At 41.3% G+C, this 144,179-nt stretch overlaps 8 protein-coding genes across 10 annotated transcripts in view; 4 read left to right on the plus strand and 4 right to left on the minus strand.

Moving 5' to 3' along the window:
* The first annotated feature begins 22,160 nt into the window (after positions 1-22,160).
* LOC132888859 (G-protein coupled receptor 151 protein) lies at positions 22,161-23,261 on the plus strand. The gene has a single exon (XM_060924954.1). It carries the CDS (start codon positions 22,161-22,163, stop codon positions 23,259-23,261), a length of 1,101 nt encoding a protein of 366 aa, XP_060780937.1.
* Positions 23,262-30,842: 7,581 nt separating this feature from the next.
* On the plus strand, positions 30,843-39,215 carry mavs (mitochondrial antiviral signaling protein). Of its 2 annotated transcripts, XM_060925734.1 has the most exons (6): positions 30,843-30,927; positions 33,310-33,398; positions 33,483-33,612; positions 33,749-33,929; positions 34,150-35,120; positions 36,247-39,215. In XM_060925734.1, exons 3-6 carry the CDS (start codon positions 33,490-33,492, stop codon positions 37,132-37,134), a joined length of 2,163 nt encoding a protein of 720 aa, XP_060781717.1. In that variant the 5' UTR covers positions 30,843-30,927; positions 33,310-33,398; positions 33,483-33,489; the 3' UTR covers positions 37,135-39,215. The 2 variants fall into 2 exon arrangements, with proteins under 2 accessions (XP_060781717.1, XP_060781718.1); XM_060925735.1 differs by lacking the exon at positions 33,310-33,398.
* Positions 39,216-42,879: 3,664 nt separating this feature from the next.
* Positions 42,880-47,947, plus strand: pank2 (pantothenate kinase 2). Of its 2 annotated transcripts, XM_060925737.1 has the most exons (8): positions 42,880-42,942; positions 43,024-43,269; positions 43,730-44,082; positions 44,709-44,962; positions 45,139-45,315; positions 45,492-45,615; positions 45,864-45,989; positions 46,076-47,947. In XM_060925737.1, the coding sequence occupies exons 2-8, from the start codon at positions 43,053-43,055 to the stop codon at positions 46,154-46,156; spliced, it is 1,332 nt and encodes a 443-aa protein (XP_060781720.1). In that variant the 5' UTR covers positions 42,880-42,942; positions 43,024-43,052; the 3' UTR covers positions 46,157-47,947. The 2 variants fall into 2 exon arrangements, with proteins under 2 accessions (XP_060781720.1, XP_060781719.1); XM_060925736.1 differs by having other exon boundaries at positions 42,888-43,269; positions 46,076-47,946.
* Positions 47,948-48,998: 1,051 nt separating this feature from the next.
* loxl3b (lysyl oxidase-like 3b) lies at positions 48,999-87,722 on the plus strand. Its single transcript, XM_060925738.1, has 14 exons — positions 48,999-49,253; positions 58,845-59,180; positions 59,299-59,462; positions 59,876-60,087; positions 72,349-72,556; positions 72,642-72,822; positions 72,947-73,101; positions 75,783-75,953; positions 78,749-78,908; positions 79,290-79,533; positions 79,689-79,804; positions 79,898-80,034; positions 82,989-83,100; positions 86,944-87,722. Exons 2-14 carry the CDS (start codon positions 58,853-58,855, stop codon positions 87,015-87,017), a joined length of 2,262 nt encoding a protein of 753 aa, XP_060781721.1. The 5' UTR covers positions 48,999-49,253; positions 58,845-58,852; the 3' UTR covers positions 87,018-87,722.
* A 281-nt stretch (positions 87,723-88,003) lies between these two features.
* Positions 88,004-105,704, minus strand: LOC132889346 (serine protease HTRA2, mitochondrial-like). The gene is made up of 8 exons (XM_060925739.1): positions 105,066-105,704; positions 97,289-97,493; positions 96,977-97,171; positions 96,831-96,863; positions 96,583-96,691; positions 96,430-96,499; positions 96,243-96,338; positions 88,004-88,930 (listed from the first exon to the last, which is right to left on the minus strand). Exons 1-8 carry the CDS (start codon positions 105,509-105,511, stop codon positions 88,765-88,767), a joined length of 1,320 nt encoding a protein of 439 aa, XP_060781722.1. The 5' UTR covers positions 105,512-105,704; the 3' UTR covers positions 88,004-88,764.
* Positions 105,705-113,890: 8,186 nt separating this feature from the next.
* mrps26 (mitochondrial ribosomal protein S26) lies at positions 113,891-125,956 on the minus strand. Its single transcript, XM_060925740.1, has 4 exons — positions 125,613-125,956; positions 114,452-114,598; positions 114,242-114,365; positions 113,891-114,160 (listed from the first exon to the last, which is right to left on the minus strand). Exons 1-4 carry the CDS (start codon positions 125,831-125,833, stop codon positions 114,029-114,031), a joined length of 624 nt encoding a protein of 207 aa, XP_060781723.1. The 5' UTR covers positions 125,834-125,956; the 3' UTR covers positions 113,891-114,028.
* An 8,196-nt stretch (positions 125,957-134,152) lies between these two features.
* Positions 134,153-137,180, minus strand: neff2 (neuronal intermediate filament family member 2). The gene is made up of 3 exons (XM_060924688.1): positions 136,131-137,180; positions 135,495-135,619; positions 134,153-135,247 (listed from the first exon to the last, which is right to left on the minus strand). The coding sequence occupies exons 1-3, from the start codon at positions 137,085-137,087 to the stop codon at positions 135,187-135,189; spliced, it is 1,143 nt and encodes a 380-aa protein (XP_060780671.1). The 5' UTR covers positions 137,088-137,180; the 3' UTR covers positions 134,153-135,186.
* A 5,818-nt stretch (positions 137,181-142,998) lies between these two features.
* si:dkey-33c12.4 (uncharacterized protein LOC560112 homolog) overlaps positions 142,999-144,179 on the minus strand; it is a 24,840-nt gene continuing 23,659 nt past the window's right edge. Inside the window, exons 17-18 of the mRNA XM_060925741.1 lie at positions 144,006-144,109; positions 142,999-143,778 (exon numbers count right to left, since the gene is read on the minus strand). Coding sequence (XP_060781724.1) covers positions 143,664-143,778; positions 144,006-144,109 — 219 coding nt within the window. The 3' untranslated portion in view covers positions 142,999-143,663. The remainder of the gene's footprint in view (positions 143,779-144,005; positions 144,110-144,179) is intronic.

Genomic DNA, 144,179 nt, shown 5'->3' on the forward strand with positions numbered 1-144,179 from the left:
TGACCCTGAAACACTCTTCTACATTCTAATCCAATATTCAGTCTTTGACAAAGGAAAAACTTCACCAGCTGTGTTGTCACAAAAATGAGAATGAATAATGTATGATAATGTATAGTATTTTTATTGATAATTTTGGAAATAAAATTCTTAATCCTGCATGTTGTTGAGCACTTTAACACTGCACTGTTCCTACGCAGTCTAACAAACAGATGTCTCATTAATACAGTCTTAATTCTGTGATTGCAACAGTTTATCTCATGAATAACAGACAATAAAAACTACAGTTTACATTTCCATTCAGTGCTTATGTTTAATTTTGCCTGCAGAAGGGATTAACCTTGAATAAGGCCCCAATGTTAGAATGATAATGGGACGATCTGCCAGCGAGGCAAGCACTGTTTAACTAAGAGCTTAGATGGAGCAGAGAGACCTCTAAGCTAGAGTTCAGAGTCAATTATGATATGGATAAAGCAGATCTATTGAGGAGGTGAGAGGTCAGGGTGGGAAGATCACTGGGGCTGTGGTCATGATCATGGGTGGTCGATCTGTCTCCCGTTAGCATCATAAGCATTAATACTTGTCCTGCCTGAATATATATGTGTGCGTGCATAAAGGAAGATAATATAACAAACAAAACACACTCACTTGTGTGCTCGCAATCAAGTATACACACACATCTTCAGCATTTCTACTTAAAGGTCTATTGTCATGGTCAAGGGGGCTGAAGCCAGACATAAATAATCAATTCTCCTGAAGAACTAAGGCTTAAAGTCTAGAATTTGTATGTTTGGCTAACACTGCACTACTCATCAGAAGGTCGTGTTTTCAAATCCCAGCACTGCCAAACTGTCACTGCTGGGCCCTTGAGCCAGGCCTTTAACCCTCAAATGCTCAGTTGTATATTTAAAAAAAAAATAGATAAATGTAAAATGTAATGTCTTTTCACTTGTGTAAGTCACTCAAGATAAGGGCATCTGCCAAATTTCATAAATGTAAATGATACAAAGCTCATGGTTGAGCATTAGCAAGAGACTTTTTTCTGTGTGGTCAGAATAGGCTGTAATATACTGATTGATAGATACAGTTATGTCAGGGCAACAATAATTTCAGTATAATAATGCTATTAATCTGAATATTTTTCTTTCCTCCTACCATGTTAATAGTTGAGTTGAGACCTGACTGATTCTTGAACATTCATCATCAAGCTCACGCTTCAGGGCAAGCATAATTAGACTGAGAAATAAGTAAATAAATTGATAAAAAATAAATGAATGCCTTGAAGTTAATTTGCCCTTTTCAACTTTCTTTCTTTGCTGAAAGGCAGTGTTTGTCTCATTCCTGAAACTATACACAGAGGTTTATTCAACAATTTCTTGAAAGACAAGGTGATGAAAATATTAAAAAGAGTTTCAAAATGCTGGAGCTTTACCTGTCTATATTTATATTTGTGTAGGATATGTCTAGTACAAATCATGTTCAGCCTAATGTAGCTAACAAGTAATGGAAGGAATGGGGGGAAATGTACCTAATTTTTATTTAAACACAGAACATTTATAAATGAAATCAGGTAATTCAGATTTTAAAATGACATTTTTAACTATGCAGTGTACTTTTATTTATCATTATAGAGAACACTGCTTAACAATGAAGTCAGGCATCTGACATTATTTAATATCTCACATTTAATGTGTAATGAAATTTGTATTTTAATTGGTGGTATTAAGGTTGTAATCTGCAGTAGTTTCACAGTGGCTGTTCTAAAGATGTCCCTAACCACAGGTAGATTCATTTGAAGTTATGGTGACCTTCTATTTTGATATCACGTGAATATCATTTACAACCCCAAATGAGAAAGACTTGAGATGATATGGGCTTTGACTCGGCCATTCCAAGACATTTAAATGTTTTCCTTTAAACCACTCCAGTGTAGCTTTAGTAGTATGTTTAGGGTCATTATCCTGCTGGAACGTGAACTTTCATCCCAGTTTCAAACCGACTCAAACAGGTTTTCCTCCAGAATTGCCCTGTATTTAGTGTCATCCATCGTTCCTTCAGTCCTGACCAGTTTTCCTGTCCCTGCAGATGAAAAATATCCCCACAGCATGATACTGCCACCACCATGCTTCACTGTAGGAATGGTGTTCTCAGGGTGTTGGGTTTGCACCACACATGGCATTTCCTGTGATGGCCAAAAAGATCAATTTTAGTCTCATCTGACCAAAGAATCTTTTTCCATGTGTTTGGGGAGTCTGCCACATGCTGTTGGACAAACTCCAAATGTGTTTTCTTAAGCAATTACTTTTTTCTGGCCACTCTTCCATAAAGCCCCACTCTGTGGAGTGTACGGCTTAAAATGGTCCTATGGAAAGATACTCCCATCTCCGCTGTGGAGCTTTGCAGCTCCTTCAGTGTTATCTTTGGTGTTTTTGTTGCATCTCTGATTAATGCCCTCCTTGTCTGGTCTGTGAGTTTTGGTGGGTGGCCTTCTCTTGTCAGGTTTGTAGTGGTGAAATAGTCTTTCCATTTTGCTATAATGGATTGAATGTTGCTCCCTGGGATATTCAAAGTTTGGGATATTTTTTAGAACCCAACCCTGATCTATACTTTTCCACAACTTTGTCTTTGACATGTTTGGAGGCTCCTTGGTTTTCATGTTGCTTGCTTAGTAGTGTTGCAGAGTCAGGGTCCTTAAAGAACAGGTTGATTTATACAGACATCATGTGACACTTTGAGTGCACATAGGTGGCTCTTAATCAACTAATTATGTGACTTATGAAGTGAATTGGTTGGACCAGCTCTTATTTAGGGGTTTCATACAAAAGGGGGTGAATACCTATGCACACTCCAGATTTCTGTTTTTTCATCTTAATTATTGTTTGTGTCACAATAAGACAACAATTTGCACCTTTAAAGTGGTAGGTCTCATCTCATCTCATCTTGTCTCATCTCATTATCTCTAGCTGCTTTATCCTGTTCTACAGGGTCGCAGGCAAGCTGGAGCCTATCCCAGCTGACTACGGGCGAAAGGCAGGGTACACCCTGGACAAGTCGCCAGGTCATCACAGGGCTGACACATAGACATAGACAACCATTCACATTCACACCTACGGTCAATTTAGAGCGATCAGTTAACCTAACCTGCATGTCTTTGGACTGTGGGGGAAACCGGAGCACCTGGAGGAAACCCACGTGGACATGAGGAGAACATGCAAACTCCACACAGAAAGGCCCTCGCCGGCCACGGGGCTCGAACCCAGGACCTTCTTGCTGTGAGGCGGTAGCACTAACCACTCACCACCGTGCCGCCCTAAAGTGGTAGGTGTGTTGTGTGAATTAAACAGTGATAACACTCCAAAAGTCCATATTAACTCCACCTTATAATGCAACAAAACAGGACAAACACCAAGGGGGATGAATACTTTTGCAAGACACTGTACATCCATTCGTGTGTTTCAAGCCTGCAACACATTCCAAATAAAGTTGTGACAGGGCAATTTAGAGCTAGTAATGAGGTAAAACAATTAAATAATGATGTAAATTGAAACAGTTGATGTCAGCAGGTGATTGTAATCATGATTTGGTACAAAATCGGTATCCAGGAAAAGCCTAATCTTTGAGGAGCAAAGAAGGGCCAAGGTTCTCCAGTTTGTCAATAAATGCATGAGAAAATTATTGAAATGTATAAAAACAATGTTCCTCAAAGAACATAGGAAGGGATTTGGATATTTCGCCCTCTATGGTGCACCCTCTATATCATTCACCAATTTAAGGAATCTGAAGCAATTTTGGTGCATAAAGGACAAGGGTGCAAGCCTAAGCTGAACACCTGTGACCTCCAGACCCTCAGATAGCACTGCATAAAGAACCGTCATTCATCTGTACAGTGGTGCTTGAAAGTTTGTGAACCCTTTAGAATTTTCTATATTTCTGCATAAATATGACCTAAAACATCATCAGATTTTCACACAAGTCCTAAAAGTAGATAAAGAGAACCCAGTTAAACAAATGAGACAAAAATATTATACGTGGTCATTTATTTATTGAGGAAAATGATCCAATATTACATATCTGTGAGTGGCAAAAGTATGTGAACCTCTAGGATTAACAGTTAATTTGAAGGTGAAATTAGAGTCAGGTGTTTTCAATCAATGGGATGACAATCAGGTGTGAGTGAGCACCCTGTTTTATTTAAAGAACAGGGATCTATCAAAGTCTGATCTTCACAACACATGTTTGTGGAAGTGTATTATGGCATGAACAAAGGAGATTTCTGAGGACCTCAGAAAAAGCGTTGTTGATGCTCATCAGGCTGGAAAAGGTTACAAAACCATCTCTAAAGAGTTTGGACTCCACCAATCCACAGTCAGACAGATTGTGTACAAATGGAGGAAATTCAAGACCATTGTTACCCTCTCCAGGAGTGGTCGACCAACAAAGATCACTCCAAGAGCAAGGTGTGTAATAGTCAGCGAAGTAACATCCAAAAGAATCCTGATAACAGATGGCTGTTGCATCACTGGGATTCAAACTCACAGCCCAGGTCTGTCATGGTATGGGGTTGTGTCAGTGCCCTTGGCAAAGATAACTTGCACTTCTGTGATGGCAGCATTAACGCAGAAAAGTACACTGAGACTTTGGTGCAACATATTCTGCCTTCAGGATGACATATTTTCCAGGGATATTTCAACAAAACAATGCAAAACCACATTCTGCACACATTACAAAGTCATGGCTGTGGAGGAAGAGGGTGCCTGTCCCCCCTGTCGCCAATGCAGTATGTGTGGTGAATTTCAAAATGAAAAATATGACCATGACAACCCCGTACTGTAGCACACCTTAAGACCAGTTTACAGGAAGAATGGGACAAAAATAACCCCTGAAATGCTTCATCACTTGGTTTCTTCAGTCTCTAAACATCCTTTAAGTGTTGTGAGAAGGAATGGCAACATTATAAAGTGGTAAATGCTTTACTGTCCTAACTTTTTTGAAATGTGTTTCAAGAATTAAAATTGAAATTAGTGATTATTTTGAAAAAAAGAAAACAATAAAATTCATGAGGTAAAACATCAAATAATGGGCTGTTGTATTGTTTTGAATGCAATACAGGTCAAGTATTATTTACAAATAATTGTTTTCAGTTTTAATTTCAATTTCAACATACTGTCCCAACTTTCTCTGATTTGGGGTTGTAATACAATACAATACAATTTAACATATGGTGGTGCTGTGGTTAGCACTGCTGCCTCACAGCAAAAATGGTTCTGGATTTAAACCATGTGGCTGACTGGGGGCTTTCAGTGCAGAATTTGCATCTTCTCCCTGTGCCTACATGAGTTTCTTCTGAGTGCTCTGGTTTCCTCCCAAAGTCCAATGACTAGGTCAACTGGCTCCTCTAAATTGCTGTAGGTGTGAATAGTTGATCAGCCCAGGATGTGTCCCACATCTCACCCAAAGTCAGTTGGCTCCTGTGACCCTGAGGGATAACCCGTATAGATAATGGATGGATAATACTATAATAGTATAATATATTGTGTATGGTAGAGAAATGCAAGAAAGAATCTACAGGACAGATCTGAACATAGATCTGTAAAGTGTATGTTTTCATGGATAGGTTTTTTATTTACTGTCAAGAGTATGATTTATTGTTAAAAATCTTAGATATTATTAATATCCAATCCACCTATGGGCATGTTGTTGAAGGTGGGAGGAAATAGAGAACCTGTGTGGGGAAAAAAAAACCCACAGGAGCATGGGGAAAGTCTCTTCCTACTCACTGCAGTGGATTTTATTCAAAATAGCAATATTTTTTCTGCTATATTTACATCAAGGGCATTTAATTTTGACCTAGAGAAACAGAACCTACGTCAGAACAAGTGCCCCCTACTTGCATCCTTGCATGATCTATACCTAGCACTGCATGTGTGACTTTGACTGTGTACCAGCAACAAGGAATACACCCAGGGCTGATCAAAGAGTGTCTACAAGAGTAGGCTATTAGAATTTGTTTAGTATAAAGCCCATTGTTGGCCAAAAACAAGAGACGCAACCAAGGTCAAAGGCGAGATTGCATGCGCATTAATCAACAGGATTGTAAAAGATCTTTTATGAAGGCATGGGTGAGCCCTAGACACTCCTGGAGGCAGAGATGCTTGTTTTAATCTATCTGGACAGTGTGCTTGCTTCTCTCTCGCCCTTGATTGTTAATTGATTTGTGTTCAAACATGTACACCACCATGACCCAGTACGTTCTTTGCATGTCAAACGTGTCATTAACTCCAGCGCTGTTTCCATCCTAACAGTGCATAATCCAGACACTATATGGGAAAAGACAATGCAGTTAAGAGACAATTTAGGAGTAACAGTGTCTACGACAAATGGTAGGGGAGAGAGGGGAGACTTGGGACAGTTTGTCTTCCCATGGATTAATTTCAACCAATCAGGTTTTAGATTGCATCAGAAGTTAGATGTTGCCCCTTAAAGTAACCTTATTCCTTTGGAGCCACAAAGCTGGACACTGCATTAAGGTCTGCACAGTTAAATATTTTTGTCAATCAAAACTTGTATTTTCTACTTCACAGTCCATTGCCATTCTATGGTGTAATGTACCCTGGTGAATACAGGATTTGTTAGGAATTAAAGTATGTAGACTAGAGTTACTGTATATACTATTATTTATTAAACTTAAATTATGGGGGAATTAAGGATTTTTTTTTAATAAAATGGCCAGATGGGGAGAGTTGGGACAGTTCATGTTACAGGTTATTTCTTGTGGTTTACAAAGATACATTTTTTAAAAAATGTTTGTTAAAAATGTGGGAGTGTACCTGCATGAGGATGAAGCTTATTTTATTTTTTCTTGAGAATGGAACTGTTTGTCTAATCAGGTTTTGGGTAAACTGACATTTTTCTATCGCTGTACCAGCATTGTATGTTCATACAGTTCATACGTTACAAGTTTTGATAACAAATAAAAATTAAACATGTAGACCTAGGTATTTTATTTTTGTCCCAAGTCTCCCAACATAATGTCCCATATCTCCCCTCAATTTCTCACGTCTCCCTGCAAAAAATAATGACACAAAAAGTGAAGCCTAAAGGCCAGTATATGTGACAAGCTGAGAAACTATGCTCACTAGCCACTTGAGTAGGAACTTGTTCTTGATTCTAAGATTCCTCTTCTTGGCTGGCAGGAATGAAACCCAGTGTGGTCTTCTGCTGTTATATGCTGAGATGCTTTTCTGATCACCATGGTTGTAAAGAGTTGCTATGAGTTTGGCAGCTTGAACCAATCTGGCCATTTTCCTCTGACCTCTGTTATCAACGAGACGTTTCCACCCATAGAACTGTTGCTCACTCAATGTTTTTTGTTTTTTGCACCATTCTTTCTGTGTAAACTCTTGACTGTTGTGTGTGAAAACCCCAGATCAGCAGTTTCTGAAATACTCAAACCAGTCCATCTGGCACCAACACCCATGGTACAGTGAAAGTCAGAGATCACAATTTTTCCCATTCTGATGTTTGATGTGAACATTAACGGAAACTCTTGATTTGTATCTGCATGATTTTATGCATTGTGCTGCTGTCAAGGGATTGGCTGATTAGATAACCGCATAAAACAGCAGGCGTATGGGTGTACCTAATGAAGTTGCCAGTGAGTGTAATGTTGTGGTAAGAGGGTATAATAAATACTCTCTAATGCAATATGAATGTGTCACTACCTGCAAAGAATTTCAGACAATCTACAAAAGCTGAAAACTTGTCCCAAGTCTTCCTCCTGTCCCCTACCTATAACACCCTCTAGGATATTTTACTGTAAGGTGGCATGAAATGTAATGTCTTCCTGCATTTGCAAGGCCTTTAATGTAATCTATGTATAACCTATTATTCGTGTCAAACAAATTTATTTGTTTAAGCCTATATAAAATGTTATCATCATTCCTGTGACGTTAAAACAACTGCATGAAATGTCTCACTATTCCTTAAAGTTAATAATAATAATAATAATAATAATAATAATAATAATGTGGCTTATCCAGGAAATTAAGTGTCAGAGTTACTAATGTTGCTCCACATAAACATTTGCGACACATAGACCTACTATTGCTATGGAATATATTGGGTGTTCACAGTAATTTTTAAGCCCAATGCCAATTTGGTGTGTGTGGGGGGGGGGACTTACGAGGAAACGTACCTGTCTGTTTGTTAATTGCATAAGCTCCATTCACCTAATTAGCACTGCTTTGCAGGGAGTGTAAACAGTAAGCATAGACTAATGTGGATGGACAGTAGCAGTAATTCCCAACACTGGTGCTCCATACGCCTTGTGACATGTCAGCTATATTCATTTAAAAGTAACTATAATTTAAGAGTTAGTATTTTCATCTTCATGCTAAATTATAATGTAGGCCACAGGTTCCAATTAGTCAGCTAGTTGAAGCTGAAGTGTTCAAGCAGGGAAACCTCTAAAGTGTATACAGGACTGAGGGGACTACATGTCAATTAAAGGTCTATAGCCTACACTGGGGTGGATAGGTTAAACAGCACTTCAAACTTTCCTAATGCACACCTCATTGTTATTCCTCCACAAATGACAACAAATGTGAATAGCAATGTTGGCTGTTATGGTCTGAAGTCAGCCTTTAAAACTGTGGGCTCCAACCATGCATGAGGAAATAGGATTTAATAGTGGAGCATAGGAAAATGACATTTAACTTGTTAATATTTTCTATCGTCAGATCAACAATAAATTGTCCATTATTTTTCCCTAAAAGAAAACGATAAGAATGGGGTTGGCCCAAGGGCTGCGCTCTGCTCCTATATGCAAAGTGACAACCAATTACTGACGGAGGGGAAGGGCACTGTGCCTTTCAGCGCCGAGATCAGCGTAATGACTTTTCAGTGCATCCACTGATTGAAATGTAACTGCCTTGTCCTCGGGCATAGCGCAAGAAAGACATATAATGGCCTCAAAGACAATCAGGAGCTATAAGACAAAGCATATCCGCGCCACACCTTCTCATCCCTACTGCCCATCACTTCTATTCTCTCTGTGCATCGAACCTGTAACCTATGCAAGCCTTTATAAAGTGGAAAGATATGCATACGCTGATGAAAACATTATTAAATCAAGAACTGCTTCCAGCCAACATAAATTAGCATATTCAGGGTAAATATGCAGACCATTTACGATAATAAGGGCTGGATTATTCAATTCAATGAATGTTAAATAGATGGGGAAATTGTGTGTGCGTTATCTGCAATGACTTCTATTTATTTTCATCTCTCCCAAATTGGACTCTTCATATAGACCATTTTATAGCGCCCCCCCCAGCAGACTGTGTGGCCGCACGCGCTCCGGTGCCTTCACTTCCAGGTGTGTGCAGCTGCTGCGCCCTGCGGGATAAACGCTTTTCATTATACATCACCCGAGATTACTGCCCAGATTAACGCGTCCAATATGCATAAAAGCAAAATAAGCGAATAAAATGTAATCTTTCATTTAAAGATTAAACAAAGATGGCCTCTGTACAAAACCGTTTTCACCAGAACGCCATATCCGCATCCCCCTTCCACACGCATCATTCTGACGGAAGTTTTGACTTTATCAGCTTCAAGTTTGAAAACTAAACTCTTTCTTTTCTCAGTCCTGACATGACATGACAATTTCAGTTCTCTCCAAATGTTTATTAAATTTTTTTAATCCAAACCTGGACAAATTCCTTTCTGGGAAACAATTAACACTACCAGCACAAATAACATTTACATATTCTCTGTGGTTTAGCCTACTTAGGATGTCTACACTACCGTTCAAAAGTTTGGGGTCACTTTGAAATGTCCTTATTTTTGAAAGAAAAGCACTGTTCTTTTCAATGAAGATCACTTTAAACTAATCAGAAATCCACTCTATACATTGCTAATGTGGTAAATGACTATTCTAGCTGCAAATGTCTGGTTTTTGGTGCAATATCTCCATAGGTGTATAGAGGCCCATTTCCAGCAACTCTCACTCCAGTGTTCTAATGGTACAATGTGTTTGCTCATTGCCTCAGAAGGCTAATGGATGATTAGAAAACCCTTGTACAATCATGTTAGCACAGCTGAAAACAGTTGAGCTCTTTAGAGAAGCTATAAAACTGACCTTCCTTTGAGCAGATTGAGTTTCTGGAGCATCACATTTGTGGGGTCGATTAAATGCTCAAAATGGCCAGAAAAAGGTCTTGACTATATTTTCTATTCATTTTACAACTTATGGTGGAAAATAAAAGTGTGACTTTTCATGGAAAACACAAAATTGTCTGGGTGACCCCAAACTTTTGAACGGTAGTGTATGTTATGGGGAAGCATAGGACACACAACTGGATACCAGAAATCTGTCAGCGCTTTTATTGAAAAGGCTTATAATAACTAAATTTCTCCAAATCGGCTGTATGGCGCATCACATGTGAAGTAATATTAATTAGGCCAATAGTGCTTTATTTTCGGCCTGTACAATGGACTGTGCTTCCATCTGTTGGACATTATGTGAACTGCACATAAACTAAGGGCTGATGTTAAAATCATATGTGAATAGACGGGAATCTTTTGTGGTGTTTTTAAGAAGAAGAAGAAGAAGACTTTATTGTGTCTCACACACTCTCTCTCTCTCACACACACACACACACACACACACACACACATATAGTAGAGCCCAGTGAAATTCTTTTTTCACATAATCTCACCTTGTTAGGAGGCTCAGAGCTCAGGGTCAGCTATGATACAGTGCCACTGGAGCAGAGAGGGTTAAGGGCCCTGTTCAAGTGGTGATGGTCGACAGTGATAGCTTGGTGGTGATGTGGCCTAAATGCCCATTTTCACCTTTCTTCCTCTGTTTCACTGCATACTTAGTTTTTGTTTTTGTTTTTTTACAGTAACTTCTGCTATAGGGGCGGCACGGTGGTGTAGTGGTTAGCGCTGTCGCCTCACAGCAAGAAGGTCCTGGGTTCGAGCCCCGGGGCCGGCGAGGGCCTTTCTGTGTGGAGTTTGCATGTTCTCCCCATGTCCGCGTGGGTTTCCTCTGGGTGCTCCGGTTTCCCCCACAGTCCAAAGACATGCAGGTTAGGTTAACTGGCGACTCTAAATTGACCGTAGGTGTGAATGTGAGTGTGAATGGTTGTCTGTGTCTATGTGTCAGCCCTGTGATGACCTGGCGACTTGTCCAGGGTGTACCCCGCCTTTCGCCCGTAGTCAGCTGGGATAGGCTCCAGCTCGCCTGCGACCCTGTAGAAGGATAAAGCGGCTAGAGATAATGAGATGAGATGAGATGAGACTTCTGCTATATTTTTGCAAGAGATGGAGTGGTATCAGACGATGAAGCTCTAATGGCCTAGTAGTAATTTTTAAGAAAAATCAAGAACGCTACTCCAATGACAGAGAAAGAGATATTAGTATACATGCAGTGCACAAACCCTTCTTTACACAGGCAAAAACACTTTTAACAGTTCAGTGGTGCAACTGTGGTGGTGCACAAGCATGGCCCGACAGACAGGTGGTAAAAAGTGACATGGGGAGATGAGTCAAGCTTCATCAGGAGTGCATGTACAATTCATATCCTATACCCTATGCAGTTACCAGATCTCAAGCAAAAGATTTTGTACTGATGTGTTAGAGAATGCTTTCCACCACTATCTTAAACACACTTACCCTACCAAAATAGCTTAGGCTGTACCTCTTTTAGAAGAATCATGCTCCATTCCTCCCCAATAGTTGCAGTACTTATAGAATGCCGAGGGGTATTGAAGCTGTCCTGGTAAGGTGGCATCACCTTATTAGTATATTTCATGCTGATTTTTCCTTCAATTAGTTGCCCAGCCGGCACTGTGGTGTAGTGGTTAGCACTGTCGCCTCACAGCAAGAAGGTTTTGGGTTCAAGCCCAGTGGCCAACGGGGTCCTTTCCCTGTGGAGTTTGCATGTTCTCCCTGTGTATGTGTGGGTTTCCTCCGGGTGCTCTGGTTTCCCACACAGTCCAAAGACATGCAGGTTAGGTTAATTGGTGGCTCTAAATTGACCATAGGTGTGAATGTGAGTGTGAATGGTTGTTTGTCTCTGTTTCAGCCCTGCAACGACCTGGCGACTTGTCCAGGGTGTACCCCGCCTCTCACCCATAGTCAGCTGGGATAGGCTCCAGCTTGTCCGCGACCCTGCACAGGATAAGCAGTTATGGATAATGGATGGACGGATGGATGGATAGTTGCCCAGCTGTAGACTTCATTTCAACCTTCATGCACATACACTCACTACGTTTACATGCACATCCAAATCGAGCTGCTGTCGGTAATCGAGCTGAAGGTCCCAGCAGGGTGCCAGAGAAATCCAATCCTACATGCACACAATGAAATCGGGCTATTGTGTGAGGTGCATTGTGCACCCGAGCCACAGGTGGCGCAACACGCCCCATCGTGTTGGTACACTTCCGGTTGTCGTCATGAAGAAGAGCTATTCAAGAGTGTAAACAAAGTTATCAGTTCCGTGTTCTCCATTGCGCGTTTTTCTCCCGTCCATGAATTTTAATATATTCAACTCCTTAAGCTGAATGAGCATGAACTCTGTCTCCTCATTGCTCCAGAAGTGCACGTTTCTGCTCGCCTGTAGCAGTGGGGGCGTGGTCAAGCGCCGGTCTGTGACAGGAGGGCGGAGCCAGGGAAGGTGAGTGGCAGAATCACTACACCTGACGGTAATTAACCTGTGTTTGTGTGTCTTCCCAGTAACCGCGCCCTATTTAAGGAGGCAGAGGGAGAGCAGAGGGGACAGCTCATCCCGGGACTAGAACACAGCGCGCGCGTGTGTTTTTCTCTCAAGAATAAAAGTAGGCTGTTAAACTGAAAAGTCTGACAATAAAAAGCCTATTAGTACCAGAAGCTTTGTCCTGCCGTCCTCTGTGCTCCACCCACACTTCAGAGAGCTCTACATCGCCATTTTCTCTTCTTCGTTTGTTCCTCCTGACCTCTTCTGCTGCTCGTTACTACTGTTGTCATGCCGACCGAGGCTGTTGTGTTTCCCGCTTGTGATCTCGTCACTCCCGGAAGTAGCTCGACAACTAGCTCAATAGGGTTTACATGCACAAAATAGCTCGGCAGAAATCGCATAAACTAGGTCGTGTAGCTCGATTCCGAGAAATCAAGTTCGGTTCAATTTCAGCCGAATTAAGGTGTATACATGGCATTTTGAACTTCGATTTCAGTCGAGCAACGGCAGAAATTCGATTCTCTCTATGTGCATGTAAACGCACTGAGTGACATTTTGCACATAGGCTACACAGAATGTCTTGCTATACTATTGCCTTTCTTAAAGGTTTAATAAATGAATACATTTTCAAATAGCAATTTTATTCCTTTTAATCAGGCGCTAATAATCCCTGCCAGCCAGTGCCAATATCCTCATTGCTTATTTGTTAAAAAAAATTCGAGCCATTGACAGTTGGGAACTAAACTGGCCCAGCTGGGCCCCAGACTGTTGCTGCCCTCACCACATGGACCATCTTGTAGCACTTTACACTTCTATAACTTTGTATTTCTTTCTCAAACTCTACTGTGAAAGTAGAAGTTAGGTCAAGGATGTGTTACTTCATTCAAAACATTCTCAGGGCATGAGGTTTTTATTGTCCACTGAAATCTTGTTTTGCTTTCCTAAGATGTAAACCAAGACTTTTTCTGATTAAAGTGCCATTCCACCATTGGATGTATTCTTTGGCATAAAATACAATATATTTTGACAACATATATAAATGGTATCACTAGATAGAGAAATCTTTTAGCTTCAAAATGATATATCAAACATAATTTTTTGACAACGACAAGTATATTAATTTTGCGACCAAAGTCACCTACCCTTTTAATTTCCACGCGTGATGTCATCGGCAGGTTCCCCTTCTTGTGTACCACGTGACGTGTGACATGGCACATATTATCAGCAATGGCGGATAGAACGCGATAAAAATAATACCAATAAATCTAGCTAATACCAATAAATCTAGCTAACTGAAAGATTAACTCAAAATTTTTCGCAATTTTTTTGGCCCCCATATACGAGGAGAAATGACTCTCTCACTTTGGGGGTTTCCTGGTCTAAAAATAGTACACAAGAAGGGGAACCTGCCGATGACATCACGTTTCACTACCGCGCGGAAATTAAAAGGGTAGGTGACTTTGGTCGCAAAATTAATATACTTGTCGTTGTCAAAAAATTATGTTTGATATATCATTTTGAAGCTAAAGGATTTCTCTGTCTAGTCATGTTGTCATAAAATATATTGTATTTTATGCCAAAGAATACATCCAATGGTGGAATGGCACTTTAAAAAAGCCTTTGAGGGCGGCACGGTGGTGTAGTGGTTAGCGCTGTCGCCTCACAGCAAGAAGGTCCTGGGTTCGAGCCCCGTGGCCGGCGAGGGCCTTTCTGTGCGGAGTTTGCATGTTCTCCCCGTGTCCGTGTGGGTTTCCTCCGGGTGCTCCGGTTTCCCCCACAGTCCAAAGACATGCAGGTTAGGTTAACTGGTGACTCTAAATTGACCGTAGGTGTGAATGTGAGTGTGAATGGTTGTCTGTGTCTATGTGTCAGCCCTGTGATGACCTGGCGACTTGTCCAGGGTGTACCCCGCCTTTCGCCCGTAGTCAGCTGGGATAGGCTCCAGCTTGCCTGCGACCCTGTAGAACAGGATAAAGCGGCTAGAGATAATGAGATGAGATGAGATGAGATGAGATGAGATGAGATGAGATGAAAAGCCTTTGAGGAGGATTTTTTAGAAATATTTTAGTGACACATGAAGCTCTTAAATTATGACTTAAAGAGACTAATTAAATTATTAGTCTATATGAAGTGCCGAGGGGGAGACTTACACCCTGAAGTAAAATTCAATTTCCTTTTACAAGTGACCTGAATTTCCCAAGAAGACCATTAATCTAATGGTTTAGCCTTTTCTGTGTAGAAAAAAACTAAATGTGCATCAGGAGACCACAGATTCAAAGCCTTGGGCACCATGTAACAAAGAGAGAAAGAGGAGGGGGAAGGTAAACACACACACGCACGCACATGCACACACAGTGTTTATATGAAAAATATTCATTTAAAAATTTATTTTAAAAAAGTTAGAACAGTTCTAACAGTAAAAAAGAATAACCACAGAGGAAAAACAAGACTAATATGAAAAAGGCACTGCTTTAATCAGCATGCAATACTAAACAACAACAACAACAGACAAACATGAAACCATACCAGTTCAAGCTGGTTTACGTTGGTTAGTGCTGTCTGGTGCTGGTTAGCTTGCATTATAGTGATTAGCAAAACCTTGCTGGTAAATTTAGCTTGCTGCAACCAGAGTGATAGTAAGAAGCCAGAACAGGTGATAAGGTCCAAAACCAAGTTTATTAATACGCAATCTAATGCCTGCCTGATCTATCCTGATGCCCTACATCTGGCTGGAGTTTTCATCACTTCCCTCCTGTGGAGGATAGCCCCATATGGACAGCCTAAAAATACACTTAGAAGATGGCTTTGGACAATTAATACAAACAGTTTTGCTACAATGGCTTAGGACTACAACTATTATAATAACTTTAGGATTGCAGTTGCCATTAAGTTTTTGTACTCCATCAGTAAACATCAGGAAACAATTGATAACTTCAACAAAATAGACTTCATTTCAAAAATATAATGAATTTCCCAGTTACACAATTGCACTTTTTGACCATATAGGACACACTTATCGAAGCAAGTTATTTATAATCACGATATCTGTTATCACCCAAATAAGGATGGGTTCCCGTTTGAGTCTGGTTCCTCTCAAGGTTTCCTCTCATGTCATCTCAGGAAGTTTTTCCTTGCCACCGTCACCTCAGCCTTGCTCATTTGGGAAAAACTTGTAAATTCATATGTTTAAAATTTATATCAGGAATTCATATACAACCCCGATTCCAAAAAAGTTGGGACAAAGTACAAATTGTAAATAAAAACGGAATGCAATGATGTGGACGTTTCAAAATTCCATATTTTATTCAGAATAGAACATAGATGACATATCAAATGTTTAAACTGAGAAAATGTATCATTTAAAGAGAAAAATTAGGTGATTTTAAATTTAATGACAACAACACATCTCAAAAAAGTTGGGACAAGGCCATGTTTACCACTGTGAGACATCCCCTTTTCTCTTTACAACAGTCTGTAAACGTCTGGGGACTGAGGAGAAAAGTTGCTCAAGTTTAGGGATAGGAGTGTTAACCCATTCTTGTCTAATGTGGGATTCTAGTTGCTCAACTGTCTTAGGTCTTTTTTGTCATATCTTCCGTTTTATGATGCGCCAAATGTTTTCTATGGGTGAAAGATCTGGACTGCAGGCTGGCCAGTTCAGTACCCGGACCCTTCTTCTACGCAGCCATGATGCTGTAATTGATGCAGTATGTGGTTTGGCATTGTCATGTTGGAAAATGCAAGGTCTTCCCTGAAAGAGACGTCGTCTGGATGGGAGCATATGTTGCTCTAGAACCTGGATATACCTTTCAGCATTGATGGTGTCTTTCCAGATGTGTAAGCTGCCCATGCCACACACACTAATGCAACCCCATACCATCAGAGATGCAGGCTTCTGAACTGAGCACTGATAACAACTTGGGTCGTCCTTCTCCTCTTTAGTCCGAATGACACGGCGTCCCTGATTTCCATAAAGAACTTCAAATTTTGATTCGTCTGACCACAGAACAGTTTTCCACTTTGCCACAGTCCATTTTAAATGAGCCTTGGCCCAGAGAAGACGTCTGCGCTTCTGGATCATGTTTAGATAAGGCTTCTTCTTTGAACTATAGAGTTTTAGCTGGCAACGGCGGATGGCACAGTGAATTGTGTTCACAGATAATGTTCTCTGGAAATATTCCTGAGCCCATTTTGTGATTTCCAATACAGAAGCATGCCTGTATGTGATGCAGTGCCGTCTAAGGGCCCGAAGATCACGGGCACCCAGTATGGTTTTCCGGCCTTGACCCTTACGCACAGAGATTCTTCCAGATTCTCTGAATCTTTTGATGATATTATGCACTGTAGATGATGATATGTTCAAACTCTTTGCAATTTTACACTGTCGAACTCCTTTCTGATATTGCTCCACTATTTGTCGGGGCAGAATTAGGGGGATTGGTGATCCTCTTCCCATCTTTACTTCTGAGAGCCGCTGCCACTCCAAGATGCTCATTTTATACCCAGTCATGTTAATGACCTTTTGTCAATTGACGTAATGAGTTGCAATTTGGTCCTCCAGCTGTTCCTTTTTTGTACCTTTAACTTTTCCAGCCTCTTATTGCCCCTGTCCCAACTTTTTTGAGATGTGTTGCTGTCATGAAATTTCAAATGAGCCAATATTTGGCATGAAATTTCAAAATGTCTCACTTTCGACATTTAATATGTTGTCTGTGTTCTATTGTGAATACAATATCAGTTTTTGAGATTTGTAAATTATTGCATTCCATTTTTATTTACAATTTGTACTTTGTCCCAACTTTTTTGGAATCGGGGTTGTATTTCTGTAAAGCTGCTTTGTGACAATGTCCATTAGTAAAAGTGCTAGGCTCTACAAATAAAATTGGCTTGACTATCTGAATCATAATTCAGAGTCAGAGAAAAATTTTAGTTGTCAGTGTAATACAAGGTAAGTGAAACAGAAGAAGTCATAATTCAAATGACGACGTTCACAAAGAAAAGAAAAGAAACAGTAAAAAAAAGCAGAGGTTGACAAAGTACCCAACTTCATTATTTAAGTCAAAGTACAGATCCCACTGGTCAAATGTTACTCCGATACAAGTGAAAGTTCTCCAGTCAAAGTTTTCCTTAAGTTAAAGTACTGAAGCACTTGCTTTTAAAAATATTTAAGTATTAAAAGTACATTTTCTGTCAACGCATTGTTGTATTATTGCCACAACGCTTACAAAACCTAATGCCTCTGAAGCAACCAACTGGATTTACAAAATGAACGCATGCTGTGCCATAATGGTGGTTTAACGTTAAGCTAGCTAGTCAGTGAAGCTCCACCTGACATGCTAGCAAACTCTTTTCAGACTCGAAATCATATTGGGTAGCTAATGTTACTAGAAAAGAAAGATTTCTACATTCTGTTTATTTGGCAAGATTATGCTAAAACATTTCTGAAAGGACTTCAGATAAGTTAATGTTATTCATGTTAGCGTAACTCTGTTTTTACATGCTAACTAACAGTGTCCACGTTAACTAGCTGTGTATTAACTTTAGCTATAGACAAGGCGATGGCAACTTGGTGGGCAAATCCATAGAAAGTCATTTGACTAACCAGATTGCATAGCTATTGAAACATTATCACTAGCTCTAAAAGCACAGGCAACTTCATTGCAAGTTTTCTCTTGGAATAAAACATTTATATCCCTCAATATGCCTCCGCAGGTTGGACAGCGAATTTTTGTAGGCTGTGATGTGGTTCGTTTTAGGTAAACAAAGCAAACATTTACAATGAAATGAATCTTTAATCCTTTCAGAAAACCAAAACATGGGTTCATGGGCCATAGGTGTGTGTGCATTCCCCAGAAGAACCGTCTCCTTCCATTTGGCCATCAACTGATCATGTTCAAATGATGCTGCTGAGAAATCACTGAACTTGATTTTATCCAGTCTATGGATGTGACGTGACCCTAGTGATTACTGATAGGCTGCCTCAGTGTCACCTGAGAAAAAAAAATCACATTTTAGAAAAGAAAAAAATCCACTTTAAAAGCTGCTTCATAGTAATGAGTAACAAGGACCTTGATAGAAATATAGTGGAGTAAAAAGTATGATATTTGTCTTTCAAATGTAGTGAAGTTAAAGTCGTAAGTTTCAAAAAAAAAAACTTGAGTAAAGTACAGATACTCAAAAAGTGTACTCAAGTAAATATACTTCATTACTGTCCACCCCTGAAAAAAAGACCATAGATAAAAGCAAGTTGCCAGGGTTTTGGTGGATACAGAGCCAATCCTGGGAACATGAGGTACATGGTGGGAGAATTTGTTCTGGATTGGACACTAGTTCATCTCAGGGTAACATGCAAACACACATTCTCCCCTAAGTGGGAGGAAACCCAAAATACCCAGAGAAAACCCATGTGAACACAGAGATAACACGCCTGTGAGGTGGAAATGCTACCTGCTGCACCACCATCTGGAGTGGAACAACCAGGATGGAAATGCACAACAGCTGAATATAATGAGACTATCCATCTATCCATCCATTATCTGTAGCCACTTATCCTGTTCTACAGGGTCGCAGCAAGCTACAGGCAAGAGGCGGGGTGCACCCTGGACAAGTTGCCAGGTTATCGCAGGGCTATAATGAGACTAATGGCAAAAAAATACATACAATAAATGAATGAAACGCATGCTTTATTAAAATAAATAATGTGTATAAGCAATAAAGGCATGTAAATGGAAAGAAATTAGAAGGCAATAAATGGCACAATAATATACTAATAGATGCCAGATAGGATGGTGACTGCAAATGTTTGGCGTATGAATATAAAAGCCTGCTTCATCACTTTTCTTTCTCACTCTCAAAATGATCAGTAGTCCAGCACCTTCAGTAACCGATTTATCCCAGTCTGTCAGGGTGCAGGCACTTACGGATGTATATGTATGTGCAGGGGAGAGCGGGAGAAGCAAACTGAAAACAAAGCCAAAACACTAGATAAGAATCATAGTCAAAGAACAGGCAAGGGTCGGTCAATCGGTAAATAGAGCAATGTAGGCAGGACTAGACAACGAAGAGGCGAAAACAAGAGTCAAAGAAACTAGAGACAGGAAGAAAGGAACCGGCGTGGTACGACAGGAGCAAACTCTGAACATTACTTCACGTTTAGTGAGAGTGAGAGAGGGGTTTAAGTAGCTGAGCTGATGAACAAGGAAACGAGTGACAGGTGTGATAGAGGGCACTGTGGTTCTTGGGCATTGTAGTTTTGAGAAGCCATGTTTGAAGTCTGTTTAGAGCTGTCACTCTCAACGCCATTACTGACACAGTCAGCATTGTGGTGGCTTTCCTCCAGGTTCTCCATTTTGCTCTCACCTCCCAAAAACATGGTGCTAGTTAGACTGGGTACTTTAAATTGCCCCAAGGGGAATGAGTGTGTGCACGGTGCCCTGGTCTGGCATCCCATCCAGGGTGCATTCCCATCTCTCACTCCCCAGTTCAGCACTTAATAATCTTAAAACATTTACCCAAAACCTCATTATAATTTACTCAATAAAATATCCAGGAACATTTGAACAAATAATTTTTTAAAAATACTAAAGTGGGATAGGAGAATAAACAATCCAAACATTAGGATAACTGTATCCAGAATTATATAAATACAAAAATGACTGAACAAAAAATACTATCACAGTCTGTATCATAGTTCATCCTTCCATCCATTATCTGTAACCGCTTATCCTGTGCAGGGTCGCAGGCAAGCTAGAGCCTATCCCAGCTGACTATCGGTGAGAGGCGGGGTACACCCTGCACAAGTCACCAGGTCATCGCAGGGCTGACACATAGAGACAAACAACCATTCGCACTCACATTCACACCTACGGTCAATTTAGAGCCACCATGTCTTTGGACTGTGGGGGAAACCAGAGCACCTGGAGGAAACCCATGCAGACACGGGAGAACATGCAAACTCGCACAGAAAGGCCCCCATAGGCCACTGGGCTCAAACCCAGAACCTTCTTGCTATGAGGCGACAGTGTTAACCACTACACCACAGTGCCACCCAGTCTGTATCATAGTGCATAATACAAATAATGTACTCTTGTTACAGGTACAAAAACATACTAAGAATATTAGAATTGTGATGTGAACTGAGACAAAGAGAATGAGGTGCTTTAGTAAGCATCTAGTTTTCAGAAATCTTTGCAAGATAATGTAATATCCATCCCTCCATCCATCCCTCCATCCATCCATCCATCCATCCATCCATCCATCCATCCATCCATTATCTATACTGCTTATCCATTGTGGGTGATCTGGAGTCAACCCAAGTTGACATTGGGTGAAAGGTGGGGTACACCCTGGACAGGTCGTCAGTCTATCTCAGGGCTAACACGAGACAGGCAGCCAGTCACACTCACTTTCACACCTATGGGCAATTTAGAATAGCCAGCTGACCTAATCCAAATGTTCTTGGATTGTAGGAAGAAACCAAAGCACCCAGAGGAAAGCATGGGGAGAACATGCAAACGCCATACAGCAAGGCCTCAGTCGACCAGCAGGTTCAAACCCAGAACCGTGCTTTTGCTGTGAGGTGACCGTGGTACCCACTGCACTGCTATGTTCCTCCAACATAGTATCCATCCATCATCTGCAGCCGCTTATCCTGTTCTACAGGGTCGCAGGCAAGCTGGAGCCTATCCCAGCTGACTATGGGCAAGAGGCGGGGTACACCCTGGACAAGTCGCCAGGTTATTGCAGGGCTGACACAGAGACAAGTAAACAACCATTCACACTCACATTCACACCTACGGTCAATTTAGAGCCACCAATTAACCTAACCTGCATTTCTTTGGACAGTGGGGGAAACCGGAGCACCCAGAGGAAACCCACGCAGACATGGGGAGAACATGCACACTCTACACATAGAAAGGCCCTTGCCAGCCACTAGGCTTGAACCTAGGACCTTCTTCCTGTGAGGTGACAGTGCTAACCACTACAGCACCATGCCACCCCCAATGTAGTATCATTCAGGCTTATTGCACCCCCTAAATCTTTTCACCAACTAAATATTAAATTTAAACCTAAATATTTTACATAATGTAATGTAATTGTGGGTGGAGTACAAGGAATAAAACAGAGGCTATGCAGGCATGACCTAATTGAAATGCTTTGAACATTACTCGGTTCCAGTTGTAGTCTAGTTTATGGATTGCAGTATAAACTGAATGTGATGTGGAAATAACACAGCTATGGAACTGTGGACACACATCACAAAGCCTGTAGTCCATTTTCAGAAGGATTGAAGCACTGGGCTGAAATTAATGGACAGTCAGTTTGCCACTTTGTCTGATGGTGCCCTGTAGCCACAGCATGCATTTGTGTGCACATGCAACAGTAATTGGTGCATCTTACTTCTAATAACTCAAGCAGAACAGAAGCAGACCAGAAGCTCATGGAACCAGAAATGGTGCTGAACGCGTGTTTTGTGGGTTTTAATGGAGGGATTCAGCAGCTGGCCGGCGAGGACACTGAGGTCATCTTACCTGCTGTTTTTGGATCGATCTGTGCTGTCGGAATAGTAGGAAATGTTTTGGTCCTTGTCGTACTGATACACAATATCACGGTTAAGAAAAGTGCTTCTGGGATTATCTTTATGCTGGCTAATCTCAGTGGAACAGACTTGTTGATTCTTGCAGTGTGCAGCTCAACCAGGGCGGTCACTTATCACAGCCGGACATGGACACTAGGACATTTTGCTTGTCGGACAGCAGAATGGTTCCAGCACGGGTGTTTGGCAGCAAAATCTTTCACACTAGCAGTCATGAGCCAAGCGCAAGATCATTTTGACTGTGATTCTCATCTCAAGCTAAAGAGTCTTCTCCTTTCTGCTGGCTCTGTATGGGTTCTTGCGTTGGCACTACCCGTCACCGAGATCATTTTTTCGAAGTTGCAGGTGAAGGGAAACTTCAGTCTGTGCATCACCGAGTTACCAAGTCACTCCTCTGACTTCATGCGCATATACAGTAAAATCTATGCTCTGGTGCTTTACGCCTTCCCAATCATCTTTTCCGCTGTGTGCCATTTGCGTGCCATCTTGCGAATCACACGTGGTCATGGGGCGCGTGCGGCACACAGGACTAAATGTCGCCTGGCACTGCTGAGCATCACTGCAGCGAATGCGCTTCTGCTCCTGCCTGAATGGACAGTGTGGCTATGGCTGCACCACTGTCCCCGCAAACCCCCAGCTGCGCTGCTTGTCCTCGCACAAGTGTGCACATACCTAACCAGTGCATCATCTCCCGCCATCCTCCTCACCATGCTGGTGCCTCTCAGAGAAAACCTGGCCTGGCTGATGTGCCGGGGAGCATCATGGGAAGGGAAAATAGAGCGGAGAGCAAACAGGGAAGCTGGCACAGTGACACACACTGACACGCCTGGGACACCTCTGCCTGATGTTGAGCTCTTTTGGAGCAGCCGGAGGAGCAAGACCGTTCCAGACAACACCAACCCATTTCCATGGGAAGGACTGGAGCAATGCCATGCCGATCTCTGACAAGCATGTAAAAGTATTATAAGACACAAATAGGTATTACATGTAAAGCATAGACTAAGTCAAATAGCCTGATTGAATGAATTAGAATTATTTTTTTTTAAAAAAGAAATACAAGAAGAATAAATGCTGAGGTGTAAACTATTATATTCCGGCTGTTAGTATACTTGAAAACCTTTAATTAAGACTATGCAAATGGTGTTGAAGTATAATGGCGATTACCTTCCACTAGTGTTTTATTCTGTGTATAATCTGTTAAGGACTTATCTGCAGTGTAGTGTTTAAAATCTTTGTGACTATCAGACTGTGACATGAAAGATAAGACATTTTACACATCATACTATATTCTGTTCATGAGCTGGAATGAGCTGTGATTCTTGTTTGGAAATTGTAAGTATGATTATCATATTAGCAGGTGATACCATTATTATTATTATTATTATTATTATTATTATTATTATTATTAACAGTTATATACATTGCTTTACAAATAAATTAATATTCCAGAAAATATTTTTCCTATTTTCTACACCAATCCCAAATCAGAAAAAGTTGGGACAAAATGGATAGGCACTGCAGTTATGAATACATATTTATTCCTTTCTTTGACACCACATGCCATGTGCCAGAAACAACACCATGACATTTATTATGGTGTGACTCTGCTGGGTGTTTGGTGGACAGCAGTGAACCAACGCTTTCACTTTACATCATTACTATATAGTTATGATTGACTATCAAACTTGATATGTTGAACAGTTGTCTGGTTACATCTGTCACGTCCATGCACATTGGCGCACTTATGCCGCTTTTCCACTACAAACGCGGCTGAGTCGGACTGAGCCGTGCCGTACCGAGTTGGGCTGAGTCGAGCTGAGCGGGGCTGTTGGAGTTGCATTTCGACTATAACCGCGCTGAACCGTGCTGGCTGGAAGTGGGTGGACACATTGGGTGGAGTTAGCGAAAGTGGGTGGACGTCACGTGATGTCGTTAAGCAGCGCAAACAGTGACATCAGTGAGCTTTTAAGCGGTAGTCTCACGACCCGGATAGTAAACAATAAACATGGAGGACATGGAGTCGTTAGTGTTGCTGGTCTTGGTGCTGTGGCTTGTTGTCACCGACAACGCCAACAGATACTGGCAAGAGCATATAGATGAGGCGAGGCGCATAAGGCTTCAGAAATTCTCGCAATTCGTAATTCTTCTTCTTCCGGGTTTATGGTGTTTACAGATCCCAGCGTGCTCGTGGGGCGTGTGTGGGCATGTGAGGACACTCCTCCTCACCAATCAGTGCACAGGGGAGTGTCTGCTCATGCCCCCAGCCTCACTCAGCTCAGTTTGGCTCGCTTCAGCCTCACTCCAAAACCGTGCGAGTTTTAGGGGCTAAGCAGGGCTGAAGCGAGCTGAGTCGTGCTGTTCTTTGGTAGTCGAAACGCAAGCCGTGTCGGGCTGAAGTGAGCTGAAAAAGGGTAGTGGAAAAGGGCCAATAGAGTGCCATTAGGATTAGTCACCATGCACCTGTTCCTGATTAGAGTGCAATCATAGTGCATACATATAAGGACTCTCAGTAACACACAGACTTTGCAAAGTAAATGCTCTGTACCCTGCATCTGACGTTACCAAGCCTTGTATTCTGCATCATTTTTCTGGTTTTGACCTTGTTTGTGTTTTTAGATTGTGAGTATTGTATATCTCTGATATCCTGTCTGTGCCTCGCCTGACCACTGTCTGTTTTTCGACTCTACCTTTGTCTCCATTTTGGATCTGTTTGCTAGCATGTTTTCAATAAAACTCTTCCTGCATTTACATCTGTCTGTCACCCTTACATGACAGAAATTGTCAATTGTTCAACAAGCTAGGAGACTAAAAAACTGTTTTAACTGGTTTTATATGAAACTGTAATTAATATTTTCCATAAAACATGTTAGTAAATAATCCCACATTATTTTAAAAAAGCAAAATAAAAATAAGTGCTGGATAAAAACCCATCTATCTTATGTAAATAAAGATACAAATTTCATTGTCCGGTGTTCAAGTGTCTATGAGATACATTGCCTTGCACTTCCGATGGGGTTCCCTATCGTAGTATGCATTCGTCATTTGTCATTCACACAGCCATTATATGGTCAAAAACCATCAAAACTCAGGTCGCTGCATTATCATATTCTCTTAAGTGTGGCGCTCCGCTAATATTTAATTTACTGTACATATTCAAATGAATAGATAGATAGATAGATAGATAGATAGATAGATAGATAGATAGATAGATAGATAGATAGATAGATAGATAGATAGATAGATAGATAGATCTGAATAAACTAATATTATGATTCTACCACCCTTAGTGAATATCCCCAATTTTGACAGTTTCGTGTGTTAGAGGCTACCTTAGTGTACAACCCCGATTCCAAAAAAGTTGGGACAAAGTACGAATTGTAAATAAAAATGGAATGCAATAATTTACAAATCTCAAAAACTGATATTGTATTCACAATAGAACATAGACAACATATCAAATGTCGAAAGTGAGACATTTTGAAATTTCATGCCAAATATTGGCTCATTTGAAATTTCACGACAGCAACACATCTCAAAAAAGTTGGGACAGGGGCAATAAGAGGCTGGAAAAGTTAAAGGTACAAAAAAGGAACAGCTGGAGGACCAAATTGCAACTCATTAGGTCAATTGGCAATAGGTCATTAACATGACTGGGTATAAAAAGAGCATCTTGGAGTGGCAGCGGCTCTCAGAAGTAAAGATGGGAAGAGGATCACCAATCCCCCTAATTCTGCGCCGACAAATAGTGGAGCAATATCAGAAAGGAGTTTGACAGTGTAAAATTGCAAAGAGTTTGAACATATCATCATCTACAGTGCATAATATCATCAAAAGATTCAGAGAATCTGGAAGAATCTCTGTGCGTAAGTGTCAAGGCCGGAAAACCATACTGGGTGCCCATGATCTTCGGGCCCTTAGACGGCACCGCATCACATACAGGCATGGCATGCTTCTGTATTGGAAATCACAAAATGGGCTCAGGAATATTTCCAGAGAACATTATCTGTGAACAGGGTGGCACGGTGGTGTAGTGGTTAGCGCTGTCGCCTCACAGCAAGAAGATCCGGGTTCGAGCCCCGTGGCCGGCGAGGGCCTTTCTGTGTGGAGTTTGCATGTTCACCCCGTGTCCACGTGGGTTTCCTCCGGGTGCTCTGGTTTCCCCCACAGTCCAAAGACATGCAGGTTAGGTTAACTGGTGACTCTAAATTGACCGTAGGTGTGAATGTGAGTGTGAATGGTTGTCTGTGTCTATGTGTCAGCCCTGTGATGACCTGGCGACTTGTCCAGGGTGTACCCCGCCTTTCGCCCATAGTCAGCTGGGATAGGCTCCAGCTTGCCTGCGACCCTGTAGAACAGGATAAAGCGGCTAGAGATAATGAGATGAGATTATCTGTGAACACAATTCACCATGCCATCCGCCGTTGCCAGCTAAAACTCTATAGTTCAAAGAAGAAGCCGTATCTAAACATGATCCAGAAGCGCAGACGTCTTCTCTGGGCCAAGGCTCATTTAAAATGGACTGTGGCAAAGTGGAAAACTATCCTGTGGTCAGACAAATCAAAATTTGAAGTTCTTTATGGAAATCAGGGACGCCGTGTCATTCGGACTGAAGAGGAGAAGGACGACCCAAGTTGTCATCAGCACTCAGTTCAGAAGCCTGCATCTCTGATGGTATGGGGTTGCATTAATGCATGTGGCATGGGCAGCTTCCACATCTGGAAAGACACCATCAATGCTGAAAGGTATATCCAGGTTCTAGAGCAACATATGCTCCCATCCAGACGATGTCTCTTTCAGGGAAGACCTTGCATTTTCCAACATGACAATGCCAAACCACATACTGCATCAATTACAGCATCATGGCTGCGTAGAAGAAGGGTCCGGGTATTGAACTGGCCAGCCTGCAGTCCAGATCCTTCACCCATAGAAAACATTTGGCGCATCATAAAACGGAAGATACGACAAAAAAGACCTAAGACAGTTGAGCAACTAGAATCCTACATTAGACAAGAATGGGTTAACATTCCTATCCCTAAACTTGAGCAACTTGTCTCCTCAGTCCCCAGACGTTTACAGACTGTTGTAAAGAGAAAAGGGGATGTCTCACAGTGGTAAACATGGCCTCGTCCCAACTTTTTTGAGATGTGTTGTTGTCATGAAATTTAAAATCACCTAATTTTTCTCTTTAAATGATACATTTTCTCAGTTTAAACATTTGATATGTCATCTATGTTCTATTCTGAATAAAATATGGAATTTTGAAACTTCCACATCATTGCATTCCGTTTTTATTTACAATTTGTACTTTGTCCCAACTTTTTTGGAATCGGGGTTGTAAAACCTTAGTTAAAACTTTTTTTTTTCAAAGAGGCCAGAATAAACCTCATCAAAATACCTGCAGTCTAGTCATACATGTCTGTCATAGTACATTGGAGTTTAAATTAAATAATGAATATGGAAAGGGCGGGTCTTCAGCTTGAATTAGAGGGTATTTACATCCAGATCAGTGTAGGAATTACAGCACTTTTTATTTACATTTCAGGGACCAAAAGTAATTGGACAAAGTAACTTAATCATAAATTAAACTGTCATTGTTAATACTTGGTGGAAAACTCAGTTGAAATTGCCCCTTCTCACTGTTAACTTTACACTTTTTGTCTGTAGCTATGACTAAATACCATTCTGTAAATTTGGGATGGGAGGGTCACAATTTGGCACTAACAGCATGAATCCATGGACCCAACCTGCCTTCAAGGCTGGTGGAGGTGGTATAATGGTGTGGGGAATGTTTTCTTGCTCACATTTGGCCTCGGGGCGGCACGGTGGTGTAGTGGTTAGTGTTGTCGCCTCACAGCAAGAAGGTCCGGGTTCGAGCCCCGTGGTCGGCGAGGGCCTTTCTGTGCGGAGTTTGCATGTTCTCCCCGTGTCCACGTGGGTTTCCTCTGGGTGCTCCGGTTTCCCCCACAGTCCAAAGACATGCAGGTTAGGTTAACTGGTGACTCTAAATTGACCGTAGGTGTGAATGTGAGTGTGAATGGTTGTCTGTGTCTATGTGTCAGCCCTGTGATGACCTGGCGACTTGTCCAGGGTGTACCCCGCCTTTCGCCCGTAGTCAGCTGGGATAGGCTCCAGCTTGCCTGCGACCCTGTAGAAGGATAAAGCGGCTAGAGATAATGAGATGAGACATTTGGCCTCTTAATGTTCAGCCCTTCATGGCCACAATTTACCCATCTTCTCATGGCTACTTCCAGCATGATAATGCACCATGTCAGAAAGCAAATGTTGTCTGAAACTGGTTTCATGAAGATGACAATGAGTCTTCAGTGGCCTTCCCAGTCACTGGATCTGAATCTTTGGGATGTGGTAGAGAGGGAGGTTCATAGAATGAAAGTGAACCTGAAAATCTTCAGAAATTGTGTGATGTGAGCATGTCAACATGGACCAGAATGTCAAAGGAATGTTTCCAACATCTTGCTGAGAGCAAAGTTTCCATTCACTTTGAGAGCAAAATGTAGCCCTGCTCCAGTATTAGACTGGTCCCAAAATTCAAAAAAGTGCTTATTTAAAGAGTTAAAGGCATTTTTGAGACAAAGTCGGCAAATAGTCTTATTTTGTCAATTTGGGTGTGCCAAATTCAAATCTGCAATATGCCGAGCTCTATCTGACCTCTGTTGACCTCTAGAGGTCATTGAACTTTGGGCCTGTAAACGTCTCAGCTGATCCCAGTTTCTCAGCTTTCTAAGGAATGAAATGTACTAAAATGATTAATGAAGTTAGCAAATGGCCTTGTTTGTTAAATGTTTGGGTGCTGAATTCATTTTTCATTTGTAAAACGACATATGACCTCTGATAACCTCAAGGTCATTAAACTTGGCCTATAGGCCTATGCATTTAACCGCATTTTTAAACTGACTTTACTCCCCCAAAAAGAATATGAACAGACAAAAAACAAATAGAAAGGAACAAATACAACATTAAATGCCAGTCCATGTACATGTGACTTACTTTTCACAATGAGAATGCCTAGGCGATCACCTTACATAACACTGCATTACATTTAGCGGTTATTGTTTATACAAAGCTACTGAAAAAAGGACAGATTCAGCAGCATACAAAATGTGGGGGCATACAGGGTATACAGGTTAATCAGGGTTAGTATATATATGAGAATTTTTTTCTTTGTTGTTTGTTTTGTTTTAAACGGGGTAAAGCCTTTACAAAAAACAAACAACAAAGAAAAAAACTCTCATATATACTAACCCTGATTAAATTGACAAAATAAGACTGTTTGCCGACTTTGTCTCAAAAATGCCTTTGGGTGTCACAATTCTGGATTTTGGTACCAGTCTATGCCCATGTTTACATTAGACCGTATCAGCGGATCATCAGATTAACGTTTTTAAAACGATTAGTGTGCACACAGCAACACCAATACACGATTCACGTGCACACAGCAACGCCAATACACGGATACGCTCGGCTCCGCAGGCATCCTGCGCTCCAAATCACTCCGCCCTGAACAGCGAGTGCCCTCTGGAGGGTGCGCACTCCGGCCCTGCGCAGCTCACAGAGCGCGCGAGTGAAGCGCACTAGCAATGTTTTTGGGACTGAGCCGCTGTGTGTGTGATCTCAGTGCATATCACTTAACACTTGCAAGTGGAAGGATGGCAAGCCTAAAGACAATCATAACTACACAATGGGCAGTATTTGCATCAGTATTTGCAGTATTTTCGTACTTTTATACTCTTTAATGAAAGATGATACAAGGCGGAAGTCCGCGCCGTTTTTCAGCAGTCGCGTCACATGACCAACGCCAGCGAATCAGGAAGGTGGATGTCACAGTGACGTTGTCCAATGAGGATGCCAGCTAGAGCTCAGCACAGCGTATTCGCGTATTCTCAATGTTTACACAGCACCGGAGCTGACACGATCTGGATTGAATACGTGGACGCTGGCGGATTCCCGTTTCCCGGCGTTTCCAGGTGGTTTAATGTAAACGGACAGTGCATCCGCGAAGAAAACGAGACAGATACGGTCTAATGTAAACGTAGCCTATATGAGTATCCATCCATTATCTGTAGCCGCTTATCCTGTTCTACAGGGTCACAGGCAAGCTGGAGCCTATCCCAGCTGACTACGGGCGAAAGGCGGGGTACACCCTGGACAAGTCGCCAGGTCATCACAGGGCTGACACATAGACACAGACAACCATTCACACTCACATTCCCACCTACGGTCAATTTAGAGTCACCAGTTAACCTAACCTGCATGTCTTTGGACTGTGGAGGAAACCGGAACACCCGGAGGAAACCCACACGGACACGGGGAGAACATGCAAACTCCGCACAGAAAGGCCCTCAAAGCTCGAATCCAGAACCTTCTTGCTGTGAGCCGACAGTGCTAACCCCTACACCACCGTGCCGCCCCAGGATGAGTATAGTGTTCCTAATAAAGTGCTCCGTAACTGTGTATCAGTTCAAGACCCATTTGAGCTCCATGTGAAAGAGGCAGCGCTGTGGGCGGAGCTTTAACTTGTAGATGCGGAAGTCAAACCACGGATTGAAATTCAAGTCCGACTGGAACACAAGTTCGTGGACGTCTCGATCTAAAGGTATGTTAAAGCTTATCTTCTTTCACAAGAGCGACAAACCTTCTGTGCTTCCTGTTAATAGTGCTATAGGGCTTCGGTATCTATCGTCGACGTCTCAGGTCCGAAGCCACTGCCTCGAATGAAAACATTTAGGTTACAGCAGTATTTATTTACAGCAAGACAAACACACTCTGGTGGAGAAGACCGAAACACTTGCAGATAAACGTGGCCAAAAATAAACTGAAGTGTAGCTCGTGTGTGTGTGTGTTGCGATCGATGCCCTCCATGTTCTTCCTGCTCTATGATCTGCGACATGCTGTGGTTTTGGTAACAGTCCTGCAGCTGGGCTCCACTCTGCACAGAGAGTGAATAAAAGTCCTGTTACTGACCACGACAGACTGTTTCTTTTGCCCTTTTGACTTCTCTTGGATTTTAAATTACACTCTAAATAAGTTAAGTGGTGACCTAGGTGTTTAGAGGTCATGTCTCACAGGTAGTTGGCCATATTTGCCCTTGACGTTTCTTCTAAGTCCTTATAACATGCCCCTCTGTCATCGTTCTCCATAACACACTAATTAATTAATGGGGGGGAATAACTTTGAAGCCAACTAATAAGAGACCAGGCCTGCTGTATATCCCAAACCAGTTACACTCATAGTAAACAGAATCTCAGAATAAAATGTCACTTCCTGTCAGTACAGTACATGTTTATGGGTTGAACCTCAAATGACACTCTACAGGAAATAAAGTGCGTTAGATTTGATAAGGAATTCATTATGTAATATTCAGTGTACTGGACTTGTCAGGACAGCCATGGCCTAAAGGTTCGAGAAGCAGCCTTGGGCCCAAAAGGTCACTGGTTTGATTCCCTAAATATGTGCACTTGTTGTAAAGCATCTGCTAAAGACCTATAATAATCGAGGGAGGCGTGAATCTTACGGGATTTAATCAGCGATATTCTAGAGACTTTGCTTTTTGGTGTCTAACCTCAGGCTAACTGTAATACACAAGATATTTGTGAGAGAATCTGTCAATGAGAGTCGGAAGATAATATAACTATATGAAGTGTAAAGGGGCAGGCGGCACGGTGGTGTAGTGGTTAGCACTGTCGCCTCACAGCAAGAAGGTCCTGGGTTCAAGCCCAGCGGCCGACGAGGGCCTTTCTGCGTGGAGTTTGCATGTTCTCCCCGTGTCTGCGTGGGTTTCCTCGGGGTGCTCCAGTTTCCTCCACAGTCCAAAAACATGCAGGTTAGGCTAATTGGTGACTCTAAATTGACCGTAGGTGTGAATGTGAGTGTGAATGGTTCTTTGTCTCTACGTGTCAACCCTGCGATGACCTGGTGACTTGTCCAGGGTGTACCCCGCCTCTCGCCCATAGTCAGCTGGAATAGGCTCCAGCTTACCTGCGACCCTGTAGGACAGGATAAGCAGCTACAGATAATGGTTGGATGGATGGAAGCGTAAAGGGCAACGCGGTCACATTCATCAAGCAGTCCTGAACTATCAGATGGTGGAAGTTGTGCCGTCTGACAGACTGTCACAACAGATTGTAATAGCTGAACTGTGTAAATATATGTCCATACAAATAGCTGAGAAACTCTTGAACAAAACATGCATGTGTAGTTGTGTTTGAAAAAGTTGATGGTGATTTTATAATAGCGTATAATAATCCACTATTAATCCCATTAATTACAATCTAATTAACAGGTGCTTTTGTATACTGATTTAATTACTGAAAGGTTAAAAACTCGTCAGTGTTTACAGTATGTCTTTGTTGGAGTCTGGAGATCATTAATTGGTCAGCTTGATCATGTGTGGAAAAACTGAGGCATGTCTGCATGCGAAAGATCTTTGCTCCCTTTCAAGGTCATTATATTTCACTGCTTTGCATTGTTTGTATGGGTTAATGAAATATAGTATAACTATCAAAAGAAGGACAACTAATCAGAGAGCGTGAGATCTATGGATGGTAATATATAACTATGTTATGTGCTAGGTTGAGTGTCGTGAGTTACTTATTTACTGTTCCTCTCAAGTAGTTTATACTTCTTTTAAAGACACCTTGAAGCATGGGGATTTTTCAGGGGATTCTGGGTGACATTTATGTCAAAACTTTCATCCACTGAAAGAATTGCCTTTTTTTTTTATTTACTTGCACATTAATCGGTTTTTATTGCCTAATACTGCTTAGCTGTTACATTTAATGTTCCTTTCAAGGGAAATTTGACCAAAGAATTTTATGTGTAGCATCCATTTTCACTTTCACTTTGTAGTAGACTTCCCCACCAGTGTATATTACCTTACATCACCAACAAAGCAGTTTTATTTGATTATAGCATTGTTGCAGACCAAGAGCTGTAGATTTATGGAAAGGTTCTCACAGCATTCTGCTCTTCTTTCCAGTGCTGGTTTTGATTTTTGGATCTAGGTTTGAGGAGAGTAAAGTAGAAAGCTTCTGCTGTCACCTTACAAAATCTTACAAACTGAAGCAGGTACTACATTTACTGGAAATGGGTAAACTTTAATGTTTCTATCCGCATCAGCTCGCCAGCAACCTCCTTCTCTTTTTCTGACAGTGTGAAGATGGCGTATGCAGGTGACCGGCTGTATAATGAGGTTATCAGGAAAATGATGGGTGATTTGGCCACAAAAGTTAGAGTGAGAGAAATCATAGCTCACTTACCCTGCCTCACACTTTCTGATCGGGTAATATATGCAACACGTTGAGCAAAACACACTTTCAAACTTTGTGTTCTAAATTGTTGTTTATTTGTTAAAAGTCTTTTATAATATAATAAAATAATTTGAAATGGTTTTTCAATTATCCTGATTGGTTTTGCAGGAGGAGATAGAGGCTAAAAGAGATACCTGTGGAAACTTCAATGCTATAATGTTGCTGCTTGAGAACCTACAGAGACGAGAGAACTGGCCTGATCAGTTTATCTCAGCACTGCGGACATGTGAGCAGCGGGCTCTGGCCAATGAGATCCATGAAGCTTATGACCGAATCAGGGGAATCCGCAGTAAGTTAATTAATTAATTAATTAATTAATTAATTCACAACAAAGGGCATTCACCCCTCTTCTAACCAACAAAATTGTCTTTTAAGTAATACACAATAAAGATTTATTACATTTTTATTTGTTACAACTGTGTTTATTGGGTTTTATGTAGCTGTGTTCCATCTTTACAAGTTTCTTCTTTAAACTCATTGTAAATAATTTCTCTGTTTTCTGTCTTCAGCCCAGAGGACTTCTGCTGCTTCAGCCCCTGTCCCTCCTGATGCTGCCACATCTGTCAGTCCTGCAGCACCTCCTGCTCCTGCTCCTGCCCCCGCTGCTACTGTAGCACCCAGTCCAGCCCCATATCCAGCAGAGGCTTCAGCAAAAGTTACCACGGCATCAATCCACAGTGTCCCGCACTCCATCCCACCCTTGCTGACTCCTTCAGTGGAAAACTTGGCTCAATCAGCTACTCCTCCTATAAATTCTCCCCCAGGGCCCAATTCTAACATAGCTGCTCCAGCCTCGACTGAAGGCCCTGCTTCAGTTTCAGCTTCAGGTGCTCCAGTACACCCTCCTCCTGAATCAGCCCACCCTGCTGAACCTCCACTGTTAGTCTTATCTCCAGACGCAAGGCCCCCTTCTCCAGTCTCTGCTCCTACATTGACCCCCACTATTGGGCAAAGTGAAATCCCAGTCAGCTCGAGAGAAACATCCACACTGGGTATCTCGGATGCTTCTGCTCCTGTAAATTCTTCCCCAGAGTCCTGTTCTAAAATTGCTCCTCCAGCCTTGACTAAAGCCCCTGCTTCAGTACAGCCTCCTCGTGAACCAACCCACCCCATTGAACCCCCATTGTTGGGGTTAGCACCAAATGCAATGCCCCCTTCTCCCGTCTCTGCTCCTAAGGTGACCCCCTCTGTTGGGCAAAGTGAAATCCCAGTCAGCTCTAGAGAACCATCAACACTGGGTATCTCAGGTGGCCTAACTAATACTGCCCTTTCTGGACCATCCTCAGTTGCTGCACCTACCCTTCCAACTAACTCAGTATCCACATCCTCCCAGGTTAACAAACCTACCACCACTTCCCAGTCTTCTGATTCACCTGAGAAGAGCGAAGTTCCAATTTGCACCAGTTCTGTGAAACACCCCATCCAAGACACAAACCCTCCTGGGTTAGCCCAGGACTCAGACAACCCAGTAATCAATCAGGTAATATTGGAAGTTGGAAGAGGGCTTTAAGTATTGTTAGGGGTGTAACAATACATTATGATCTGGTCCATCAGATACAAAAATGTGACAATATGCATCATGGGAATATGTGATTCATATTGTGGAAATCAGAATTCTATTCAGGGCGGCACGGTGGTGTAGTGGTTAGCGCTGTCGCCTCACAGCAAGAAGGTCCTGGGTTCGAGCCCCGTGGCCGGCGAGGGCCTTTCTGTGTGGAGTTTGCATGTTCTCCCCGTGTCCGCGTGGGTTTCCTCCGGGTGCTCCGGTTTCCCCCACAGTCCAAAGACATGCAGGTTAGGTTAACTGGTGACTCTAAATTGACCGTAGGTGTGAATGTGAATGGTTGTCTGTGTCTATGTGTCAGCCCTGTGATGACCTGGCGACTTGTCCAGGGTGTACCCCCCCTTTCGCCCGTAGTCAGCTGGGATAGGCTCCAGCTTCAATCAAAATATGTCTAGCAATTTTTTTTTTTTAAATGCACATTGTTTTGCATGGTTTATGTTTCAGAAATAACAAAGGAATCGTTTTCGGTGATAATTTTTCTTCATTGAAATTTGCTCAAAATATTGTGAGAATTTAATTGACTGGAATCATGAAGCCAGTATTGTGAATCAAATCATGACCAGAGTGTGTTGTTACATCCCTATGTATTATTGATTTATTATTATAGCATAGAGTGTAGTATATAGACTAATGCCAAGAAGAAAGGATTTCTTGTAGCCATGTTCTCCAGTTGGTCTATAGAAAATTTCTTTACATTAATCCAGTACAATGAATTTCTAGAAACTATTTACTATTGAGTAAAGTTCTTATTCAGTACAGCAGCAGGTATGTTTAAACAAAATATTTAGCATGTGCAGTGCATTATAGGCACATCAAACCCATAGTATAAATTATTCCACCCAACCGTCTTCCTGTCCTGTTTCCCTTGCCACTATGTCTGACCTGTTACTCCGTACAATTTACTCTCTGATGGCTTCAGGTGTGATGTATGATTTCTGAATACAGTACATACATGTAGAAACTTGTGGCTTGTATTTCAGGTGATTCTGTCCTACATTCTACAGTGTATTGCATATTAACAATTTTTTCATTTTCTCTGCAGGTTGTAGAGAAGGTAGACACTGCAGTGTTTCCAAACTGCCAGACTCAGGAAACAGCACATGCCTCAGCTTCAGCATCTACAGATGCTGTTGATGGCATCACAGCAGAAAATGAAGAGTATTTTAGCAAGCCTGGTGTTCTAAGAGAACCAGAACCCTTCTCAGTCAGTTCTGAGCCTCTACAGATCAGCCATATGTCCAGGGAACATTCACCAAACCATCCAGCCAACCCCCACAGGGCTGAAGAACCTGTTGCTGATTCTGTCTCATTCTCTACTGATGAGCTGATGATCAGCTCTTCCACCACAGCTGTTCAATCACCACATGTTTCTGACCTTATAGCCCCTGTTCAGAACTCTACTCCTAGGGCAATGGAAAACGGCTTGCCAGAAGGTGATAGTAATTCCTATCCCAATCAGCCAGTGGAGGACCACTATGAGTCTGTCCATCAACGTTTGCAGACAGAGCCAGAGACAAGAATGCACATTGTTGAGTATTCTGAAGGGAAATCGGTCCAAAATCTCAGTGGTCAGCCTCCAAGCATGGCTGGACCAACCACAATAGGCTTAAGCCACAATGATGAAACTGAGAGTCTTGTTCACTCTGTTTCTGAAGATCAGTGTAGCCAGGGCATCTTGCAGTACATGGAGGGAAATAATTCCAGTGAGCAGACGAATCTTGCTGCAGGTTTAACAACCTGTGTAGAGCCAGCCCCAAGTACTCATCAAGGGTCAGAACTAAATGCTTCAAGCCAGATTAATATCCCTCAATCAGGGCAGCAAGAAGAGTCCCAGGGAGTGCTGCACCAATTAAAGTCTAACTCGCGCCTTATTGCAGCTGCAGCTATTGGCATGACCGCTGCCTTTGTGGCTTTCAGGCTCAGGCCCTAATATCAGAGCAGCTACGCTCCACCACTGGTGCCTTGAGAAAAAAAAAAAGAGTGCATGTCTTACCATAAGACATGCACTCTAGGGTTGCTCTGACCATTCTGTTTTATTTATTACCTTTAAACTATATTGTGCCCAGTAACTGACCAAGTTTCATTTACCCAGTAACTAGCCAACTTTCTGCTTGTGATGATCATGTAGAAATTTAAATCATTGATTAAACCAGTAATCCTAATATTTACCACTTTGATTTCAGACTTACTGACAGTTAGTTAAGTCCGTTAGTTAGTTGCATGTGCATCATGTCATCAATTAAATGTAGGATTTGTGTGATCTGTCAAATTACACATTTTATTTGGGTAAAGGTAACCCAGCGCAAGTAAGCAGCCGTCTGCTCCTGCAACCATGAGGGCACTGGTCACGCACCCGCTTGTCACACTGGGGGTGAAAAACGGCGACCGCAGAAAATTGGGGAAGGAATGCGAAGAATAAAAAAAAAAGTATAGGCAGACGAGACGAAACAAAGAACACAAGCAGGAAAAAAGAGGAGAGGAGAGCAGAGAAATGCGACCACCTTCCGTGAGAGTACGGAGAGAAAAAAAATTTAGAATATGTGCATAGTAGAAATTATTGACTATTGTCATTGCATCTAGCAGTACAGCACTAACTCTACAAGCTCAATAAAGTCAACAAACATTCCAAGTGGAATCTAATGGTGTCCTTATAAAAAGACCAAGTGAAACCCTGTGAAGCTTATTTTGGGAAATAATCAGACTTTTATCACTACCAAACCAATCCTTATACCAAAAGAAGACACTGTCTTTTATTATAAATATATTTTAACATGGAGATTAGCTTTTTGCACTAAAGTTTGAAGACTGGGTACAGTCTCAACTGAATTTTAACTGTGAATGCAGGACTTTTTTCAAAGCCTTATGGTTATATAAGTGAATAATGAAATTATTCCACTACTGGTATATTAACCACCGCAACATCATAATGTATATGCAGTGCCCAAATTTGTATCAATATGTCAGCTATGGGGCGGCACGGTGGTGTAGTGGTTAGCACTGTCACCTCACAGCAAGAAGGTCCGGGTTCGAGCCCCGTGGCTGGCGAGGGCCTTTCTGTGTGGAGTTTGCATGTTCTCCCTGTGTCCGCGTGGGTTTCCTCCAGGTGCTCCGGTTTCCCCCACAGTCCAAAGACATGCAGGTTAGGTTAACTGGTGACTCTAAATTGACCGTAGGTGTGAATGTGAGTGTGAATGGTTGTCTGTGTCTATGTGTCAGCCCTGTGATGACCTGGCGACTTGTCCAGGGTGTACCCCACCTTTCGCCCGTAGTCAGCTGGGATAGGCTCCAGCTTGCCTGCGACCCTGTAGAACAGGATAAAGCGGCTAGAGATAATGAGATGAGATGAGATGAATGTTTTCACCAAAAAACATTGTGTAGAGGTAAATATTATATATTTATGGCATGTATTCCAGTGCACAAACATTTGCCAGCCATGTACAATTAGTACCTGTTTTTCTTTGCAATGTGATGCTGATAAATGCCACCTGAATTAGCTAAATCTCTAGGATTGTTTATAAGACTTTCCTAACTGTACTCTTTTAATGAAACTGAGATTACATCCGTATACACTGATTTGTCACTGTATATATGTGCACCTTGAATGTTGTGGCTATTTTTTAGGCCTAAAATTAGAGGCTTTAGTTCACTTGTTATTATGCACAATCTGTCAGCTGCCCTCTGACCTGTCGATGAATGGAAAGAGCACTCCATCCTAGGACCACCACTGACCAGACATTATTTGGCTAGCAACACATGGGCTGTAGTCAGTAATTGTATACCTGTAAACTGCACTTATATGCTGCCTGGGCAGGAATACACAGCCAATAATTGTACTTACAAATAGGCGTAGCTATAAAGTAGCCATTCGTTTTATGCTCTGTCTTGTCTTAATTATTTTCTCTATGTCTTATTTGCTCTAAAGTCAGATATAAATTATCATGTTCATGAAATAATTGTAAGCAAAATGAAAAAGTGGGAATTAAATAAACTTGTATCTGGGGAAAATATCAACTGTGACTGCTCAATCAACAAGAACACAATATAACAATGGATAACAGTGTTTTGTTAGGGTACATTAAATGGACCCTGTGGGACATTTCAATGTAGATCTAATGAGGAATGTCGGGACACAACAATGCACTAGTGGAAAGTATACTCAAATTCCACAAGATGCATGAAGTGTAGCCTCACACCAAACAACTGCATGTGTTGTTAGACTACATTTCATGCAGCCTGTGGGAATATAAGTATACTTTCCACAATGCATGGGAGGAAACTCTGTGCAAACTTGGTATTAAGCAAGCTCTTTATTTACCAGCTAGCATGGTGTAACAAGCACGGTGGTGCAGTGGCATTGACCGGCGAGTGACCTATGGTTAGTGTGTCCGCCTCTCGGTCGGGAGATTGTGAGTTCTACTCATGGTCGGGTCATACCAAAGACCATCATAAAAATGGTGCCAATCTGGCAAGGCATGCTGCAATACAGATGAGAGTGGGGAGTCAAACTCTTGTGGTTACCAGAGGACTAGCCCCCCACTGTAACCCTAGCTATGTAATATAGGCGAGTGGCCGAGGGCTACGAAACGGAGATCGGTGCCGCCAAATGCGCCATTGAATGGTGCAGGAAGGACTTTGACTTTTGGTGCAGTGGTACTGTTGCCTCACAGCAAGAAGGTTCTGGGTTCAAGCCCAATGGCCAATTGGGGCCTTTCTGTGTAGAGTTTGCACGTTTTCCTTGTGTTTGCATGGGTTTGGCACAGTCCAAAGACATACAAATTAATTCAGTTGGTTATTCTAAATTGCCCATAGGTGTGTATGTGTACCCACCACCAAATGAGGGGTTGGGTCCCTCTGGTGTGCTATAATCACCCAAGAATTCATGGGAGCTAGTTGATGGCTTCCTGAATCACTGACCCTTGACTATAAGGATGGCAGCAGACAGACAGTGGAGCAGCTTTGAGAACAGAATCAATTTGCTGACTATTTCACTGACTCCAGACTGTGGAGAATGACTGAGAGGCCTCATAACCTATGCAGACGAGAACTGTGCTCTTGCCTGAAGTTACTTTCCACTAGGGCATTTAACTGTGAGCCCCCTTACTACTTCTTCTATCAAGGGGCCCCAGAGTAATCACTTCCACCATTCCCCCCATGTGACAGTCCTGCTTTTTATTTATTATTGAGGTAGATGTGACAGTCTGGTGTGCTTAGACAGGTAAATTAACCAAGTTCCCCAAGCTTACCAACTTTTTTTTTTTTTAAGTATATGAATTGATTTCTGAGTGTAGTCTTCATGAGTATTCTTGGTCAATAGGTTATGACTCAAGAATAAAGCAGGGTTCCCGCTGGCGCTCGTCATTAACGAATATAATCCATCAGTGACGAAGAGAAAATTACTGGCAGCCGTCTCAGTGACGAAAGTATTTGTCATCTTTATCATTATCATAAGTCATCTTTTGTAGAAATCCCTCCGTTTGCTGAAATCCAACCGCAGTGACGAGACTTTGAGAAGCCAGAATGTAAACAATGAGCACGTGCTTGCGGCCAGTAAAAATCAACAACAGGGTTGTTTTACAATCAGCGTACGCAAGCTAAAAATCACATTTAACACTTATTATCTTCAATATCAAAAGGCTTGACTAAATAAACTTGGTTGTTTATTGTAGCCCTGTGATAGCTCTATTTACATTGCAAAAAAAAAAAAAAAATTGGTGATAACGTTATTTTTGGTGAATGTATGGCAATATATGTCATATTTAGCAAAATTACTCGTGTCATTTAGAAAAAGTGCTTTTTTTGACCACAGGTAGCTCCAAAAGGGATGCACTTAAATCATTCTTTATACCATAAAACAAATTTGGTTCCATATCACTGGAAACATAGTTAAGTTTTAATGTTGAATGCCAGAAAGTTTTCAGACTATTTTGATCAAATTAGTATGTAATTGTGTCAAAAAAAAGTCCTCTCCGAGACAGCTAATTTTTCAATATAAAATAACATATCTAAAATGATTATTTTCATCCTAAAATGTGGTCAAGATATCGGGACATAAATATTAGAGACAACTAACACAAAGCTTACAGCCTTATATTTAAAAGCACTATGGAAGTAGTGGATTCTGAATTGTCCAAAAAAAAAAAGTCCTCTCCGAGAATCACTTCATTTGTTTCTCCCAGCCCTGCTTAAAGCTACACTTAATCTTGTTATAATACAGACTATTACACATGCCTATGTTCATATGTGTATTAATTTCCAAAAGTGTAGATTTGATAGGTTTTTTTTTTTATTATTATTTGAATTTTGGACCCCTGTGACACAAACTTTGTACCCTGATTGTAAAACAACCCAATACATAATGACCAAATGGCTGCCAAACTTTTGACCAATCACAGTGCGGCGGTGTAATTATCTCTGCGTGAGCCAAACAATTCTTAGTGTGCGTGTGACGTCACGCTCATTTCCCAAACCGGAAGTCCGGCATATTGGATGATAACGGCAACTCGGGAAGCTGTGTGAGCTGCTGCAACGCTTCGTGGTTTTCTTTTGATTTCACTGCCGTTGAAGACAAACAATGCCCACTTGGTGTGCGGGATATAATTGTGATTATAGCGCTCCTCTTGACAATAAGAAACGATTTTTCGGAATTCCCGAAATAATTAAAAATGGCGATGAGTCAGATGAAAAACTGTTCAGAGAACGCTGTGCGATGCACAGCAGGATAAGAAATGAAAGATCTGCCAAGAGAGCCCGATTAGAAGCAGCGCAAACCTTACTGAGTTTAGCTACACAAGGAGAGCGCTGTGGGTCAACTGTCCCAGGTGAGATATTAGCAATGCCATCCCAGCAACTTGTTTATTTATGCTTTTTATTTATTTAAAGAACGAGATGGTTCACAATATCAGGGTATTCAATCGCTGGTAATGGGGCTAAATCCTCTGTATAACTGGACGGCTTTAACATATCCGGGTCAAAGCCACAAATATAAACTTTCTCTGAATCTTGACTTAACAGAGGACTTTAGAGAATCCTAATATTTCGAGAAAGTAGGAGATGCATCACAGTTACTGTTCACACGAGACGGCATTTTGGATTTATATCTCCTCCAGCATGGTGGCGGATGCATACCACACCTGTCACAGAGTCGAGTCCCTGTGGCGAACGCTTGAATTAGAAAATCGCGGTGTCGTTCTGTGTTCGGTTCATAAATCGACGGGAAAATCGGATTCCTTCACTGTTGGTTCCAAGATTCTTTTTGACTCTGTTCAACTGTAAATCAAGTAGTAGAGTAATGCCCTCTTTTGAATAATCCTATGCTCAAATGACCTCAAGTAAGCTCAAACTAAATAGGTTTATTTTGGCTTAATGGTGCACAGGCTGCCCAAAAATCAAGTCTTAAAACCAACCTTTATTAGAGACTGGAGTGGAGCCCAAATTTTATATGTAATGAAGAGGCCTGTACAAATATTTGAATTGTGCCAGTTTGGTTGGTATGAACCTGTATTAAGTCCACTTTTTGATGAGTTGGTAAGTAAGAAAAATACAAACGAAGTGAAAGAAATAAGAGAAAGTAAAGGATAATTCCTTTCCTTCATTTTTCAAGGGAAAGAGTGATGTTTTTTTAGAACCCAAGGGGGAAGAACGCTGCATTCGTTCGGCGTGACGCAGCCTTCCTGTGACCAATCATATGACTAATGCTTGTGTTGTAAACACAGAGATGAGTTCAGCTGGAGACGCTGCAGTGCGTGAATAAAAATGTGCAATGCTTAGATAGGGTTTGAGGAATATGTCCGATTTTAATGCTCTGTTTGAAATTTTAAAGGCTTTCAAAAAGGCGGGCGCAGTTCTGTCATGGAGATGAATGGTTACGACTGTGACAGTGAGGTCAAAGATGAGGACGTGATGGAGATACAGCCGCTCCGCTCCAGAGCTGAAGTGCCTTCTAGCTTTGGTGCTACAGCGGACCTGGAACGCAGTTGTGCCGGGGGAAGCGCTCACCCAGAGCGGCGAGTGTCGAACTCGAGCTCGGGGAGACAGAGGCTTGACTCGCTGAAGAAAAACAGGCCACGTATGTGTTCCCTGTTTAGCGCTAATGCTAGCAAGCTAGCTGCACAGCTTAAGGAAAATTAATTCTCACAATAAACACAAAGCTACAGGAACCGGCTTAATTATATAATGGCGACCGGTTGAGGAAACAGTCATTTTATTTTGTGTAAACCTAATAAAAGCCGTATTATTAAATATTAAATAGTATTTTTCAAAATGTGGCGTATACACCGTGGGGCCACGCCCACAACGTACCTTAATAACGTTTAACGCTGTGTTACTAAGGTAACTTAACAAGCATTAAATGAATACAAGATTTTTTAAAATTGTAAATTACATATTGTATATCACTATCAAAATATTTTTTGCTTTACTGTATTACCCCTAAACCTATTCGGTACATAGCTGACGCATTTAAAAATGTTTATTTTGTTCAGCATACGCATTTGTGTAAATTCTTTTTGTTGTTATTGGTCCCACAGCTTTCCCATGGTTTGGCATGGATATAGGTGGTACTCTGGTAAAACTGGTTTACTTTGAGCCCAAAGACATCACAGCAGAAGAAGAGCAGGAGGAGGTGGAAAGTCTGAAAAGTATCCGCCATTACCTCACTTCACACACAGCTTATGGCAAAACAGGCATTCGTGATGTCCATCTGGAGCTGCCGGACCTGACTCTGTGGGGGCGCAGGGGTAGCCTCCACTTCATTCGCTTTCCCACACAAGAGCTTCCAGCTTTCTTACAGATGGGCAGAGACAAGCATTTCTCCAGCCTGCACACTACTCTCTGTGCCACTGGTGGTGGAGCGTACAAGTTTGAGGCTGATTTCCGCACAGTGTGTACCTACCTGATTTGTTTAATACAAATGCCTACAAACGTGGATCATAGTGTTGAGATTTGTGTTCCAGTATAGTATGTTTTATATCCCTCATCAAAAGATTCCCATGCAGGGATTGGCCAAGGATGGCTCACGTGACCATAAAATGGTTCCATTGTTGATTTAAGCACTATATATCTTGACATAAATTTTAAAAGAATGGCTATACCATGAATTGACGTCACAATTTCCGGCTTTATGGCCGGCTTGAGCCACAGCTCTGGCGCCGCGAGCGTTTGTGTACATTTGCATCTCATGATCATGCCTAACGGGTAGAGTTAGACCTTTTTTCAGGTTTATTTCTAATTCTTTGTAGTTAACACATTTTTAGTTTGGAATATTTTGATGAGGGATATAAATCCAATATACCGTGCACCGAGAGGCTCAGGTTGAAATTATGCCTTCTCTTTGGCATAGTACTATTTTCTTTGGGGCTGTGTTCCTCAGAAAATAGTATTATGCCAGTCACCTCAGAGAATCCGTAATTTCAACTGGAGCCTTTCAGTGCATGGTTTATTATTATTATTATTATTATTATTATTATTATTATTAAATGGGCACTTGCCCTGTTTCCTCTTTCTAAGATGGCAAACCTGCAGCTTCTGAAGCTGGATGAGTTGGACTGTCTGATTAAGGGTGTCCTTTACATTGACTCAGTGGTCTCAAGTGGGCCTTCTGAGTGTTACTACTATGAGAACCCCACGGACACAGAGCACTGTGAACAGAGAGCCTACAATTTGGAGAACCCTTACCCTCTGCTCCTGGTCAACATCGGCTCCGGGGTCAGTATACTGGCCGTCTACTCCAAAGACAACTACAAACGCGTCACTGGTACCAGGTCAGTCAGGGCTTAAAAAGGAGGTGCAATTCATCAAATCTCTTAAGACCTTAATTGTTGTTTAATTACTAAGTATTGCACAGTATAGTCAGCTGATGTGATCAGTAGAATTAGTTTGTAAGATCTGGGAGACTCTGGAGAAGAATTAGTTTGCTAATTTGTTTCTCTTTTCATAGTTTGGGTGGTGGTACTTTCCTTGGGCTCTGTTGCTTGCTCACTGGCTGCTCCACCTTTGAAGAGGCGCTGGAAATGGCTTCGAGGGGGGAAAGCACTCGTGTGGATAAACTGGTCAGAGATATTTATGGGGGTGACTACGAGAGATTTGGCTTACCAGGATGGACTGTTGCTTCTAGGTATGTATGAAATGCAGCTCGTCACAAGCACAAAGCCATAACTTCAAATTAGGAATTTTATAATTCTATAAACTGAGCTCTTGGTGAAATGACATTTCTCTTGTGTTAGTCATGATGTTATGTAAATAGTAAACATGCTTGGTTGTAAATATGTACTTTTATTTGTGTGTTTTTAGTTTTGGGAGCATGATGTGTAAAGAAAAGCGAGATTCCGTCTCAAAAGAGGATTTGGCTAGAGCCACACTTGTCACCATCACAAACAACATAGGTTCAATCACTCGCATGTGTGCACTAAATGAGGTATGACCTACACACTGCTACATGCTAATACATTTAGACATTTTTCTGCTTTGTGTTTTTAGTCCAATTTGTGCTTGCCCTTGTCTCTCAGCCTCTTTACGGTGCTGCCTTGTGGAATCTGGATCAAGCAGCATTGTACAGGGCTATGAGTGGCCAGGGTCCATTCAGCACATGCTGTGGACCATGTTCTTTCATTGTTAAAGGAACTTTGTTTAGAGGGTGTGCTTGATAAATACGTTTTTATTTAGAAAATCGAGAGAGTGGTGTTTGTTGGGAACTTCTTGCGCGTGAACACATTATCCATGAAGTTGCTGGCGTATGCTTTGGACTACTGGAGTAAAGGACAGCTCAAAGCTCTGTTCCTCAGACATGAGGTGTGTGTTATAGGGTAAAACGTACAGAAACACTAAAAGTAGAAATGGTGTCCAAGGATGAGTGACATTTTTCTTTATTTCTAAAGGGCTACTTTGGTGCTGTTGGAGCGCTGTTGGAACTGTCGAACTCGTCTTCATCACTGCTATCGCCTCAAGACCACTACTAAAATTCTCAGTAGCTCTGGAGGTTCATCATGGACGCCTTCACCATCTGGCTATTATCCGATGGGAAGAAGTAATACGTGTATTAATGGATGTTAGTAGTTGTGTATGTCATCCCTTTGCTGTACTGTAGCTCTGGTCCCTAAATATTGACTCAGGTAAAACTTTAGCTTTTGTCCAAATCTTTTGGATCTGTACAGCGACCTCTAGGCCATGAGCACGTACCAAGACTTCCATGGTAGGCTTTTAGCAAAGGATGGTTTTTACTTTCAATTACAGTTATTTTCATTATAGTGTTAAAGGCATAACTCATGACGTATAAGGATACACACACTTGTGAGCATGGTCAGTGTAATGTTTTTAAAGGTATAACGCAATTAAATCTGCATAAGAGAAATGCAATTCCTATATGTAGAGTCAAGAGACTAGGTCAGGCCAGTCAGTACTTTCTTTTTGTATTAATGATCATAAATGAGGCACATGCGTTCCATAGGTTCAGAAAACCTTCATTACTACTTTTTTACAATCATTTTCACACTTGTCTCAACACCATGTCCACTTTTTCAAAACTCTTCACCCAGTGTGCTTTACAGCCATGCACCTGAGCACATCAGTTAACTTTTGGTGCAAAATGCACTGAAACCACCAAAACACTTCATACTTTAACCCAAAAGTGACTCGTGCTACTATAACTATGGCACATGCTCTTTCCTATAAGACTACTTTGTCCTTCAAAGTACAATGAGGTGAAAAAACAAACAACTTGAAGCACTGCAAAATGCACGTGTGTGTTGCTCTATCCTGTGTTTTAAGTGTTGCGTTGCAAAATAAAAGAAAAAAGTATGACGCCTCTTATAGTAAGTATTGTCACACCACATACAGTAAATCTGAAATTCAGCTATGTGCAATATAATCTAAAAGAAAGTCAATTACTGAAAATACATTATTCAATACCAAAAATGGCAAGCCTTCACTGTATATAGTCATTTGCACACATTGTCCATCAAAATGTCAGCAAAAATTGTTATACAGAACTTTGCTGGTGGTGAATGTTGACTGAGAGAGGCATTTATGAATTTTGGAAGAAGTTGTCACTGAATACATTTTGTATGAAAGCAATGCAAAAGTATTCAGTTCAACTCACATAGTATATAGATATGAGCATGAATGTGTCAAGTGTTTTGAAAAAATGAGCATGGTATTGAGAAGTGTGAAAATGATTGTAAAAATAAATGTTATATACTTTTTTTACAACGTTATGTACATTTCAAGAAATTGTTCAATGTATAGTTAGAGGGTTTCAGACGTATTTTTGCTGTAAATTTATAAATGGGGCGTGAAGACAAAGTGGCAGTTTTAATTGTCTGACTTATGTTCTTGTTTTACAAAGGAAATGTCTTTAATTTGGGGACTGTACACAGTTAAAAAAAAATCATGGACAAAATATGGTCCATTAGCTTTCCACTTGTACTGTAAATGTAGGTAGATATACTTTGCTTCATGCAGGGCCTATTTTTATGCATTTCTTAAAGCGTTGTGTGGTTTTTTTTTTGGTTTTTTTTTGTTTGTTTTTTTTAATAAATCATAATGGCTCTCTGGAAGTCTGGACCTTCAACCATCTCGGGATTAACCAAAGACATGGAAGTTAGAGGGATTGTGGTCCAACAGTTATTGTGCTTTTATCTCACAGTAAAACTGTAAGACAGTTATTTTCTTCCCAAAGCTTTTTGGTCCATTTAAAGGAACAGTCCACCGTACTTCCATAATGAAATATGCTCTTCTCTGAATTGAGACGAGCTGATCCGTACCTCTCCGAGCTTTGTGCGACCTCCCAGTCAGTCAGACGCGCTGTCACTCCTGTTAGCAATGTAGCTAGGCTCAGTATGGCCAATGGTATTTTTTGGGGCTGTAGTTAGATGCGACCAAACTCTTCCACGTTTTTCCTGTTTACATAGGTTTATATGACCAGTGACATGAAACAAGTTCAGTTACACAAATTGAAACGTAGCGATTTTCTATGCTATAGAAAGTCCGCACTATAATGACAGGCGTACTAACATCATCTGCGCGCTTCGGCAGCGCATTGATATCTGAGCTCCGTTTCAATGCGCTGCCGAAGCGCGCAGAAGGTGTTAGTACGCCTGTCATTATAGTGCGGACTTTCCATAGCATAGAAAATCGCCACGTTTCAATTTTTTTAACTGAACTTGTTTCATATCACTGGTCATATAAACCTATGTAAACAGGAAAAACGCGGAAGAGTTTGGTCGCATCTAACTACAGCCCCAAAAAATACCATTGGCCATGCTGAGCCTAGCTACATTGCTAACAGGAGTGACAGCGCGTCTGACTGACTGGGAGGTCGCACAAAGCTCGGAGAGGTACGGATCAGCTCGTCTCAATTCAGAGAAGAGCATATTTCATTATGGAAGTACGGTGGACTGTTCCTTTAAGTTTGAAGTCCTTAATGGGTTTTATTAAACAGTTTAGTTTTCTGTATGATATGAAAAGTGCCTAAATGAAAGACCGTTATTTGACAAAGCTGCTCTGAGCAGCAATGGAATGTGTTAAGACCCATCTTTGTACTTTTTCTTATTTTTTTTTATAATAAAAATATTAAAATTATATACCTGGCTCTGTATATTTACTCAGTACTTAGAACGTGGACACGTGATTAGTTTAAATGGCATTGTTTTTTGCTGTATACAGAGAAAGGAGTCTGTGAAGAGACTTTACTGCTGTCACTCCTGTCACGCAAACGGAAACATGGAAAACCGCTCCATAACGGTGAAAGGGCCAGTGTGTGGTTTCTGGAGAAACTCTTTCCTGCAGTCTCAACTCCTCCTTCCTCCCTCTCTCTCTCTCTCTCTCTCTCTCTCTCTCTCTCTCTCTGTCTGTCTCATTAGCTATCCGTCGTTATTAGGAGTCAGAGTGCTGTTAATAAACAGGATAAACATTGCTATTTATTTACAGCAGCTATGTCGAGTCTTCAGCAGTCTGAGCCATTTTCATAACTTAGTCATTGTGTTGAAGAAAGAAAGAAAGAAAGTAGTTTCCAGGGCACTGAGCAAAACCGAAAAGGATCCATAAGCTTTTTAAAAGGTAGGAATGACTATCGGATATTGTTGTTTTATTGAATTTACTCGTTTATTTGCTGAATTTCGGTTTTGTAGGCTGTGATCAGAGACTCGGGGCTGGCCGACACGTAGACCTCGACATGCGCACCTCAGTGCATCTGTTCAATGCCCTCATTTTCCCCGTCGGTGACTTTTTGATCTCAGCAGCTGTTATATTTTTACTTTTTAGCGAGTTTGAGTTCATTCAAAATGTTTTCTTTAACTTTACTGGCTCATTGTAAAGCTAATTAGTAACTAAACCATTATTAACCATAATAATAAACCACAGAGATCATCGCAACAGTAACTTGTTTATACTCCTGTCATTTCAGTTATTCCATTTCTGTGTGTCTGGAACCTTTCATTTTTTAATCTTCAGTTGTATTAGAAGTTCCATATCATTAACCACTGACTTCAACATCCCTCATCATGCTAACTGTTGTTCTCAAGGTCCTGGGATTTGTCCTTTGCTTTCTGTTGTTCTCTAACTTTGTCGTAAATGCAGTTTATTTGGAATAATATATAATAAGCTCAATTATAAGCATTCGGTTTGGCTGGTTTCTCATAGCTATGGGTAGTTATTGTCTTTACAACCAAAAGATAGCTTCGAAATGAGCTCTTATGCTAAATGACTCCCATTTCATCAAATATCCAAGCATGAGCAGATCTAGTACCAACTCATCATGGTTAACCTTATGACCTCTGTGATTTTTGTCTGCTGGAGTAACATGCACTATAGTTTTCTGCTTTCCTTGCTCTAACTGCTTCATATAAATTATCTGCTGTCAAGCGGATGAGTGCAGAGAAATGACATAAATGTAAAGGAGATGCACACGAGTGAAAATCGACTCATTTATAACATAACTGTGTTGATACTGTGACCAAGTTCAACTCATCCCAATGTTTTATAAGTGGTGGCATCAGCAGACTCTGGATTTGACTTTCATATTTGCACCACTAGGGCCATGGTGCCCTGCCAGTCAATCTCATAATCCACTGCCCGTCAGAAAAGATCCACTCTGGCAAACCATGTTTCTTTCACATATTTTTACGGAGTGTAAACCTGTGGGCCTGCTGCTGCTGAGATGTACAGTACCAATTTTGAGAGGAAAAAAATCTTAGAGATTTTCTACCATTAAAAAAAAATGTCAAACCTGAATAAGACTGAGGATATTTATAAGATTTTGATGTTTGGTAGACTGTTAAAATACCTGTCGCATAAGTCTTCCAATCAGTGCTACTTTATATGCTTTTATACTAACAGGAGTCCATGTAACACTGTTTGTTAAAGATACCATATGCATTTTGTGTACATTGTACATACATGTATGCAGAATTTGTATTAAAGTTATCTGCAATGGGGGCGGCACAGTGGTGTGGTGGTTAGCGCTATCGCCTCACAGCAAGAAGGTCCGGGTTCGTGGCTGGCGAGGGCCTTTCTGTGCAGAGTTTGCATGTTCTCCCCGTGTCCGCGTGGGTTTCCTCCGGGTGCTCCAGTTTCCCCCACAGTCCAAAGACATGCAGGTTAGGTTAACTGGTGACTCTAAATTGACTGTAGGTGTGAATGTGAGTGTGAATGGTTGTCTGTGTCTCTGTGTCAGCCCTGTGATGACCTGGCGACTTGTCCAGGGTGTACCCCACCTTTCGACCGTAGTCAACTGGGATAGGCTCCAGCTTGCCTGCGACCCTGTAGAACAGGATAAAGCGGCTAGAGATGATGAGATGAGTTATCTGCAATGCTCGAAGGATTAGTGATGTTATGTGTGTTAGACATGGTGATTAAATTTAGATCTTTATCCGCAAGCTAGCAGCACCATGATATGTTGCCTAGCAGTTCTGTAGAACTGTGGTCATATGCCAAACAAAACTCAGAAACTTTCAGTTTATTTGGCATAAGTTTCATAACCTGAAGAATATGTTTGAATTTTAACTACTGAAGACGAGACTGAAGGCAAAAAGTCCTCAAATCAAGTAAGAAATAACATGTCACAATTATAGCCAAAGTATCCGAAGGGAAGATGGTCAGCGTGTCATGATGCCCATTGGCTTCGGACTTCAGAGCTTCAGAACCACTAAGTATCAGTTTGTCCGAACTACTGGTGCCCTAAAACAGGAGGCAGTGTTTCCTATATAAGTCACTCAGTATAGTGATTTATAATATTATCAAAACTAACATTATATGCTTTGACTGGCATTGTTTCTTTTCAAATACAGAGCCAGAATACAGAGCCAAAAAAGAAGTTTATTATTTAGTTATTTAAGACTGCACTTTATACTGTGATGTATCTGTTTCTATGGAAAGAGACCCGTTTCCCTTGGGAGTTCACTATGAATTTCGATGGACTTTTGTTATCCAATACACACAAGTGAAGAATCAGTAATAAGTTATACAGTAAATATTAACTATTTAATATTAGTATAAATTCTCAGGTGATTATAGAAAATTGCGCGCACTGATTGGTTGAGAAATTCGGACTATTTCTCGATAATCACCTCGAGCGATTCGGCAAAATGGTGGCCAATCACTTTGTCAGTGTAAGTGAGGAAAAATTACAAATTATGAAAGAAAATGCTGTTCCTAAAAGCACTAAAGATGCTACGAAGTTTGGTCTAAAACTATTCAAAGGTAAGGTGGAATTGTGATTTAGTCAGTCTATTTCAAAACAAAGTATTTTATGTGAGTCGGCATAGATAAGTGACACAAGTCTGCGCCCCGCTATTATTACATTTGCATGCCACTTTTGAAGTTTGAAATCAAATTTTTTTAATGCTATTTTTTTAATTTTTTGAAATAGTCACATGTGTATTTATACTAAAACAATTATCCACCTCTGGCTCAGTGAATATCAGTGAATAATAACTTCGACTTCGTCTCAGTTATTATTCACCGATACTCACCTCGCCTTTGGTATATAATTGTTAAGTCTAACTACTGTCTGTAATATTTACCTCCGCCAACTTTATTGGATGAGGTTACGTTTTTGCCTCTGTTTGTTTGTTTGTCTGTCTGTCTGTTCCAACATAACTCAAAAAGTAGTGAACAGATTTTGAGGAAAGGTGAGCCATGGACCAAGGAACAGTTGATTAGATTTTGATGTAAATCCGGATATGTATATGGAGCCAGGATTATTATTTTTTTGTCTGTTCCCAATGTAACTCGAAAAGTAGTGAATGGGTTTTGACGTAATTTGGTGTACATCTTTACTATTATGCTAGGTTCAAATGACTTGAGTTTGATAATGATAATGCTGTATGTGACTTGGCGGTGGTGTGCATTCTACCAAGTGCCCTTCTTGTTAGCTTATTTGGCCAATAGGTGATGAGCTTATGCCATCATGTGTTGTCCGTCGCCCGTCCGTCATCCGGCGTCATCCACATTTCACGAAAATCACTTCTTCTCTCTCAATTCTTCACTGATTTTTATTCTTTTTGGCAGGAAGGTAGGTCTGCCTGGGGTGCATATAGCTTCTACCCAAATTTACATAATTGCAGTTAATAATAATGAGGATACGGAGTAATTAAGCCCAAATGAGCAATTTCCACACAAATCACTTCTTCTCCCTCAATTCTTCACCGATTTTGATTCTTTCTGGCATAAAGGTAGGGGTACCTAGGGTGCATATAACTTCTACCCAGATTTGCTGAATTACAATTATTAATGAAGTTATGGACTAATTAAGCCTTAATGAGCAGTTCAACAAAAATCGCTTCTTCTCGGTCAATTCCTCGCCGTTTTGGATTCTTTCTGGCAAATAGATAGGTATTCCTAGGGTGTATGTAGCTTCTATATATAGCTCATATATACAGTTGTGTTCATAAGTTTACATACCCTGGCAGAATCTATGATTCTTTGACCATTTTTCAGAGAATATGAATGATAACACAAAAACATCTTTTCCACTCATGCTTAGTGGTTGGGTGAAACCATTTATTGTCAAATGACTGTGTTTTCTCTTTTTAAATCATAATGACAACAGAAACTACCCAAATTACCCTGATCAAAAGTTCACATAGCCTGGTGATTTTGGCATGATAACATGCACAGAAGTTGACACAAATGGGTTTGAATGGCTACTAAAGGTAACGTCCTCACCTGTGATCTGTTTGCTTGTAATCAGTGTGTGCATAAAAGCTGAGTGAGTTTCTGGGATCCAGACAGATCTTGCATCTTTCATCCAGCCACTGACGTTTCTGGATTCTGAGTCATGGGGAAAGCAAAAGAATTGTCAACTGATCTATGGGAAAAGGTAGTTGAACTGTATAAAACAGGAAAGGGATACAAAAAGATATCTACGGAATTGATAATGCCAGTCGGCAGTGTTTAAACTGTGATTAACAAATGGAAAATCAGGGGCTCTGTTAAAACCAAACCACGGTCAGGTAGACCAACAAAAATTTACACCAAACAGCACAGAGACAAGCCTCAAAACTTCTGGAACAAGGTAATTTGGAGTGATGAGACCAAAATTGAACTTTTTGGCCACAACCATAAACGTTACATTTGGAGAGGTGTCAACAAGGCTTATGATGAAAGGAACGCCATTCTTACTGTAAAGCACGGAGGTGGATTGCTGATGTTTTGGGGATGTGTGAGCTACAAAGGCACAGGAAACTTGGTCAAAGTTGAAGGAAAGATGAATGCAGCATGTTGTCAGCAAATACTGGAGGCAAATTTGCAATCATCAGCCCGGAAGCTGCGCATGGGACGTACTTGGACGTTCCAACATGACAATGATCCAAAACACAAGGCCAAGTCGACCTGTCATTGGCTACAGCAGAACAAAGTGAAGGTTCTGGAGTGGCCATCTCAGTCTCCTGACCTCAATATCATCGAGCCACTCTGGGGAGATCTCAAGCGCGCAGTTCATGCAAGACAGCCCAGGAATTTACAGGAACTGGAGGCTTTTTGCCAAGAAGAATGGGCAGCTTTACCATCTGAGAAAATAAAGAGCCTCATCCACAACTACCACAAAAGACTTCAGGCTGTCATTGATGTTCGAGGGGGCAATACACGGTATTAAGAACTGGGGTATGTAAACTTTTGATCAAGGTCATTTGGATGTTTTTTGTTGTCATTATGATTTAAAAATGGAAAACACAGTTGTTTGTCAATAAATGGCTTCACCCAGCCACTAACCATGAGTGGGAAAAAAGTTTTTGTGTTATCATTCATATTCTCTGAAAAAAGGCCAAGAAAGCAAAAATTCTGCCAGGGTATGTAAACTTATGAGCACAACTGTAGCTTGTATATAGTATATATAGCTTGTAACATTTATTACGCACTTTAGATTGTTCCTTCTGGACTAGACAGGGTTGGAGTGAGCTACGCCATCATTGACGGTCACATTATAGTTGTTACAGTCATGATTTAATTATCACTAAAGTGATCACTTGAGTTGAATGGGGTTTATTCTGAAGTTCAGTAACTTTAATATACAGTTGTGTTCAAAATAATAGCAGTCCAACATGACTAACCAGATCAATCACTGCTTTTGGTAGAAATTATATTACTACATGGCAAATAATTTACCAGTAGGTGTAGTAAAGTCGTAGAAAACCAACAGACCCAACATTCATGATATGCATGTTCCTGAGTCTGTGTAATTGAATAATTAAGTGAAAGGGGCGCGTTCAAAATAATAGCAGTGTGGAGTTCAATTAGTGAGGTCATTCAGTCTGTGAAAAAACAGGTGTCAGTCAGGTGGCACTAATTTAAGGATGAAGCCAGCACATGTTGTACATCCATTTCTCTCTGAAAACCTGAGAAAAATGGGTCATTCCAGACATTGTTCAGAAGAACGACGTGTTTTGATTAAAACGTTGATTGGAGAGTGGAAAACGCATAAAGAAGTGCAGAAAATGATAGGCTGCTGGGCTAAAATGATCTCCAATGCTTTAAAATGGACAGCAAAACCAGAGAGACGTGGAAGAAAATGGAAGACTACCATTCGAATGGATCGAAGAATAGCCAGAATAGCAAAGACTCAGCCAATGATCAGCTCCAGGGTGATGAAAGACAGTCTGAAGTTACCTGTGAGTACTGTGACAATTAGAAGACGCCTGTGTGAAGCTAATCTATCGGCAAGAAGCCCCCGCAAAGTTCCACTGTTAAAAAAAAGACGTGCTGAAGAGGATGCAATTTGCCAAAGAACACATTGACTGGTCTAAAGAGAAATGGAAAAACATTTTGTGGACTGATGAAAGTAAGATTGTTCTTTTTGGGTCCAAGAGCCGCAGACAGTTTGTCAGACGACCCCCAGACAGTGAATTCAAGCCACAGTACACTCTGAAGACAGTGAAGCATGGTGGTGCAAGCATCATGATATGGGGATGTTTCTCTTACTATGGTGTCGGGCCTATTTATTGCATACCAGGGATCATGGATCAGTTTGCATATATCAAAATACTTGAAGAGGTCATGTTGCCTTATGCTGAAGAGGAAATGCCCTTGAAATGGGTGTTTCAAAAAGACAACGACCCCAAACACACCAGTAAGCGAGCAGCATCTTGGTTCCAGACCAACAAAATTAAAGTCATGGAGTGGCCATCCCAATCCCCGGACCTTAAGCCGATAGAAAACTTGTGGGGCGACATCAAAAATGCTGTTTCTGAGACAAAACCAAGAAATGCAGAGGAATTGTGGAATGCTGTCAAATCATCCTGGGCTGGAATACCTGTTCACAGGTGCCAGAAGTTGGTCGACTCCATGCAACACAAATGTGAAGCAGTTCTCAGAAACCGTGGTTATACAACTAAATATTAGTTTAGTGATTCACAGGAATGCTAAATCCTAAAGATTTTTTCAGTTTATACAGTCAATATTTGAGTTTGTAATGAAAAATACAGACACTGCTATTTTTTTGAACAGCCCAAAATTCATTTTTCTTCATTTTCTGTAAAGTAATTAAAACATTGATACATTTTTCTTCATGTTTTGATGTAGAATATAATGTGCAGTGTTCCCAATGCATGGAAATAAAAACTATTATAAGGATTTTGAGCTTTACTCATGTTTTTAAACACACTGCTATTATTTTGAACATGACTGTATATCAACTTGATTTTAACTGCCACTGTCATAAAAATAGAAAACATACTGTTAATACCAAATATTCCAAATATTTTGGCATATTTAAATTTTAATTAAATTCCACATACATTTGACTCACTGGTCTGAGTTCTGTAGGAAACTACAGAAATACAGCATTCTAATGGTGTCAGTATACAACCCCGATTCCAAAAAAGTTGGGACAAAGTACAAATTGTAAATAAAAACGGAATGCAATGATGTGGAAGTTTCAAAATTCCGTATTTTATTCAGAATAGAACATAGATGACATATCAAATGTTTAAACTGAGAAAATGTATAATTTAAAGGGAAAAATCAGGTGATTTTAAATTTCATGACAACAACACATCTCAAAAAAGTTGGGACAAGGCCATGTTTACCACTGTGAGACATCCCCTTTTCTCTTTACAACAGTCTGTAAACGTCTGGGGACTGAGGAGACAAGTTGCTCAAGTTTAGGGATAGGAATGTTAACCCATTCTTGTCTAATGTAGGATTCTAGTTGTTCAACTGTCTTAGGTCTTTTTTTGTCATATCTTCTGTTTTATGATGCACCAAATGTTTTCTATGGGTGAAAGATCTGGACTGCAGGCTGGCCAGTTCAGTACCCGGACCCTTCTTCTACGCAGCCATGATGCTGTAATTGATGCAGTATGTGGTTTGGCATTGTCATGTTGGAAAATGCAAGCTCTTCCCTGAAAGAGACGTCGTCTGGATGGGAGCATATGTTGTTCTAGAACCTGGATATACCTTTCAGCATTGATGGGGTCTTTCCAGATGTGTAAGCTGCCCATGCCACACACACTAATGCAACCCCATACCATCAGAGATGCAGGCTTCTGAACTGAGCACTGATAACAACTTGGGTGGTCCTTCTCCTCTTTAGTCCGAATGACACGGCATCCCTGATTTCCATAAAGAACTTCAAATTTTGATTCATCTGACCACAGAACAGTTTTCCACTTTGCCACAGTCCATTTTAAATGAGCCTTGGCCCAGAGAAGACGTCTGCACTTCTGGATCATGTTTAGATACGGCTTCTTCTTTGAGCTATAGAGTTTTAGCTGGCAATGGCGGATGGCATGGTGAATTCTGTTCACAGATAATGTTCTCTGGAAATATTCCTGAGCCCATTTTGTGATTTCCAATACAGAAGCATGCCTGTATGTGATGCAGTGCCGTCTAAGGGCCCGAAGATCACGGGCACCCAGTATGGTTTTCCAGCCTTGACCCTTATGCACAGAGATTCTTCCAGATTCTCTGAATCTTTTGATGATATTATGCACTGTAGATGATGATATGTTCAAACTCTTTGCAATTTTACACTGTCGAACTCCTTTCTGATATTGCTCCACTATTTGTTGGTGCAGAATTAGGGGGATTGGTGATCCTCTTCCCATCTTTACTTCTGAGAGCCGCTACCACTCCAAGATGCTCTTTTTATACCCAGTCATGTTAATGACCTATTGCCAATTGGCCTAATGATTTGCTATTTGGTCCTCCAGCTGTTCCTTTTTTGTACCTTTAACTTTTCCAGCCTCTTATTGCCCCTGTCCCAACTTTTTTGAGATGTGTTGCTGTCAGGAAATTTCAAATGAGCCAATATTTGGCATGAAATTTCAAAATGTCTCACTTTCGACATTTGTTATGTTGCCTTTGTTCTATTGTGAATACAATATCAGTTTTTGAGTTTTATAAATTATTGGATTCCGTTTTTATTTACAATTTATACTTTGTCCCAACTTTTTTGGAATTGGGGTTGTATATGGTGTGTTTATCAGTATAACGCCCCCACAACAACAACCAGTCATGGGATCGGTAAGCGGTAATATACAGTATGATGGTGCTTCTTTGCTTAATGGTGGATTATATTTGTTAAGTAAATAATTTTAAGTGTAAAAACCTGGGGTTTTACACTTCTAGGGGCACCCTGGCTGCAAAATGGTTGAGAAGCCCTGGTTTATTAAACCAAAAAATTATATTTTTGTAGCCTATCTTTGGATTTTTGAAACTGTTGACTTCTCTTTTTTTTAAGAATGATTATTATATTTCATCTTTCTGCGCGTATGTCTGTTTGATAGTGCAAATGTGTATTAGGTATCCTGTGGGGTATTCTCACAGCATTGCTGGACTAGCAGCATTGACTGTGTAGTCGTTGTTTCATGTTCAGACTAGTGAAAAATATGTCTTGTATTTCGAACTATGCCTCAAGCATCCTGGGGTCAGTCAGGCGAAAGGTTAAAGTTTAGAGATTATTTCCAAATGGCTGTGGAAAATGAGGCTTTAGTGAGATGCTGAATCTGATTAGTTTACTCAAACAAATGATCATGAAAACACACATACAGTTTACACAGTATGTGTTAGTTACACAGTACCAATGGCCACCTGCTTGCTTTTCGAAACTCTAGACAGCTGGTTCACATCAGGTCTTCATGCAGACTCACAGACAGGCATGTTCAGTATCCATGCTTCTGTTCAGTTATTCTCTTTCACTTTCCTTCTCTGCAGATCTAGTTATGGAGCAGTCTCAGTGGTGGAGACACATAGTCTTGTTCTTTCTTGGCATTTGGTTTCCATCATGCTTTACTCAGACCACATCCACTGTGCGCCCAAGTCCCACTCCAACAGTCCCAACAGCCAAGTCACCTGAGCATCTAAAGTTTCGACTGGCTGGTCATCCACGGAAGCACAATGAGGGTCGAATTGAGGTTTTCTATAAGGGCGAATGGGGAACCATCTGTGATGACGACTTTTCACTGGCCAATGCTCATGTGCTCTGTCGTCAGCTCGGGTTTGTCTCTGCTACAGGCTGGGCTCACAGCGCCAAGTATGGAAAGGGCACAGGTAACAATAATAACACACTGCAAGTTAATTTTATCTCTTAAAGATCACAGTCCGAGCACATTTCTTTCAACTGCATCTACTGAATACATTCTGGATGGGTTGTGTGTGTGCGTTCCAGGTAAGATCTGGTTAGATAACGTGCAGTGCAGTGGCAGTGAGAGGAGTATCTCAGTCTGTAAGTCACGTGGATGGGGCAGCAGTGACTGCACTCATGATGAAGATGCTGGGGTGGTCTGTAAGGATGAGAGGCTGTCAGGATTTGTTGACTCCAACATCATAGAGGTACAGTCTATATTAATCTGACTCATCTACACATGCCACTGCTCACTAACACAATTATATTTGTATGAGTGAATGCGTGAAACCTAAAACTTAAAAACTTGGTCAATTAAACTTTTCAGTAAAAAGAGATACATATTACAATCCAGGAATTTATCACTTTAGAAATTAATATCATATGGGAAGCATTTTTGTCGCCTACTTCTGCTCCATGTTTTTCCGATTATCTGATGTCTGCAACTGATTTTTTTCCATTTACCTCTTACTGGCCTCTGTGAAATATTAGCTTAAACTGACCTTTCCATGACTGACTCTTCAGCTCTCTCTGTCTCTTTCTGAGCTTTTACTGCCCTCTTGCCAAGATTTTGTCTCACTGGCTTTGCTTCATGTTTGGCTGCTTTGTGTCTGTCTCTTAGGTGCAGGTGGATGAAAGGAATGTGGAGGAGGTGCGTCTCCGACCGGTGGTATCCAGCAAGCGGCTGCCAGTGATAGAGGGAGTGGTGGAAGTGAAGTATAAAAACAGCTGGACCCAAATTTGCGATAATGGCTGGACACCTAAAAACTCAAGAGTTGTTTGTGGCATGATGGGTTTCCCCCATGAGAGGAAGTTCAACAGGAACTTCTACAAGTGAGTATCCATGGAAAGAAATAGTTTTATGTGACCACTTGGTTAATTTATCCTCCCAAATAGCAATCTCTGCCTACATATACACATGCTGAGAAATGCAAATAATGAATCACACTGTCCTGTGTGTTAGTTGGCCAAGACTGGCCTTTGTCTGATAGGAAATGCAGCGTTGCTTCACATTTGGTCCACATACAGAACTAACACATCCCCCAGAATACACACAGACATGTAAACATAATGTACAGACAACATATGTACAATCAAGCTGGAAAGTCTGCACACCCCTTTCACCTTATCCACATTTTATTATGTTACAGACTTATTCTACAATAGATTGAGTTCATTTTTTTGTCACAAAATTCTCCACAAAATAGCCCATAATGACAAAGTGAAAGCATGTTTTTAGACATTTGTGCTAATTTATTAAAAATCAAAATGCAAATATATGTACACAAGTGTGCACACCCTTTGATATGATACCCAAAAGTGAGCTGAGGTGCATTTTGTTTCCACTGATACTGCTTGAGATGTTTCTACAACTTAATTGGAGTCCACCTGTGGTAAATTCTATTGATTGGAGATGATTGGGGATTGCCAACACCTGCCTATATAAGGTCCCACACTTGACAGTGCATGTCAGAGCAATCTCCAAGCCATGGGGTCAAAGGAATTATCTGCAGACCTCAGAAACAGGATTGTGTCAAGGCATAGATCTGGAGAAGGGTACAGAAAAATTGCTGCAGCTTTACAGGTCCCAAAGAGCACAGTGGCCACCATCATTCGTAAATGGAAGAAATTTGGAACCACCAAGAATCTTCTTAGACCTGGCCGCCTGGCCAAACTGAGCGATCAGGGAAGACAGGCCTTGGCCAGGGAGGTGAGCAGGAACCCGAGGGTCACTCTGACAGAGCTCCAGCGTATCCTTGTGGAGATGGGAGAACCTTTCAGAAGATCAAACATCCAGGCAGCACTCCACAATCAGGCAGCACAAATTGGGCGTTTATGGTAGAGTGGCCAGACGGAAGCCACTCCTTAGTAAAAGGCACATGACAGCCCGCTTGGAGCTTGCCAAAAGGCACCTAGAGGACTCTCAAACCATAAGAAACAAGATTCTCTGGCCTGATGAAACCAAAATTGAACTTTTTGGCCTGAATACCAGGTGTCACGTCTGGAGGAAACCAGGCACCACTCATCACCTAGCTAATGCCATCCCTACAGTGAAGCATGGTGGTGGCAACATCATGATGTGGGGATGTTTTTCAGCAGCGGGAACGGGGTGCCTAGTCCTGATAGAGGGAAAGATGTATGCAGCTAAGTACACCAAAATCCTTGAAGAAAACCTGCTCCAGAGTGCTCTGGACCTCAGACTGGGGCGAAGGTTTACCTTCCAACATGACAACAACCTGAAGCACACAGCCAAGAGAACAAAGGAGTGGCTTCGGAGAAAGTCTGTGAATGTCGTTGAGTGGCCCAGCCAGAGCCCAGACCTGAATCCAATTGAACATCTGTGGAAGAAGCTGAAAATGGCTGTGTACCGATGCTCCCCATCCAACCTGACAGAGCTTGCAAGGATATGCCAAGAGGAATGGGCAAAAATGTCCAGAAACAAGTGTGCCAAGCTCGTAGCTTCTTTCCCAAGACGGCTTGAAGCTGTAATTGCTGCCAAAGGTGCATCAACCAAGTATTAGGCTAAGGGTGTGTACAGATATCTCATCTCATCTCATCTCATCTCATTATCTCTAGCCGCTTTATCCTGTTCTACAGGGTCACAGGCAAGCTGGAGCCTATCCCAGCTGACTACGGGCGAAAGGCGGGGTACACCCTGGACAAGTCACCAGGTCATCATGGGGTTAACACATAGACACAGACAACCATTCACACTCACATTCACACCTACGGTCAATTTAGAGTCACCAGTTAACCTAACCTGCATGTCTTTGGACTGTGGGGGAAACCGGAGCACCCGGAGGAAACCCACGCGGACACGGGGAGAACATGCAAACTCCGCACAGAAAGGGCCTTGCTGGCCACGGGGCTCGAACCCAAACCTTCTTGCCGTGAGGTGACAGCGCTAACCACTACACCACCGTGCCGCCCGTGTACAGATATGTAACCCCTAAATAACCTATTTTTGTCAGTAAAATAAAATTGCATATTTTCTAAAAACCTGCTTTCACTTTGTCATTAAGGGCTATTTTATGTAGAATTTTGTGACAAAAAATGAACTCAATCTACTGTAGAATAAGTCTGTAATGTAATAAAGCATGGAGAAAGTGAAAGGGGTGTGCAGACTTTCCGGCTTGACTGTACAGTAGATATGATTTACATTCCTGTACCGTACACAGACAGTACTGCACTCATAGATGCACAATTCTGCTTGGTGCTTGCCCTGAAACACAGAGAGCAGTATGTTGACTGAAATGTTGTATCAATAGTCCACTGTGTCGTCTGTAGGGAAAAAACCCTGGCTAACACAACACAACCTACCACAACCATTGTGCTTGTGTGTCTCTGGAAGTGTGTGGGCTTAGATTTTGCTTTATTAAGAGGATGTATCCTTGAATTTATACAAGGTTGGTTGGGAAAAGAATGGATGCACTTGTGTGGCAAAGAGACAACAGGCAGTATACAGGCATGATGGGGCGCCTCCTTAAAAAAGAATGTTTGAGGAATATTACACTTTCAGGAATCGCTGTTTTTCAGGAATCCCCCCCCACACACACACACTCACAAATAAATACACCACCACACAAGAAATACACCACCACCAATACTTTATAGGCATACACACACTCCCAGGCAACATTTTCTAGTCTAATTACATGAAGCAGTTTATTAAGGGAAACCTGCGAGTTGAGTTTAACCTCAAGAAAACTTCAGTTTTACACAAATCCACCACTGTCTTTAAAATTGCATGTGCAAATTTCACATTCCACAGCCCCAGAAATATTGCCTCGTTTGGTAAAGATGGGGTTTTAAAAATTCATGAAAAATGTTTTTGTGGTTAGCTTAATTAGCTCACCGACCGTAGGGCGATGAGCTATTGCCACCACATGGCGTCCGTCCGTCCGTCCGTCCGTCCGTCCACAATTCACAAAAATCGCTAGTCCTCCCTGAGCTTTCAATGGATTTTGATTATTTTGTTTGGAAGATTTAATCAGTCTGCACAAAAGTTACTCCCTGGTGTTATTTCTCATTGCTGCTAATTAGGCCAGTTAACGAATTTTGAGGAAAATCGCTACTCCTCCTTCAGTTTTCAATGGATTTTGATTCTGATTGTTTTGTTTGGAAGATCTAATTGTTCTCATGAAGAACAACTTAACTAATTATAAATGAGTCTGGTTTCTCATGGTGTGAGCTACTGTGTCACTGACACTCTGGTTAGCTTAACCCTACATTAAAATTTTAACAAAATCGAGGAATTCTTAAACACTGAACAAAATCTAACTGGATCATGTTTCCATTTAAATGTTAAGTTCAGCAGCATGTTAAAGAACCCTTAATCGGTCATCTATAATTTCCTGTTTCATTGTGCTTATACATATGACGTAACACAGAGGCCAAATTCCTTTAGTCATTCATCAACATGGGGAAGATTAGAGAATACTACAAGTGAAATGAGGAAAAATGTGCTGTTCTTAAAAGGTTCAATTTCTCTCATATTTTCAGCATGTGATTGAGCTGCTTAACCACAAAAACATTTTCCATGACCTTTTTTTAAAACCCATCTTTACCAAGGGGGCCAATAATTCTGGAGCTAACTGCAAGTGAAAGGTACATATCGAATATTAATGTCAGTGGTTGTTTAGTGAAATACTGAGGTTAAAATCAACTCGCAGGTTTTCCTTAATGAAATGCATCATGATTAGATTTGAAATGATGAACACTTTTTCATACACTTTTTCATCAAGGGTGTCAATAATTATGGAGTTTACTGTAGACTAAACCCTCTTGTGCGGTGTCTGATAGGATTTCCACTTCCTTACAGAAGCTTTTACAGTTTCTGGAATATTTTTGGAAGCTATAAATGGAACCCTGTTAGGACTGTGGAATGTCCCATTTTGGAGAAATATGCAAAGCGCACTGGTCTGGTACATCAAGCACACTGCTTCCTTCTCTGTAATAAAAGCAAACGAGAGCCGTTTCTTTCAGACAGACACAGTGGTCTGCCACTGTCTCTTTGAAAAATGTGAAGATTTTAATTATTATTAAATAATTAAGATTTTGTGATATTAAATATTAAACCATTTTATCATTAATAATATAAAGTGGTAACTGTAATAGTAGGCTATAAAATTATAATAATTTAAATATTTATAAGCTTCCTTACATTCATTGTACAACCCCAATTCCAAAAAAGTTGGGACAAAGTACAAATTGTAAATAAAAACAGAATGCAATAATTTACGAATCTCAAAAACTGATATTGTATTCACAATAGAACATAGACAACATATCAAATGTCGAAAGTGAGACATTTTGAAATTTCATGCCAAATATTGGCTCATTTGAAATTTCATGACAGCAACACATCTCAAAAAAGTTGGGACGGGGCAATAAGAGGCTGGAAAAGTTAAAGGTACAAAAAAGGAACAGCTGGAGGACCAAATTGCAACTCATTAGGTCAATTGACAATAGGTCATTAACATGACTGGGTATAAAATGAGCATCTTGGAGTGGCAGCGGCTCTCAGAAGTAAAGATGGGAAGAGGATCACCAATCCCCCTAATTCTGCGCTGACAAATAGTGGAGCAATATCAGAAAGGAGTTCGACAGTGTAAAATTGCAAAGAGTTTGAACATATCATCATCTACAGTGCATAATATCATCAAAAGATTCAGAGAATCTGGAAGAATCTCTGTGCGTAAGGGTCAAGGCCGGAAAACCATACTGGGTGCCCGTGATCTTCGGGCCCTTAGACGGCACTGCATCACATACAGGCATGCTTCTGTATTGGAAATCACAAAATGGGCTCAGGAATATTTCCAGAGAACATTATCTGTGAACACAATTCACCGTGCCATCCGCCGTTGCCAGCTAAAACTCTATAGTTCAAAGAAGAAGCCGTATCTAAACATGATCCAGAAGCGCAGACGTCTTCTCTGGGCAAAGGCTCATTTAAAATGGACTGTGGCAAAGCGGAAAACTGTTCTGTGGTCAGACGAATCAAAATTTGAAGTTCTTTATGGAAATCAGGGACGCCGTGTCATTCGAACTAAAGAGGAGAAGGACGACCCAAGTTGTTATCAGCGCTCAGTTCAGAAGCCTGCATCTCTGATGGTATGGGGTTGCATTAGTGCGTGTGGCATGAGCAGCTTACACATCTGGAAAGACACCATCAATGCTGAAAGTTATATCCAGGTTCTAGAGCAACATATGCTCCCATCCAGACGACGTCTCTTTCAGGGAAGACCTTGCATTTTCCAACATGACAATGCCAAACCACATACTGCATCAATTACAGCATCATGGCTGCGTGGAAGAAGGGTCCGGGTACTGAACTGGCCAGCCTGCAGTCCAGATCTTTCACCCATAGAAAACATTTGGCGCATCATAAAACGGAAGATACGACAAAAAAGGCCTAAGACAGTTGAGCAACTAGAATCCTACATTAGACAAGAATGGGTTAACATTCCTATCCCTAAACTTGAGCAACTTGTCTCCTCAGTCCCCAGACGTTTACAGACTGTTGTAAAGAGAAAAGGGGATGTCTCACAGTGGTAAACATGGCCTTGTCCCAACTTTTTTGAGATGTGTTGTTGTTATGAAATTTAAAATCACCAAATTTTTCTCTTTAAATGATACATTTTCTCAGTTTAAACATTTGATATGTCATCTATGTTCTATTCTGAATAAAATATAGAATTTTGAAACTTCCACATCATTGCATTCCATTTTTATTTACAATTTGTACTTTGTCCCAACTTTTTTGGAATTGGGGTTGTATTAGACGAAGTGGGATACAGAGTTTATTCCTATTTCAGAGTACTGTATAAGTGAGATTGTTCATATTTGTAGGATGCACATCAGCCAAGGTAATATTACACATCCCTGTCCCTGTACAGCGCTAGCGTCAGTATCTGTATCTGTCTTTGTGTGTGTGTGTGTGTGTGTGTGTGTGTGTGTGTGTGTGTGTGTGTGTGTGTGTGTGTGTGTGTGTGTGTATCAATCCCTGCATAAAAGATCTCCTTATCTCATTCCTTGTCTCCTGCAGGCATCTCAAAAAGAGAGCCACTGAGCCAAAAGTCAAAATTAGAGTAAAAGCAAACAGGTACCATCTCAGGGGGAGAAACGGCAGTGCTCTCCCCCTAGAGGTCTATAGAGCACTGGGTCTTGTAGAGACTCTTCTGTAGCGGTGATAGTCACTTTCTAACTAACAAGTAACTTTGCTTCCAGGTAAACCTTGTTTTCAATGAATTGCTTAATTATCTGATGGATAATTGAGGATAATTCAGGTGCTTAAGCATGCCTGATTGCCTTTTACCGTCTCTTACAGCAATAATACGGTTGTCTCTCGAGTCACATTTTTTGGAATAATGACCTTCTCATATTTCATTGTAAATGTGAAGAGCTGCAACCACTTTAATAATGGTTATCTTTGGCACCTGTTTAATGTTATATTTGGTTGTGTTTAATTGATTTGCCTCAAAAATGAGTAAGAAAGGTTACAATAATAGTAGGTGTTATCAAATAAACAGAGCCAAGCACTTACAGTACGTACATAATTCATGTTTATAGTAAGATGCATGCAAAAATAATATACCTACAGTACATAGACCTATCTATAGATCTCAAGTATCCTAGCAAGCTAGTAACCTTCTGGTCGCTTAGTAAGAGACACTAAGAAGTTCTTGAAACTATGAGGACAAAGAGTTTGCCTCTCGTACACATTTTGTAAGGAATGTAAATGGAATATCAGTTTTATTTGAAATTTTTTGTGGTGATTTTCCCAAAGATTCTGATTTCAGATCTCTCTTATAGTATAATTGAGTACTGGCTAAAGTATGAACAGCATAGGCTCTGACCACTATTTGTAAAGTTTTATATCTAATTTTCTTCTCTTTATACATACAATGTCAGGTATGCTGCACCTAACAGGCTTCAACAATTAAATCTTTATCTTTGATCAAGAAATAAATAAAATAAAATAAAAAGTGTGTAATTTACTTATTTGTATAATGTAGTTTGAGGAAAAACTGCCACAGAATGCTAAATAACATAAATATATTAAACAATAGTTTTATGCTGGAGCGCTCATTTTAGTGGCATTGTTCAGGTTTTAAAATGAGGTTATAAAGTACCATCTATCCATCCATTATCTGTAGCCGCTTATCCTGTGCAGGGTCGCAGGCAAGCTGGAGCCTATCCCAACTGACTATGAGCGAGAGGCGGGGTACACCTTGGACAAGTTGCCAGGTTATTGCAGGGCTGACACACAGAGACAAACAACCATTCACGCTCACATTCACACCTACGGTCAATTTAGAGCCACCAGTTAGCCTAACCTGCATGTCTTTGGACTGTGGGGGAAACCGGAGCACCCGGAGGAAACCCACGGGGACACGGGGAGAACATGCAAACTCCACACAGAAAGGCCCCTGCCAGCCACTGGGCTCGAACCCAGAACTTTTTTGTTGTGAAGCAACAGTGCTAACCACTACACCACCGTGCCGCCCGGTTATAAAGTATTACTGTTTAAACGTGTACCTCATTTTATGCCTTTCTACTATTCCTCAGTCTTTAGGCGTTTAAGAATTTACCAACATGAAAATGCTAAAATTATCTCATCTCATCTCATTATCTCTAGCCGCTTTATCCTTCTACAGGGTCGCAGGCAAGCTGGAGCCTATCCCAGCTGACTACGGGCGAAAGGCGGGGTACACCCTGGACAAGTCGCCAGGTCATCACAGGGCTGACACATAGACACAGACAACCATTCACACTCACATTCACACCTACGCTCAATTTAGAGTCATCAGTTAACCTAACCTGCATGTCTTTGGACTGTGGGGGAAACCGGAGCACCCGGAGGAAACCCACGCGGACACGGGGAGAACATGCAAACTCCGCACAGAAAGGCCCTCGCCGGCCCCGGGGCTCGAACCCAGGACCTTCTTGCTGTGAGGCGACAGCGCTAACCACTACACCACCGTGCCGCCGAAAATGCTAAAATTGCAACAAATAATTTAAACTGGTAAAATAACATGAAACAATAAGTTGTGAACTGTATATTGCAATGTGTAGCTCAGTATGTTTAATATAGAGTGTAGTGCCTGATAAAATACCTTATGAGCACATTGAACAATTTGTAGAGTATGAGTCATTTGTAGGCGGCACGGTGGTGTAGCGGTTAGAGCTTTTGCCTCACAGCAAGAAGGTCCAGGTTCGAGCCCCGTGGCCGGCGAGGGCCTTTCTGTGCGGAGTTTGCATGTTCTCCCCGTGTCCGCGTGGGTTTCCTCCGGTTTCCCCCACAGTCCAAAGACATGCAGGTTAGGTTAACTGGTGACTCTAAATTGACCGTAGGTGTGAATGTGAGTGTGAATGGTTGTCTGTGTCTATGTGTCAGCCCTGTGATGACCTGGTGACTTGTCCAGGGTGTACCCCGCCTTTCGCCCGTAGTCAGCTGGGATAGGCTCCAGCTTGCCTGCGACCCTGTAGAAGAAGAAACCTTTATTTGTCACATGCACACTTCAAGCACAGTGAAATTCATCCTCTGCATTTAACCCATCTGAAGCAGTGAACACATGCACACACTCAGAGCAGTGGGCAGCCACACCAGAGCGCCCAGGGAGCAGTCAGGGGTCAGGTACCTTGCTCAAGGGCACCTCAGCCCAAGGCTGCCCCACGTCAACCTAACTGCATGTCTTTGGACTGTGGGGGAAACCGGAGCACCCGGAGGAAACCCACGCAGACACGGGGAGAACATCTAAACTCCATACAGAAAGGCCCTCGCCGGCCGCTGGGTTCAAACCCGGAACCTTCTTGCTGTGAGGTGACCGTGCTAACCACTACACCACCAAACAGGATAAAGCGGCTAGAGATGATGAGATGAGATGAGATGAGATGAGATGAGATGAGATGAGATGAGATGAGATGAGATGAGATGAGATGAGAACCCCTTCAGTGCCCTTGGACGAGTCACGTACATCATGAAATCTTTTACCACAGTGCCTTATGACGTACGCTACTCGTCATAAACACCTCCTTTTATGTACCTTACATGGCACATTACTTTTACTTCACAGTGGTACATATGAATTACAATCAATGCCTAAAACATTCTTCTGTCATAAGGCACAGCGGTAAAAGATTTCATGACATACGTGACTCGTCCAAGGGCATTGAAAGGGGTAAAAAAGTGTTTAAAATTGTTTATTTTAAATTCTTCAAAGTAGCCCCTGTTTACCTTGATGGCGCTTTGCACACTATTGGCATAATCTTAACCAGCTTCATGAGGTAGTCACCTGGAATGCTTTTCAATTAACAGGTGCCTCATCAAAAGTTAATTAGTGCAATTTCTTGCCTTCTTAATGTGTGTGTGATCAAACAGTAAATAGTAAATAATAAAAATACAGTAAATAGTCCGATTCCACAACTGTAGTAATCCATATTATGTCAACAGTGCTCAACTAAGTAAAGAGAAACGACATCGATCATTACTTTAAGACATGACGTGTGTTTTAATTAATAAAAATAAAGAAAAACTATTTAATTAGTTGACGTGTTCAAACTTTTGTCTGGTACTCTAAGTGCTGGTTCATGAAAATCCAAGGTACTGAGAAGCACCAATGTACTGAACGGCTAAAGAGAAGGACTCGTATAGTACACTGATCACAAAGGAAAACAGAGAAAGTTGTTTTGGCCTGGTGGTTATAGTGAGAGAGAGAGAGAGTAAAAAATAGAGGAGAATGACAGAGTAGGAATGCAGAAAATGGCACAGGAATCACTGATCCATATTGAATGCCTTCCCATCTGTTTGTTCTTTTACCATGATTCAAAACTGTGCCTCTGAGTAAAAATTAGTGGAAAGAGAGCGATACAGAAAGAGGGCATTCTGGGTCACTCAGCACATCATCATAAAGCAATTCACTTATTGCTACTACTTACTAACAATCCTAATAACACTTTCTGCTAAAGATACCACTGTTACTCACAATCCATAATGCTGAAGTGTCTTTCACTGATTTTTCCAATGTAAGAACCTAAGCAATGGGAATGGTGGATAAGCAAAAAAGATCATTAAATATGTATCTACAATGTGTCTGTTACTATAAGATATTATATACTATGGTGGTACATGTAACTGCTACCAGTTTCAAAAGCTGCCTGTGTTTGTATCTGTTTTCATAATTGTTTTCTGCATATGTACTATCCCATGTTCACCTTATGATACACTGCATGACCAAAAGTATGTGGTCACCTGACTATCACATCCATTTATTGGCTTTCCCCAAACTGTTGTCTCAAAGTTTGAATTACACAAGTGCACAATTGTCTAGAATGCTATAGAATTACAATTTCCCCTCACTGGAAATAAGAGGCCCAAACATGATCCAGCATGACAATGTCCCTGAAAAAATGTCCATAAAAACATCGTGTGCCAAGGTTAATGTTGAAGAACTTGAGTGTCCTGCACACAACTCTGACCTCAGATCCAGCTGATCATTTTTGTGATAAACTGGAATGCCAATTGCAATCCAGGCCTCCTCACCCAACAGCAGCGCTGGAGCTCACTAATGCTCTTGTGGCCAAACGGGGAAATCTCCACAGCCACACTCCCAATTCCAGTGGAAATCCCTCCTAGAAGTGTTAAGAGAGTTTATTATAACACTAAAGTGGCGACTAAATCTGGAATGGGATGTCATATGGGTATAAATGGTGAGGTGTCCACATACTTTTGGCCATATAGTGTAAACTCACTATAGATGCAGAAATGTATCATTTTTAAACCACCTTTCCCATGCATTCATAATATATGTGTATGTGCATATTCATGTTAGATTTATAGTGGAAATGTAAATGTTTTTCAGACTTAACTGATGTTTGCATTGCAGGCAAGAAGCCAAAGCTAAAGCTATCACTAAAGCTAGGTCTAAGTCTAAACCTGGCAACTCGGCCACAGCCAAAAGGTAACCTTGGTAAAAGAAAAAAAAAATGGGGGAAATTAACCATGATCAACCTTTTTGCAGCTGCTGAGAATGTGTACAGATGTTTGAATGTTGGTTTCCACCAAACGTTTAAGTTGTTTGTTTAAATGCTTTGTGTCTTTATCCATTAGAACACTTTTCTACAGGGTGTTTCCAAAAATTTGATATAATTTCACAATCTAATAACTTTGCCAATTCTTGTTCATCCATCCATCCATGACCTGTAGCCACTTATCCTGTTCTACAGGGTCGCAGGCAAGCTGGAGCCTATCCCAGCTGACTACGGGCGAAAGGCGGGGTACACCCTGGACAAGTTGCCAGGTCATCACAGGGCTGACACAGAGACACAGACAACTATTCACACTCACATTCACACCTACGGTCAATTTAGAGCCACCAATTAGCCTAACCTGCATGTCTTTGGACTGTGGGGGAAACCGGAGCACCCGGAGGAAACTCACACGGACACCATGCAAACTCCGCACAGAAAAGCCCTCGCCGGCTGCTGGGCTCGAACCCAGGACCTTCTTGCTGTGAGGCAACAGTGCTAACCACTACACCACCGTGCCGCCCCAAGTCTCGTTCAATTGACCTCAAATTTTAACCGCATGTGTGGAAACAGGTCAAAATTTTGTTTAATGTTTTTTGTTTTTATCTTTTTAGGTACAGAAATGCCATTCACTGGAAAAAAAAGGCGTTGTGTGTGTTAGAGTACGCTCGAACACAGTCGAACAAGACTGTGCAGCGTACATTTATGAGAGAAAAAATTTCAAAGAGGAAGGCTGTCTCTGTGTGTCTGTGTCTCAGGCGGCGCAAATATTGAAAATTTGTGAAATCGTTCATGGAATCCACATACCTTTTGAATTTCTCATTCAAATTTTGAGGAATAAATCTTATATTGCTCAAGATAAAGCCTGTTCAATTTCATTTGCCTAGACTATGTAGTTTCTGGGATATTTACATCTCAAATAATATAAAATTTTTTTGAAACACCCTGTATATTTAGATCTTGTGTTTTCAGGTCTCATCTAAATTGTGATCATTCTAACAGTGTGAGAGGAGCAGGATCCCTTTCATACCCACACCTGTCCATCTTTATCCATCTCTGTCTTAGACTGTATGCAGCCCGGCAGAAGAATTACTTCCTGGTTCACTCTGTGGCATGTTTAGGCACAGAGATTCACCTAGCTGCCTGTCCTCTGGAGTTCAGCCAGGCCAATGCTACTGAAAGCTGCCCAGATGGCATGCCTGCTGTCGTCAGCTGTGTCCCTGGACCAGAGTATACCCAAAACCGTGCCATGAAGAAAAAACTCAAATCCTCGGTAATATGCTGTGTGTAATAACCCAGATTTTTACTTCTATTTTAGCCTGCAGGACTATTCTTATTAATTGTTCTCTCCCATGCAGAGTACAGTGCGCCTGAAAGGTGGAGCAAAGCCAGGAGAGGGCCGTGTGGAGGTGCTGAAAGGCAGTGAGTGGGGGACGGTGTGTGATGATCGCTGGAACATACAGTCTGCCAGCGTGGTGTGCAGAGAACTGGGCTATGGCTCTGCTAAAGAGGCCCTTACTGGAGCTCGCATGGGACAAGGTGTGATGGAGGAACAGAGATACCCCAAGCACATTCGTGAAAATGTAATCTAAATCTTTCCTGTACGTATGTTCACATAATGTTTCTGTGACTCTGGCTGTATTTGTGTGTGTGTGTGTTGCAGGCATAGGTCCGATATACATGAATGAGGTCCAGTGCACAGGTCATGAGCGTTCTTTATGGAACTGCCTCTATAAGAACATTACTGATGAAGACTGCAAGCACACAGAGGATGCTGCAGTCCGATGTAACATGCCATACATGGGCTTTGAGAAAACGGTCAGAGACGCCCTTCTTTCACACACACATAAACACTAGGGGTGTAACGATACACTCTGGTCGCGATTCGATTCATGATATACGATACTGACTTTGTGATTCATTTTAATTGGAAATGGAGCTCCAGTCGGATAAAATGTCTGACTTCTGCGGCCCCTTTCTCGGGCACTGATTGCAGAAGTGTGGGGCTGATGTCATTTGAAAGATACTGAAGAGCTCGTTTTAACCATTACAATGTGGATCTAAAACCGTATAATCTATAAGGCTTGTCGGTCGTGGTGATCCGGAGCAATCTCTATTTTAACATCTATGGGTTGTGCAGAGGCGGCACAGTGGTGTAGTGATTAGCACTATCGCCTCACAGCAAGAAGGTCCTGGGTTCGCGGCCAGCAAGGGCCTTTACGTATGTATGGAGTTTGCATGCTCTCCCTGTGTCTGTGTGGGTTTCCTCCGGGTGCTCCAGTTTCCCCCAAAGGCATGCAGGGTAGGTTAATTGATGGCTCTAAACTGACCATAGGTGTGAATGAGAGTGTGAATGGTTGGTTGTTTGTCTCTGTGTCAGCCCTGTGATGACCTGGCGACTTGTCCAGGGTGTACCCCACCTCTCGCCCATAGTCAGCTGGGATAGGCTCCAGCTTGCCCGCGACCCTGTAGAACAGGATAAGCGGCTACAGATAATGGATGGATGGACAATATGAGTCTCACATTTCTACAACAAATATCATCACAATTTTGCACTGCAATGCCATGTCATGATGTATCGTTACACTCCTCCTAATAAACACTACTGAATGCGCATAAGGCAGAGTGATGTCATCAGGTGTAGAGTTCTGTTTGTGTTATCCTCTATGTTTTAGTTGTGACAAATTATTTTTAAAGAGTTATTGTCTCATTTTTCTGCTCCTTGTATCGTTGCTTTATTGCTACTTCTGTTTTTGAGGGTGTCATGAACAGATGTGTAGAATGAATCTTTGGCAGTGATGCAGTGATACTGTAATGCAGTCAAGAGCTTTTCTCTCATCAGAAAGGAATGTCCTGGTGCTTCCACCAACAGAACATATCTTCACTAAGCATCAGCTGTATCATTTTAATCAGGCTGTTTCTGTGGCCTGATTAATACTTTGATACACTTTTATTATTATTATAAGATTTAAATTTGCAACTGAAGCATTGCAGAATGGCCTTGTATTTCATACAAATTTGGTTTACATAATTAAACAGAGTTCTATCCTGCTGTAAGAAGTTCTGCAAGACATAAGATATGATACCTGATAAGCTACAGTATGCTCTTATGGGTAATGTACTGCTAAAATACCTATAACCATTAGAAACAACTTGTTCAGTGTGATACTGAGCACTATAATATTGACATGAATTTTACAATTGTGTAAAATTATGTCAAAACTTTGCTTGCTGTAATAGACATGATACAGTTATCACCAGGGCTTGAACTAAACGTTGTGGTGGTTACTTGCAAACAGACAAAATTTTCTTGCTTTTGTTAGTCTTAACAAAACCTACTCATGACCTTAAAAAAGCTACTCATGACCTATCCGTCACTTTTTGTTGAATTTTTGGTAAATACACTGTTTTTCCCCTGTGCTTGCTGTTCTGTCACTGTTAAACAATATTACTATTGTTTTTCCAGCCAAGCTTCTGGAGAGGGTTGGTAAACTGTCCGGAAAACAGAATTTACACATCTGGCTATGAAATAGATGAGCAAGACAATGCTCAAACTGATAAAAGTGAAGAATATGTGCATGCACAAGGAGACAAACAATAATTGGTGCATACACACACACGTGCACGTTTGTTTCACTATCCCTGTAAGGACCTTCCATTGACATAATTATTATTGCAGTTAATTAATGCTGTGCCTGCATCTCAACCTAACCTTAACCTCAGTAACGAAAAGGCAACTTTTTGGCTTTATTTATTTTAATTTTTGTTTAAAAAACATAGCAGCAGTTTCCCTATGAGGGACCACCCAGATGTCCCTACAAGGTCGAAATTGTCAGATTTTACTATCCTTGTGGGGACATCCACACACAGTTGCCTATCCATCCATCCATTATCTCTAGCCGCTTTATCCTGTTCTACAGGATCGCGGGCAAGCTGGAGCCTATCCCAGCTGACTACGGGCGAAAGGCGGGGTACACCCTGGACAAGTCGCCAGGTCATCACAGGGCTGACACATAGACACAGACAACCATTCACACTCACATTCACACCTACGGTCAATTTAGAGTCACCAGTTAACCTAACCTGCATGTCTTTGGACTGTGGGGGAAACCGGAGCACCCGGAGGAAACCCACGCGGACACGGGGAGAACATGCAAACTCTATGCAGAAAGGCCCTCATCGGCCACTGGGCTCGAACCCAGGACCTTCTTGCTGTGAGGTGACAGTGCTAACTACTACACCACCATTGTCGCCTACCAATTAGAAATTTCTATCCTAATTTGGCAGGTGAGCAAAGCTTAAATTTCAAGCCCTGTTATTTTTAAGCCCTAATGAAAATAAATGCATATTAAGTTACATTCAGTCTGCTAGCATACATTACCCATAGTGCATCTGCATTTCCAAAGTCTTTCCTAACCCTCCTTCCTGTATGGCTGTGCTTCTGTAGAGGAAGTTGACCCCTTCCTGCTTGTTTTCTCCTTGGGCTCTTTCCTGATCAGGTGCGTATCACGGGCGGCCGTACACGCTACGAGGGTCGTGTGGAAGTGTTGCGCACCAGCGCTAATGGAACGCAACACTGGGGTCTGATCTGTGGAGAAGGCTGGGGTACCAAAGAGGCCATGGTGGTGTGCAGACAGCTGGGCCTTGGATACTCCAACCACGGCCTGCAAGTAGGACACTACCACTAACAGTGGCTCCTATTGTCTACTGTCTGCTTTGCCTACACCTTTTCCTGAGATCCATCAGTCACTGATGCTTAACATATTACAAATCACTGCATTACACTGACAGTAACACATAGAGAAGAGAAGGGCAGATTATAGGTAGTGCAGGAACAGATGGGAAAGGTTGTGTTACTGTGTGATGTAAAAACGTTGTGAGTGTATGTAATGACGTGCTGTAGGCTGTGTGTACAGGTGCGGCTGGTGGGTGGGCGGTCGGAGTATGAAGGGAGAGTGGAGGTTTGGGTGGGTCAGCGCTGGGGCAGTGTGTGCAGTGAGGGCTGGACCACCAAAGAGGCTATGGTGGCTTGCAGACAGCTAGGGCTGGGTTTCAGCATGCATGCTATTACTGTGAGTACACACACACACACACACACACACACAAAGTTTCCTACTCATAAAATGCAGTGATCCACATAGTAGAAATGATTAGTGGTTCTCGTCTACAACCCCGATTCCAAAAAAGTTGGGACAAAGTACAAATTGTAAATAAAAACGGAATGCAATGATGTGGAAGTTTCAAAATTCCATATTTTATTCAGAATAGAACATAGATGACATATCAAATGTTTAAACTGAGAAAATATATCATTTAAAGAGAAAAATTAGGTGATTTTAAATTTCATGACAACAACACATCTCAAAAAAGTTGGGACAAGGCCATGTTTACCACTGTGAGACATCCCCTTTTCTCTTTACAACAGTCTGTAAACGTCTGGGGACTGAGGAGACAAGTTGCTCAAGTTTAGGGATAGGAATGTTAACGCATTCTTGTCTAATGTAGGATTCTAGTTGCTCAACTGTCTTAGGTCTTTTTTGTCGCATCTTCCGTTTTATGATGCGCCAAATGTTTTCTATGGGTGAAAGATCTGGACTGCAGGCTGGCCAGTTCAGTACCCGGACCCTTCTTCTACACAGCCATGCTGCTGTAATTGATGCAGTATGTGGTTTGGCATTGTCATGTTGGAAAATGCAAGGTCTTCCCTGAAAGAGACGTCGTCTGGATGGGAGCATATGTTGCTCTAGAACCTGGATATACTTTTCAGCATTGATAGTGTCTTTCCAGATGTGTAAGCTGCCCATGCCACACGCACTAATGCAACCCCATACCATCAGAGATGCAGGCTTCTGAACTGAGCGCTGATAAGAACTTGGGTCGTCCTTCTCCTCTTTAGTCCGAATGACACGGCGTCACTGATTTCCATAAAGAACTTCAAATTTTGATTCGTCTGACCACAGAACAGTTTTCCACTTTGCCACAGTCCATTTTAAATGAGCCTTGGCCCAGAGAAGACGTCTGCGCTTCTGGATCATGTTTAGATACGGCTTCTTCTTTGAACTATAGAGTTTTAGCTGGCAACGGCGGATGGCACGGTGAATTGTGTTCAGAGATGATGTTCTCTGGAAATATTCCTGAGCCCATTTTGTGATTTCCAATACAGAAGCATGCCTGTATGTGATGCAGTGCCGTCTAAGGGCCTGAAGATCACGGGCACCCAGTATGGTTTTCCGGCCTTGACCCTTACGCACAGAGATTCTTCCAGATTCTCTGAATCTTTTGATGATATTAGGCACTGTAGATGATGATATGTTCAAAGTCTTTGCAATTTTACACTGTCGAACGCCTTTCTGATATTGCTCCACTATTTGTCGGCGCAGAATTAGGGGGATTGGTGATCCTCTTCCCATCTTTACTTCTGAGAGCCGCTGCCACTCCAGGATGCTCTTTTTATACCCAGTCATGTTAATGACCTATTGCCAATTGACCTAATGAGTTGCAATTTGGTCCTCCAGCTGTTCCTTTTTTGTACCTTTAACTTTTCCAGCCTCTTATTGCCCCGTCCCAACTTTTTTGAGATGTGTTGCTGTAATGAAATTTCAAATGAGCCAATATTTGGCATGAAATTTCAAAATGTCTCACTTTCGACATTTGATATGTTGTCTATGTTCTATTGTGAATACAATATCAGTTTTTAAGATTTGTAAATTATTGCATTCCGTTTTTATTTACAATTCGTACTTTGTCCCAGGGCGGCACGGTGGTGTAGTGGTTAGCGCTGTCGCCTCACAGCAAGAAGGTCCTGGGTTCGAGCCCCGGGGCCGGCGAGGGCCTTTCTGTGTGGAGTTTGCATGTTCTCCCCGTGTCCGCGTGGGTTTCCTCCGGGTGCTCCGGTTTCCCCCACAGTCCAAAGACATGCAGGTTAGGTTAACTGGTGACTCTAAATTGACCGTAGGTGTGAATGTGAGTGTGAATGGTTGTCTGTGTCTGTGTCAGCCCTGTGATGACCTGGCGACTTGTCCAGGGTGTACCCCGCCTTTCGCCCGTAGTCAGCTGGGATAGGCTCCAGCTTGCCTGCGACCCTGTAGAAGGATAAAGCGGCTACAGATAATGAGATGAGATGAGACTTTGTCCCAACTTTTTTGGAATCGGGGCTGTACATTTAAAATGATTACACCACTTTTTGCCGAACGGTTTTTGTTGAACACACAAATGCGTAGTACACAGAGCCCCGAGTGCAGATATTAAGTTGTTCTGTGATCTGCTCTACTGCTGAAATTACACTCAGCAAAATTCAATAGTATCAGACAGGAAGTGCACATTTACAGTATATGTTCTTTGACTAAAAGTAACCTGGTTCAGTATTTTCTGTCCTTCCCACCTTCACACACACAAAATATTGATTTCCATTCAGTCCTCAAGACATCAGCAGTACAATGTTTGTGTTTGCGTGGTGGCTGTTAAGGAAACGTGGTACTGGGATGGCAGTAACGTGACTAACATGGTGATGAGCGGTGTGAAGTGTACAGGAGACGAACTGGCCCTCAGCCAGTGCCAGCGACACAAAACCGTCACCTGCCAGAAAACAGCCACACGGTTTGCTGCAGGAGTTATCTGCTCAGAGAGTGAGTGACCGTAAAAATACAGGGGGGTTTGTGTGAAAATTAATTTGTGCAAAATTAAATGTGGGTGGCAATATATATATATATATATATATATATATATATTTTTTTTTTTTTTTTTTTTTCTCTGTGCACAATGCTGCCAGTATATTAAAAGGTATGACAGATGGTGGCTGCACAGATCAAAAATAAAATTATGAAGATCCAGGTCTATGGTAATAGGCTGTTGACTTACAACATTTGGCATTTTATCGAAAACTGAGTATAAAATAAATCAAATGACTGGGTGAAAAAATCACATGATATAATTATGTCAGAGTTTGTGCTTATTTTTTTGGTCAGTATGATGAATATCTATGTGGTGGTGTGTATCTGTTTTCTCAGCTGCATCCGACCTGGTTCTAAACGCATCTCTGGTGCAGCAGACGGCATATATCGAGGACCGTCCACTGCACATGCTGTACTGCGCTGCAGAGGAGGACTGTCTGTCTAAAAGTGCTGCGAAAGTTAACTGGCCCTACGGCCACCGACGCCTTCTTCGATTCTCCTCGCAGATCCACAACATTGGTCGTGCTGACTTCAGGCCTAAAGCTGGACGCCACTCCTGGGTCTGGCACGCATGCCATGGGTAACTATAGCTGTGTGGTGTTTTGGTATTCTGGGGTTGGAGGGAGGTGGTAATTTGAACACATAGTGTAGTAAAGAAAGCATTTAGTATTCTAGGTTCATGCACATGCATTATAGAAGAAAAGGCATAATGTGTGTTACTGTGTGGTTCTGTAGGCATTATCATAGCATGGATATCTTCACACACTATGACTTGCTGAGTGTCAATGGCTCCAAGGTGGCAGAGGGACATAAAGCTAGCTTTTGTCTAGAAGACAGCGACTGTCAGGAGGGTCAGACGCACACAAATATATATACTGTATATAGAAATTTCAGCTTGTATGACTGTTATCTAGATGAGACACTGGTTTGTGTTAATATTGCAGGTGTTTCCAAGCGTTATGAATGTGCTAATTTTGGAGAGCAGGGCATCACAGTAGGATGCTGGGATCTGTACCGGCATGATATCGACTGCCAGTGGATTGACATCACTGATGTCAAACCAGGAAATTACATCATGCAGGTCAATCCTTATGCTTTGGAAAAGTGCATGGGGTGTTTATTATTATTATTATTATTATTATCATACTTGCCAACTTTTCAAAATTTTCATGGGGGAAAAAAGTGCGTGAACGACATTTTCAATTGGACGAGGGTATGATGCGTGGTTGAAACAATAAAAACAGTGGATCCCAATTAATTGCAAACCATTTGAAATGTATACGATTAAAGAGTTTTTGAATTGTTGATATTGTTCTATCAATTACCTACTCTAGGTTATGGGATTCATGTATCAGGCATGAGAGAGCTCAGAGTGAAAAATCTGAAATAATACTCTTGTCTTGAATTTTAATATATATAATAACAATGAAAGGGAAGTCTTAAATCAGATTTTTAGGTGAAAAATCTCATGCCTGAATATTATGGAATCAATTTTGTGCCAAAATGTTCATACAATACTTTTGAAATATCAAACAAAAACGACAAATCAAAATACAAAAACAAAATAAAAGTCAATTTTTTTTTAGGCTGGCAAACAAATTATTCGTGTAATCGTGCAAAATATCAGTCTATTACTCTTCAGAAACCTTTTATTTTTGTTCCGCGTCTTTCTCAGTTTTGTTTGACGTAATTTATTTTGGTTGCGATTCCAGCTTTCTCGTTTGCGCTCCCTGACTTTCTGCTTGCGGTTTTGGCACAAACCTCACGTGTGGGCGGGCTGTCCGGGAATGCATTCCCATTGGCTAACTTGTGTTTGACTGACAGCTACGCTCAGCCATTCCCTACTCGGATTCTGGCGGACTGTTTGACGAGTGACCGATCCATTGACGGTAAACAAGGATCGAGTGGACTTCAGTGGCGACTATGATATTGAATTAATTCAACAAAGTGTAAATTCAATATCATAGTCGCCACTGAAGTCCACTCGATCCTTGTTTACCGTCAATGGATCGGTCACTCGTCAAACAGTCCGCCAGAATCCGAGTAGGGAATGGCTGAGCGTAGCTGTCAGTCAAACACAAGTTAGCCAATGGGAATGCATTCCTGGACAGCCCGCCCACACGTGAAGTTTGTGCCAAAACCGCAAGCAGAAAGTCCGGGAGCGCAAACGAGAAAGCTGGAATCGCAACCAAAATAAATTACGTCAAACAAAACTGAGAAAGACGCGGAACAAAAATAAAAGGTTTCTGAAGAGTAATAGACTGATATTTTGCACGATTACACGAATAATTTGTTTGCCAGCCTAAAAAAATTGACTTTTATTTTGTTTTTGTATTTTGATTTGTCGTTTTTGTTTGATATTTCAAAAGTATTGTATGAACATTTTGGCACAAAATTGATTCCATAGAATATTGTATCCATACAGAGACCCACAGAAAATACCACAAGTGATGCTTTAGAAGAATGTTTATAATTTCTTAAAATAGTCACAGTGAATGAAAGTATTATTGGATTGCATCAAATGTGTTTTCCTTCTGTAAGCTCATGTAAAAATACAGAGAACTATAATATCATATATAAACTACATTTTAATAAGATTTGACCAAAATAGTAACAACTCAATTAAATAAATGCTGCACTGTCTTAGTACGACTAAAATGCTCACTAAACACTTTCCAACAGAATGTTTAAAAAGCACTAGAAATCCTATCAAAATCCTGTCGGAATGCATCAGAGGAATTTGCTCATTTGCGAACTTTGAAAGTTTTCAAACTAAATTTAAAAATGGCACTATAAATACTACCATACTATCAAAACATACTCCACAAAGAAATTCACTCGAATGCAAAATTTTAGTGCGACCAAAATACACTCACTAATAATCTTTCACTTAAAACCTCAAAACTCGATCAAAATCAATCACTTTCCAGATAATTCACTTGTAAACTTTCACTTAAAACTTTCAAACATAAATTCAAAATAGCATTAAGACACGACCACACTATTCAAATACACTCACCAAACAAATTCTCTGTCATGCAAAATTTCACTAAACACTTTAGAAGTTGTACAGTTTGTTTCTGAAATAGAATGGAAGACCAGTTTAATTTCACACTCAAATGTCCATTATATTCTGATTTAAGGTATCTTTACCTTAAAATGTGTAACTGGCTGGTCGAACATTTGCTTATCCATGGAAATTCATTCTCCCATGCAACCTGGTATTTGCATTCATATTTTTGCCGTTTGGTATTGGGTTTAGTGGCCATGATGAATGACCGCTTGTGAAAAACGTCGGACAGCCTGGGTGAATCCTACATTATGAAAGTGACTGTTGTTCTGTTCGTTGATTGGTTAAAAATCAGTTGACGTCAGCAGTGTTTCTCATACGATGCTGATTGGACATAATCAGGAGTATTTTTAACTTGGCGGTAGGGATTTCCCAAAACGGGAGATTATCCAGTTTTTAACAAATACGAGCGGGAGGCGGGGGCTAAAATCAGGAGCCTCCCGCCAAAATCGGGAGGGTTGGCAAGTATGTATGTATGTATGTATTATTATTATTATTATTATTATTATTATTATTATTATTATGTCCTTTGCCATTGCAAATAATGAAATATACAATTGTGTGCTGTGTGCATCCTGACCAGTCTTAGATTTTTTCATGTATTTATGTGCGGGATTTTTGGGGATCGTATAATTTAAAAAAAAAAAACTCAAAATAAAGCTGACCAATATCACAGTGAGCTTCATGAAATTTTGATTTTTAGAAAAGTTTGACTTAATTCTTATTTATATTTTCAACATTTATTTTTGGATTTTTGATGTTTGCTTTTGAAGATTGTAATGTTGTCCTGTCCCCCCGGCAAAAGTAGTTAAATACATTAATTATTAATTATATGAAAGTATTTTTCCTTTCACAAACTCTTACACTGAGAAACATTTGTTTATTCCGAGCTAATATCTAAGCAGGATGTCCGACATCAGGGAATGAATCTGTGATGTTTGTGTTCTGTGTTGTTGCAATTTCAGGTTGTGATAAATCCTAATTTCGAGGTGTCTGAGAGTGATTACACAAATAATGCCATGAAATGCAACTGCAAATATGATGGCCACAGGATCTGGTTTCACAACTGTCATTCCGGTGAGAGTTTTTTCCTCATAGCTTTGTACTCAAACCCACAATGCTCCAGCCATTCATGATGTAAATTAAAAAAGGTTATATTTGTTTTGTCTGTGATGACCTGGCGACTTGTCCAGGGTGTACCCCGCCTTTCGCCCGTAGTCAGCTGGGATAGGCTCCAGCTTGCCTGCGACCCTGTAGAACAGGATAAAGCAGCTACAGATAATGAGATGAAATGAGATGTTTGTTTTGTACAGCTTAAAGGAACAGTCCACCGTACTTCCATAATGAAATATGCTCTTATCTGAATTGAGACGAGCTGCTCCGTACCTCTCCGAGCTTTGCGCGACCTCCCAGTCAGTCAGACGCGCTGTCACTCCTGTTAGCAATGTAGCTAGGCTCAGTATGGCCAATGGTATTTTTTGGGGCTGTAGTTAGATGCAACCAAACTCTTCGGCGTTTTTCCTGTTTACATAGGTTTATATGACCAGTGATATGAAACAAGTTCAGTTACACCTTCTGCACGCTTCGACAGCGCATTGATATCTGAGCTCCGTATCAATGCGCTGCCGAAGCGCGCAGAAGGTGTTAGTACGCCTGTCATTATAGTGCGGACTTTCCATAGCATAGAAAATCGCCACGTTTCGATTTGTGTAACTGAACTTGTTTCATATCACTGGTCATATAAACCTATGTAAACAGGAAAAACGCGGAAGAGTTTGGTCGCATCTAACTACAGCCCCAAAAAATACCGTTGGCCATGCTGAGCCTAGCTACATTGCTAACAGGAGTGACAGCGCGTCTGACTGACTGGGAGGTCGCGCAAAGCTCGGAGAGGTACGGAGCAGCTCGTCTCAATTCAGATAAGAGCATATTTCATTATGGAAGTACGGTGGACTGTTCCTTTAAAACAAAGCAGTCTTATCCCAGAAATACACAGTATGATTTAACCTTGATTTGAAACTGGGTAATGTTGATCAATTTTCAGAATCAGGCCAGATTTTTGACTTCAGAATTTTTCGCCAGCCATCTTGCAGTTTGAGCAGTCTCACAATCTGATTTCACACACATGCAAAGTGATTTGAGGTTGGGTCAAACTGACTGAACTGAGAATTACTACACATTATGAAAAGTATGTTTAACAAGATAAAAGACCTAAGGACTCAAAAAACAAGCCAAGTTAAGTTTTGTTTTTTTATTTACAAATACCTTATTATCTTATCTCTAGCCACTTTATCCTGTTCTACAGGGTCGCAAGCAAGCTGGAGCCTATCCCAGCTGACTACGGGCGAAAGGCAGGGTACACCCTGGACAAGTCGCCAGGTCATCACAGGGCTGACACATAGACACAGACAACCATTCACACTCACATTCACACCTACGGTCAATTTAGAGTCACCAGTTAACCTAACCTGCATGTCTTTGGACTGTGGGGGAAACCGGAGCACCCGGAGGAAACCCACGCGGACACGGGGAGAACATGCAAACTCCACACAGAAAGGCCCTCGCCGGCTACGGGGCTCGAACCCGGACCTTCTTGCTGTGAGGTGACAGCGCTAACCACTACACCACCGTGCCGCCCGCAAACACCTTATTATCCTTCTAATATTCGCTGGAACACTATTCCAGAGTTCAGAAGCAGTATGATAAAAATATATTCTCTTGAGTTATGTAAACAGTAGACCAGTTTAATAAACAGCCATTGTAGCTTGAATTCAAAACATGCGCTCTGACTTTTTTTTTTTTTTGAAAGTTAGGATGTGGGCTTCTGCAAACTGAACAAGCTGAAGCTAACTTTGATGCAGCAAATGACCAGCACCACTTTTCAATAGTCCAATCTAGGAGTAATGAAAGCATGCACTAGCTTGTTAGCATCATGTAGGGTTAGCATACATCTTGTATTAGCATAGATGATATATTCTGTCTTGGTTTTAGAGACGTTACTTACATGTTAATCTAGGAATCATATTTAGAGTTACACAAAGGCCCAAGCTTGTGCTTTCACATAGCTGTCAATCTCAGCGACCTTCCTGCAGGGAGACTTTTTATCTCTCAGGGAAAGGAAGTTTCTGGTCTTTCAAGCTTTTATGTCTTTTCGTTTTCCATTTTGTTTTGAATTATGTTGGGCGTGGAGGCCTGGGGAGCATTTGGTGTTCCAGTTTATCCACTTCATGCAGTTTTTCCTCTCCAACATCAACAAAACAAACCATAAGTTTGCTTTGTGCACAGGGACATTGTCATACTGGAACAGGTTTGGGTCTTTTCGTTCCAGTGAAGGGAAATTGTAATGCTACAGCACACAAAGACGTTCTAAACAATTGTGTCCTTCCAACTTTAGGGAAAGCCCACATACTCTATGGGAGTGATGGTCAGGCATCCACATACTTTTGGAAATATAGTGTATGTATCATCAGTACAGCGATAAAAGCCAGCATTATTTTTACGAATGACATGTCCAAATGATCCTGGTAAGAACTTATCTGTCTAAAGCCTCTCCATTAAAACATGGTCAATAGTGTCAAATGCTGCATTTTAATCCAGCACTATTGAAACAGAACATATCCAAGATCCAAGTGATGCAGGAGGTCATTTATCCAGCACTGATTCTGTACTATGATGCTTCTGGAAGTCATGCTGCTAATTATTCATGATGCTGATTATTCCTACTGAGAAAAGAACGGAGCTTTCTTGAGAAATGGTTTAACAGCTGCTGTCTTTAAAAAAAAAATGAAGCGTAGGTAGAGGTCATTTCCATTCGTGTCAGTAACTACAAGGTCAATGTGAGCAGTTGACAGGGTGAACATCCACTTATTCTGATTTATGTACTCTTATCTACTGGATTACAACATATACAGTACTGTACAAAAGTCTTAGGCACCTTATTATTATTTTTTTTAGTACAAACTTTGTTATAGACTTGTATTTTATGACTTCTACATTATGGAACCAGTACAAAACACTTTAGATTTCCAAACATTAGTTTTCCAGCATAGAATTAAACGTTACAGAAAAATGTTTGTATGTCAGTAAAGAAAGCAGCAGATTACATAAGAGACCACTTTTCAGATTAAAAAAGAAAACATAATGAAGGGGCAGCACGGTGGTGTAGTGGTTAGCGCTGTCGCCTCACAGCAAGAAGGTCCGGGTTCGAGCCCCGTGGCTGGCGAGGGCCTTTCTGTGTGGAGTTTGCATGTTCTCCCTGTGTCCGCGTGGGTTTCCTCCGGGTGCTCCGGTTTCCCCCACAGTCCAAAGACATGCAGGTTAGGTTAACTGGTGGCTCTAAATTGACCGTAGGTGTGAATGGTTGTCTGTATCTATGTGTCAGCCCTGTGATGACCTGGCGACTTGTCCAGGGTGTACCCCGCCTTTCGCCCGTAGTCAGCTGGGATAGGCTCCAGCTTGCCTGCGACCCTGTAGAAGGATAAAGCGGCTAGAGATAATGAGATGAGATGAGACATAATGAAGGCTGCTGCTGGGTTTTGCTGCAAAAATAAGAAGGAAGTGTGACAGTCAAAGTGTCCAGAAGATCTGTGGCCGATTCTGTAGGATGCTCAGTAAAAACCTACAGCTCATTTCCTTATAAAACTGCACTAACTGTACCGGAGATTGCCCTTTTTTTTTTTTTTAAAGCAAAGTCATCACACCAAGCACTGACTTTTTTTTCACGCATTACTGCTTCCTGATCTTTGGGGTTTTTTTTATGTAGAAACATTTAATTTCATTATTTTGGACAGCATCTTTGCGCTACAGCATTTCACTGGATGTGCCTAAGACTTTTGCACAGTACTGTATTTGTACAGCGTGAGCATGAAAAGAATGCTGACAGTTGGCTGAACTGACTGTTTTGTCTCTGTGTCTTGACAGGTGATGCTTTCAGTGAGGAGGCAGAAAGGAAGTTTGAGAAATACCCAGGACAGCTCAATAATGAGATCTCCTAATCCATATCAGCTGATCATCTCATACGTTTTACCTTTTAATTTGGACCAGCTCATATACAGTATATTACCCAGGTTACAGAGTAAGGATCTTTCTTACTTTTTTCATGTTCACACTCAAGGAACAGGCAAGGTCTTTCAGAAGGAATGCCAAAGGAAATCCCAGTAATCACATCCATGGTGTTAGGATGGCAAGGTCATTAGTGCTGAGAGTCACAAAGGTTCAAATCCTGAGCTTGTTAAGTAGTGCTTTATCAAAACAATAATAACTCAGTTATCATACATGTACCTCATTTTTAGGTAACAACCTGGGCATTCGTTTCTCAGATATAATAAATCACCAGAACATATCCAAATCTAGTGATTCAGAGTGTATTCACGCCACAGGCATAGTTTAAGTTTATGGTGCTACGTGTTGACTGCCGAACAGTATTTTTTTAATAGCATATTACACACACAAAAAAAAAAAATCAAACTGTGACAGTTGTCTTCTACTTGAATAATGTTTTTATATCAGGAGTAATTCAGCTGAAACAGATTTATTTCATATGAATGCAAGTTTCCTATTCATCAAAATATTACATAAACGAACAGTATCTTAGAAAATATTTCCCATAATTTCATTCTTATTGAGTGCCTTACTGAGACTGACCCTATCAAAGTAATGAATGTTTTTTGTTTGTTTTTTTTAAACCAAGTTTTATTAAATATTTTTAGGCCAATTTCTGTGTTTAAAATGATATACATCATGTACTTTTCTGCGGGTATTGTAAAATTGTTACATATTCATGTTATATTTTTTAAACAAAAACTTATTTATACTTCAAACTAAAGGAACCATACAAGATTGGGTTTTTTTTTTTCTTACTTTTAATTATACGTGCCTAAGTAGATTGTTTAATTTATGGAATTTTGCTGATTGACATTTCACACAAGCTGCTTTTGTGAAAATATTCCTCGGAGTAGACTGTGCAAGAAAAGACACTTCATTAACATTAAAATAGTTTATTTTTTGTTTCAAACACAACTGTAATCAAAGCTATGTCAATTATATAAAAGTGTTCGCCAATGTGTGCACAAGAAACCTGATGTACAGGAGCATTAGGAGCACTCGTGGAAAAACGTCTCAAACACTATTTCAAAAGTAGCCATTCACTGCTATTTTAAGGAAGAAAAATGTTCAAGTGTAGGTCAAAGACAGGAAGGAATTAAATCTCAAGTTCTTCACATATACAGGGACAGACTAAATCAGTGTTAAGAAGATGAATCATCTTCGTCTTCATGCTGAACTTTCTAGCTGTAAGCTGGGCCGTTTTTTTAGAACAGGCAATATTTTGAACAGCTGTAAGCTTAATCAATACAACACAAGAACTGTGGACTGATGTGTTGACATAGTTTTCTCAGACAAGTGCAGAACATTAAAACGCACTCACACCCCAATTTTGTTCCCAGGTCACTTAAAGAAGGAAGCCTGTTCAAAAATAGTAGCTTTGTAAACTCCAAGCCTTCGTTCACAATGCTTTTAAATGCCTCACCTTTTTATCCGTCATTCCAAAACACTGTCTAAAACTTGGACTGTACATGTGCACATCTGCCCCATCACATCACTTTTTCACATATTTCTAACATACACTCAAGCCTAGTCATCTGACATCCTTTCAGAACACCGACTTTAAAAAAACCAAAACTTCCTCTGAATACTTCTCTTCTACAATTTTTCCACAAGGCAAAATACTGAGTCTGAATTAGGTTATTCTGTGAATTCAGGGGTCATGTGTAGCATCAGGAGGTCTTGACCTCTGCGCACCACCATGTTGATGCTGTCGCTTGTCCGTACCGCGTTGTAGATTTCTTCTGATGTGTTCACCTTTACCCCGTTGACGTCCACCACAATGTCACCTGATTTCATTCCCGCTCTGACAAACACAAGCCACAAAGTGAGGTCACGTGACAACACATTTATAATCCATATTCCACAAACTGCCTCTATTCACATTTACACACACCATACACTTTATTAGGAACACCTGCATATTCATGGAGGTCTAATCAACCAATCATATGGCAACAGTATAATGCAAAAAAATAATATTAATATCATGCAGATACATGTCAGGAGCTTCAGTTCATGTTCACATCAAACATCGAAATGAAGAAAAAAAGTGTGCTCTCTATAACTTTAACCACTGCATGGTTGTTGGTACCAGAAGTGCTGATTTGAGTATTTCAGAAACCGCTAATCTCCTGCGATTTTAACACACTACAGTTTACACAGAATACTGAGAAAAACAAAACGCGTCCTGTAGTTTGCATGTTCTCCCCATGTCTGCGTGGGTTTCCTCCGGGTGCTCTGGTTTCCCCCACAATCCAAAGACATGCAGTTAGGTTAATGTGGGGCGGCCTTGGGCTGAGGTGCCCTTGAGCAAGGTACCTGACCCCTGACTGCTCCCCGGGCGCTCTGGTGTGGCTGCCCACTGCTCCGAGTGTGTGTGCGCACATGTGTTCACTGCTTCAGATGAGTTAAATGCAGAGGATGAATTTCACTGTGTTTGAAGTGTGCATGTGACGAATAAAAGGTTTTCTTCCATGAGCAGAGGGTCTACGGGCTGAAACACCTTCAGAGGAAAATGGCCAGATTGGTTCAAAATGCCAAGAAGGATGCAGAGTACCAGTCAAAAATTTGGACACACCTAATTCAATGGTTTTTCTTTATTTATTAACAGACACTTCATCTGAAAGTAATGATGAACATCATTTCTCTTTACTCAGCTGAGCGGTCCTTGACATAATATGAATTACTGTAGTTGTGGAACAGGGCTATTTACTGTATTTTTATTATTTACTGTTTGATCAAAAATGCAGTACGAAGGGAAAAAAATTGCACTAATTAACTTTTGACGAGGCACCTGTTAATTGAAAAGCATTCCAGGTGATTACCTCATGAAGCCGGTTAAGATAATGCCGATAGTGTGTAAAGCGTCATCAAGGTAAACGGGGGCTACTTTGAAAAATCTAAAATATGAAACATTGTTTTCTTAACACTTTTTTGTTTACCACATAATTCCATACATGTTCCATGTGTTATTTGATAGTTTTGATGTCTTCAATATTGTTCTCCAATGAAGAAAAGAGTCAAAAATACAGAAAAACCTATGACTGATACTTTAGTACAGTGGTGCTTGAAAGTTTGTGAACCCTTTAGAATTTTCTATATTTCTGCATAAATATGACCCAAAACATCATCAGATTTTCACACAAGTCCTAAAAGTAGATATAGAGAGCCCAGTTAAACAAATGAGACAAAAATATTATATATATTTGTAAGTGACAAAAGTATGTGAACCTCTAGGATTAGCAGTCCTAGAGGTTCACATCCATCAGTAACTGAAGAACTTGTGTCGCGTGTTTCCTGGAGGGGAGTGATAAATCAGGTGTGAGTGGGCGCCCTGTTTTATTTAAAGAACAGGGATCTATCAAAGTCTGATCTTCACAACACGTTTGTGGAAGGTGTATTACAGTGGTGCTTGAAAGTTTGTGAACCCTTTAGAATTTCCTATATTTCTGCATAAATATGACCCAAAACATCATCAGATTTTCACACAAGTCCTAAAAGTAGATAAAGAGAACCCAGTTAAACAAATGACACAAAAATATTATACTTGGTCATTTATTTATTGAGGAAAATGATCCAATATTACATATCTGTGAGTGGCAAAAGTATGTGATCCTTTGCTTTCAGTCTCTGGTGTGACCCCATTGTGCAGCAATAACTGCAACTAAACGTTTGCGGTAACTGTTGATCAGTCCTGCACACCGGCTTGGAGGAATTTTAGCCCATTCCTCCGTACAGAACAGCTTCAACTCTGGGATGTTGGTGGGTTTCTTCACATGAACTGCTCGCTTCAGGTTCTTCCACAACATTTCGATTGGATTAAGGTCAGGACTTTGACTTGGCCTTCCAAAACATTAACTTTATTTTTCTTTAACCATTCTTTAGTAAAACGACTTGTGTGCTTAGGGTCGCTGTCTTGCTGCATGATCCACCTTCTCTTGAGATTCAGTTCATGGACAGATGTCCTGGCATTTTCCTTTAGAATTTGCTGGTATAATTCAGAATTCATTGTTCCATCAATGATGGCAAGCCGTCCTGGCCCAGATGCAGCAAAACAGGCCCAAATAATGATACTACCACCACCATGTTTCACAGATGGGATAAGGTTCTTATGCTGGAATGCAGTGTGTTTCTTTTTCCAAACATGCATTTAAACAAACATTTAAACTAAAAAGTTCTATTTGGGGGTGGCACGGTGGTGTAGTGGTTAGCGCTGTCACCTCACAGTAAGAAGGTCCGGGTTCGAGCCCTGTGGCCAGTGAGGGCCTTTTCTGTGCAGAGTTTGCATGTTGTCCGCGTGGGTTTCCCCCACAGTCCAAAGACATGCAGGTTAGGTTAACTGGTGACTCTAAATTGAGCGTAGGTGTGAATGTGAGTGTGAATGGTTGTCTATGTCTATGTGTCAGCCCTGTGATGACCTGGCGACTTGTCCAGGGTGTACCCCGCCTTTTGCCCACAGTCAGCTGGGATAGGCTCCAGCTTGCCTGCAACCCTGTAGAACAGGATAAAGCAGCCAGAGGAGATGAGATGAGTTCTATTTTGATCTTATCTGTCCACAAAACATTTTTCCAATAGCCTTCTGGCTTGTCCACATGATCTTTAGCAAACTGCAGATGAGCAGCAATGTTCTTTTTGGAGAGCAGTGGCTTTCTCCTTGCAGCCCTGCCATGCACACCATTGTTGTTCAGTGTTCTCCTGATGGTGGACTCAGGAACATTAACATTAGCCAATGTGAGAGAGGCCTTCAGTTGCTTAGAAGTTACCCTGGGGTCCTTTGTGACCTCACTGACTATTACACGCCTTGCTCTTGGAGTGATCTTTGTTGGTCAACTGCTCCTGGGGAGGGTAACAATGGTCTTGAATTTCCTCCATTTGTACACAATCTGTCTGACTGTGGATTGGTGGAGTCCAAATTCTTTTTTTTTTTAAAGATATTTTTTGGGCTTTTTTCACCTTTATTGGATAGGACAGTGTAGAGACAGGAAATGAGCGGGAGAGAGAGAGACAGGGAGGGATTGGGAAATGACCTCGGGTTGGAATCAAACCCGGGTCCCCGGATTTATGGTATGGCGCCTTATCTACCTACGCCACAACGCCCCAACCAGGAGTCCAAACTCTTTAGAGATGGTTTTGTAACCTTTTCCAGCCTGATGAGCATCAACAATGCTTTTTCTGAGGTCCTCAGAAATCTCCTTTGTTCGTGCCATGATACACTTCCACAAACGTGTTGTGAAGATCAGACTTTGATAGATCCCTGTTCTTTAAATAAAACAGGGTGCCCACTCACACCTGATTGTCATCCCATTGACTGAAAATACCTGACTCTAATTTCACCTTCAAATTAACTGCTAATCCTAGAGGTTCACATACTTTTGCCACTCACAGATCTGTAATATTGGATCATTTTCCTCAATAAATAAATGACCAAGTATAATATTTTTGTCTCATTTGTTTAACTGGGTTCTCTTTATCTACTTTTAGGACTTGTGTGAAAATCTGATGATGTTTTAGGTCATATTTATGCAGAAATATAGAAAATTCTAAAGGGTTCACAAACTTTCAAGCACCACTGTATAATCGCTCTTTACAGCCATGGTGAGCAGAAAACCATGTCAGCGTGCACAAAACATTGAACCTTGAGGTGGATGGACTACAACAGCAGAAGACAAGGTGTTTCAGCCTGAAGACCCTCCGCTCATAGGATGCTTTTTGCTTTCCGCACCATTCTATGTAAACTGTTGCGTGTTGTGTGTGAAAACCCCTGGAGATCAGCAGTTTCTGAAATACTCAAACCTGCCCTTCTGGTACCAACATCCGTGCCACACTTAGTCACAGAGATCATGATTTTTCCCCATTCTGACCTTTGATGTGAACGTTAACTGAAGCTCTTGGTCTGTATCTGCATGATTTTATGCCTTGTGCTGCTGCCAACAGGCTATGAGCAGAATGGTGTAACACTGCGCTTATAACACCGCCAAATGAAGGGTGTTAATGCACAAATACACACAAGTATTTACATGCAACTCTTACTTTGTAAGAGTTCTTGAGTTTTCTGTTGCTAGACTATGTTTTTGAATTATGTTTCATTTGCATAAACCCCGACATCCATTTACAAAGAGAAAATTCATTTTATGGTCTTTGAAGTGCTGTTCAAAGTTGTTTTATATGGAGTTAGAAATGTTTTGTTTATTTAAATTAATATTTTCCATTCTCGTGTAAACCAAGTATGAATATAGACTGGTACTGACAAAATATAAGGCTGTACAATAGCATTCTGTACACACAAAACAGCATTCTGTACACACAATATTTAGGCACTGCCTTAAAGCGGAGCTCCCGATGAGTGTAAAACGTGTTTATAAGTGGTGGCCAGAGCGGTCACTTGTGATTCATGTTCCGGGCAGAGCCGTCAGCCCAGGAAGCTGCATTTTTGTTCTGCTCCAGACTCTCGATGCTATGTTTATATTCACCATGTTCCTCTGTCACAGCTTTAGCACAGTATGTTATAAAGCTTTCCTGTCTGTCATTCATGCACAATGTAAAGTTTGTGTGTGCTGTTTATTGAGTGTGGGTGTTTTTGTGTTCACTGCTTTGGCTGAACTGTCGTTTAGCATGAGACTTTGAGCGCAGAAGCTAACGGTACATATCTGGCTAACTTGTAGAGGTTTGCACATTTGGTTGAACGGAGCAAATCGTGTAACGTTCAGAGCACAGTCTGTAAACATTACTCTGCAAAACTGTGTATTTGTATACAACCATGTTTCCATAATTATTTTAGTTTGATTTTCTTTAGTTTTCACAGTGCTCGGTGTACAGTGTATGGTGTTCGATGCGATACTCGTGTTCAAGAGGAAAAAAATGCACATGCACCCATCAGAGACTCTCTGCTGCTGTTCTTAAAGCAAAGAGCTGCTACAGTGTTAGTAAATAATCATAAGTTATTTTTTAAAAAGCAAATTAAAAATAAGCGCTGGATTAAAAACCCCTCTATCTCATGTAAATAAAGATACAAATTTCATTGTGCGGTGGTCAAGTCTTTGAGACACGTTGCCTTGCACTTACGATTGGATTCCCTGTAGTGGTACACGTACGTTATTTGTTCGTACGTACGCAGAGACGTTGTAAGGTTGCAAAAGCCATGAAAAATCAGGTTGCCATATTCTTTTAAGTACGGAGCTCCGCTATTAGGAGGAAAAAAAGAAAATTGTTCCAGATTTAAAATTGTGATAGATTATGCTGATTATACAACCCCGATTCCAAAAAAGTTGGGACAAAGTACAAATTGTAAATAAAAACGGAATGCAATAATTTACAAATCTCAAAAACTGATATTGTATTCACAATAGAACATAGACAACATATCAAATGTCGAAAGTGAGACATTTTGAAATTTCATGCCAAATATTGGCTCATTTGAAATTTCATGACAGCAACACATCTCAAAAAAGTTGGGACGGGGCAATAAGAGGCTGGAAAAGTTAAAGGTACAAAAAAGGAACAGCTGGAGGACCAAATTGCAACTCATTAGGTTAATTGGCAATAGGTCATTAACATGACTGGGTATAAAAAGACCATCTTGGAGTGGCAGCAGCTCTCAGAAGTAAAGATGGGAAGAGGATCACCAATCCCCCTAATTCTGCACCGACAAATAGTGGAGCGATATCAGAAAGGAGTTCGACAGTGTAAAATTGCAAAGAGTTTGAACATATCATCATCTACAGTGCATAATATCATCAAAAGATTCAGAGAATCTGGAAGAATCTCTGTGCGTAAGGGTCAAGGCCGGAAAACCATACTGGGTGCCCGTGATCTTCAGGCCCTTAGACGGCACTGCATCACATACAGGCATGCTTCTGTATTGGAAATCACAAAATGGGCTCAGGAATATTTCCAGAGAACATTATCTGTGAACACAATTCACTGTGCCATCCGCCGTTGCCAGCTAAAACTCTATAGTTCAAAGAAGAAGCCGTATCTAAACATGATCCAGAAGCGCAGACGTCTTCTCTGGGTCAAGGCTCATTTAAAATGGACTGTGGCAAAGTGGAAAACTGTTCTGTGGTCAGACGAATCAAAAATGTGAAGTTCTTTATGGAAATCAGGGACGCCGTGTCATTCGGACTAAAGAGGAGAAGGACGACCCAAGTTGTCATCAGCGCTCAGTTCAGAAGCCTGCATCTCTGATGGTATGGGGTTGCATTAGTGCGTGTGGCATGGGCAGCTTACACATCTGGAAAGACACCATCAATGCTGAAAGGTATATCCAGGTTCTAGAGCAACATATGCTCCCATCCAGACGACGTCTCTTTCAGGGAAGACCTTGCATTTTCCAACATGACAACGCCAAACCACATACTGCATCAATTACAGCATCATGGCTGCGTAGAAGAAGGGTCCGGGTACTGAACTGGCCAGGCTGCAGTCCAGATCTTTCACCCATAGAAAACATTTGGCACATCATAAAACGGAAGATACGACAAAAAAGACCCAAGACAGTTGAACAACTAGAATCCTACATTAGACAAGAATGGGTTAACATTCCTCTCCCTAAACTTGAGCAACTTGTCTCCTCAGTCCCCAGACGTTTACAGACTGTTGTAAAGAGAAAAGGGGATGTCTCACAGTGGTAAACATGGCCTTGTCCCAACTTTTTTGAGATGTGTTGTTGTCATGAAATTTAAAATCACCTAATTTTTCTCTTTAAATGATACATTTTCTCAGTTTAAACATTTGATATGTCATCTATGTTCTATTCAGAATAAAATATGGAATTTTGAAACTTCCACATCATTGCATTCCGTTTTTATTTACAATTTGTACTTTGTCCCAACTTTTTTGGAATCAGGGTTGTAAACTAAAGTCTAAAATATATACATATCACTCAGTCATGTATGAGCATCAATGGCAGTTTGCAAGGGCTCATTTTATTTCTGAGTCGTGTGCGGTCAAATTATCCTGAACAAAATAAACGTAGAAGGATGTTTAATGAGGGAGGAAATGAGAGTAAACTTTACTCAGACAAGGCACTGAAGTGTTTACAAACAGGAATGAATTTGACATGGTCTGTCAAATTTGTAAGCTGTATATAATCAGTGGCACCATATTAATCTGCTAACCTGTTGGCTGGAGAGCCAGTGATGACACGATGGATGAGGATTCCATGTGCTACATCAGGGAACGAAGGATCACGCATCTTCAACTCTGCGATTATACTAAAGGGTAAGAAAACATCAAGAATGACTGCAGCTCTGATAAACTGCAGCTGTGTATTTTTTAGTTAGTGAGCACTGATGGGTCAGGTACCTGGGGGTGAGCGTTAACATCATCACTCCTATGTAGCGGCGTTTGCTTTCAGACTTGCTGAACCAGGAACCTGTAAGCAATCAGAGAGCAATGAGAGATCCAGAAGCAGAAAAACAAATGATGTAAAAGAATAAGGACAATGATCCATATTACCCTTTTTATCAGCAGCACACTGAAGGAAAAGATTAAGTCTGTCAGAGGGAATGGCAAAGGAAATCCCAGCAGTCACCTTCATGGTATTAATACCAATGACCTCACCATCCTGAGAGTTTAAAAAAAAAAAAGTGTTTGAATACTGAATTTGTGAAACGTTGCTTTAATTCCTGTTATAAATTTACAGGCTGTTTATATACACCGTTTTTAGGTAGGTCTTTTTTCCATAACAAAAAAAAAATACTCACCAAATTAATAAGTGGACCACCTGAATTCCCAAACTGTAAAGGTATAAAGCAGTCGATAAATCAGAAGCTTTAACCACTTTGTTTTTACACATTTAAAGTCTGATACAAACACGTAATCTAAAGTGAACAACTTGGTGCACACTCACATCTATGGCAGCATCGGTCTGTATGTAGTCCATGTTGCCATTAGCCAAGCCCAGTTCTTTGCTGCCTCTTTGAACTGAACTAACTATTCCAGATGTGATGGTGTTCCTCAACGCAAAGGGGCTCCCCATAGCAACCACAAACTCCCCCTGACGTACATCTAACGACTTCCCAAGACGCAACGTGGGCAAGGGATGCTGAAAACAACCGCAGAAGAATCAAATATCAGTGACAAAGCCAATGAGGATAACAAACAAAGTGTGAGCTGTAACCAAGCACACGTGATCTCTATTCCTGTGTATCATCAGTGTTACCTTGGCACTGATTTTAATTGTTGCAATGTCTGCGGCCTGGTCCACATCTTGTACAGTGGCATTGTACACGTCTCCGTTGGCCAGTTTGACACGAACCCCACGCTTGTTGGCTACCACATGGGCATTGGTCACTATGAGGCCATCAGTACTGATTATGAAGCCAGAACCATTGGAGATCGGGATCTCACGGCCAGAGAATGGATGCCTGTTAAGAAATGATGCCCAGAATGGTTTTATCTACAGAATTCTGCAAAGTACTAAGCAATTATTGGACGATGCTGAACAAACACAGCCTGATTTGTTAGTGGCAAGCGAGCAATTAGGCAGACACCAACAAATCAGGATATTTTGTGAAAACAGAGTTCAATCATTGTTTTATCATTCAAATTATTTTTTAAAAATACCGATTATAAAGTTTGCACAACGAGTCAAACGATAACGAAACCAGACACAATCACTGTTTTATTTACATCTCACAGAACTCAAAATTCTGGGTGGCACGGTGGTGTAGTGGTTAGCGCTGTCGCCTCACAGCAAGAAGGTCCAGGTTCGAGCCCCGTGGCCGGCGAGGGCCTTTCTGTGTGGAGTTTGCATGTTCTCCCCGTGTCCGCGTGGGGTTCCTCCGGGTGCTCCGGTTTCCCCCACAGTCCAAAGACATGCAGGTTAGGTTAACTGGTGACTCTAAATTGACCGTAGGTGTGAATGTGAGTGTGAATGGTTGTCTGTGTCTATGTGTCAGCCCTGTGATGACCTGGCGACTTGTCCAGGATGTACCCCGCCTTTCGCCCGTAGTCAGCTGGGATAGGCTCCAGCTTGCCTGTGACCCTGTAGAACAGGATAAAGCGGCTAGAGATGATGAGACGAGATTTAATAAACAAAGTGGGGCAGCATTGCTGAGGCCACCACTGTGTGCTCAGGCTTAGACAGGAAGGCTATTTAATCTGACTGAATGCAAATCTATCAATTCTCAATGATGTAAACACGGCTTTTTAACCCTTACACTTATAACAGAATGAAATTATTCAGTTGAGTGCAAACTTTTGTATACATATAGGACAAGATGATAAATAATTGCAACTTAGACCAAACAAGATATTTTGTATATTGGGATTCACAGAGATCTTATAATATTGTAATTTTACCATATGCTTATGACTGGTGTTGTGCACTATAGTGTTATTAATACTCTAAAACCAGGTTCTGTTAAGTTTAGAAAAGTTTAAGTTAAGAAATCAATTGCTGTATACACCGATCAGTCATAACATTATGACCACTGGCAGGTTAAGTGAATAACATTCATTATCTCATTACAATGGTACCTGTCAAGGGGTGGAATATATTAGGCAGCAAGAGAACAGACAGTTCTCAAAGTTGATGTGTTGGAAGCAGGAAAAATGGGCAAGTGTAAGGATCTGAGCAACTTTGACAAGGGCCAAATTGTGATGGCTAGATGACTGGGTCTGAGCATCTCCAAAATGTGGGGTGTTCCCGGTATGCAGTGGTTACTACCTACCAAAAGTGGGCCAAAGAAGGACACCGGTGAACCAGGGATAGGGACGTGGGGGTCGAAGGCTAGCCCAGATGGTCCAATTCCACAGAAGCGCTACAGGAGCACGAACTGCTGAAAATGGCTAGGCTATGGCTGATTGGTGTACACTATATGGCCAAAAGTTGGTAAAGTCTGACCATCACAGTCATATGCGCTTGTTGAACATCCCATTCCAGATCAAGTCCCCCTTTGCTGTTATAATAACTCCACTCTTCTGGGAAGGCTTTCCACTAGAGTTTCGAGCATGACTGTGGGGATTTGTGCTCATTCAGCCACAGGAACATTTGTGAGCTCAGGCACTGATGTTGGGAAAAGGGCGTACAGCATTCCTGTTCATCCCAAAGGTCTTCAGTGGGGTTGAGGTGCAGGACACATGAGTTCACTCCAACCTTGGCAAACCACGTATTTGTGCACGGGGCATTATCATACTAGAACATGTCTGGGCCTCTTATTTCCAGTGAAAGGAAATATTAAATCTACAGTGGACAAGAACAATTGTGTGCTTCCAGCTTTGTGACAAGAGTTTGAGGAAAGCCCATACACTGTATAGGTGTGATGGTCAGGCATGCACATACTTTGACATATAGTGTAGATAAGCTAATGATTTAGTAAACACTAAATCAGGGCTGTGAAATAGAAATGACAAAATCTGAGGAAACAATTTTAGCAGGGGGTCTGGGGGGAGCAGCCCCCCAGGAGCCGGGGGCCTGGGGCCCACAGGCAGCGCTCGGAACTAATGGTGTCCCGATGTCCCGGGGACCATAAAAAATGTCATCGGGACACAAAATTATCATATCTGGGACAATCCTGGGACAATGGAAAAAAACAGATCTAGAAAAAAAGTTCTACATTAATATTATTTACAAAGCCGTAACACATACGTAGACATTCACCTAATTTGTCAATTTTAATTTTAAAACGTTAACAGCAAAAAATACATAGTAGCTACACTTTCGATGCACCTGCATCCGTAGGCTACAGAGCAGCGCATTCTGTTCTAGAATCTTCGGCCGGAGTCCGCATTATATGGACTTGGAATGGAATTGCTACCGCACACGCTGCGCCGACTCTTGCCAGAACAAAAATGCTTAAGTGGTTGAAGCGGACCGACCGCAGGGAAGAAACTGAAAGCCCAGACATAACGTCTCCGGGACCTTCAGGATCCAAAGTGTCATCGCCTGGTCTGCAGGCAACGCTAGCAACTGAATGAACTTAATGAACACTGTTAGACACGTTATAAAATACAACAGGAATGATGTGGATGATATTGACGGAAGATAGCGTTCAACAGAATAAGTGAGTTTTCTTGGTGTCTTTCTAGTTCAGAAAGTTTAGTCAGTCAGCAGCACAGCTAGGCTCGGACCTGCCACTATGCTGATGTTGCTAACATTTGCACCCGGCAGCGAAAGTTCATAAAATGGATAACGGAAAGTTCATATAAATGGATAACGGAAAGTTCATAAAAATGGATAACGGTAATGGATAACGGAAAGTTCATAAAAATGGATAACGGTAATGGTGAAAATTATAAGTTGGCCTTATAAGTGCCAACAGATATTCAAGGTATAAGTAGATGAAATGAACATAAAAGGGGTCTTATTTTCAACTAAAGTGTACTGCAGATGTAGGGAGTTGAAACATTTTCTGAATGAGCTAGTTGGCCCCTTTAAATAAACAGGTATCTATTCATACAGTGAGATCGCCAAAGTTTAATAAACTGAAAATGCAATAACTGTAATTTTGAAGTAGATGATGTATAGGACATGTGTCGCTTGTGTCTTGTGACTTATTGTAAAAATGATATAAAGGGTTCAAAATCGCATAGTTACAAATATAATAGTAACTTCATATGATGGGTGGCACGGCGGTGTAGTGGTTAGCGCTGTCGCCTCACAGCAAGAAGGTCCTGGGTTCGAGCCCCGTGGCCGGCGAGGGCCTTTCTGTGTGGAGTTTGCATGTTCTCCCCGTGTCCGTGTGGGTTTCCTCCGGGTGTTCCGGTTTCCTCCACAGTCCAAAGACATGCAGGTTAGGTTAACTGGTGACTCTAAATTGAGCGTAGGTGTGAATGTGAGTGTGAATGGTTGTCTGTGTCTATGTGTCAGCCCTGTGATGACCTGGCGACTTGTCCAGGGTGTACCCCGCCTCTCGCCCGTAGTCAGCTGGGATAGGCTCCAGCTTGCCTGCGACCCTGTAGAACAGGATAAAGCGGCTAGAGATGATGAGATGAGATGTGCTCATTCACTACCGGCTTTAAACTCCAGCCATCGCCAATTCCATGGATTTTTGATGCCGTTTTCCTTGTCAAATGTTTTTGACATCGTCGGTCTCACCGTCCTCCCTCTGAACGATGTCCCTCCGTGACACGGACATACCGCAAAATTCTCCTTTTCAAAACCGTTGATATCGAAAGCGTGTTTAAAGAGCACAATGGTAAAACGAAAAGAGCACAAGATTCGCGCCGTGGTTTGTAAGCATGGCGCAAATGCCGTAAACCGGTCTGTCATTGTCGCAAAAGAAACCTACCCCCCCCCAATTTTTATTGCAAAATTAGATGATTTACTAAAATGATATTTTTGGCGGCCAAATTCGCGGAATTCCGCGGATTTTTCACAGCCCTGCTAAATACACGAGCTTAAATTTGCCTCATTATGTCCACGTAAGTTTAGTAGTAGAAGACGAAGCCTTTGTCACATGCACATTCAAATATGTCCTCTGCATTTAACCCATCTGAAGCAGTGAACACATGCATATACCCAGAACAGTGAGCAGACATGCTACGGGGCCTAAGGAGCAGTTGGGGGTTAGGTGCCTTGCTCAAGGGCACTTCAACCCAAGGCCACCCCGTGTTAACCTAACTGCATGTCTTTTTTTTTTTTTTTTTTAAATTGTAGGGGAAGCACCCCAGGGGAAACCCACACAGACACGGGGAGAACATGCAAACTCTACACAGAAAGGCCCCCGTCGGCCGCTGGGCTCGAACACAAAACCTTCTTGCTGTGAGGCAACAGTGCTAACCACAACACCACCCATCCATCCATTATCTCTAGCTGCTTATCCCGTACAGGGTCGCAGGCAAGCTGGAGTCTATCCCAGCTGACTACAGGCGAAAGGTGGGGTACACCCTGGACAAGTCGCCAGGTCATTGCAGGGCTAACACAGAGACAAACACACTCACACTCAGACCTACGGTCAATTTAGAGTCACCAGTTAACCTAACCTGCATGTCTTTGGACCGTGGGGGAAACCGGAGCATCCAGAGGAAACCCACGCGGACACGGGGAGAACATGCAAACTCCACACAGAAAGGCCTTCGCCGGCCACTGGGCTCGAACCCGGACCTTCTTGCTGTGAGGCGACAGCGCTAATCACAACACCACCATCTGTTCTACAGGGTCGCAGGCAAGCTGGAGCCTATCCCAGCTGACTACGGGCGAAAGGCGGGGTACACCCTGGACAAGTCGCCAGGTCATCACAGGGCTGACACATAGACACAGACAACCATTCACACTCACATTCACACCTACGGTCAATTTAGAGTCACCAGTTAACCTAACCTGCATGTCTTTGGACTGTGGGGGAAACCGGAGCACCCGGAGGAAACCCACGCGGACACGGGGAGAACGTGCAAACTCCACACAGAAAGGCCCTCGCCGGCCACAGGGCTCGAACCCGGACCTTCTTGCTGTGAGGCGACAGCGCTAACCACTACACCAGATGAAAATGATCATGTGTTCAGAATAGTGGTCAGTTTGCTCTCGGTGCTACACGCACACTGGGGTAACTTTAAAAACTGTGTGTCAAAGCTTCATGAATGGCGTGTAAAAGAACAGTAAAGAACTTGTAAGAGTTTACCACTGTCTTAGTAGTAAATCCTTATAAATATAAGGATAAATCCTTATAAGGATTTATAAATAAATATATATGCCATGTATGATTTACTCCTGAAAGTGGCCCATTTTGCATTTTCCTCATACCAATTTTTTATGAAAATCTAGTATGTATGAAGTGAACATTGTGCATGGTTTTTACAGATAATGTGTATGATGAATTACACCGTCTTTGTATGCTTCATGTAATGTTTGTAGTTTTAAATGATATTTTACAGTTTAAAATGTATATGCCTTTTATATGTAAATCCACACAAACATATACGTTTTTGTTTGAATTGTGGATGTATCGTAAAGGTATTCTATGATGGCTCTCTATGTTTTTTATGTCAACCTACTGAAAAAGACAGGTTTATTGTATGACTTCTTTAGGTTTATAGATGTTTTTATATGTCGATCAATTACTATAAATGTAAAAATAGAAGAGTTTTTTTTTGTACGAATTGTTCAGGTTGATCTATGTTTTTAAAATGTCAACCAATTACTGTCAATGTAATGTTGACATATAAAAAACAGAGAGCCATCATAGAATACCTTTACGATACATCCACAATTCAAACAAAAACGTATATGTTTGTGTGGATTTACATATAAAAGGCATATCCATTTTAAACTGTAAAATATAATTTAAAACTACAAACATTACATGAAGCATACAAAGACGGTGTAATTCATCATACACATTATCTGTAAAAACCATGCACAATGTTCACGTCATACATAGGGGAGAGCGGGGTAAGATGAGCCAGGGGGTAAGATGAGCCACCCCCTGTTTCTAAGAAACAGTACACAAATGTGACCATGTGACCACATTCAAAGGGGGGCGGGACCATTTACTTACACTTGTGGAGAGGAGCACCACATGTCAAACTAGGTGAGGGAGATATTTATAAAAATGTGTTTTTGTGCTTTCTAAGTCAATTCCATGTTTGTCCACAGTGAAGATGATTTAGAGAAGACAAAAGTAGAATAATATTTAGACACATTAGGGTTAAGTTAGTGGCTTTCTAAGCTATGATATGAATGCTAATAAAAATAATTTTGATTAGCCTAATCCCCTTTATTAGCATTTTTCTACAAAATGGTGGCCACGGGGTAAGATGAGCCATTAGATGTGGGGCAAGTTGAGCCACTGGCTCAACTTACCCCATTGGTGGCTGAGCTTACCCAATATGGATGACACTTAAGTTTTCACATTTACTGGTCATATATGACAACAACATATATATATATGACATCAGATGAGGAAGACCAGTTGTTAGATGTGGGGGATTATGTTGTGGCAAAATTCACGGGGAAGAAGAAAGTGCATTTCTTCATTGGCCAGATAATCAAATTGGATGTCTTCGAAATAGAGGCAAGATTTCTCAAAAGAAGCCGGTCATGCCATGGCTCTGCAAGAAAGCCAACCTTTGTCTTCAAAGAGAAAGATGAGGCTGTCCTGTCAAGACAGGATATTGTGAAAAAATTGCCCCGCCCCTTTACTGTTGGGGGGACAGCACGGAGGGAGAGGCAAATGGTGTTCCCTTGCAATTTGAACGCTTGGAACATTGAATAATGATGAAATGATTATGGATGGAATGATTGCTGCATGTTTTAACCTACTGAAAGAAATAAGATTTTTTGGCACTGTTCTACTGTTTTAGTAATTTCTATAATATAGTACATCTCTCATTCCCTCTCTAACCATCCCTCTTTCTATCTATCTATGCATATCTCTCTCTCTCTATCCATCTATCTATCCCTCCCTATCCCATCTCGTTCTATCACCTCTCTCTTCATCTCCCCTTCTCTATGCAACGGCCCTATCCCCCACTTGATTGACTTGACTTGATTCACTGATTGCATTTCTAATAATAAAAGTTGTTTACTTTGTTAACCTAACATGTTTTGTGTTGGCTCAATTTACCCCACACAGTGGCTCATCTTACCCCGTGCATGGGGTAAGTTGAGCCACTTGACATTTTTTTTTTCAAGAGGTAATATCACTCTAAGCATAAGAGCTTATCAATTATTTTTTGCTCAGACAGTAACAGTACACTTTGAAATTTGGTATGGTGTGTAGACTGGAAGCAAAAATGGCTTTAACATGTAGTTATGATGAAAAATGTAAAAAGTGGCTCATCTTACCCCGCTCTCCCCTACTAGATTTTCATAAAAAATTGGTATGAGGAAAATGCAAAATGGGCCACTTTCAGGAGTAAATCATACATGGCATATATATTTATTTATAAATCCTTATAAGGATTTATCCTTATATTTATAAGGATTTACTACTAAGACAGTGGTAAACTCTTAAGTTCTTTACTGTTCTTTTTCGTATGGGTAGAATTAAACTCACCGTCCTAATATCTCAATGTAAACTACAGCCGGCGCTGACTTCTCCACTACATCCGCAATAAAGTTGTACTTATACCGCGGACTGTCGTCTTTGTACGGGGAAGCGCAGTAGGCTGTGGGTATGAGGTGGCGGAGGACAGGGTTTGTGGCGGATCTTGTGTCTTTATCGCGCTTGTCTTTAACCCCGTATAAAGCAGCTCCGCTCAGCCCCAGTCCGAACACCGCGGCTCTGAGGAGACACGTCCGACCTGAGCCGCCTCCACCGCCGCCTTCCCGGCTTCCTGGAGCTCCGAGGACTGGCGTGTTTTCTTTACTTGGCTTCTGTAAACATGCGGCGGATAAACTCCGTCCAAACCCCAGAGACGACAACTTTCCAGGCCGTCCCCTGTCTCGGAGCCTTGTGATGATTCGTATAAAAGCACTCTGTGTTGTTATTGCTGTTGCCATATTACATCAGATATTAAACAACCTCTCAGGAAACTCCGCAGCCCGTTTCACGACCAATATTCTTCATATAGTCCTTATTACGACACTTTCTGCAGAAGATCAGCACCACTCATCAACATTAAATTAAACTTTTCCAGTGATCCGTTATTAGTTCCACATCATCCATGTTCCGGAAGTCTTTAAACCGCGCATGCGCGGCCATGTCCCGTCATAAACAATGACTTTGCAGGTCAGAAAGAGGGCGTTATTGTTGTCTATTGAGGATTTAAAAGTATATTACTTTTTTTTATTATTATTAAATATATTTTATTTACTTGGTTTGATACGGGAAAGGTAGAATTTTATGAAGCCCAAAGCAAAATCATGAATATTAATTAATACGTCGAAGTGAATTGTAAAAGGCTGAGGCAAGACTGCAGACATCCCATAGCAGGATACAGAAAAAAGATAATACATCTGACGATATTATTAAAGTAATTATGATACATAGGGCCAAATTACTCAATTCTGATTGGTCAATCAAGGAGGGCTTTTTTCCTTAACACGGAGTGTGTTTCTGAAATGCTATTGGCTAGTTCGTTGCTTGGTAACGGTTACAAAAATTAGCAAATTTTGTCAACAAAATGGCTGACTCTACTGACTCAGCAATGCCGTGTTTCGCTATATTTGACGAAGAAATGATAAACCAGTTGAAAGCTGCAAGCAAAAATGAAAATACCAAAAAAAGTATGAATTTCTGGCTTTCCGTGTTTAAGAAATGGGCCGCAGAAAGACAAATAAACGACTCTCTAGTGGCATATGAATGCTGTGAGTCAGACAAGGTGCTATCGCAGTTTTATGCAGAAGTGAGGAAAGAAAATGGGGAAAACTACGAACCAGACTCTCTTAAAGTAATGCAGGCTTTTGTAAAGAAGTTCCAATAAAATTTTGTAAACCACTTTGAAAATCCTCGTGTCGTGTCGCCGTGTCATGATGAAAGACGCTTTAGAAACTGATTCAAACGTGCAAGATAGTCTTGCGCCCTGATTGGTTCAGAAAACGTGAATGACAAATGTTGTGAACTTGAATGGTTTCCGAAGTATGAATTTGGCCCTGTATATTCTCATCTCATCTCATCTCATCATCTCTAGCCGCTTTATCCTGTTCTACAGGGTCGCAGGCAAGCTGGAGCCTATCCCAGCTGACTACGGGCGAAAGGCGGGGTACACCCTGGACAAGTCGCCAGGTCATCACAGGGCTGATACAGAGACAACCATTCACACTCACATTCACACCTACGGTCAATTTAGAGTCGCCAGTTAACCTAACCTGCATGTCTTTGGACTGTGGGGGAAACCGGAGCACCCTGAGGAAACCCACGCGGACACGGGGAGAACATGCAAACTCCACACAGAAAGGCCCTCGCCGGCCACGGGGCTCGAACCCATACCTTCTTGCTGTGAGGCAACAGCACTAACCACTACGCCACCGTGCCGCCTACCCTGTATATTATAAACAAGTAATCATATGGTTCCTCGTAAAATTAAGGATCAATTTCACTTGTGATTTCGAAGTTTTGAAAATTGCGCAAGTCGCGACGGGACGATGGCAATTTCAAAACTTTGAAATCACGAGTGAAATTGATCCTTAATTTTACTCGGCCCTATACGATTACCTATACTAATACTACAACAATCCTATTATTCATGTAGAACTGTTGTGGAATATTATTAATATCTCATATGTTGTATTATACAAGAAGATATGAAATTAATCAGCATTACCTCACCTGGTGAACTCAGCTAAATCTGAGTAAAAGGTTTGTGGGTAATTACGTCAGCAGTCAGGGTTTGATTGGTGGAAGTGAAAAACGTCCCCACAAAACAGGACATAACATATTGAATAGACAATGTATAGATTGTTCAGCCAAAATGTTTGAAAAACAAACAAACATACTTGCAGTTAAATAGCATAGTTAACGGTCTGCGTAGATGCCAGAACACGACCTCACAACTGACAGCATATTGTATTTCTAGATTACTTTTTGTTGTTTTAAGAATTGAGCAGCACTAAGTAATAGTCTGCTAGCTAAAGTCTGTTATACACTGCTCTGAAAAAAAAGGAAAAAAAAGTTGGTTGCACCCTTTAGCTTTGATTACCGCATGCATTCGCTGTGGCATTTTTTGGATAAACATTGTCACAACATTTATTTTACTCCAGAGTTGTAGTAATTTTTCACTGAGATCTTGTGTTCAGAGGGCGGCACGGTGGTGTAGGGGTTAGCACTGTCGCCTCACAGCAAGAAAGTCCTGGGTTCGAGCCCAGCGGCCAACGAGGGCCTTTCTGTGTGGAGTTTGCATGTTCTCCCTGTGTAGGTGTGAGTGTGAATGGTTGTTTGTCTCTGTGTCAGCCCTGCGATAACCTGGCGACTTGTCCAGGGTGTACCCTGCCTCTCGCCCAAAGTCAGCTGGGATAGGCTCCAGCCTGCCCGCAACCCTGTAGAACAGGATAAGCGGCTACAGATAATGGATGGATCTTGTGTTGAGGATGGGAAAGTCGAACAACTCTGTAAAGTCTTCCCCAGCACATCCCAAAGATTCTCAGTGGGGTTAAGGTCAGGATTCTGTGGTGGCCAATTCATGTGTGAAAATGATTCCTCATGCTTACTGAACCACTCTTTCACAATCTGAGCCCTAATTTTATGCCCATGCCATCAGGGAAGAAAAAATTCATTGACGTGATAACGTGGTCATTCAGTACGTTCAGGTCATTAGCTGACTTCATTTTATTGCCCCATAACATTGCTGAGCCTCGATCTGACCAACTGAATCTACTAGATATCATCATACTGCCTCCAGAAGCTTGTACAGTGGCCACTATTCATGATGGATGCATCACTTCATGTGCTTCCCTTCTTACCCTGACACACCCATCACTCAGGAACAGGGTAAATCTGGACTTATCAAAACACATGACCTTTTTCCATTGCTCCAGAATCCAATCTTTATGCTCCTAAGCAAATTGAAGGCTTTTCTCCTGATTAGTTTCACTAACAAGTGGTTTTCTTATGGCCACACAGCTGTTTAGTCCAATCCTGTGAGCTCTCATTACATTGTGAGTATGGAAATGCTCTTCAATATTAAACATAACTCTGAGATTCCACTGTTGATTTTTTTTTAATGATTTGCCTTCACCAAGCAATTAAGTGATCTCTGATCACGATCAGTCAGGATCTTTTTCTAACCACATTTCTTCTACGAAGTTGACAGTTCACCACTATCCTTCAGGGTATTAATAATGCATTGGACAGTTCTTAACCCCGTTCCAGTCGTTTCAGCAATCTCCTTAGCTGTTTTCTTTACTTCATGCAGGCCAATAATTTGACCCTTCTGAGACAGTAACATCTTTTCCATGACTACAGGATACATCTGTACATGGCTGTTTAAGAAATGAGAAACTACTCACTGCATCAGTTAGGGTTAAAAGAATTGTTGCCAGCTGAAACACATTAATTACTGCAGTAATTATCCAATCAAAGGTTCTTACGTATTTCCTTATTTAAATCCAAATGGCCGATTCAAATAAGTATTGGTGAAACAGAAATCCCCACTTATATTAAAGATGAGCATAATTTTAACCCAGTGATATCCTTTACTTTAGATATGTGGTATTCCACAGTGAAACAATTAAAAATAGGGAAGGAAATTGGACTATTAAAATGGATTGCATATGATGACAAATTTGCACCAGGAAAATATGATGTTAGATTAAAATATTGGGCAGAAAAAGGAATTACAGCTATATGTACAACTATTAAAAGAGGTGAAATGAAAAGCTATCAAGAACTAAAGAATACACATGATCTTACGAATCAGGACTTATTTAGATATCTACAAATGAGGGATTATTATATCAAAAGTATTAAAACAACTGAGGATAAAATACATCCCATCATAAAGCTACTTGTACAAGCTTATAGCCAAGCTATTCCAAAGGCTGTGGCGGTTTTGTATGAATGTTTGATGGCTTCCAGAACAGATTCAATATTATATGTTAAAGTCAAATAGGAAAGAGAGCTGGGTGAGGAGATTCCAGAGGGGATATGATACGATATGTGGAAAACACATCAAATTACAACACAATCTTTGAAATGGAGGGAATTCAGTTGGAAGAACCTAATTCGGTACTTTATTACACCTAAAATTAGAAGTAAACAGATAGTTCAACAGCCATGTTGGAGATTATGCAACCACATGGATCCAGATCATACACACATTTTTTGGAATTGCACAAAAATACAACCCTTCTGGGGGAATATTCACTCAGTTCTCTGTGATGTTTTGGGATATATGATACCTAAATCCTGTCTTGTTTTGTACCTGGGTCATTTGGAGGGCATGGTGCATGAAAGTGACCAATATTTGGTCAGGATTCTTTTGGTGGCTGGGAAGAAGACTGGATTTACTAAGAATTGGCTTAAGTCTGACACTCCAAGTTACAAACAGTGCAGGGTTCTCGCCAGCACTTTATATGGTTGCGGCCCGCTACGCTAAAATTTCAGACTGCAACGGTAATTTCCCCCCGCTACGCTAAATTTTTAATATAGCGTAACGGTTGTTTTCAGTTGTTCATCACCATCGCCAAAAGTTTTTTTTTTCCTGCGCACTTGAGCAGTTTTCAAGGTGTCAAAATCAGCCTACGTTTGTTAGGAAACCCATGCCTGGAAATCAGTTCCGAGAGAGAGAGAGAGAGAGAGAGAGAGAGAGATCCTGGCGATAACTTTCTCTTGAGCTGGACTTCGGTGAATGACAATGGATGACGGACCCCCTCGCAAAAAAAGAGACATTCGCTCTTTCTTCACAGTTAGAAATGTAAGTGCACCACTTCTACAGGTTTTCCATCACGCTTGAAAACTTAACCCAAAGCCCTTTGATGAATGAAAACGTCTACTTTGTAAGCAGGTTTAGCAATATGACAGGGCGCACGTATCGGATGATTAGCGCTAATTTACTGGATCCCACTGTGGCTAACATTAACACACTGGTAATCTGCCTGCATGCCATCCATCGTTATATTTCTATAAGGAGACAGGCACAAGAGAGGTTGGAGGAGATGAAGGAAAGGACATAGGAGGCAGAGGAAAGGAGGTAGCAGATAAACGGGCAGAGGATGGAGGTAGGCCTAGTGGGGGAGAGCCCGCTGTTGGAGATAGAGGAGGAGATGGAGGAAGACGAGCAGAGGCTGGAAATTCACAGGTGAGAATGAGGTTAATGATATGATTTTAGTCATGGGATCCAAAGATGTAACAATTTTCCATCAAGGATATACAACATAAAAAATGCAATTTATCCCCTCCAGGAACGTCAAATATGGCCAATTTTGGGCATGATTTTTCAAAATCTCCGCACCATCCCCCCGCTCGGTCGCTACGCTCCCTCGCCATAACCCATTACGCTAAAAAAAAATCCTGGTGAGAACCCTGCAGTGGATGACAATCATAGATGATATATTGGGGATGGAGCGTCTCACATATAAGTTGAAAATGAAAGATGTTTATATAAAAAGATGTGGGAAATGGTTGACATATAAAGGAAGACATGATTAATCAGATGTCAGTAACATTTACTAATACAATCTCACACAGGGGGCGGCACAGTGGTGTAGTGGTTAGCACTGTCGCCTCACAGCAAGAAGGTCCAGGTTCGAGCCCCGTGGCCGGCGAGGGCCTTTCTGTGTGGAGTTTGCATGTTCTCCCCGTGTCCGCGTGGGTTTCCTCTGGGTGCTCCGGTTTCCCCCACAGTCCAAAGACATGCAGGTTAGGTTAACTGGTGACTCTAAATTGACCGTAGGTGCGAATGTGAGTGTGAATGGTTGTCTGTGTCTATGTGTCAGCCCTGTGATGACCTGGCGACTTGTCCAGGGTGTACCCCGCCTTTCGCCCGTAGTCAGCTGGGATAGGCTCCAGCTTGCCTGCGACCCTGTAGAAGAATAAAGCGGCTAGAGATAATGAGATGAGATCTCACACAGGCTCTATTTTTGTTTGTTTATATCTTTTGTTATTGTCTTTTGGGTTGTTTTTTTCCAATACTATTGAAGAGATTGTCTTGTATTGATAACTATGAAAACTAAATAGATTGTTAAAAAAAAATCCAAATGGCGAGTTGTTGGGAGGTTTTTTTTTTGGCTAGGCAGTGTACTTCAGTTGGAGTCTTGGTTCTGAGTAATGTCCTGACTTGTTAACTGGTTTCAATGCAGTGAAATAGACCAACTAGAGCTTTGACATATCTGTGACGAATCTCAGTCATCCAGGTACATAGTAATCTGTGGTTGGTTGAAGAGAGCAACTGGATTTGCTTGAAGATTCTTGAAAACGTTTCGCCTCTCATCCTAAAGGCATGACAGTTTTTGATACTTTGTATGATGTCGTGGGACTACCACTTCAGTGCTTTAGGATCATTTCTATACTGGAACACTCATGAAATGGCTGAGCAACCAGAATCCTTAAGAAACAGTAAACCCAGCTTGAGTTACCACAAAACACATGTATATTAGTTTTCTAAACCTAAACATTATTTGGATCAGGAGGAAGCAGCATTATTTCCAAATGTACCTTTTGCAGAATTGGTGAGACAGTTGAAATTGGAGTTACATCAGTCGAAAACCTAGTTAAATGCGGTTTAGCTGCAGTTGAGAGCGCAGACGTGAGAAGACATGTGAGTCATTCTATAATTAGGGGTACATCTCAAGTCCATGTGCTGTATTTGTCAATTTCACTAACTATTAACTTCAGCCAATGATCTTTTGTACATTAGCACACATTTCTCTTTTATATAATACAAAAAGTCAACAAATTACATCATTTTACTCTGCAAAAATGCATATATAATACTGGAATTTGGTGTTTTTATGCTGTCCGATTTTCCAAATGTCAGGTTTGATCTTCATATTTACATTTAAAAAAAAGGTTTTTGTTTAAAATTTTTACAAATATTTATTCATGGTAATTATTATAATATGACAAAAGTGTTTAAAAGCCTAAAATGCTTTATATTATAAATTAAATGAAAAATGTTGTGTGCGTCCGAGAAACTTATGTCAACTGTGTTACCCACTGAACCCCCCCCATAAATCGGCAAATGGTTTGGTCCTAAGTCATGTGACCAACATCATGTGATGTCATATCCTCTTTGGTGGTAAGTTTTGAGTTCACCTCTTCAATATTTTCATCAATACTGTTGTATAGTCCTAGAGAGGGTTAATTGTCTGTCAACTGTGTTGTCAACATATTCATATAAACCTGATTTAGAAATTGTATTTACAAAGTATACAGCTAAAGATAATAAAAATATGAATTGATTAAGGTCTTGTAGTGAAAGCTCTGAGGTCTGCAGTTAGCACAACACTCTAAAAATAGCCGAAATGTCAACTGTGTTACCCATCAGCTATGACACAGTTGAGGAGGAGTATGTTTTTGTCACTTAATCTTCATATTGACAGACAAACAATGATTTAATATGTTCAATTTGTTAAATAAGCTACGTTTCTCTGAAATTGTGTCTAAATGTTGTTTTAACAGTTCACCTGAATTCATCAGCTTATTTGTAGTTAAATTTAAAACAATAAAAAGCTCTTTTTATCCTAAAAAGTGTCCTCTTGTTCTTCTGCCCTGTCAACTGTGTTACTCCCGTCAGTTGTGTTACATTGCCTGTCAACTGTGTTGCAAGTGGTTTTTGTGCTATAAATCTCTTGTGTGTTTGATGAACTGTAAAATAAAAGATTGGGGATTATCTCTGGATAGGAAAGTCTTGTACAAGGAGGGAGAACAACTCTAAATTCGACATAAGGATTTATGTTGAAAAAAAGTGTCATTCTGCATCACAGTGAACCATAAAATCCTATTTATGAAGCTCAAAATTCATATTTTCCATAACAGTTGTACAGATTAATTAAAAACATCTTGTTAATGGACTTAAGCACTTTCAAACAAATGTGTAGTATTTATATATGTTTAAGATGACATAACATTTGTAACACGGTTGACAAAATAAACAAACAATCAAATGCTCATTTTCATTAAAATATTTTAAAAGTAATTTAAGATTAAGCTTGGCAATTAATTTGTTTAGGAACTTGAGGGTATATACCATGGAAACATAGGTTATTTATTGAAAAAGAATACTGATATTTTGAGATTTTGCTTTACATGAAATGTACCCCTAATTATAGAATGACTCATGTCTGAAGACATGAGTGCGCGCAATGAAGCGAGTCCTCAGGACTGAACACCCCTGAGAAACAGGACCCCATGCTGCAGCAGTGCCTTCAACCTCATTAGAGACATTTCAAAAACTAAGCTCTTAACCACAATCATTTCCAAACAAGACACAGCATGCACGTTTATAACTGAAACACAAGTTAACTTTACTTAAGAAAAGAAACAAACATTCTGAGAGTAGACACTTGCAGTCACATCAGTTTGGAAATAGACATGCACAATTTCAGTCTCTTTAATCGTGATGTTTTGTTCAACTTTTTTTTTTATTGCAGCACAGTTCGTTTGACCACTTGTCCCTCCTTATTTATAGCAAAGTTGTAGTTTTTGGGGTTGTCCAATGCCTCTTCAATCCGCTGATCCAAATTTTCCAGGGTAATAAAGTTCTTTGCCTCTTCCTGAAAGCGAGATAATGTAAAGGTTAAGTGTGTGCATTCACATTTTCATATCTGTGCATCTTACCTGTGTATTGTTCCTACCTGTAGCTGCAGGATTTCTCTCTCTTTTTCTTTGATGTAATTCTCAAGCTCTTGTTGCCGCAAAATCGCTGCCTCTTTCCTCCTCTGTTCAGCAGCTTCAGTCTCTTTCTGCACACGCAGCTCACTGGCAGACACAAGAACATACACATTCGTTTGGTGCTGAAAGAAAGCCAGTGTGAAAGGGATTTTAATTGCATTTTTCTGTCTCACCGGATTTTTCGCAATCTGAGGTTTTCCGCATCATTCCAGGCCATTAATGATTGGTGTTCCTCAGCCTCCTGCTTGGCTCGCTCTTCTGCTAAGGAGCCGGTCTCTTCCTCATAGCGCTTCCTCAGCATCTCCTCTTTAAACTGTAACCTACACACACCAGAAAGAACTGGAAAATAACACCAATCTTGTTTTTGCTTGTACTCTACATCACAGAGTCTGAAGTCAATTAATATATAGTGGAGAATTTCATCTTTAACTTCAAATTATCTACATTTAAATGAAGTAAACCATATTCATGATTTGCAGTTTTTTCAATCACCATAAATAATTGGACACATTAACAAGCTTGACTTCAGCATTTATTAAAATTGAGCTAAGCAGATAGATTAAGTAAATGAATGGTTGTTAAAGCACAGTGGTTACAATTAAAATGTAGTTCATTAGCAGTTTTGTATCAGTAATGTAACTAGCAAACAATTACAAACCCGATTCCAAAAAAGTTGGGACAAAGTACAAATTGTAAATAAAAACGGAATGCAATAATTTACAAATCTCAAGAACTGATATTGTATTCACAATAGAACATAGACAACATATCAAATGTCGAAAGTGAGACATTTTGAAATTTCATGCCAAATATTGGCTCATTTGAAATTTCATGACAGCAACACATCTCAAAAAAGTTGGGACAGGGGCAATAAGAGGCTGGAAAAGTTAAAGGTACAAAAAAGGAACAGCTGGAGGACCAAATTGCAACTCATTAGGTCAATTGGCAATAGGTCATTAACATGACTGGGTATAAAAAGAGCATCTTGGAGTGGCAGCGGCTCTCAGAAGTAAAGATGGGAAGAGGATCACCAATCCCCCTAATTCTGCGCCGACAAATAGTGGAGCAATATCAGAAAGGAGTTCGACAGTGTAAAATTGCAAAGAGTTTGAACATATCATCATCTACAGTGCATAATATCATCAAAAGATTCAGAGAATCTGGAAGAATCTCTGTGCGTAAGGGTCAAGGCTGGAAAACCATACTGGGTGCCCGTGATCTTCGGGCCCTTAGATGGCACTGCATCACATACAGGCATGCTTCTGTATTGGAAATCACAAAATGGGCTCAGGAATATTTCCAGAGAACATCATCTCTGAACACAATTCACCGTGCCATCCGCCGTTGCCAGCTAAAACTCTATAGTTCAAAGAAGAAGCCGTATCTAAACATGATCCAGAAGCGCAGACGTCTTCTCTGGGCCAAGGCTCATTTAAAATGGACTGTGGCAAAGTGGAAAACTGTTCTGTGGTCAGACGAATCAAAATTTGAAGTTCTTTATGGAAATCAGGGACGCCGTGTCATTCGGACTAAAGAGAAGGACGACCCAAGTTGTCATCAGCGCTCAGTTCAGAAGCCTGCATCTCTGATGGTATGGGGTTGCATTAGTGCGTGTGGCATGAGCAGCTTACACATCTGGAAAGACACCGTCAATGCTGAAAGGTATATCCAGGTTCTAGAGCAACATATGCTCCCATCCAGACGACGTCTCTTTCAGGGAAGACCTTGCATTTTCCAACATGACAATGCCAAACCACATACTGCATCAATTACAGCATCATGGCTGCGTAGAAGAAGGGTCCGGGTACTGAACTGGCCAGGCTGCAGTCCAGATCTTTCACCCATACAAAACATTTGGTGCATCATAAAACGGAAGATACGACAAAAAAGACCTAAGACAGTTGAGCAACTAGAATCCTACATTAGACAAGAATGGGTTAACATTCCTATCCCTAAACTTGAGCAACTTGTCTCCTCAGTCCCCAGACGTTTACAGACTGTTGTAAAGAGAAAAGGGGATGTCTCACAGTGGTAAACATGGCCTTGTCCCAACTTTTTTGAGATGTGTTGTTGTCATGAAATTTAAAATCACCTAATTTTTCTCTTTAAATGATACATTTTCTCAGTTTAAACATTTGATATGTCATCTATGTTCTATTCTGAATAAAATATGGAATTTTGAAACTTCCACATCATTGCATTCCATTTTAATTTACAATTTGTAGCTTGTCCCAACTTTTTTGGAATCGGGGTTGTATTGTAAAAGTCTTTCTCTGTATGAATACTGTCTTTGTTAGTGACCATCTATTCATTCAGATTGTTGCACTATTTTTATGACAAAGGATGCAATAATGCACTATTGTAGGAACTACAACTATTAAAAGAATTGTTGAGGGATGCCATTTTAAAACTGCTTCAGTGAAGAAATTAATGTTATCAGGTTACATTATAAATATTACAATATATTTGAGGGCGGCACGGTGGTGTAGTGGTTAGCGCTGTCGCCTCACAGCAAGAAGGTTCCGGGTTCGAGCCCCGTGGCCGGCGAGGGCCTTTCTGTGTGGAGTTTGCATGTTCTCCCCGTGTCCGCGTGGGTTTCCTCCGGGTGCTCCGGTTTCCCCCACAGTCCAAAGACATGCAGGTTAGGTTAACTGGTGACTCTAAATTGACCGTAGGTGTGAATGTGAGTGTGAATGGTTGTCTGTGTCTATGTGTCAGCCCTGTGATGACCTGGCGACTTGTCCAGGGTGTACCCCGCCTTTCGCCCGTAGTCAGCTGGGATAGGCTCCAGCTTGCCTGCGACCCTGTAGCACAGGATAAAGCGGCTAGAGATAATGAGATGAGATGAGATAACATATTTGGCAATTCTGTCCCTTTAAACACAGTGCACTAGGTTTGGGAGAAGCAGTTTTGGGTTTTTTTCTGATGCTTTTTTCCCCCTGAATAGAATCATAAGTATTGACAAATGAAATCAGAGATCCAAAGAGATCACGGAGTACTTTCTCTGCTGATGCCCTGCCATTTGAAATGTTTCTTTTTAAATTCAAACATTCTATAGTACAGAGCTAAAATGAAAATGCATCACAGTCCACCTTTTTTTTTTTTTTTAAACAGAGTGAGGATTAGCAACACAAGGAGTATGAACACGCAGAAGAGGGTGACATGGACAACTTGAAGGATTATTGGCAAACAACGTTCCACAAAGAAGGACGTTTACCACACACTGCCTCAGTCATCCACTGTTGTCCATTCTCCAATCAGGAAAAAGGTACAGAATTATCAGCATTCAGACCACAAGATTCACTTATTAGTAGGGCTGTGCGATATATTGAATATACTTGATATATCGCCGAAAATTCTGTGTGCGATACATAAAGTTATTATATCGTAACTACCGAGTATTTTATGGTCATCTTCCGACTTGCGTTTGTTTCGTGTTTGTTTAAAACCTTTTCCAGTGGTTTTCTCCCTGTCCCTCAGGCAGTAATGTGAGAGGCTGCCTAAGGGTAAAGAAAACAATAACGTCACGCACTCGCCAACCAATCCCGGGTGACATCTCGGTGCTGAAAGGAACTTCCGGGAAGATTTTCTAGTTTCGGTTGTGTTGCCAGATTGGGCGGTTTTAAGTGCGTTTTGGCGGGTTTTGAACATATTTTGGGCTGGAAAACGTCAGCAGTATCTGGCAACACTGCCGGCGGGAAGATTTTCTAGTTTCGGTTTACAGCGCTGACTCAGTTCATGCAATCGCTGGTGGTGCATAGGTTACCGTGTAAGCTCTGGCAATTTCAGCGACAAATTAAAAATGGAAGCGGACGAATTGGTTCCTAAAAGAACTAGTAAGGGGTCAGTCATCTGGCATTTTTTGGATATCGCGAGGAGGACGTGGAACAGCAAATGCCAATTTGTAAAGTGTGCAAAAAAAACGTCATCACGAAAGGCAGCAGCACGACAAATATGTTCCATCACCTGAAAACTCACCCGGTACAGTATGAAGAGTCTCTTAAACTCCGAACTACTTGCCCACGAGCTAAAACCCCCACACAAGCTAAACAAATGACCATAGCGGCCTCGTTCTCCAAAGCCCCCCCATATGAGAAAACGAGTCGGAGATGGAGAACTATAACGGATTCAATCACTAACGTCACTGCCGAAGACATGATCCCAATTAGTATAGTGGAAAAACCAGGCTTCCAAAAATTACTAAACACACTCGATCCCAAATATGAGTTGCCCGGTCGCAGACATTTTACAGAGAAGGCAATACTGGAATTCTACACATCTGAGAGGCAGAGCCAGAAAACATTCAGTTCAAAAGTGTGCAAAGAGAAAAATGTTTTGCAGATCTCTCTCTTCTCTCCCTCCATCTCTCTCTCTCTATTGTGAATGTTCCAGTGGTTCTCAGTAGTCAGGTTAATAGCTTGGAGATCTATTTTTTTAAATAACTTAATGAAAGAGCACTTTTCTTATTTAGGCTAAATGTCTTTCTCAGTGTTGAGCTTCCACTTTACTGGTTTGAGCTCTGAGCAGCTCTGTATTGTATTACTCCTTTGTTGCAATTTTCAAGATTGTTTTTGCAGTTTGTGCCACATCTTTGTTGAATAAAAATAGTCTTATTTCAATTCAATTGTGATTAAATCACTAACATGAAAATGTAAAATGTGTTGTTGAAAACCACCTGTAAAGTTAACCAAGAATGTTATTTAATCTGCAGGGATTGTAGTGAAAACAGTAAAAGAGTAAAATTTAGATTTCATGGGGTCCTTTAGAGGAGATTTAAATATATCGAGATATATATCGTATATCGTGAAATGGAGAAAATGTATCAGGATATTCATTTTTTCCCATATCGCACAGCCCTACTTATTAATAGTGCTGTAGTACTTGAGACCGGTCTTGGTCTCCAGACCACGTTCTGAAGGCCTCAGTCTCATCTCCAACCGCATTTTTACTCAGTCTTGTCTCAGACATTGAGGACTCGGGGGGGGGGGGGGGGGGGGGGGGGGGGGGGGGGGGATTATATTTCAAGACCACAATTGTGGGGACTTCACTAAATTGACTGTGCATAGTCTGATTTTTGTTCACATCATTACTGTGATTGGATGTAAAATTTCCTGTTTGAAATGCGGCCTATAACGTGACTCATTGCTAATGTGAAATTTTTCTTCCTGTTATTGGTGCTCACCTTTCCCGCCTCCTTCACACGCTGGCCTGGTCTTGATTGATACTCAATGGACTGTTGAACGCACCATTCACACTGCAGTTTTTGCACAGTGGACAATAATGCATTATTACTTTACAACGTGTTTCTCACACACACAAGGTTTACATTTATTTATTCCCTTCTTGTGTACTACCTCAATATGCACACTCAGCTCTGCGCTTTGTTTGGGTTGTTTGTCTGCAGTGTCGCACTCTTGCACTTTATGCAGTATTTGTCATCCTGTGATGTTTAATGTAGCACCATGGTCCTGGAGAAACGTAGTTTCATTTTAACTGTGTACTGTACCAACTGTATACAGTTGAAATGACAAATAAAAAAGCCTTGACTTGATCTCAACCCCTCAAAGTCATGGTCTACTCATTAGGAACATTTAGAACATTTAAAGCGTTTAAAACAGTCTTCTGAGCATGTTGTATTTTAAGTGTAATGTCTCTTGTGGTTTGAATGGTGAAAGATGTTGTATTGTCTCTTGGCATGATGTGTAGCTTGGAAAAATGGCATGCAAGTAAACAATTTGATTGTGGTTTTTATGCACATAGCAAAACATCTATAGACAAACAGACCGACCTGGAGAGGGGGGGAAAAAAAAAAAAAAAAAAAGAGAGAAATCCAACAGCTAGTAGACAGGCCTTTCAATTACATGAAACCTGCGACGGATAATGTCGTAGGCGCCCAAAATATGCTACCAAAAGTTTAAAAAAAAAATTTGATTAAATAAACTTGGCTGCATAAAACCCTATGTCTTGACTTTCTTCTTTAAACACACCGAAATTAGCGAGAATTAGCATGTATTTCTCGTAACTGACATGAAATCTGCACCATTCCCATATTGTTCCAGGCTCGTCGAACTAGCCGTAAGCCTTGCGCAGAGCACGAATTCTCCATCAACAGCGATTGGCACGCCATGATTTTGTGGAGAAGCGAGACTCACGGCAGAGCCTTTTCTTACAAAGCCCCACATTCATGGAACAGCCTTCCAAGTAATGTTCGGGAATCAGACACAGTCTCAGTGTTTAAGTCGAGGCTGAAAACATATCTGTTTAGTCAAGCCTTTTGTTAATGGTGTTTATGAGGTAAAGGTGTAGATCTGGAGGGTCCTCAGACAGTGTGTTTTGGTAAACTGGGATGTATGGATGCTGTCAGTCCCCCACTCACTTGAGTTTGTTGACGGTGTAGTGGCTGCTGCTTTATGTCCCGGGGCTCCCTCATGCCTGTGTTACCTTCTGGCTCTCCCCTTTTAGTTATGCTGTCATAGTTAGTTGCCGGAGTCCCTGCTTGTACTCGGTGCAATATGTATACTGTTCCTACTTATTCAGGTGACATTGGGCATACCGAATAACCTGTGTCCCCCCCCCAAAATCTGTCCCTCTGAGTTACATGTTGGTCCTGGGATCGAGAGGCTGACCTCTTCTGCTCCTCGGACCTGCCTGATCCATCCTGATGCCCTACGTCTGGTTGGAGTCTCATCGCATCGCTCCTGTGGAGGACGGCCCCATATGGACAGTTGAAAGTCACACTTGGAGGACGCTCTGGACACTTACAGTAATGCTTTTATGGCTGAGGACTACAGTTGACTTGCTAAATTTAGGACTGCAGTTGTCATGAACAGTTTTGCACTCAAGTTTCCATCAATGAAGAGTTATAATATCAACAAAACTGACTTCATGTTAAAACTGTTAATGTTATAGTCATGTTGTCTGTCGTTGCCCAAACAAGGATGGGTTCCCTTTTGAGTCTGGTTCCTCTCGAGGTTTCTTCCTCATGTCGTCTGAGGGAGTTTTTCCTTGCCACCATCAAGCTCTCAATTTACCGGTCGATCTACGTTCCGACTCTCACCTATGGTCATGAGCTTTGGGTAATGACAGAAAGAACAAGATCGCGGATACAAGCGGCTGAAATGAGTTTCCTTCGCAGGGTGGCTGGGCGCTCCCTTAGAGATAGGGTGAGAAGCACAGTCACTCGGGAGGAGCTCGGAGTAGAGCCGCTGCTCCTTCACATCGAGAGGAACCAGCTGAGGTGGCTCGGGCATCTTTTTCGGATGCCTCCTGGACGCCTCCCTGGGGAGGTGTTCCAGGCATGTCCCCCCGGGAGGAGGCCCCGGGGAAGACCCAGGACACGCTGGAGGGACTATGTCTCTCGGCTGGCCTGGGAACGCCTCGGTGTTCTTCCCGAGGAGCTGGCCGAGGTGTCTGGGGAAAGGGAAGTTTGGGCTTCCATGCTTAGACTGCTGCCTCCGCGACCCGGTCCTGGATAAGCGGAAGAAGACGAGACGAGACCATCATGCTCATTGGGGATAGATTAGAGATAAAGTTAGCTCATGTTTTAAGTTGTTCAAATTCTGTAAAGCTGCTTTGCGACAATGTTTATTGTTAAAAGCGCTACACAAATAAACTTGACTTCCATCTATGAGGGAAAAGAACATACACCCTCTTGACAGTCAATGCATTATTCGCTTGTAAAACACATTTGCAAATTAGTAGAATGGGTTAATCATCACGTGCAAGATTTGCAATTAATCAAATGAATTGCATATTATTATTCATGAACTACTACAATTCTGAACTTCAAATTTTAAAAGTCTGGACTTTGGAGAGATGATGGATACTCTTTTGGTGGAACACAACAGAGCAAAATATTGTGACCCTCTAATGTTGATCTGAAGTTGGTGCCACTGGGGGTTGGCATTGGGTTTATGTCCCCACCAGGGTTGCCACCCGTCCCGTAAAATACAGAATCGTCCTTTATTTGGCAATTAAATCTTGTGAACCGATACGGGACGCGATTTGTTCCGTATTTTCATAAATGTCCAATACACATGTCTGTCTCGCACATATCAACACTAAATCTAACAATAGTGAACAAAATAAAACAGGAAATACTCCATTGCAGGATCTACCCAGGACACAAACCCCTCCACTCTGTGTCCCGCTCTGTGCGTCTGTGCCTGGCTGCCTGCGTCACTGCGTGTGGCGCTGTCACGGTTGCCTAGAGACAGACAACACACACCGGCGCTGCTCAAAAAACCCGGGCCTTTTAAAAATGTCGACAAAGAGTTGAAAGACAAAGAGTTACTCAGTGCAGCAAGGAGTAAGAAGTAGTACACTTGGAAAAAGAAGTAAGGGAAATCTGTTGACTGTTTAAGGCTACATCCACACGACAACGAGATTTTTTTTTTTTAAATATCACGTCCACATGGGCAACGGATCAGTAAAACATCAGGTGCATATGGCAATGCAACGCTTGCTGAAAACGATGCAATACGCATGCCACACCTCTACATGCACTGTAAGACGGTCCCATCGGAGACACCAGAACAATAGAAGAAGTAGGACGCATGCATAAAAACCCCTTCTTCTGTAGTATCAGCCACATAAAGTTTTGATTATTAATCAGTAGCGTAAAATAGTATCTATTGTCTAAGACACTTATTTATATTTCATATTAAAACATCTATGTAAATTAATACATAGAAAGCCTGGCCAGGCGCTGAACGTTCTTCTGCCTTCACTTTAAGAGAAATTCAGGGCGAGCATGAGCCTAGGTTCTTCCCTGTCACTCACCCTGTCACTGTCACACGCACACCTTCTCACTCCCTATCCTATGGATATAGTCCCTTTAAAATCAAGTGCTCGTTTTTTGAATGGAGACGCAGAAAGAGGAATGAATGGGGGTAGATGGAAGCCGGTACGCCAACATTCTGATATCCTCCAGAATTCTTTAATGGTCCGGAATAAATTGAATGCTACACGTTGATGGATTACTTTGTTCTTCTACGCCCTTTTTGAGGAATGTATTGTCGGACTTAAACCAACATCTGAAGAGGTGAGATCGCTCCGTTTTTTTCCCTATTTTTGCTGGCGGGATTGTTTTTGTTTTTGGAAAGCGCACGGGCGGTGCGCGGTTTGGTACTGCTTCCGCAGTGTTTGGACTAAAGACTCTGCCCTAAGGGCTATTCTCTCACTCTCTCTCTCTCTCACTTTGCACCATTACACAATAAATATTCACAGTGAAAATATTTTGTAAGCGTGTTTCATGAACCAAGTTATAGGATTTGTTGACAACTCGCATCGAGTTCGTTACACTTCTACCCGGCATGAAGCGCTCACAGTCATGTGGTTGCGACGTCATCGTAAACAAATCCGTTCTACTCATCCAGACGACTTTGCAATGGCGCCGTTGCCAGATTTTTCCACTCTGGAACCCGTTCTCAAAAGATTTCGTTTTGGGGCACCCAAAACACCGGTGCCGTGTGGACGCCAGGCCGAAACGATAAACAATTTTATCAGATTCACCTGAATCCGTTGCCGTGTGGACAGGGCCTAAATCTGGTCTACTCCACAGACAAGAGAAACACAACAGTTCCTGATGAACTCAGGACTGTTGAGGGAAGGAGTAATGTTTTGCACTTTCTTGTTTTCTGCATTCCTGAATAAGCAGACATACATGTTTGTCGTTTTTTGTTCTCTTCTTTCCTCTCTAAGTAAAAATATCCCCAAGGTTCACAAAGAGAGTCCCTACACCAAGAACAGTTATGCACTTACAGTGAGATTAAGTTCTCAATATATTTAGATTATATTTTAAAAGTTCATTGTTGCCCACTTGTACATTATACATTTTTACAGCATTGGCAATAAAGCATTTCAAGCTTTAAGTATGAGTAATTGCTTTCTTGATCACCTCTTTACTAAAAACACCTACAAAACAAAACATCCCACTGCTGCGGGCACCCCACCCCATGGGAGTCATGCCCGTGGTGGTCATGGCCCCAAGGAGCCGTGGTGGGGGTCCCTTATTTTCATTTCTGAATGGTGGCAACCCTAGTCCCCACCAGTGTTAATACCAAACCTACACCCTTGGCCCAAATGACCCTGTATCATGATGGAAAAAGCCCAGGGTGTAGCCCATACCTGTCAACCCTCCCGTTTTTCCCGGGAACTCCCTTATTTTGACTTATTTCCCGCTGTCTTCCCGTTTTTTTTTTTATTTTCCCGAAAATATCCCGTATTTTCACAATATAAAAAAGTCAGTAGGTCCAGAATTCATGACGCGCCTCTGACAGGAGCTTACAGCAGGAAGTCGGGCCATGAATTCACGTCCCCGCCCTCTCAGGCATCAGTAATTACAGAACTACGTCCGGAGGCGAGGCTGAACAAGTGATTAGGTCCAGTGTTGCCAGATTGGGCGGTTTCAAGTACATTTTGGCGGGTTTTGAACATATTTTAGGCTGGAAAACGTCAGCAGTATCTGGCAACACTAATTAGGTCTGAGGTGAAGATGGCGATGCTAACAGCTAAGAAAAACATTAGCCTCTCTTTCTTTGATGATTTCAACAAGTGCGTGGCTGGAATGTTCCCAGACTCTTCCATCGCAAAGAAATTTTCCATGGGGAAAACGAAAGCCTCCCAAATAATCAGAGGTAAGCTACACATGTTTACATTAAGTATGTCCTGGCTAAGACCTCATAAATAGCCTAGTGTAAACTAATTGGTGTATTAACTGTTTTATCCACTCATTGTCTATTTTATTTTCTATCTGAAACTTACCCATTTTAAATCACTCTTGGTTTAATATATTACTCTTTATCACTCTATCACTAATCACTCTATCTATCTATCTAGTGTTCCGAGGCCATGATTATGGTAAAACCATAATAAATTGCAATGGAATTGAATTTATTGACTGGTTATATAATGACCTTTCTTATTTTAACATACGTATTTTAGCCCTTAATTTGGGAAATAACTGGTACCACTGAAAGCAAATAAAAATAAATGTATAGTTTATTCACAAATGCACTCTATAAACCATAAGCATATTGAGTTTGGGTCTTGGCTATCACCAACATGCACTAGAGTCCAGGAAATCACAAATACTAGATAGAAAATTGCCCCCCATTCAACTACACACCCACTTTTGGTGAAGGGTATGACTTTCCGAAATTTTCCCTTATTTTGAGTTAAAAATCTGGGAAATATCCCTTTTTTTCAAACCTCAAAGTTGACAGGTATGGTGTAGCCCAAATGATGTAACTGAAAGGCCTGGGAGAATGGATTTCTGTCGCTCTGTGAGTGAGGCTGCTGCTGCATGTTGCTGTGTGACCGTGAGGTCTCTACCTCAGTGCCCTCATGATGAGGTTGTAGTCAGTGAAGCGCTCCTTCAGCACCACCATCTCCACAGGGTCCACCGGGGGCGGGCTCTTCATCCGGCCCGCTTTGGACTTGGCTTTCGGGTCAGTGCGAGACTTCCTGCCCCGCACACTCTCAAGCACAACACCAAGCCGAGGGGCCAGCACGAGGGACCCCGGAGTCCGGCTCCGAACCACAGCCCAAAGCATGCTGTCTGTAGGATTAAAACTACAACCGGATATAAACAGAGTTACTACTACAAACAGCGCGGGTATGCAACATTAAGGCTCCGATAAGAGGCCGCCATGTTCTAGACCTTTCACACAGGAAGTGCTTCTTCTTCTTTTACTGACTGCGTGCATGTGTGAAAGGAAATTAGAGCAATGTGGTGCCGTCTAATGGTCAAGTGTAAAACTGCAATGTGGTTTGTAAGAAAACAAACTCATCTCATCTCATTATCTGTAGCCGCTTTATCCTGTTCTACAGGGTCGCAGGCAAGCTGGAGCCTATCCCAGCTGACTACGGGCGAAAGGCGGGGTACACCCTGGACAAGTCGCCAGCTCATCACAGGGCTGACACATAGACACAGGCAACCATTCACACTCACATTCACACCTACGGTCAATTTAGAGTCACCAGTTAACCTAACCTGCATGTCTTTGGACTGTGGGGGAAACCGGAGCACCCGGAGGAAACCCACGCGGACACGGGGAGAACATGCAAACTCCGCACAGAAAGGCCCTCGCCAGCCACGGGGCTCAAACCCGGACCTTCTTGCTGTGAGGCGACAGCGCTAACCACTACACCACCGTGCCGATCGAAAACAAACTCAAAATGCGAAAAATTCATGTGTGAATAAAACACACCGAGTCCAATATGAATGTTTTCACATGTCGTGCTCTGTTTCACACTGTGACTGTCAGTAATGTCCTGAGTGAATGAGGGAGTCGTGTAGCAGTAATCCATCCATCCATCCATTATCTCTAGCCACTTTATCCTGTTCTACAGGGTCACAGGCAAGCTGGAGCCTATCCCAGCTGACTACAGGCAAAAGGCGGGGTACACCCTGGACAAGTCGCCAGGTCATCACAGCGCTGACACATAGACACAGACAACCATTCACACTCGCATTCACACCTACGGTCAATTTAGAGTCACCAGTTAACCTAACCTGCATGTCTTTGGACTGTGGGGGAAACCGGAGCACCCGGAGGAAACCCACGCGGACACGGGGAGAACATGCAAACTCCACAGGGAAAGGCCCTCGCCGGCCACGGGGCTCGAACCCGGAACCTTCTTGCTGTGAGGCGACAGCGCTAACCACTACACCACCATGCAGCAGTAATGAAGACAGTAATTTTACAGACATGCTCTCAAGAAAGAGAAAGCCTTGGGTTTAAAGGACAACAGGGAGAGTTTAAAAGCTTTAAGGCCACCTTTAGCTGTTAGCCATTTTGTTTATTTGTAATATTTGAAAGTTAACACTACATGAGGCATATAAGAATAGTTTTAGTGAGACTTTATCATTTGTCTAGAACCTTAAAGGAGATGTGCAGAACCATGGCCTCACTTTCGTTTGTAAATGCCTTGAGACCTCAAGAATGGCACAGGAATAGTTTTAAGCATTAACAATAAATCTAATATAATAATTTTTATGATTAAAATGATTCATATAGGTAGCGGTCTGGGTGAATGACCTTGACGTCCGTGACATCACTGCAGGAAGGCTATCGGTCTCATCACCATTTCCGCTACACTAAAACACAGAGCTGACTGCAACTCCGATCCTCCATTTTGAGCTAATTTATCGCCATGCCACATAGATGTGTTGCTGACAGGTGCAGAAACACGACAGAAGGTGGATTTATGTTGCATTCATGACCCAAAAATGTTCAAACTGCAAAGATTTGGACGCATTTTGCGAGAAGTTCACGGGCACATTGGGTGCCTACGAAGTGGTCTCTCCTCTGCTCTGCACATTTTACTGAAGATTCGTACAAAACCTCTGATCTGTTGAGCTTTGGCTATAAGCCTGTATTGAAAGAGGGTGCAGTACCAACAATTAAAGGAAAAGAAAACTACAAGAAAAGGAAAGTAAGTTCAGTTGCACCAGTCCTCCCGGAGTGTGAGCCGAGGGTTGTTGCTAAAACCCGGGACGGGATGGGACATATTATCTCTCGGGCAGTGACCTCCCCTTGGTTGTTGCTAAAACCGGGGACGTCCCGTCCCGTGTTTTAGTAATTGCCTGAGCCGAGCAGTAATGGCAGAGTACTCAGTATGGAGAAAATGGAGAATGAGTGGACCAGCCGTCTGATTTCTCTGCTGGATATGCTTGCCTCAGCAGCAATATCTCGCCCTTACATGGAAGAAGCGAATGAACGGAGAACTGAACAAACAACTGAAAGTCAGATTGTTTTAAAACAATCGGCCACAAGATCGGCCTTCAAGAAGCGAGAACACAGACGGGTAAGATGTGACTCATTTGGATACAAAACAACAAAAACACCACTCGTTGTTTACCTGCATTTAGATTAATACATGTGACTTGTATCGTGTGTTTGTTACTGGTATAAGATTATTAAATTTGCTTCAGAATGTGATTGTCTCAGTTCATCTGATTATTTAATTAGCCTTTTACGTTTTATCAGTGAAAATGCATGCATGCACATGTATGTTGCATAAGTTATAACACCCATCCTGTTTTAATGAGAGTCAACCCACAATCAATGAAGTCAAATCAGTCTTAGTTGAGCAAGTCGGTAACGGTATTTCTTACTTTCACCATAAATTTTTTATTTATATGACTTTGGTCTATAGCTGTAAAAGGCCTCGGCCTTAAAACCGGTTACTGCTGTGACGTCACGCACTCAGGGCTGGCTGGCTCAGTGGGGCAGCTCGAATGCCAACTTTGCGGTCGATTTTAACTCTCAGAAATATATTTTTTATTCCCATTTATGCAGCATACAAGAGTCAAGGATGGAGACACTATCCACTCAGAAATGTATTTAAAAATAAAGGTTCTGTGTGGCTCTAAATTGACCGTAGGTGTGAATGTGAGTGTGAATGGTTGTCTGTGTCTATGTGTCAGCCCTGTGATGACCTGGCGACTTGTCCAGGGTGTACCCCGCCTTTCGCCCGTAGTCAGCTGGGATAGGCTCCAGCTTGCCTGCGACCCTGTAGAAGGATAAAGCGGCGAGAGATAATGAGATGAGATGAGGTTCTGCGTATCTCCTTTAAAGCCTTTACACACTGGAGGCGTTTTTTCATGCAATTAATTCACACATTGATATTGTTTTTCAAGCTGTTTTTGTCATGAGTACTTTCACACAGAAGGCGAATATTATACAGCGAAAAAGTGTCATGTTTTTCGCACCAACGTTGAGTTTTGAGCTTTCGTACTGTGAATAAAGGCATCAACCAATCACTTTGTGCGAAACAGAGGAGACCACAGGCTTTCTTTCAGTTTGTCCAACACCTTGTCTCTTAGCTTCAACTCTAACAAGATTATGAAACTCTCCCTGTTGTTGTTTGTACCCAAGTTGCGGTGTGAAACAAGCCCAAAACAGAACACAAGTTCTATTCATGTGCATAATTTCTGTGTGAAAAGTTTGCGCACATTTTTTTTGCATTTTCTCATTGCAACTTCGTGTCGTATCCGGTAATTTTTGTAGTTTTAAAATTACATAATTTTCATTCATATTCAGTAATTCACATTCCTGTTCAGAGTCGTGTGTAATGCTGGGATCAAACAACACTAATTCAGTCCAATCTTGACACGATTTCCAGCATCAGGCCTGAATATGAATGTCAGGAATGATGAACAGGCCTTGTAGTGACGATGAACAGCGATGTGGCGTCTGGGACACCCCATAAAACCCTGATGAAAAGCCTCGCATGTCAGAATTTTTTGTATTTTTTCATCTAGTTTGACAACTATGACATGTTCCTTCTGTAACCATGATTTGACACTTTCCTTGACCCTTCTCCTCACTGACACACAAGGATGTGAACGATGATGGTCAGGGCCAGGTGTTGTCAGTCTCCCCACCAGGGGTGGAGCCATTGCCCCTGGGCCTTGGGCCCTCCCCCTAGCCGTACAGGGCCCCACCCTTTGACATTCAGGCCCTCCCAATAAATGTGCCTTACGCAATTTCATTGGAAATTCCTTGAAACCCACAAGTTTTCACATGATTACAGACTAGTTGACCTACACATTCTTATCATGGTTAAATAAAATTAAAAAAAAAATCTGTGAAATCCCTAAACAAACTTAAAATATAATAAATTGTAATGTTTTCAAGCTAAACTAAGCTGTTCCTTTTGTATTTAATTGTTTTTCGTTTGAGGAATTTGCAAAAAACTGCAATGCATGATGGGTAGGATCTAAAGGCTGCTTAACGTCCTCATCCATCTGACGACATACAACAAGACTAGGAAGGTGCATGCCTGGTTGCGGTTGTTGGTTGTCTACTAGAAACGAATTCAGCATGTTTAAAAGTAAAAATGGGGCACAAAAGAGGAAGGAAAAGAAAAATAAAGAGGAGGCGAACTCTAAACTTCCAAAGTTGGATTCATTTTTTACTTTGCCTTCTCCTGTCCCTGAATTTGCTAGTAGTGAACATGCATTGCCCTGTGTTAGCACTAGCAGCAGTAGCGTGGTGGTGCTTAGCAGTAGCTCCGGCCAAAGTCATATAGAGGAGGGTGGGGAACGTGGAGAGGGGTTAGCAAAAAGTGAAGTGGCACTTTGATCACCTTAACGAAGACAGTCGGCTTTCCGATGCAGTACATTATTTTCGGGTGAATGTGTTCTATGCATGCCTTGATGTAATCATTCAGCAGCTGTCACAAAGGTTTGTCAGTTTAAATCGGACTGCTCATTTGTTTGAGGCTATTCATCCAAATACGCTCCAAGGACGAGGAGCTATACGAAGTGGCCCATCGACTGTGTGATCACTATAGTTGGGATATTGACTCCAGCTTTCCTGGTCAATTAGTGTCATTTAGGGCTTGTTTCAAGGAGCAGATAGCGAGACACACATCTGTGCTTAGCCTGGCCAGGTTGCTGGTAGTAGATCATCCAGCAGTAACTTCTACATTTAGTGAGGTGTGCACGGCCTTCTTGCTTTTTCTCACTGTCCCCGTCTCAGTTGTGACAGCAGAGTGCTCTTTCTCCAAATTAAAATTGATAAATTATCTCAGGAGCGCAATGGGTCAAGAGATACTCTGTGGATTGGCCATTTTATCAATTGAGAATGAGCGAGCAAGAACCGCTTAACATCCCTCAAATAGTCGACGACTTTGCGGAGCGCAAGGCGCGTCGAATGCCTTTTTAATGACGAACGCAGGTTTCCGTGTCGGCTTTGGAGTTGAAGACGTGCTTACACAATGAGGGTGTATCATTCATGATTGCTGGATTTTTTTTTGTTGTTTAGTGTCTATTTGGGACATAATAAAAAATGAATAGACAATACAGGCTATGTAGGCCTATAAAGAAATAATAATAATAATAATAATAATAATAATTTAAAAAAAAACTTTGATCAAGTTCTGTTCTAATATAGCCTGATTATATACTGCAGGCCTTCTGTTTGTTTGCAATTTCACCATGGCTAGGTCCAAAGGCTACGTTCTTAAAAACTGCTTTTTGTTAGATATAGCCTGAGTAGGCCTATATGCCGCAAGCCTTCTAATTTGTTTGTTTGCAATTTCGCCATGTGGGGGGGCCTGATTGGTGTTTTGCCCCGGGGCCTTGTGTGCAGTTGTTCCGCCACTGCTCCCCACCAAGAGGTGACAAGAATTTATGACACTATGATTGCATAATCTGACATGGTGACCATAGTGAAAGACAAAAACATCATGTAGTCTGATCCTGGCATAATAGACCCTAGCCTCTGCTGGAAGCACTGGGAGCAGGTGAGGAAATCGCACATCCACTCGCATCTACGGGCAGTAAAGTAACTGTGCAAGTCCTATAACTACCACAGGAAATACCCGTGCAGACACATGAAAAACATACAGAATGCCACACAGACAGAACCAGAGCTCAGGATCAAACCACAGAGCTGTGAGAAACTACCAATTCCAATGCATCCAAATTATTGTCTGGTAATAGCATGTTACAGATGCAGTGAATAGAGATCGGGTTAAAAAAAAAAAAGCTAGACAAACATTCAGGCACACTGATGTATTGATTCCACAAGGGGAATTTTTGCTTCTGATTTCTCAAAAACATGTATAACAGGTCTCCCTTGAAAAAGAGATTTTAATTTCAAGGGACTTCCTGGTTAAATAAAGGTTTTAAAAATGTTCTCCAAAATCCTCTGTTCTAAATATGTCAGGTGTGTGTATGCACGATGACATGCCCAGTACTGGACATACAGTGGGGCAAAAAAGTATTTAGTCAGTCACCAATTGTGCAAGTTCTCCCACTTAAAAAGATGAGAGGCCTGTAATTTTCATCATAGGTATACCTCAACTATGAGAGACAAAATGAGAAAAAAAAATCCAGAAAATCACATTGTCTGATTTTTAAAGAATTTATTTGCAAATTATGGTGGAAAATAAGTATTTGGTCAATAACAAAAGTTCATCTCAATACTTTGTTATATACCCTTTGTTGGCAATGACAGAGGTCAAACGTTTTCTGTAAGTCTTCACAAGGTTTTCACACACTGTTGCTGGTATTTTGGCCCATTCCTCCATGCAGATCTCCTCTAGAGCAGTGATGTTTTGGGGCTGTCGCTGAGCAACATGGACTTTCAACTCCCTCCAAAGATTTTCTATGGGGTTGAGATCTGGAGACTGGCTAGGCCACTCCAGGACCTTGAAATGCTTCTTACGAAGCCACTCCTTCGTTGCCCGGGCAGTGTGTTTGGGATCATTGTCATGCTGAAAGACCCAGCCACGTTTCATCTTCAATGCCCTTGCTGATGGAAGGAGGTTTTCACTCAAAATCTCACGATACATGGCCCCATTCATTCTTTCCTTTACACGGATCAGTCGTCCTGGTCCCTTTGCAGAAAAACAGCCCCAAAGCATGATGTTTCCACCCCCATGCTTGACAGTAGGTATGGTGTTCTTTGGATGCAACTCAGCATTCTTTCTCCTCCAAACACGACAAGTTGAGTTTTTACCAAAAAGTTCTATTTTGGTTTCATCTGACCATATGACATTCTCCCAATCCTCTTCTGGATCATCCAAATGCTCTCTAGCAAACTTCAGATGGGCCTGGACGTACTGGCTTAAGCAGGGGGACATGTCTGGCACTGCAGGATTTGAGTCCCTGGCGGCATAGTGTGTTACTGATGGTAGCCTTTGTTACTTTGGTCCCAGCTCTCTGCAGGTCATTCACTAGGTCCCCCCGTGTGGTTCTGGGATTTTTGCTCACCGTTCTTGTGATCATTTTGACCCCACGGGGTGAGATCTTGCGTGGAGCCCCAGATCGAGGGAGATTATCAGTGGTCTTGTATGTCTTCCATTTTCTAATAATTGCTCCCACAGTTGATTTCTTCACACCAAGCTGCTTACCTATTGCAGATTCAGTCTTCCCAGCCTGGTGCAGGTCTACAATTTCGTTTCTGGTGTCCTTTGACAGCTCTTTGGTCTTGGCCATAGTGGAGTTTGGAGTGTGACTGTTTGAGGTTGTGGACAGGTGTCTTTTATACTGATAATGAGTTCAAACAGATGCCATTAATCCAGGTAACGAGAGCAGGACAGAGGAGCCTCTTAAAGAAGTTGTTACAGGTCTGTGAGAGCCAGAAATCTTGCTTGTTTGTAGGTGACCAAATACTTATTTTACCGAGGAATTTACCAATTAATTCATTAAAAATCCTACAAGGTGATTTCCTGGTTTCTTTCCCCCCCATTCTGTCTCTCATAGTTGAAGTGTACCTATGATGAAAATTACAGGCCTCTCTCATCTTTTTAAGTGAGAGAACTTGCACAATTGGTGGCTGACTAAATACTTTTTTGCCCCACTGTATACTAAAACTGTGTGAGAGACAGCATTATTATGAATGAATCAAACTCTTGAAACTGGAATAATCCCTGGCACACTGCAAAAAATGATATCTTAGCAAGTGAAAATATCTTGAAAATAATTGAAACAATCTAGCATTTCCTATTAGAAGAATACAAGACACCAATTCTGAGATTATTAAACCTAGTAATAGATTGCAACCAACTTATTCTAAGATGTCTTATCAAGTAAAAATATCTGTCCATGCAGCAAGATAATTTCACTAGTATTACGTAATTTTCTCCTCAAATTCAGTTTTAAATTTTTTGCAGTGTAAACACAGGATAATAAATACTTACTCTTTGACCCAGATACTGCTTAGAATTCATAGCTAATATATATATTTTATGAACAGAGATTCAACACGTATTGAGTTTTAAATTAGTTTTATTCAGTAGGTATTGTTTTTAGGAGCAGAGGTACAGACTACAGCACATAAGACTGACATCGGTTACTTCTCTGCTTGTTGTTCAACCCACTAGCAATTGACTTAGTTTCACATTGATGGGCAGATGTAACAGAAACAGATGAGAGCACAGATTCACTACTAGTGTTTTATAAGGATAAACACAATTCTTCTAGCTAATGATTCTTCAGTAACAATGTTGGACCTTTCTAGTCAAGATATTTCTATTACGTCAAATATTTCGCCATTACTGAAACAGCCAGAGCTCACAGTATTAGGATGCAGACTAAACATTCTCTAAGAATATGAACAATAAGCAAATGAGGTACTACAGCTCTGAATGGCCTGAAAAGCCAATCAGTTGGTTCACTTACTATGCTTACAGTGCCGGTGTCCAGAGTAACATCTTGTTGGTGGATATAGGGTCTGATGTCAGGACAACAAAGTCACTACCTCAGTACATTTCTAGTGCCTAATGCAAGACTGGTTTTGAAAAGAATCCACCTTCACAAACAACTGGCTGATAGTTTGAACAGAAGGGGCTCGGTCACCAGACATGATTGGCACTTGGAGAAGAACTGAGGAGTGAGAATTCACCAACAAGATGATATTAAACTCTGACTGGGTGAGTGCTGAACTTAGCATTCTCTCCATGGTTTCTCTCCTCGTTTCATTTCAAGTGTGAAGAAGAAGGGGGAAGATCCTGGTTTACCTCTTGTGTAACACAAGGGCTCATTTCACTTTAAATCAATGATGCTAGTAATGTGAGTAGATGGTCAGGTGTCATAATGTGGCTTTAGGTTCCAGGGTTTAATGGCTAAAGCAACATAGTTTGAGTTTTGGAGAATTAGAATTAAAGCCGGTGTGGCTGCAGACCTTCATTCCAGCAAATGAGGGTCACACCTAAACAATCAAATGTGGCTCCAGCTTGGTTGATATGAAAACCTGCAGTCGCCCAACTCTTTGTTGGCCAGATTGAAGACCCCTGGACAAGCGTTGTATCCCATAGGTTTACATATTGTATTGGTGAAAAACATTGTGTTAAGGGTCAAGAGTTAGATAATTTGGTGAACATAAAGGATCAGCATCAATAGGTTACGGTTGACGGAAATTTTGAAGGAGGATTCGTAGGTTAGGGTTTACGCCAAAATGGGCACGGAGCAGTACGTCAGCCGAATCTCCTCCCCCTCGAGCAGCTGCCTGTTGAAACAAATATGAATAAAAGCACAGAAATATAATCAGAGCAAAAACAGCATGGAAGACTATAAGGGCAAGTCTATAAAAGTAAAATTCAGTGTTGAAGTTTGATTTTTTTTTTTAAATACAGTATCGACATTTCTATTCAAACGTTAACTAATGCAAGCAAGCATGAAACAATCCAATTACATTATATGTTGTGACTGATTTATTAGTGATAATATGGGAGGTTGTGGGAGTATTATATTACTTGTATGCTGCAATTTCAATGTCCAGGGCCATCTTTACGTTCAGCAGATCTTGATATTCCTTCAAGTAGCGTGACATCTCCTCTTTAGCCTCAGCAATATCCCTCTCCAGATGACTTATCCTCCCCTACAGAGCAAACAGTAATTACAAATATGTTTGAAAATGCTGCAGAGCAAAAATCATCAATTAAATCCGTACCAAAGACGCATGCAGGAAATCAAATATGCAACAAATTGCTCATACTCTGATGCTTCATACAATTTTTACTACTTGTATTCTACTAGTCTGTGGATACTGGAAGTAAAGCTATTCATCATCCATCAGCAGTTAGTTAGAATGAGTCAGCAGTCTTTCTCAGGAGCTGTGAACAGTAGAGCAGCTTCTTTTTTGGTTGTTAATATTAGTATTGTGCTGAGCTGCAGAATCTCAAATGAAAGGCAGAAAGACTTGTTATAACAAGTGCATAATTGTGTGAAGCAGGGCTCTTACACATAGTTTCTGTGCTTTATGTCCTGTTCCATTAAACCACTTCTGTATGAATAACTAAGATGCAATATTTGTCATGCAGAAGAACTATAGTAACATTATAATGTGTTAGTCACTGTAGAATGTCCTCAGTCAGTGATTTATCTAATACCTGATACTTGGCAACCTCCTCACTCTGTGTCTCCTCTAGTTCTCTGAGCTGTGCATTTAGTGAGTTGATGACACTCCTTAGAGTTTCAACCTCGGTGGAGCAGGCAAGCAGCAGCTGACGGTGTTTGGCGGTTTCCTCACGCACCAAGCGCACAGCCTCCTGCTGCTTATCGGCTACTTGCGCCACGTTGGCCACCTTTCCTTGGTACCAAGTTTCGGCGGTTTGCATGTTGCGCCTGGCCAGGCTCTCATACTGTGCACGGATCTCCTTCAGGGCAGCTGAGAGGTCTGGTCTGCTCACATCTGGCTCCATGCTGATACTGGACACCTGCAGCTGCGCCTTCAGCCCCTCCCGCTCTTCTGCGAACACCTGCTTCAGAAAGGCCAACTCCCGCGCCAAAGAAATCACTCTCACCTCGGCGTCACAACTCAGCAGTCCCGTCCTGTCTGCTTCATCCCTTGTCCGCTGTAACTCATCCTCGGCCCGCTCACGCTGCCGTGCCTCCTCTTGCCAGCGCTTTTCCAGCTGCTCCTGCTCCATCTGCAGCTTGTCTCTCAGCACCTCCATGTGTTCCTTGTCCTGAGTCTCATGGTGCAGCTGCTGGCGGAGATCCTGTGATTCCTGCCTGTACAGCTGCTGCAGCCGAGATGGCCGAGTCTGCATACCCTGCAGGGCTTCCAGCTGCACCATGAGCATCCGATTCTGTTGCTCCAAATGACGCACCTTCTCAATGTAGGAGGCAAAGCGATCATTCAGCCCCACTAACTCTTCTCTTTCCTGAGCTCTCAGTCCCACCAGCTCTGCACACACCACACTCAACTCATTTGGCTCCCAGCAGCGCAATGGCTCTGACTTCAGCAGCCGTCGTGAGGCAGTGAAGGACATCTGGGAGATGCGGTAGGGGCTGGAATGGTTGTCCCAGCGTCGGATCAGTGAGGAGGAGGAAATTAAACTCATGATGATGAATTTTTAAGTTGTTTTTTAATAGTAAGGTGGAGATTTTTTGAGGAAGTTTTTCTTCTAGGTCCCCCTTGTTCTGCACACCATCGGTGGAGATGAACCGGCACTGCACCAGTTCAGAAATACTGCTGTGCAGCAGGCTTTATAGGGGACACACAAGCAGGCGCTCACATTCTCTCTCTCTCTCTCACACACACACACACACCATCTCCTCAGCCTCAGCCAATAAGGTGCTCAGCAGTGGTGGAGGTTGGTCTTATGTTTCACTCAGACAAGCATGAGGAGAGAGGGCAGGGTTCTCATTATCACCTCTTAAAACAAAGTAGAGGACACAGATAAAGAAAGCACACTGTATATTGAAGGGTACCGCATCTAACATAGCATGAAAGATGGGGACGTCAACTCAAAAGAACAACCTAGGTACTCAAATAAATGCAATGTATGCAAATAAATATACTATACAGATTTAATTGATTTAAGTATTATAGTGTGAAAAACAGCACTAACACTACACTGCTTCAACTTTCATTCAAAATTTTACGTTCAGACTACAGTAGAGATGTCAGTATGGGCACTAATATGCTCCCTCCTTAATGGAACTTCACTGGATTTGAACCTCTTTCCAGAAAGAGAATGCTATGGCCCATGTTAACATTATTGAGAAAAACATCTTGGTTCAGTATTCAGGAGCATTTTAACCTGAACCCATGAGAGACCGATTACAACCACACCACAAAGTGATCACATTTGAAACAAATGAATTACAGAGATGACGTGTTTATGTATTAGTGTGCACACAGTGTGCATAACAGAATAAGGGCTACCAATCTTTTAGCTACGTTAATTACCTCAGCCGGGACGGAGTCCACCAGGGGGTGAGGTATTGCTTTCAGTGGGGTTTCTTTGTTTTGTTTTTTTGTTTGCAACATTACGGGAAAACGGCTGGACCAATCTTCATGAAACTTTCAGGACAGATGGGCATTGGTCGCAAATAGAACCTCCAACATTTTGATGGTCATCTGGTCAAGGTCACCAAAAAGGTCAAAATCTTTTTTTTCTTGATATCTTCCTTCTGGTTCTGATTTTATTTCTCTTTCTCACAAACACACGTGATTCTGGTTCTGACTATAATGCTCTCTTTCACAAACATACGGTTCTGATTCAATATCTAAATCTGAGAGATATTAGGTATAGTGTTGCTTGAAAGTTTGTGAACCCTTTAGAATGTTCTATATTTCTGCATAAATATGACCTAAAACATCATCAGATTTTCACACAAGTCCTAAAAGTAGATAAAGAGAACCCAGTTAAACAAATGAGACAAAAATATTATACTTGGTCATTTATTTATTGAGGAAAATGATCCAATATTACATATCTGTGAGTGGCAAAAGTATGTGAACCTCTAGGATTAGCAGTTAATTTGAAGGCAAAATTAGAGTCAGGTGTTTTCAATTAATGGGATGACAATCAGGTGTGAGTGGGCACCCTGTTTTATTTAAAGAACAGGGATCTATCAAAGTCTGATCTTCACAACACATGTTTGTGGAAGTGTATCATGGCACGAACAAAGCAGATTTCTGAGGACCTCAGAAAAAGCATTGTTGATATTCATCAGGCTGGAAAAGGTTATAAAACCATCTCTAAAGAGTTTGGACTCCACCAATCCACAGTCAGACAGATTGTGTGCAAATGGAGGAAATTCAAGACCACTGTTACCCTCCCAAGGAGTGGTCGACCAACAAAGATCACTCCAAGAGCAAGGCATGTAATAGTCGGCGAGGTCACAAAGGACCCCAGGGTAACTTCTAAGCAACTGAAGGCCTCTCTCACATTGGCTAATGTTAATGTTCCTGAGTCCACCATCAGGAGAACACTGAACAACAATGGTGTGCATGGCAGGGCTGCAAGGAGAAAGTCACTGCTCTCCAAAAAGAACATTGCTGCTCATCTGCAGTTTGCTAAAGATCATGTGGACAAGCCAGAAGGCTATTGGAAAAATGTTTTGTGGACAGATAAGATCAAAATAGAACTCATCTCATCTCCTCTGGCTGCTTTATCCTATTCCACAGGGTTGCAGGCAAGCTGGAGCCTATCCCAGCTGACTGTGGGCAAAAGGCGGGGTACACCCTGGACAAGTCGCCAGGTCATCACAGGGCTGACACATAGACATAGACAACCATTCACACTCACATTCACACCTACGGTCAATTTAGAGTCACCAGTTAACCTAACCTGCATGTCTTTGGACTGTGGGGGAAACCCACGCGGACAACATGCAAACTCTGCACAGAAAAGGCCCTCACTGGCCACAGGGCTCGAACCCGGACCTTCTTACTGTGAGGCGACAGCGCTAACCACTACACCACCGTGCCACCCCCAAATAGAACTTTTTAGTTTAAATGTTTGTTTAAATGCATGTTTGGAAAAAGAAACACACTGCATTCCAACATAAGAACCTTATCCCATCTGTGAAACATGGTGGTAGTAGTATCATGGTTTGGGCCTGTTTTGCTGCATCTGGGCCAGGACGGCTTGCCATCATTGATGGAACAATGAATTCTGAATTATACTGGCAAATTCTAAAGGAAAATGCCAGGACATCTGTCCATGAACTGAATCTCAAGAGGTGGGTCATGCAGCAAGACAACGACCCTAAGCACACAAGTCGTTCTACCAAAGAATGGTTAAAGAAGAATAAAGTTAATGTTTTGGAATGGCCAAGTCAAAGTCCTGACCTTTAATCCAATCGAAATGTTGTGGAAGGACCTGAAGCGAGCAGTTCATGTGAGGAAGCCCACCAACATCCCAGAGTTGAAGCTGTTCTGTATGGAGGAATGGGCTAAAATTCCTCCAAGCCGGTGTGCAGGACTGATCAACAGTTACCGGAAACGTTTAGTTGCAGTTATTGCTGCACAAGGGGGTCACACCAGATACTGAAAGCAAAGGTTCACATACTTTTGCCACTCACGGATATGTAATATTGGATCATTTTCCTCAATAAATAAATGACCAAGTATAATATTTTTGTCTCATTTGTTTAACTGGGTTCTCTTTATCTACTTTTAGGACTTGTGTGAAAATCTGATGATGTTTTGGGTCATATTTTTATGCAGAAATACAGAAAATTCTAAAGGGTTCACAAACTTTCAAGCACCACTGTAAAATCATTATCAACATATAGGTATAAAATAAGTCTTGCCGGGCAAGGTTTGTTTTGCCTGGCAACACTTGGTCATTTTAATGTTACAGCTACATACAGGTGCACTTTAAAGGTGTAAAATTACTGACTTTTGCTTATCTACTACAATGCACCAGTGCCTGTCTATCCACATCCTTCAGTGGAACGGGACCAACTCGGGGTATTTTTTTATTTGAGTGTTGGACATGGTATTGTTACTTTCATCATAGTACACTTAGGCATACAGCTAGAGACTATAAGCCATGTTTTGACTTGGACTCATACTCTTGCCCTTTATCAGTCTCTTGCATAAACAGAAACTCGTGCGTGTGTATGCAGGGTTTTACAGTAACTGCAAGGTGTGTGTGTGTGTGTATGGGGGGGCCTGCTGCTGAAGTGCCTGGTGCACCTCATAGACATGTTTGTCTTGGTGCAGGAGAGCAAGCAGCATTTTAATCACTTTCTAAATATTATTACCAGTAAAACTATTTGGAAACTGATTTTACATATTGTAGCCCTGTTTTTCTTTCATTTACTTCACATATACGCCAGTAAGGTAGACATACTTCATAAAAGATAACGAATTTATAATATATTCGATTTTGGTAATTTTGTGCTTAGTTTTTGGCCAAACCTTTCAGTGCATATATACATACATACACAAAATTATATATATTTTTTTGTGTGTATATACAACCCCGATTCCAAAAAAGTTGGGACAAAGTACAAATTGTAAATAAAAACGGAATGCAATAATTTACAAATCTCAAAAACTGATATTGTATTCACAATAGAACATAGACAACATATCAAATGTCGAAAGTGAGACATTTTGAAATTTCATGCCAAATATTGGCTCATTTGAAATTTCATGACAGCAACACATCTCAAAAAAGTTGGGACAGGGGCAATAAGAGGCTGGAAAAGTTAAAGGTACAAAAAAGGAACAGCTGGAGGACCAAATTGCAACTCATTAGGTCAATTGGCAATAGGTCATTAACATGACTGGGTATAAAAAGAGCATCTTGGAGTGGCAGCGGCTCTCAGAAGTAAAGATGGGAAGAGGATCACCAATCCCCCTAATTCTGCGCCGACAAATAGTGGAGCAATATCAGAAAGGAGTTCAACAGTGTAAAATTGCAAAGAGTTTGAACATATCATCTACAGTGCATAATATCATCAAAAGATTCAGAGAATCTGGAAGAATCTCTGTGCGTAAGGGTCAAGGCCGGAAAACCATACTGGGTGCCCGTGATCTTCAGGCCCTTAGACGGCACTGCATCACATACAGGCATGCTTCTGTATTGGAAATCACAAAATGGGCTCAGGAATATTTCCAGAGAACATTATCTGTGAACACAATTCACCGTGCCATCCGCCGTTGCCAGCTAAAACTCTATAGTTCAAAGAAGAAGCCGTATCTAAACATGATCCAGAAGCGCAGACGTCTTCTCTGGGCCAAGGCTCATTTAAAATGGACTGTGGCAAAGTGGAAAACTGTTCTGTGGTCAGACGAATCAAAATGTGAAGTTCTTTATGGAAATCAGGGACGCTGTGTCATTCGGACTAAAGAGGAGAAGGACGACCCAAGTTGTTATCAGCGCTCAGTTCAGAAGCCTGCATCTCTGATGGTATGGGGTTGCATTAGTGCGTGTGGCATGGGCAGCTTCCACATCTGGAAAGACACCGTCAATGCTGAAAGGTATATCCAGGTTCTAGAGCAACATATGCTCCCATCCAGACGACGTCTCTTTCAGGGAAGACCTTGCATTTTCCAACATGACAATGCCAAACCACATACTGCATCAATTACAGCATCATGGCTGCGTAGAAGAAGGGTCCGGGTACTGAACTGACCAGCCTGCAGTCCAGATCTTTCACCCATAGAAAACATTTGGCGTATCATAAAATGGAAGATACGACAAAAAAAGACCCAAGACAGTTGAGCAACTAGAATCCTACATTAGACAAGAATGGGTTAACATTCCTATCCCTAAACTTGAGCAACTTGTCTCCTCAGTCCCCAGACGTTTACAGACTGTTGTAAAGAGAAAAGGGGATGTCTCACAGTGGTAAACATGACCTTGTCCCAACTTTGAGATATGTTGTTGTCATGAAATTTAAAATCACCTAATTTTTCTCTTTAAATGATGCATTTTCTCAGTTTAAACATTTGATATGTCATCTATGTTCTATTCTGAATAAAATATGGAATTTTGAAACTTCCACATTGCATTCCATTTTTATTTACTATCTATCCATCTATCCATCTATCTATAAACTTTTCATTGACGTTAGCTAAACCATGAGAGATTTTATTTCCTATTAACGAACTTAAAACATTCTCCATTTACTATGAGAAAAAGCTACGGTCACATCAGTGTATCTGAAGGACATGTGAGACAGGAAGGGGCGTGGCTTCCAGGGTATGTCTTAATATCAAAGTACAAAACACCTGTGCAACTATCAGTTAATACAACACAGTAATTCTAACTAAACAAATTAATTAAAAGGTCACCAGTCAAAGCAAATATTCTAATTTAAGAAAAATTCATCAAGGAGAGAAGAATTTAACTGAAAGTTGAAGGTGTTTAAGAAACAGGAGCATGACGGAGGTAGTAAACATTGAAAAATGCATATCAATAGCCATATAGAAGAGTAAGAGGATCTTTATCTTTATGAACTTAATACATGTTATTCCACCAAATCCATATTAGGAAATTGACCATACTATCAAATCTTGTACCTTTAACAGCAAAAAAACAATGAACTGGAATCTACCACAAGACTGATTTAAGAAATAAAGGAACAAGATAAGACTGTGCGTCTTTGGGGGAAAATGGGGAATAAAAGCGATCATGTGGAGACAGCTATATTACAAACTTGTAATTACACAGAACGTAATGTGTGCAACCATAAAGACAAGGTCTGAGAAGGAGGACATAAAGCAAACCATTATGTAATGTTTATTACACTTTATTAAAAAAAAATTGTCCATATAAGGAGTAGTAATAAACCTGCAAGTTCTAGAAATCAAGTAAATAAAATACTTTTTGATGTGCAAGGAAAACAGCTAAAATTTTCTACTTTGGATCAACCAAGTCCCAATACTTCCTGGATTTAGACATAGAAGTAAAAATAGTAAAACGAACCTTTTGTAGAAATAATGGTTGTAGTTAATACAGGAATTTTTACCTTTTAAGTGAAGTAAACTAACTACAAGGATCATAACCTGATTTCTGTCAGTTAATCTTCTGTTACAGTGATTATAACTGTGTATACTGCCATTTATTTGGTTCATTTGTTGATTAATGACCATTGTCAGATAAATGTGACATGGGAAACATTTGGATTAATATCAATCTCCCGGTTAGCAATTCTATGTCCTCCTATCACTTGAATTTTGGTCGATCAATGCCCTTGTGTTCTGGGACATGTCTGTAGGAGCACCGATTATTCTTGATACAGCCTGTTGTCCTCCAGAAATAACACTCATCAGGAAACTTACTGCACAATTGAGAAAGAAAACAGAGAACAAAATATTTTACACAACACGAACATGTAACAAACACTTGCAGAGACATCAAAAGAAAGCGATCTGAAAATCATGTACACATTACTAAGGAATTAATTTAAATCTATACCTCATTTCCAAATACACTGACATAAAATTATAAATTATTTTTTAAAAATACAAATGTGGGAACATGAAAACATTATTTGCATTTACTTACTTTACTTTTCCTGTATCTGTTGTTGCAGCTTTGGATACACCAAGGTGTGTGTGGATTCTGTCAGGGTAACGAACTACAAGACAAGTTTCAGCTATACGAAAACCCTAAAATACACATACATACAAACAAGTAAGACACAAATATTCTCCCATCACCAGTCATGATCTGCAGCAC

This window comes from Neoarius graeffei, chromosome 7, assembly GCF_027579695.1.
Source record: "Neoarius graeffei isolate fNeoGra1 chromosome 7, fNeoGra1.pri, whole genome shotgun sequence".
Taxonomy (NCBI): domain Eukaryota; kingdom Metazoa; phylum Chordata; class Actinopteri; order Siluriformes; family Ariidae; genus Neoarius; species Neoarius graeffei.

Coding starts and splice junctions, on each gene's coding strand:
- pank2 (XM_060925737.1), top strand. CDS start 43,053: ATGGAGATGAATGGTTACGACTGTGACAGTGAGGTCAAAGATGAGGAC. Junction 43,270..43,729: donor GCTGAAGAAAAACAGGCCAC/GTATGTGTTCCC, acceptor TTGGTCCCACAG/CTTTCCCATGGTTTGGCATG. Junction 44,083..44,708: donor TTGAGGCTGATTTCCGCACA/GTGTGTACCTAC, acceptor CCTCTTTCTAAG/ATGGCAAACCTGCAGCTTCT.
- LOC132889346 (XM_060925739.1), bottom strand. CDS start 105,511: ATGGCAACAGCAATAACAACACAGAGTGCTTTTATACGAATCATCACA. Junction 97,494..105,065: donor TACATTGAGATATTAGGACG/GTGAGTTTAATT, acceptor ATTTCTTAACAG/GCATCCATTCTCTGGCCGTG. Junction 88,931..96,242: donor ACTGGCTCTCCAGCCAACAG/GTTAGCAGATTA, acceptor TGTGTTTGTCAG/AGCGGGAATGAAATCAGGTG.
- loxl3b (XM_060925738.1), top strand. CDS start 58,853: ATGGAGCAGTCTCAGTGGTGGAGACACATAGTCTTGTTCTTTCTTGGC. Junction 72,557..72,641: donor AGAAAAAACTCAAATCCTCG/GTAATATGCTGT, acceptor TCTCCCATGCAG/AGTACAGTGCGCCTGAAAGG. Junction 78,909..79,289: donor AGGAGTTATCTGCTCAGAGA/GTGAGTGACCGT, acceptor CTGTTTTCTCAG/CTGCATCCGACCTGGTTCTA.
- LOC132888859 (XM_060924954.1), top strand. CDS start 22,161: ATGGAACCAGAAATGGTGCTGAACGCGTGTTTTGTGGGTTTTAATGGA.
- mrps26 (XM_060925740.1), bottom strand. CDS start 125,833: ATGCTTTGGGCTGTGGTTCGGAGCCGGACTCCGGGGTCCCTCGTGCTG. Junction 114,599..125,612: donor CTCATCATGAGGGCACTGAG/GTAGAGACCTCA, acceptor TGGTGTGTGTAG/GTTACAGTTTAAAGAGGAGA. Junction 114,366..114,451: donor CTCAGATTGCGAAAAATCCG/GTGAGACAGAAA, acceptor TGTGTCTGCCAG/TGAGCTGCGTGTGCAGAAAG.
- neff2 (XM_060924688.1), bottom strand. CDS start 137,087: ATGAGTTTAATTTCCTCCTCCTCACTGATCCGACGCTGGGACAACCAT. Junction 135,620..136,130: donor AGGAGGTTGCCAAGTATCAG/GTATTAGATAAA, acceptor TTTGCTCTGTAG/GGGAGGATAAGTCATCTGGA. Junction 135,248..135,494: donor ATTGAAATTGCAGCATACAA/GTAATATAATAC, acceptor TTGTTTCAACAG/GCAGCTGCTCGAGGGGGAGG.
- mavs (XM_060925734.1), top strand. CDS start 33,490: ATGGCGTATGCAGGTGACCGGCTGTATAATGAGGTTATCAGGAAAATG. Junction 33,613..33,748: donor GCCTCACACTTTCTGATCGG/GTAATATATGCA, acceptor TTGGTTTTGCAG/GAGGAGATAGAGGCTAAAAG. Junction 33,930..34,149: donor CCGAATCAGGGGAATCCGCA/GTAAGTTAATTA, acceptor TTCTGTCTTCAG/CCCAGAGGACTTCTGCTGCT.